General features: G+C 32.8%; 11 protein-coding genes, 1 long non-coding RNA gene and 1 pseudogene across 18 annotated transcripts; 5 read left to right on the forward strand and 8 right to left on the reverse strand.

Annotated features, from left to right (window-relative positions):
• Window positions 1-685: 685 nt before the first annotated feature.
• LOC114728982 (coatomer subunit beta'-2-like) lies at window positions 686-6,666 on the reverse strand (annotated as a pseudogene).
• Window positions 6,667-11,814: 5,148 nt separating this feature from the next.
• LOC114728980 (uncharacterized) lies at window positions 11,815-12,384 on the forward strand. 2 transcript variants are annotated; one of them, XR_003738698.1, is made up of 2 exons: window positions 11,815-11,946; window positions 12,264-12,384. It is a non-coding gene; the product is annotated as an uncharacterized LOC114728980 (long non-coding RNA). The 2 variants fall into 2 exon arrangements; XR_003738699.1 differs by having other exon boundaries at window positions 11,815-11,940.
• A 10,584-nt stretch (window positions 12,385-22,968) lies between these two features.
• On the reverse strand, window positions 22,969-27,205 carry LOC114728953 (disease resistance protein RPS5-like). Its single transcript, XM_028915897.1, has 2 exons — window positions 26,963-27,205; window positions 22,969-25,206 (listed from the first exon to the last, which is right to left on the reverse strand). Exons 1-2 carry the CDS (start codon window positions 27,203-27,205, stop codon window positions 24,352-24,354), a joined length of 1,098 nt encoding a protein of 365 aa, XP_028771730.1. The 3' UTR covers window positions 22,969-24,351.
• A 2,163-nt stretch (window positions 27,206-29,368) lies between these two features.
• On the reverse strand, window positions 29,369-40,756 carry LOC114728973 (coatomer subunit beta'-2). 4 transcript variants are annotated; one of them, XR_003738697.1, is made up of 26 exons: window positions 40,619-40,756; window positions 40,385-40,405; window positions 40,116-40,177; window positions 39,804-39,858; window positions 38,912-38,948; window positions 38,460-38,785; window positions 38,232-38,363; window positions 37,961-38,109; window positions 37,419-37,487; window positions 37,005-37,155; window positions 36,244-36,309; window positions 35,548-35,736; window positions 35,064-35,204; window positions 34,903-34,977; window positions 34,593-34,769; window positions 34,399-34,490; window positions 34,186-34,302; window positions 33,406-33,520; window positions 33,187-33,258; window positions 32,234-32,430; window positions 32,034-32,127; window positions 31,758-31,864; window positions 31,503-31,635; window positions 31,108-31,322; window positions 30,335-30,379; window positions 29,369-29,810 (listed from the first exon to the last, which is right to left on the reverse strand). XR_003738697.1 is itself a non-coding variant. In XM_028915914.1 (26 exons), the coding sequence occupies exons 1-25, from the start codon at window positions 40,619-40,621 to the stop codon at window positions 30,336-30,338; spliced, it is 2,763 nt and encodes a 920-aa protein (XP_028771747.1). In that variant the 5' UTR covers window positions 40,622-40,756; the 3' UTR covers window positions 29,369-29,810; window position 30,335. The 4 variants fall into 4 exon arrangements, 2 of the variants coding, with proteins under 2 accessions (XP_028771747.1, XP_028771748.1); XR_003738696.1 differs by having other exon boundaries at window positions 30,335-30,399; XM_028915914.1 differs by having other exon boundaries at window positions 31,184-31,322.
• A 989-nt stretch (window positions 40,757-41,745) lies between these two features.
• Window positions 41,746-44,599, reverse strand: LOC114728979 (coatomer subunit beta'-3-like). The gene is made up of 11 exons (XM_028915922.1): window positions 44,584-44,599; window positions 44,074-44,094; window positions 43,889-43,950; window positions 43,680-43,734; window positions 43,500-43,520; window positions 43,063-43,404; window positions 42,854-42,985; window positions 42,605-42,756; window positions 42,448-42,516; window positions 42,197-42,331; window positions 41,746-42,129 (listed from the first exon to the last, which is right to left on the reverse strand). Exons 1-10 carry the CDS (start codon window positions 44,584-44,586, stop codon window positions 42,247-42,249), a joined length of 942 nt encoding a protein of 313 aa, XP_028771755.1. The 5' UTR covers window positions 44,587-44,599; the 3' UTR covers window positions 41,746-42,129; window positions 42,197-42,246.
• A 2,405-nt stretch (window positions 44,600-47,004) lies between these two features.
• Window positions 47,005-47,817, forward strand: LOC114728954 (metalloendoproteinase 1-like). The gene has a single exon (XM_028915898.1). The coding sequence runs from the start codon at window positions 47,005-47,007 to the stop codon at window positions 47,815-47,817; it is 813 nt and encodes a 270-aa protein (XP_028771731.1).
• Window positions 47,818-61,849: 14,032 nt separating this feature from the next.
• LOC114728976 (probable sulfate transporter 3.4) lies at window positions 61,850-67,171 on the forward strand. The gene is made up of 13 exons (XM_028915919.1): window positions 61,850-62,192; window positions 62,430-62,478; window positions 62,579-62,786; window positions 64,430-64,601; window positions 64,998-65,063; window positions 65,173-65,286; window positions 65,375-65,491; window positions 65,580-65,706; window positions 65,878-66,164; window positions 66,274-66,464; window positions 66,557-66,642; window positions 66,850-66,926; window positions 67,027-67,171. The coding sequence occupies exons 1-13, from the start codon at window positions 61,866-61,868 to the stop codon at window positions 67,153-67,155; spliced, it is 1,950 nt and encodes a 649-aa protein (XP_028771752.1). The 5' UTR covers window positions 61,850-61,865; the 3' UTR covers window positions 67,156-67,171.
• Window positions 67,172-69,205: 2,034 nt separating this feature from the next.
• On the reverse strand, window positions 69,206-72,904 carry LOC114728978 (protein SYS1 homolog). The gene is made up of 4 exons (XM_028915921.1): window positions 72,676-72,904; window positions 72,052-72,566; window positions 70,434-70,660; window positions 69,206-69,640 (listed from the first exon to the last, which is right to left on the reverse strand). Exons 2-4 carry the CDS (start codon window positions 72,273-72,275, stop codon window positions 69,633-69,635), a joined length of 459 nt encoding a protein of 152 aa, XP_028771754.1. The 5' UTR covers window positions 72,276-72,566; window positions 72,676-72,904; the 3' UTR covers window positions 69,206-69,632.
• Window positions 72,905-77,331: 4,427 nt separating this feature from the next.
• LOC114728956 (MAR-binding filament-like protein 1) lies at window positions 77,332-79,135 on the reverse strand. The gene is made up of 4 exons (XM_028915899.1): window positions 78,910-79,135; window positions 78,486-78,529; window positions 78,235-78,384; window positions 77,332-78,087 (listed from the first exon to the last, which is right to left on the reverse strand). Exons 1-4 carry the CDS (start codon window positions 79,133-79,135, stop codon window positions 77,332-77,334), a joined length of 1,176 nt encoding a protein of 391 aa, XP_028771732.1.
• A 2,726-nt stretch (window positions 79,136-81,861) lies between these two features.
• LOC114728977 (trihelix transcription factor ASIL1-like) lies at window positions 81,862-84,088 on the forward strand. The gene has a single exon (XM_028915920.1). It carries the CDS (start codon window positions 82,519-82,521, stop codon window positions 83,761-83,763), a length of 1,245 nt encoding a protein of 414 aa, XP_028771753.1. The 5' UTR covers window positions 81,862-82,518; the 3' UTR covers window positions 83,764-84,088.
• A 1,954-nt stretch (window positions 84,089-86,042) lies between these two features.
• LOC114728975 (heat shock 70 kDa protein 15-like) lies at window positions 86,043-92,734 on the reverse strand. 3 transcript variants are annotated; one of them, XM_028915916.1, is made up of 10 exons: window positions 92,658-92,734; window positions 90,747-91,972; window positions 89,812-90,039; window positions 89,642-89,737; window positions 89,242-89,502; window positions 87,842-88,036; window positions 87,613-87,759; window positions 87,238-87,387; window positions 87,031-87,161; window positions 86,043-86,553 (listed from the first exon to the last, which is right to left on the reverse strand). In XM_028915916.1, exons 2-10 carry the CDS (start codon window positions 91,914-91,916, stop codon window positions 86,352-86,354), a joined length of 2,580 nt encoding a protein of 859 aa, XP_028771749.1. In that variant the 5' UTR covers window positions 91,917-91,972; window positions 92,658-92,734; the 3' UTR covers window positions 86,043-86,351. The 3 variants fall into 3 exon arrangements, with proteins under 3 accessions (XP_028771749.1, XP_028771750.1, XP_028771751.1); XM_028915917.1 differs by having other exon boundaries at window positions 90,747-91,952; window positions 92,658-92,732; XM_028915918.1 differs by having other exon boundaries at window positions 90,747-91,966; window positions 92,655-92,670.
• A 6,911-nt stretch (window positions 92,735-99,645) lies between these two features.
• LOC114728957 (transcription repressor OFP14-like) lies at window positions 99,646-100,362 on the forward strand. The gene has a single exon (XM_028915900.1). It carries the CDS (start codon window positions 99,646-99,648, stop codon window positions 100,360-100,362), a length of 717 nt encoding a protein of 238 aa, XP_028771733.1.
• A 1,096-nt stretch (window positions 100,363-101,458) lies between these two features.
• Window positions 101,459-102,334, reverse strand: LOC114728958 (transcription repressor OFP14-like). The gene has a single exon (XM_028915901.1). It carries the CDS (start codon window positions 102,332-102,334, stop codon window positions 101,615-101,617), a length of 720 nt encoding a protein of 239 aa, XP_028771734.1. The 3' UTR covers window positions 101,459-101,614.
• Window positions 102,335-144,179: the final 41,845 nt, after the last annotated feature.

The following is a 144,179-nucleotide window of genomic DNA, read 5'->3' on the forward strand; positions in this document are numbered from 1 at the left end:
ATAACAAATATCATTCAGGCAGTCTTACTGCATAACCCCTGCTTGGATTGAGAGAAAACTAGGAGGAGAGAAAACAAGAGAAGAAAACATGAGGGAAAACAACTTTTCTCTTGTTTGGGTAGGAGAGAAAATATAGGAGGAAGGAAAAGTAGGGGAGAAAATAAGGTGGTCCCCATGCCTCATTTTCTCTCCAAATTTTCTCTCATGTATGGAGAGATTTGGGAAGGAAAACAAGATTTTCATAACTACCCCTACTATCTCTTACCTTCCTTATTTATTTCTTTTATTATATTTAAAAATTCATTCATTTTTTTATTTTATGTTAAAACAATATTTTTATTAAAAATTTGGCTTTAAATATAATAATCTGAAAATATATATCAACCAAATAACTTGATTTTAATTATTTGATGATGATGCCAATGTTAGTATAATCTTTTTGTCACAATATTTGATTTAATTAATTTAAATATGATATATTTGATAAGGACATTTTAGTCATTTGGATATTTATTAATTTTCTTTCCTCTCTATTTTCTTTCATCTATCCAAGCAAGAGGGATGATAATATTTTCCTCTAGTTTTTCCTTCTCTCTATTTCTCTCTCCCTTTTTTTTCTTTCCTCCCAACTTTTCTTCCCATCCAAGCAAAGCATAAAAGTATGACACGTTTGAAATAGAATTACCTTATGGAGATCTTTTCTCCAAATTGCGAAAATCTCTGAGACCTTGCTTGGGAGACAAGACCTTGCCATTAAGGCAGCTTTAGGAATCCGACTACTGCAAAGGCACAAGAGAGCTATGTAAAACCGAATTCTAGTCCAACTTGTTTCTTACTTGTGTTACTGCTTTATGGAAGCAAAAGGGCATAACTAAAGAAGATTACCTCTCTACCCACAGTTGAAGGCAGTCTTCAAGTTTTGATATTCCCTCGGCATCTCCTAAAGAAGAATACAGCAGTAACAGTCTACTCAAGTCCATTCAATTCGTAAACATTCTTCAGCCATTTCTAACTGCAAGACCATAAAATACAGTGACTTGTAGTAAAACTGAAATTCCCAACAAGCATCATACATTTTAATTATACATTAGAATGAGCATCTAAAACTAAAGCATCTGAACTCAACTTGTCAGTAGAAATTTCACCCAAAACTGCCTTCATTGGTCCTAACTGCATGCTCTGTAACTTCTTACACCCAAGAAGGCTAAATAAAGCATACATAGCCATCATAATATTCAGAAGCACATTATCAAAGCTGAGGACCTCACAATTATACACAGAAAGGACATTCATAGCCCGTTTGTTTGAACCTTTTTTAAGAGAAGATCTCTTTCTAAAATCTAATAATACATATTTAAGCTTTTAGAAGTAACCAGAATCTCTTAAAAAAACAAAGAGAGCATGTTTTTAGGTACTTTAAGCAGCCACCTTGAGTAGGTTCTGAAAATAATCAGATATAGTAAATGGGAGGGAATGTTCATAAAAGTACAGGATATACAAAGATATAATAAAATTTGAAAATCACTCAATACTAAATCATTTCATAAACTGAAATAGACGGAGATATCATAAAATCTGAAAATTACTAAATCATAAATTTTTTTAATGATTAAAACCAAATGCAAGATAGTTTGCTTTTTATAAAATGATAAAATCCCTAGGCAATAGATCACTTCTCACAATGCCACATTAAACAAACAGGGCCTTAAAAATGCAGTTTACCCAAGCATTGGAGATAAAAACAGTGCCAACTCATTTCACTTAAAAAGAAAAAGAAGAAAAAAACCCTTTCCAGTAGACATGGCCAACTATCCCAACTGCTTCCATTTAGACTCACTTTGCACTTCTCCTGCAATACTCTAAAAAAGAATATGAAAGTCATATTAATCAAAATATAAACTGATAAATTAAATTTCTTCCATAAAAACAAGCAAATTTAGTACCCAACTTGACAATTTTGCACGTCTATAGATAATATGATTGTATGCATATTGCATGAACTTACCTTTGCCGCTTCCAGTCTTCCAAGCTGCATGGCTAACTCAAATCTGTGGTCAGGATCAGTTGCTACTTCAAGAGCACAGTCTGTCATCCCTCGTGATTCCAGCAAACGAGCCACACTATCATTTGATCACATTTACAATTATAACAAAGATGTCATTTGTCCACCAAATTTTAGATCTATGGAAATAATAAGGACCATATGGCCTATAAAACATCATTTTGCATGAAAGTAAGGGAAACGTAGTAGCAGATTATACAAGCTTATTAGTGAGGTTTGGAATCATAAAGCATGGAAAACAAAATATGATAATGCACAGAATTGATACTATATATTCATAGCTTTGTACTAAGAACAGGATACAGCCCAGAATAACTCTCAAAGGACATAAAAACATATCTATTAATAAGAAAACAGTTTGCCTGGGTCACAAATTTTTGCAATCACACATAACATGCACTTCCAGTGTCTAGCAATTTGGAAAATGTAGTTAGGGGATTAGCATGTACATCCATTTTGCTCAAAAGACTTTTAAGGGGAAAAAATTGAGAACATCTGCACTGAATTGCAGAAAGTGAAGTGTAAAGCATTGTTTGTAATTATCTGCTTTTACATAGTTCTATGAAGCAACATTGTGTTACTTAAAGCATTTTTCTTTTCCTAAATCAATGTAATTTCTCACCCAAAAAAAAACACTGGAGTATAGAAGAATCACTGTTGGCCTCATACCTATTATGGTGCTCTTTAGGAATTGAAGGTAGAACTTCACTGGCCCTACCCAAATCTCCACGCATTACAAGAGTCTTGTACTCAAAAGCAATGTGTATGCCATGACGCTAGAGAAAATAAGAAATAAATAGAAATAGTCAATATCGCTACCAGCTGTGCCTTTAAATAAATAGAACTAACTTGAACTCTTCGTCTATCAGATAGACCCAACCTTGGCTAGCAAGATATCCCAACAAGTGCATAGGGCGATCCAAGTGAAACATTGTATAGCCTAAATCATAATGTTAAACACAGAGGCTTAATAAGATTCATGAAGTTTCAAACGAAGACATGCACTTCTTTCAAGCACAGAAGGGGCAATCTCCAACCCAGATGCCTGTCATAACCTGTTTCATTTATTTCACGCTAACTTGTCGAAAGGTCTTCCACCATCCAAATATGATGCAACTATATCACGCTGCAATATTGAATGTTACCATGTTTATAGTGCCTTGTGTCAAAGTATGCCAAATATATTGGGACAGTGTTCTTCAGAGAAAGGCAGCTATCATGATAAAATAATTAAGTCATCAGATTATCAGAATCCTCACATTGTAGTTCAGAATGTAGAATGATGTATCACTAGCAATTTTTACTATAGATCACCACTATCAGCCCAGTAGAGGTTCTGTCAACGGAAATAAACAAGCAAAATAAAACTATAAATAGAAGAAGGAGGAAAAAACAGAAATTGTTCGTCATATAATGGAAGCACCTACTTTAATTTCACATTAACATCGATGCGACAGATTAACCTGCATTCACTCCAATCATAAAAGCAAATGAAATCATTTGAACACATTGCTAATAACGTCCCACCAAATATTCGTTCAGCAGAAAAAGTTGGCCGAATACTCTTCTTTTCCTGGAATTCATTGAAACAAAAAGTTGTTTCATTCAGCAAATATCTGACATGATTACTCTTGAAATTTTCAAATAAAACGAAGAGCTAAAACCACCACAGGGAATGTACTGGTGCCATTGGCAACAGAAGCATACATGCTTGTCATATTGTTCAGCCATAATGGTTCAATTGAAATAAAAAATAGCCAGCTTAATTTTATCAAGACCTACTCATTGGAAACAGCACAGGAATGGAGGAATCTAGTTTGCTTTCCTCATTTTAGAGAATTAGCAACAAATTATTTGTTCCTACCATCTTGCTCAAGGAATTACAAACCTGGAAGTTTTTTGTGAAAATTATCTTTGATGTACTCCCTCGGACAGCATATTCTCCGTCTGAAGACCATACAATTTCCAGTGCAGAACCAAATGACCTATTTTTCCATGCCAATGAAGTGCATATAATATACTCACCATCTCCACATACAACAACAAACCTCCCATTCGGATTGTGCCTTAAACTCTGAAATGATATTATTGGATCGCAAGTTAATCACACATACACAGAGAAACTGCACATGAAAAACAATCAACCTAAAGCTCATTTCTGTCAACACAATACCACTTTCACCACCCTTGAAGTACAATGTCTAACATCAAATAATATAGCCTATATGGTTGCACCAATTCTTATTTGTACCGAGAATCCCCGATGGCATTCATACCATAGATCTAGACAAAAGTGTCCAAGGAAATAATTATACATAGAGGCCCTCACCCTTGTATTGCTATCTAATTAAGAGAATACAGTTCTGCATTCTCCTCTGATCGCTCCTTGATTATTCGTTGAAGTCATTTTATAACAGAATGATGATTTTAAAATTTTTTTAAAAAAAAAGGGCTGAGGCATCTCGAAAGAATGCAGTCTAAAATAAAATCATGATTCCTGCTCACTTGTGGGTAGAGATCACAGGTGCCCGACTCCTTAACAGCCAAAGTTAATCTTTCTCCATCAGCAACCTGAAGCAAAGCAATTGTATATATGCCACTCAAGAGATAAAATCTTTTATAGCCAACTAAAATTTCAAGAGAGTAGCAAGCATGTTTTATAGAAAGTAAAAATAATCAATTTAAGTCATTATAAAGCTCCATGTTGTATAGCCAAAAGTCAACTCTGTATCAACATAGCCAGATTTAAATAACAATAATTATCAGATGTTCAAATTTGAAATGGAAAATATTTCATTTGAAAAAAAAAAAAAAAAAGTGAACGATACAAGGTCTAATTTTTCAAAAGAATATTCGGGCTTCAAAAGAAAATCCAGATCAATGAAATAGGGTCAAAGAAGGAGATGGGTTGGTGATATACGGACCCAATTTTGCAGTGATTCCTTACTATAAATCATAAGGGGAAAAGGGTAAATGCAAATACACGACATTTTGACGCTTCATTGGCAAGTGGAGATTCAGCATATTCCCAGGGAACGAAATCAAGTGGCAGACGTTCTTGCAAAGGAAGGTCTGAGTAATTCTTCTCTCTTGAGTTCTTGTCCGCAGTGGCTTAGCAACTTTGTGTCTGCAGATCGTATGGGATTTGAATCCCCTTTTGTTTAGTTTTGGTCTTTAGTTGGGCTTAGCCCTCTCTCTTGTAGCCAAAAAGAGGGGGGGCGGGGGGGGGGGGGGGGCGGGGGAAGGGTAAATTAAAGACTCTTGCAATCAGGTTGCATCAGACTCAATGCAAAGCCGCAGACTTCGTGCAACATCCCTACATCTGCAAAAACCAGAATCATTAAAATCAATGGGAATTGCATGACCCCAAGGATTCCTGCGAATTGACTCAGGCAAACAAGATTTCATAGATAATTTAATATTCCTAAAATTTTAAGTTCCAAGTGATTTTTTTTTTTTTTACCAGAATAAGTTCCAAGTGATATTGAATCATACAAATCAAATCAGAAATAATGTAATCATGATAATCGTGCTTTTTAATTTTTCTTCACATATTTCGAAGAAGTTTAGGGTAAAAATGAACCCAAACCTCTACTTCTGCTCCTACACTCTTTAACTGTCTGAATTTTATTGTGTTTAGCCCAAATAATTTCCCACTGTTGTCCAAGCTAGCCACAGGCTCTTCCCGGCCCAGTTTGACCATAGTAGTTCCCTCATGATAGCCAAGCATAACCCCATGGATGAAGAAACGATTGAAAGAGACCCTTTGGAGGTTTCAGATTAGAAGTAGAGGAGAATATCAGTTGATGGAAAGATTGAAGCAAACAAGATTTGTGATGCACAGTTTCTCAAATCAGTTATCAAACATGCAGACTTCATAAGAAGACTTGACGCTATCATCCCAACTCTACATAATTTCACAGCCAAGAAAAAGAATTACTTAAACTACTGGCAACGAGACTCATCAACGTAAACCTTTGTTGTGTCTAATAGCCCAAACTCTTTTAAGACCATAATTTAATGTGCTCTCGAGTCTGTAAGTGGATCAAATCAACATAAAATATTAAAATCAATGGTCAATATATTATTAATAATCTCAATTACAATTTTAAATGAGTCTAACATCTTATAAAGTGCACCAAGGCAAGCAATAAAATTAGAAGATAGAAAACAGAAGAACGGATGACACTGTCCAATTTGGAAGTCTCAAATTCAAAGGAGTCTCAAGTATAGATATTTATATTTACCAATGAAGAAATGAACACTTTCAAAACTGAATCAAAATAATGAAAGTAGAAAAACTAATGCGTTCTTTGTTTTCTTTTGCTTCTTTTTTTAAAATGCCCTGAGAAGAGAGTGATCACATGGGAGCAAAAATAAGAGATGAATGTGCATAACGAATATTACCTATAAGTTGCTGAATGCCATATGCGCACTGTACCATCCTCTGAACCAGTAATAATTATGGGAAGATCAGGATGAAAGCATAAAGCAGATACACTGTGCATGTGGCCTTCTAGAGTCTGGACGCAACTTTTGGTCCGGTATAGTCCCATGCCTGTTTCATTGATTTCATCGATGAAAATATGTCCTCCAATGTCCATTGCAATTTGCCTTAATTGCATGAACTATCCCTCTATTTTGAAAATGTACACTTAATTCTAAACTGTTAATTCTATTAAGAATATTTTTTTATAACATCTATTATGAATATTTTAAAAAAAATTAAATGAGTTTTTCTTTAATTTTTTTGCAAATAATTTTTGTCTTTTTTATTATATGGGACAAAAATTTAAGTAATTAGTTAAGGTAGATATAAAAAAATGAATTGAAAATTTGACTAATTTTGTTTATAAATATATATTTTACTAAATGGTTTATAAACATTTGGGACAAAAATATGTTTAGAAGTTTTAAATTATGAATTAAATTTACTTGTATAATCTCTGAAACTCATATCACATATACTGCACTATATGATAAAAAATACATGTTTAAAATATGTTTTTAGGTTGCTATTAAAAAAAAGAAATATATTTTTAGCTATTTTAAAAGAAACCTACAGAAATAAATTTTAATAATGAAAAGTTAAAGTTATATAGTTATATAATACACTGAAAATTAGTAAATTCTATAATATATTAGAAAGTTTGAAATATATGTATTAGAATTAGTTTTTGTTGCGTAAAAAATATTTTTAGAAATTTTTAAATAATTCTTATCTTAATGAAGGTATTTTAATCATAACAAGGTTGAAAATATGTTTTCTATCATATATTTTAAAAATAAAAAATTAAAATTTGTTTTGGAAAAAAATCAGAACGTCATTTTAATATTTTATTAATTTTTTCTACAAAATTAAAGTAAAAAGAATCTTGTCTTTTCATTAATGGCAATCATACTAATAAATCAAATTATTTTTTTCATCCTTCATTTCACCATTTTATAAGTATTTTGTCAAATAATGAGCCGAACAGATTTTTTTATAATTTTTTAATTTTAAAACTTGTTATAAAAAATTACTCTATTGAATTTTTTTAAAAACATAAAAACACAGATAACAGAATTAAACAAGCCCTTCTTTTATAAAAAATATATATATTAATAACATATAGTTAGTCAACCATAAGTTTTGGGATAAAAGTTTTGCTAAATCCGAGTTAGAGTCTTAATCATCCTCCAAGAAACGTATGATAATGGGATGAAAACCTAAACAATTTCTAACAACGTGAAGCAACAAAATGTTAGAAACAAAATACGACAAAAGTAGTGTTGCTTGATGATTAAGGAGCCGTTTGGGATACCTTATAAGCTGATTCTCTGTCATGATTTACTAAATATAAAATAAATACATAAAAAGAGTTTTGTTAAGATTTATGTAAAACATGCTTATTTAGATGATTCCAAATGAGCCCCTAAAAATGAAAAATAGTTTCAAGGCTCGATACCAAAAGAGTCTCCATAAAGTAAGAGGAAAAAAGAAAGAGATGATTAATGCCACGTTTGGTAGGATGGGAGAGTTTTTGATGGAAGTAGAAGTGGAAATAAAGTGGAATTAGAAGTGGAATTGGAAGTGGGTTTTAAAACATGTTTGGTAGAAAGATAGAAGTGGAATAAATTTTTAATTGAAAAATATATTTATAATATGAAAATACTAAATTGCCCTCAAAAACCAAAAAAAAAAAAAAGTTCTTTCCTTCCACGCATCCACAACCTAAAGATGCATCGTCCACCATCGTCATTTGATTGCCATTGTCACCGGAAATCGTCCAAACATCAATCAAATACCACAAAAATAATGAAAATTTCATCAATAATCAATATAAACAACCACTATCTTTGCCGTGATCTAAGCATTGCAGGATGCAGAGGGAGAAGGGTTGCAGGTCGAAGTCGTCGCCGTGATTGAGTAGTCGATTTTGTGAGAAGAAGACTCACAGCCACTGTCGTTGCTGAGATCGTCGGAGAAGAAGACTCGAACCAAATCTGAAAAGAGGGGGAAGAAGGCAAAAGGTTCCTCATCGCAAATCTGAAGTCGAAGCTTCGTTCACCATCTGTCGTCACCTTTGACATCATCCTCCTCCATCTCACTGTTGTTCTCATTCATCTCAATATCATCCTCATCCATGAAAATCTATGAAAGGCCCTGTTCATCGATGGACGTAGAGGGAGAGAGGCACAAGCACATCCATCAGGGGCTTGGGTTGCCGTCGCGGACGTAAGGGCGTCGCCGCTGCCCTGTCTATGGAACATTGTCACCTCGTAACTACGAAGAATCATCGTCGTTGTTGGTGGAGGGAAGGATGGAAGGGTAGAAGGGCAAGGGAGGAAATGGACCCATGGAAGTTCCATGGGGGAGGCAAGGAACTCACTTCATCGAGGGCTTCCATGCTAAAAAACAGGTAAAAATATCAGTTCTAGTTCCACTTCCAATTCCAATTCTCAGCCTCCAGTTCCTTGCTACCAAACGGGGCATAAGTCTTGGGTCAACTTAGTTACTAAATTATCTCTCTTTAATTTATAATATTTTAGGAGATTACAATATTGAATGCAAGATGTTGAACTAAACTTATGATATATGACATCTGACATAATAAATAAGGCTGTGTTTGGGATCATATTTTGAGATCTCAAACTAACTTCCCGTTCATGTCAAAATTTTTCGTTTGGGATCTTAGTAAAACAAAAAAGTTTCATGAAAAGAAGTTTATTTTACCTTAAAGTCATTTTTTGTAGCTTCTCTAATGTGTCACGGTGAGATGAAAATTATACCCTCTCTCTTATCTTAAAAGGAGTGCCATTTGCATAGGAAATGACCATGCCACCCAAATTTATTTGTTGTTATTTTTATTTGTTAATATAAAAATAATAATTAAAATATGATTTTGATTTTAATGTTTTTCTTAAAATTATTTCATCATACACATATACTATATATGATAAAATTCATATATTTTTTAGTCACTTTACATCTAAATTTATTTTTTTATTAATCATTCAAACAAGTTTCAGCTTTTTAAACTGATTTTTTTTTTCGGCAAAAGCCAATCTAAATATAAATGACATCACACTATCTTACTTTTACCTAATTTGACTTTTACAAAAGTTAGATTGACAAAAAATAACTTCTCCTATTGTTAATCTAAACACATCCTAAATAAATAAAGGGAAAATTACAATCAAGTCTCACAAATGAAAAAAATTACAAAATAAATCTTAAAAGTTGTCATTCTTCATTGTAAGACTTGTTATTACAAAATGTTCATGTTGTTATTGCGATCTTTTAATAATTATTTCTCTTCTATGGGACTTGACTGTAATTCTCCCGTAAATAAAATTTTGACAAACTTTGGAATAAAGATTTTTTGCCTATGTACAATACTACTTTGTTTTTGCCAACCTATATGTGCTATACTACTAAACTAAATTAATTTGTTATACATACACACCCATATATATATTGGCCAATTGTCATATATTTATACATATTGAATAATATTAGCATGTCACTGGTTGAAAACGATTTAACATTGCAAGAAATCAATTAAAAAGAGTGGTCAAAATGAAATTAGAGAAAATAATGAGGACAATGAATTAAACATTCATTAAAATTATATGATTGGCATTAATTTTATAGTACTTCCAGTTCCAAATATAAGATTTATTTTGTAGTACAATTTTTACATTAATTAAAAAAAGACAACTTTCACGGCTAAACTAAGTAATTAATATCATCTCCAATAAAATATAAAATACAATATGTTTTCTTCCTTTAGTATTAATACTCCATGATATATGTCCTTTTATTCTTGGAAATGCTTGTTCCTTGGTTGGGAAAAAAAACAACGAGAAATTCTGAAGAATATGATGCTTAAGACTCATAACATGTAGCCGAATGCTAATTTGTTTTTTTTTTTAAACTATGTTAAGTCCAAAGCCTTTTTTTATTTCTTTTTTCTCCTTTGCTTTTATCTATTTGTGTTGAAATATTTGATTCATTTGTTTTCTTGTAGTTTCCTGTTTAGTTTGTAGGCCCAAATCAGTGTTATGGGCCCGAATGTATGTAGCCCATGAGGATTAGTTTCTGGTTGCGTATCTGAATGTAATTTAGTTTGTTACTGTGACTTGTATATATAATGGGTCTCGGTAGGCCCAAAGGTGTAATCCATTTTTCTGATCTTAATGAAGTATTCAGATTGATCAAACTGTGCGTTTAGAAGGGTATTACGGGTTGGTGCGTTCAACATGGCATCAGAGCCAAACGTCGCCGTTTAAGTGATGCTGAGAAGAGCTCCTCGACGACGGCCTACCAAGAATAGCGCAAAGAAACCCTAATCCTCCACCGTAAGAACCATGGGTGAAGAGAAGGTCACGCCCGAGAGCATCTTGTTTTCGCACCCCCTGTTTTTGCATCCGTCCGACACGCAGGGGACGGCAATCATCCTACACGTTCTCACCGGTACTGAAAATTACACGGTGTGGTCCCGCGCAATGAAAATCGCACTTCTCGGCAAGCATAAGCTGGGTTTCGTCGATGGTTCTTGCAAGAAAAGCGACCAAGCAACGAGTCTCTGGCCACAGTGGGAGAGATGCAACGCTGTCGTCCTCTCCCGGCTGATTAACTCGATATCCAAGGAACTCGCCAGTGGGATTATATACTTTCAAGATGCGCACGGAGTGTGGGTCGAATTGAAGGAGCGGTTTGACAAGAAGAGCGGTTCAAGAATTTTCGCATTACACCGGGAAATTCACTCGCTCCGTTAAGGTTCGAATTCTGTCACAGTTTATTTCTCGAAATTGGAAGAGTTGTGGGAAGAGCAGGTTGCTCTCATCACTATTCCGTCCTGCAATTGCTCGACGCCAAAGCCTATCCCGACGCTGTTCAAGAACAGAAACTATTACAGTTTCTGATGGGGCTCAACGAGAATTTTCTCAAGCCCGCAGACAAATATTGATGATGTTCCCTCTCCCATCCGTTAACGAGGCATACTCACTGATCGTCCAGGATGAGACCCAACGCATCCTGTCTTATCGTGATAAGAACGTTCCCACCGAAGGTCTTGCAATGGCTGCAAGGGGAAGGGGGCGTGGACGAGGACGCGGGAGAGGAGATAGTACACTGGAGTGTACACACTATCACAAAAAGGGACACCTCAGAGAAAATTGTTTCCAGCTCGTGGGATATCCACCAGGCTTCAAAGGGAACAGAGGAAGACAACAAGGGGATTCCCAGCAAAGAGGAGCTAATCATTTCAAAGATGTTGACCCTCAAGGACACGCAATAACCACGGTTGCACCAACATTCACACAAGATCAATATGAGAAGATCCTGGAGTTGCTGAAAAAGGAGACTGAGCCTACCGTCCACACTTTAACCGGTACAGGTTTGACCTCTGCTGCTCATAATGTTGAAATTCACACACACTGGATTCTAGACTCGGGTGCTACTACTCATATGGTTGGAAAACTTGAATTGTTTGATGATTGTGAGTTGTATAATGGACCGATTAATTCAATTAAGATACCAAATGGGGATAGACTTTCTGTTACACACACTGGTTCTATCACGGTTGCTGATAATGTTGCTATTCATGATGTTCTTTATGCCCCTCGCTTAGCATTTAATCTCATATCCATATCTAGATTTACAAAAGAAAATAATTGCATGGCAGCCTTCTTTCCTGATCTCTGTATACTGCAGGGCCTTCAGGATGGGAGGATCAGGATGACTGGTAGAGAGTATAAGGGATTATATGTGCTAAAAGTCACCAACAATACCCCTATTTCAGTCAATGTAATTCAAAATGAGAAAATTTCCAAGAGAGATTATGATATACTGTTATGGCATAGAAGGCTAGGACATGCACCTTTGTCTGTGATTAAGCATCCGGATTCTATATGTATTGACAATTCTACTCTGAATAAAAGTTCTCATTCTTGTGATATTTGCATTCGATCCAAACAAACTAAATTTCCCTTTAACTCTAGTGTTATCAAGTCTAAAAGGTGTTTTGATTTAATTCATGCTGATGTTTGGGGCCCATATAGGAACCCCACACATCAAGGTTTCCAATTCTTTTTAACCTTAGTTGATGATTTTTCGAGGGGGACTTGGATACTTTTAATGAAACATAAGAGTGAAACAGAATCACATATTCGAAATTTCATCTCCTATATTTCAACACAATTTTTTGTCATTGTGAAAAAGATTAGGAGTGATAATGGCACTGGATTTACTAACAGTCAGTTAAAAACTTATTTCAGCAAAGGGGTATAATTCATCAGACCAGTTGCCCTTATACTCCAGAACAAAATGGGTAGTGGAAAGGAAACATAGAACCATTATGCAGATTACTAGGAGTCTCATTCTCCAATCTGGAATACCTATCAAGTATTGGGGAGAGTGTGTCAAGATGGCTGTTTTCATTCTTAATAGGGTCCCATCTAGGATACTTGAATACCAGACACCTTATGAATGAGTCTATGGTACTAAACCGGACTTAAGCAATCTAAGAACTTTTGGATCCCTTGCTTATGTGACTGACTTAAGAACCAGTGATAAATTACAGCCTAGGTCAATCCCTAGCATATTCCTAGGATATCCAGATAACCAGAAGGGTTTTCTTCTTCTTAATCTAAAGGAAAACAATTTTTTTGTAAGCAGGCATGTGAATTTCATTGAAGATAAATTCCCTTTTGGGGATGTGAAAGAAAACTTTCAAAATGGATTGAGTAATGACATTAGATCTATGTTTTGGTTTGAATCAGATACTTTTGAGAAACAAAATTCAGAATCTGTTAAAGAACCCCAATTAGATAATAGTGGTACTGAATTCGTTGGAAACAGAATGTCTAATGAAGAAATCAGTGAGGATAATAACAATGATAATGATGATAATGTGCACAACAGAAATGGAATTCATACTCATAGGTCTACACGTACTAGAAGGCCCCCCATCTGGGCTAATGATTATGTTTGTTCTTTATTACAGTTTGATTCAGACTATTCTGTTAAGAGTAACTGTAAATATCCTATTGATGATTACTTATCTTATGCACTAATGTCTCCTGATCACATGTGTTTCTTAACCTCCCTTGATTCAAATAACAAACCATCATGTTATCAAGAAGCCGTTTAAAATCCAGATTGGGTTAAGGCCATGCAAGTTGAAATGAATGCTTTAGAAAATAATGGAACTTGGACTATAGTGCCTTTACCTAAAGGAAAATGGCCCATTGGTTGCAAACGGGTGTATAAAATCAAGTATAATGCTGATGGTAGCATAGAAAAGTATAAGGCTAGATTAGTGGCTAAAGGCTATAGTCAAAAAGAAGGGATCGATTACCATGAGACTTTTTCCCCTGTTGTAAAAATGTTTACTGTTAGGGTGGTTCTAAAATTAGCAGCTGTGAATAGATGGAATGTTTATCAAATGGATGTTCATAACGCTTTTTTACAGGGAGATTTAGATGAGGAAGTTTATATGAAAATACCTCAGGGTTTTGAGAGAAAGGGGGAGCAAATGGTTTGCAAATTAAATAAATCTCTTTATGGTTTAAAGCAGGCTTCAAGATAGTGGAATCAAAAACTGTCTGAATCATTGCAGAAAGGAGGTTTTACTCAAAGTAAATCAGATTATTCTCTCTTTATTAAACATTATAATGATGGGGTAGTACTTATCCTAGTATATGTGGATGACTTATTGATAACTGGGAGTACAGAATTTGGCATTAGTAAAACTAAAGATTTTTTGCACAGACATTTTAAGATTAAGGTTCTTGGTTTAATGAAATATTTCCTTGGGATAGAATTTGCTAAATCTGAAAAAGGAATTGTTTTGTCACAAAGGAAGTATGTTCTAGATTTGCTATTTGAGACTGGTATGACAGGTTGTAAGCCCTTGGGAGTCCCAATGGCACAAAATCTGAAGCTGTTTCCCTACGATGAAAAGAAGAATAAGAAGGAGGATCTGTTACAACAACCTGAAAAATACAGACGCTTGGTGGGTAAGTTGATTTATTTAACTATGACCAGGCCTGATATATCTTATTCTGTGCAGACATTGAGTCAATTCATGCAAATGCCAACCAAGGCTCATATGGCTGCAGCAAGAGGTGTTTTGCGCTATCTAAAAGGGACTCCTGGCTTGGGAATTTTCATCAGCTCTAAAGGGAAACCAGAATTAGAGTGTTATTGTGACTCAGATTGGGCATCATGTGCAATGTCAAGAAGGTCTGTTTCGGGTTACTTGTTGAAGTTGGGAGGCTCACTTGTAATGTGGAAAACAAAGAAACAAAACACTGTTTCTAAGTCCTCTGCTGAGGCAGAGTATAGGGCTTTAAGTATGGCCATTTCAGAGGTGGTATGGCCCCTTAGTTTGCTGAAAGATTTGGGAATAACTCACAATGATCCAGTGAAGGTGTATTGTGACAGCTAGGCTGCAATACATATTGCAGCTAACCCAGTTTTTCATGAACGTACAAAGCATATAGAGGTGGACTGTCACTTTGTTAGAGAGAAATGGCAGTCAAAGCTTATTAATCTGCTTCATGTCAGAAGCAACGATCAACAGGCAGATTTGCTAACAAAGGCTGTTGGAGGCAATGTGCAGAGAAATCTTCTAAGCAAGTTAGGTGCTATGGATGTCTTTAAGCCCCAAACTTGAGGGGGAGTGTTGAAATATTTGATTCATTTGTTTTCTTGTAGTTTCCTGTTTAGTTTGTAGGCCCAAATCAGTGTTATGGGCCTGAATGTATGTAGCCCATGAGGATTAGTTTCTGGTTGCGTATCTGAAATGTAATTTAGTTTGTTACTGTGACTTGTATATATAATGGGTCTCGGTAGGCCCAAAGGTGTAATCCATTTTTCTGATCTTAATGAAGTATTCAGATTGATCAAACTGTGCGTTTAGAAGGGTATTACGGTTGGTGCGTTCAACAATTTGTCTTCAATATTGTGCCATTTTTATGGTTTTCACTCATTGATTGACTGGCTCATGGATTAACCACTTATAATTGGAATCTTATCGGATGTCGCCGAAGGGACTATAATGGATTCTTAAGAACCTAATTAAGTAAACAACATTACCTTATATCAGCATAAAACTTGAAATTTGAAAATGTGCATATTTTACGTGCAACATTGCGTACATAACATATATAAAAGCTTGATTTATCAGTATCCATATTACTAGCTGTCGAATTTAATTATTTTCAGTTGATAGAAAAGTATAAATTAATTTAATTAGAAAAAAATGTATACCTGATTATCTTTTCTATACTATTAAATGCATAGCTAAAGGAATACTTCAAATAGAGAACATGTAAATGTGAGCATAACGTTTTTATACTGTGATCAAGTTTCAAAAATATAACCTTTTTATCCAGAATTTTTAAAAGTGCTTAACTAGCCTGGTTTGAACACTTTTTTCTTAAAAATGTCTATATCACTTTCGATTTACTACTAACAAATTTAAATTAACTCATGAGAAACTATGAGCTATGTATTTAGAAATTGAATTACTTAATTAACAATATTATTGATGCTGAATTTGGAAATTATCTAATTCATGAACACAAGCAACGAAATAAATAAAACACCACATACTAAATTGGGGGGGGGGGGAGATGTAATGAAGATTACATCTTTAATGTTTTGGATACCTTTGAGCCAAACACCAACTTCATGTGTCCTTTGCCCCTCTCTGCTACTCTCAGTTTCTTCAATTTGTGCTTCCACATTGATAAACTCTTATTTGCAGTGAATTCTTAGTCTAATTTGTAAGATCAAATAGCAATTTTATGATTAAAAACTACTCCGCCGGTCCTTAATATAGGACCCAATTATTGAGTTAATTTTGGTCTTAAATATAAGACCCATTTCTCATATTTATTAATTTTTTCTAAATTACCCATATGGATACTTCCTTAACCATAATCAAGTAGAAGAGGGAGAGAGGATATTAAGAAAGATAATTATGGTGTTTTAGGAAAAATGTGTCACTTTTCTTCTAATTAACTAACTTACCTAACTTCTTTAATCTAATCAAATTAATTAAATGGGTCTTATATTAAAATAGGAGGAGTATTTGTTTTGTGGGAAATAAATAAAAAAAAATTGATCAAATTAGGAACTAACTATCATTTTCATTTTTTATAGTATTTTTTATCCTGTGAACCAGTTACTCATTTTATTTGTTTTTATCAGGTCTTAGGCCGAAAATTAAAGACACGAAAGCTGAGGCCCAGCTCAAGAGAATTGGATGAAGATTTTGAATAATGAAGTGCCGCGTTTTGATGAAGAGCCAGGTGCAAGAGGATTCTGTTATGGAACCCTTGGGCAAGAGGATGATTGGTGGGTTTTATGAACTGGCAAGTGGGAATCAATTGATCATCATCGTTCTTTCCGTCCTCCTGATCTCTTCCCTGCACCGTCATTTTTCTTTCCTCTCATCATCTCAATCTTCGTTCTGATCCTTCCATGGCACCTGCGATTTCATACTCAGTAGCTTTTCCACCCCTGTGATGCGAGGCTAGACACTGTGCCTTTGTGGAGAGGTGCTGGACCTGAGCTTCTGAACATCAGTGAGAAAGAGTTCGATGATCTTTGGAGATTCAGACTAGACATCTGATTTGGGTATGCGAGTTATATGCTTTAATCCTTATGCTAGATTTATTTCGTAAATCTGGAACTGAACTCTCAAGATCTGTAGGCTTGCTTAGCCAGAGACCTCTGTGGATTCGAGTTGAATTTACTTCTGCTTTCTTCTTTGATTTGGATATAATTGTTGCCTCAACCGAGTTGGTTGATGTTCTCAATTAATTTCAGGATGAATGCAAGTCTGTGTTTGTCATAGAAGAATGGATCCTCTGCTTAGGTTCTCCTAGGTTGAACATTTCGCACTCAGTGTTGATGTCTTGCGAGTAGCAGTTAGGCACTGATCCAATCTACGAGTTGTGGATTAATTGATAATTCAACTATTGAACTCTCGGTTTCATAAAACTAGGAAGGTCGCAAGCAATCTCCACAGAAGCATTCTCAATCATTGTCGGTAACATTTCTGTTCACTAGTTTTCCATTTACTTTAGTTCCTTTGTTTTTACGATCGTTTTTAAATTTCAGAATTTATATGATTTGTAATAATGGTTCCTTTTAGCCTCAACGTTTTCTTTCCATTGAAACTTTATTCATGCGTTTTGCTTTCTTTACTTGGGCTTTTGGCTGGTGTGTATTCCCATGTGAATAAAAAGATTGAAAATACCAACAGGAGTTAGTCCAAGTGGTAAGCGGCTTGGTACCGCTTAAGTGAGGTCTCAAGTTCGAGTCTCAGCGTATGCAGAAATCCCTGTTGGGAGACTCACCCACCATAGCCAGGTGCGCGACGCGGTCGGATCCTGATTAGTCGGAGCAAAGCTCCGGTGAACTGGGTGGGCAACCAAAAAAAAAAAAAAAGATTGGAAATAATTTCTTCAGAATGACCTTTTCTGGAATTTTCCCTATTTATAATCTAATTAAATATTTTAGTCCCTGTATCACAGGAGAGAAATTTTTAGATAGATGCAATATCGCATACATAAAAACTTGATTTAATCAATTTATTAGTGTCCATTTTACAGGCTGCCCAATTTTTCAGCTAAAAGAAAAGTAGAGATAAATTTAATTAGAAGAATATGTACACCTGATTAGAGGTAGCTGTAAGCATAATACTTTTATATTGTGAAGAAGTTTCAAATAAATTCAATAATATAGATTTCACACTTGGCTTCTCCAATTTGAGCTTCTACGTCCTTCTTCATAGCTTCAAGCCTTTTCCATTATTTAACACACAAATTCTTTGTTATATCTCATATGACATCTCCCAGTTTTTCCATATATATCAGCTTCTCTCACTTTTGATCTTTCAAACGATGCTAGTTAAGCTTGCATTTAATCCAAAATCAAAACAGCAAAATACCAAAGTTAGAGTTTTTTCATAAATTTCTTGTCATTTCTTTGTGTGTGTGTTTTTCCTTCAAAATGAAAGAACAGCACATGTATGATAGTTTGGGCTTACTTCGTACACTAAGACATTGCAATATTTTATGAGTTTGCATGAGACAGCTGATGATGCAAATTGATGGGATTTGAAAAGTAAATTGAAGCATCTGATGTCTTACTTGATCTTTAATTTTCTTTGATAAGATGGACATTGATTTATTCTTTAGAATGCTATGATTTCTTTCTTTTGCTTTCGTTAATTCTCACATGCATGAACAAGTTGGGAATCATCATACAAAAGATCGCCATTCTCGAGTTGGCAATGAAGCAATGAATTTTTTTGTTTTGAAACATGAAAATTACGTTTTCTATGGCTTCAAGTTTTGATTAGAGTTCGATTCTTAATTTGAAGTTTTGCTGCTGGATCAGATCTTGTATTGTTAGTTGTTACATACACACACATATATAATATGCATCTAAGCTTTTCACCACTAAATATTAGATAAAAATTAAATTAAAAATAGTTCCATTCTGTTATTGGTCATGGATGGATAATCATTTGACTCGACTTAAGAGACGAGAATCACAATAAATTGTTTTTGAAAGAATATAATGACATTTAAATCTTAAAAGAATAAATTAATGATAATTGGATCCTTAAAAAAAAAATTCGGAAAAATATTGAGACATTTGCAAATAGGATTCCCAATTGTAAATTAGAAGTTGCATTTCAAACTTAAATGCCCCATCTGCAGTTAAAATTCATCAGTTTATAATTGTGCAAATCAAATATTTGTAACTTCTTAAATTTTTCTTTTAAAAAATCTACAATATACATTTACATATGATATCATCGAGTCCCTCACTACAGTTATTAAAATTAAAATAACTATTGTAAATTAAAGTCCACTCAGTCAAATGGGGAAATGCAATAAAGAAAAAAATATCAAGAAAATTAATTAGCTTAAATTAAAAATCATATAGCTCAGTTAGTCAGTCAACGAGTACAACATTACAAAACATTGACAATATTAATTATTGTAAACAATATTCAGGAACATGAATATAATGTCTCACTAGTTCGCTGGGGTGGCTTCCACCCGTTATGATTCGTGTTATTTGCACTAAATCCCTTGCTGTAAATATTCAGATATAAAAGCAAGAGTCAAGAAATCGGTGATTAGGCATCCCAAGATGAAAACAAATAAGGCAAGAAAAGCATTAATTTAGAGTATTGTGCAAGCTAAAAATTCCATAAATCAGACATGGGGACCAATTTATACAAGCACTGACTCTAAAAGGAAAAAAAAATAAAGGGAAAAGAATTAGACTGGACTTGCCACTTGTCGTCTGATCTGGTTTTAAGCACTAAACTGGTCATGGAGTAAACCTGTAAAAACAGGGGTAAATCGGCGATCAACCGGGTTGAATGATTATGTTATTATGTGTTCTATTTTTCCTCATTCAACTTCTAATATCTCAATCACTATAGATTTGAATGAACCTTAATAATAATTTTGATATCAATGATTATTAATTTTAGTTATTGAGAAATGGTAAAGATGAACATTCTCAATGTTGTTATACTTTATTATTATTACAATCAAACTATTGTTGCATTAATATTGTTGTATTTTGTTATTTTTAATTAAATTATATTATTTTAATATGATTGCTTTGATCCCGAGTTAACCTTGATTTGACGCACTGACCTTAGAATTTTGATCAGTTTAGTATCCGGTGCGATCTTTTGTTCTTTTGTTAGAAGCGCATCCATTAGTAAATAAATAGAACCACACCACCGTGCTTGGTAGAATAAAGCAGGGGAAAGAAATTGGACCACAATATACATACATTACACCATAGAACTACAATATCACCAAGAAAGAGACTTGCAAGTTGAAGTAGTTTTAGATAGAACAAAAGACTATTGGCCTTAAGCAATTATAACTACACGGAACTGAAAGCAGAAGGATGGTAATTAATTGGCAAATAAAATAATGGCTGGATAATACTGGCAGCCTAAACTAAAAGAAGAAGAAATAAGGCAGTAGGATGAGCATTGAGAAACTCATTAATAAACAGAAATGAATCATCAATATGAAAATATAATCCAAAATCTAGTGAAATCTGTACTATTTATAAGAAATTAAATGAATAATGCGTCTCACTTCAGATTCAGTGCCAACAGAAAACACACACATAAATAAGCCCTCAATTTGTTCTAAAAGTCGTACAAACACATTAATATAATGCTATAATAATACAGAAAGGAATCCTATAATAAAACTCCTCATCAATTGATATGTTTTGGTTTGGTTTTGGATTTGTTTTAGGATATGTTTTGGTTTTGGTATTTGCTAATACTCATATATTGTGCAACAGATACTAATGCTTGGAATGCAATGCTCTTCTTTTGAGTTTTGAGTTTAGGGGATCCTTTAATTTGGGCTTGCTAGACATTTGAACATATTTGACTGTATATTTTTTCGCTTATTTGAAATCTAGTTGGATTGTTGATTTTTTCGCTATTATTATGCTTCATTAATTTCCTAGTGTTTTAAGTAATTAATTATGAATTAATACTTGGTTTTGGTTTTGGTTTTGTATTAGGAAGTTCGCCTTTACTATTATACGTGCATAAATGCCAAGCTTGCTGGTATTCATAATTCCTAAATGACGATCACACCTGAAAAATTATAAGCTGGAGCATTTTAAAATTTTTTTATAAATTAATTTTTTTTTGGCATACATTTTTTTTTTCATTTCTGTCCCGAACTAATTAAATTATATGCATTTCTGTCCCGAACTAATTAAATTATATGCCTTTCTAATCTCCTTTTCCCACTCATCCTTTCTATAAATAAGGGTATATTTATTAAACTAATTTTACCTTACTTTTTAGTTAAAATAATAATTCAATTATCTGTAACTAATAAAAAGAATATAAAAAAGTAACATATATTCACAGTTCGTCTGGCGCACCTTTACAGAATTTGAAATTAACTTGTCTTGAAAAATGAAAGTTGATCAGAGTTCGGTTCTTACCTTCACTTTTGAGTTGCTTTGGTCTCTTGATCCTCACACAAATGAACTGGTCATCCATCATAATTTTTAATTAGCACTTAGTAATAGAAATATTGTAATCAATTATGTATTAATTTAAATAATTTTTCATTGTTAAATTTCCAGATAATTACAAATAGTTGCAACTAGTTATAGTTTGTAATGATCATTATCCGACTCAAGTTTTTTCTTTGTTCCAAATTATCCGACTCGAGTTTGAAAAAACTACATAATTAGCTGTTTATAATGAGTTCTTGAAACATCCAGCCCCATCATAATTAAAAGAATTAATTTTATTAATGCTAATATTTAGTTGTTAAAGGAATATTAAAATTAATTTTACGAAAGATATTTTGATTGAAAAATAAATATTTCGTTTCCTCGTTATTACATATTATTTATATAAATAATTATTACGTAACATATAATTTTACTTTAAAATATGAATACGAGTTCTTAAATTCCCAAACCACGCAGCTTAGATTCTTTCACTGTTAGATTGGTCAAAAATCTTAATTTATTGAATTAATGGGTAAGATCTAAGGTTGAATTATTATGTTTCTTATTGTATGATTTTTGCTCCGAGGCTGGCGTTTTTTTTTTTAATTTTCAGAAAAAAGATGTTTTCAAGATGTGAATAATTTCAGTGAATTATTGATCAATATTCAGAGTCTTATTATGACCACCAAGAAAGGAAAAACTCAAAATAGATTATTGACCAATTACCATTGCTCTGTACGTACAAAAGGGTGTAATGGGGAATCAGAAAGTTTACACAAATAGGGAAGCAAAATAAAAATACATAAGTAATAATACACACGCCGCGTTTGGTGGTCCTTTAATTTATTTTGAAAAGAAGCTAATCAACCTTCACTGAATTCAGAGAAGGTGTAAGAACCAACGAGGAAATCCAATCCCATAACAGTAAGCAGATCTGCAAATTATAAAAAGCCAATTAACAGAATAAACAATTAATAATTTCATGAAGAGAAAAGAGATGAAGGAATCACACCCAGACATGTGCTCGCATACATAATCACACGATGGGAGCTGGGCCAGCGTTTTGATATATGTCAAAAGCAATATGCTTATGTTTTATATCTATAAAGCGTCAAATTATATTACGTCATGAAAATTAAAAGAACAGTAAAGAACAATATGTTCGTTGATGTTACCAATGTATTTACCTTGAAAACTTATGTTGAAGTCATCCGACATGAAAGGCTGAAATTTTGATTGGAAATTGTGTTTGGCGTCCCATTCCAAACTGTCCCACCAATCTTCTTGTCCGCGGATAATTAGTTGTTTGGCAGAGTTGGAATGAAGTGGTAGCCTTTTCAGATTTGGACATTCTACCATAGCGATGGTTTTTAGGGAAGGAAAAGACAAGGCGGTCTTATGGATGCTCTGAAGCTTTGGCATTTGAACTAGATATAGGTTTACAAGAGAAGAGAATACACAAGAAGAATCCTCATTCTCATCTTCCTTTATCACTTCCTCCACTGATGAGCAGTCGACAATGACAAGTAGTTGAAGCAGTGGGGCATGCTTGAGCCATGTGACATGCGTTAAGGAATGGCAAGCAACGATATACACGCTTTGAAGCATGCCTAGACAACAACTGTCATCATAAATACCAGAATAATCTTTCAAACCAGATAATTGAAACATAGCCAATTGTTGGAGGCGCTTCATTTTTGAAATGCATGCCAATAATAAAGGCATCTCAATGGTGTCCAAATTACAGAGGCGAAGAGCATATATACATTCTTGCAATTTGTCTGACTGAAGTAACTTGTTGAAGCCTTTTTCTGTTCTTATTTCAACATTTATTTCCTCAATTTTTGGCAAAGATTCCACCTCCTCTAGGAATTCTCCCTCTGCTTCGCTATTTTCTCCAACTCCCTTGTCATAATTAACTCTCAACACTCTTAATTGTTGAAGACTTGATATCACTCCTGATGGAATGCTGCAATATTACCATCACTCAAGTGCAAATTGAATACCTTCAAATTCTTCAAATTCTTCAACTCCTCGGGACACTTAGATCCATCTATGATTAAACAAAAATATTCCAATAGAACCAACTCACCAATTTCTCCAAGTTCACATGTATCAGGACAACGTAGTTCCAACATCTTTAATTTGCTCATGTATTTGAGGTTTTGCAAATGTTGTATACCACAACGCCTCAACAATAATGTTACTAAATTGGGATAAGTTACAGGTGCTACATGCTGTACTTTCCTATTCATAATTGAAATCCTCTCAACAATTTTTCGTTTTTCAACATCATCATGGGATGTTGTTATCGCATCTTCTTGTACAAGAACCCTTTTAATTCTTTTATTTTGGTCACAAGATAACCACAATGCCATCTCTCGAATCATATCATGCATCTTAAATGAACGACTTAAAACAACATCATCTTCAACACTCTCCAACAAGCAACAAAGCTTCAACTTTGCAATCACAGATTGACCATCATTACGAATGTCTTGTATGCTTTTTGTCATATCTCTACAAATAAACCCCTCCCCTATCCATTTATCAATGATATCAGTGAACCGAATCTCATAGTCTTCTGGATATAATGCACAATACAAGAAACAATTTCTATGAGTATCATCCGGCAACTGATCATAGCTCAACTTAAGGATGGAAAAAACTTTTGTCTCCAAATCTGTAGTGGTCCATGGAGAACTTGTCAACTTATATTTTGAGGACTCCCATGCTTTAACATCTTTCACACCAGCCATAGCACTCCTACCACACTTAACGCAAGCGGTAGCCCTCTACACTCTGCTGCCATTTCTTCTGCTAGGACTTTGATCCTAGGGTGGGAGTTTAAAGTCTTCTCACCAACTTTCATATAAAATAACTCCAAAGCTTCTTTTTCATTCAAAAAGTCCACTTTGAATGACTCTTGAGCTTGCATTTTTTCGCACACATCCTCCAATCGTGTTGTGAACAACACTTTGGACTCAAAGTTTGAATCTTTTGGATATGGTACCCCCACCGAATTCAAGTCCAATCTCTCCCACACATCATCCAGCAATAAAGCAAATTTTTTCCGCTCCAACGCATGCAAAATCTTTGAAGATTTTTCTTCTCGACTATTGCAAGAACTCCAAGCAACATCTCCAATTCCTGCTGATTTTCTTATATTGTCCATGATTGCATCCAAGTTACGCTCTTTGGATACCACCACCCAAATCACAAGAAAATCGGGCTTTCTCTTCCCAAGTTCATTACTAATTTTCTTCAATAAAGTGGTCTTTCCCACCCCTCCAGTCCCGTATAAACCTATGACACCAACATTATTTGCTTCAATTCTACTCCATACTTTATCAAATATCAAATCTTGCCCCACGGTTCCATCAAGAGGTATTTGACCAATTCCTTTATGTGGTGGCTTGTGAGTAATCTGATAATCCTTACCAAACCTCTGTCCCTCGGCTGTCAGCTTATCTACTTCAGTGAGCATCTTGGCAACATTCTTTCCTACCTTGTAGCTTGACTTGCAATTCTTGGGACAACATTTACTTAGGCATTTGTTTTCGGTTTCTTGGGCCCCTTGATCTAGATTGTCTTTTACTTCCTGTGAATACAAAATCATTTAGTTTGATATTTCTTTTCCCCTGTTTTTCTGAATCTTTGCATGAACTAATTAAGCACACTTTCATATCAAGTTTTGATATCGAGATAAGAGATTGCACATCTTAATATAAATGAATGAAATTTTTTTGGCCAAATATGAATGACAATTTTTTGACTGAAAAAGCATAATGATATTATTAAAGATTTTGGCTGGGCTTGTTTGGTTTCCTTTTGACAAAACAGCTTTTTTTCCTTTATAATTTTAAAAACGACAAATAAAATACATGTCTGAAACGGTTTTTGAACAATTAAAAAAATAAAATATGTTTTGTAAAACAAAAATAATTAGAACATCAGTTTAATATCTTATTATCTTTCTATCCATCAAAATTATAGTAGAGGTAGAGGATATTGTATTTTTATTAGGATTAAAGTACATTCAACTTCCTAAAATATTTTATAAAGTACACTCAGCACCTTAAAATATTTTAGAGCACAAAAAAGTAGAGCTTTGTCGCCCTTAATTAATAGTCTACTCACATTGGTTTTCTCCCTTCCAAAAAAAAAAGCTTCCATCCCATCTGAACAACAAAAGTACTCTCTGTCTCTCTACTCCCTCCCTCCATAGCTAACCATCAAGGTCGCCGTCATCGAAGCTGTTTATTTGTGGCGATGGTAGAAGGGTGGGAGGGAGGGAGCAAAGAGAGAGAGAACTTCTGATGTTCATATGGGATGGATGCCTTTTTTTTTTTTGGGAGCACATTCCATGCTCATGGTATTCTTAGTAACTTGAACCATCTAGATTGATTTTGGACAGTCCATATTGAATTTAATTTTTTTATATATTTCAATTAATTTTGAATTTTAATAGATACAAAATTTAAAATAAATATAATCTTATAACTAACACTTCTTTAAAAAATAAAGTTATTACTGAAAATATTGCATATTAAAAATTTTAAATATAAATCATTCATATGACATTTTAGATGATCTAGACTGCATTACAATAATGAGCACACAGTACTCATTGCTATGATGAGTATTGAATCAGGAACTGTATAAAAACATTATGCTCACAACTACATGTTCTCGATTTGAAGTATTCTTTTAGCTATGTATTTAATAGTATACAAAAGATAATCAAGTGTACATATTTTTCTAGTTATATTTATTTCTACGTACTTTTCTTTTAACTGAAAAATTGGACAGCTTTTAATATGGATACTGATAAATCAAGTTTTTATGTACGCAATATGCACGCTGTCAAATTAAGTTTTAATTATGTGGATATAAGGTAATGTTCTTTACTTAATTGCGTTCTTAAGAAAGATATCATCTTTATTTTACATCATATACCCATTAAAAAAATTATTTAAAAAATAAATTAAATCCATATCATGTCAATCAGATCTAGATGGTTCAGATATGATGAGCTTGAGGTACTCACCACTCTGATGAGCACCAAAACTTGTTCGGTTTGTATACTGTAATAAAATTTCAAATAAATTCAATATAATATGAGTTTCACACTTGTCCAAAAATTTTTAAATGTTCTTAACTAGCCTGATTTGAACTAACACATTTAAATTAAATTATTATAAATTATTGAGCTAAGGAATTACTTGATTAACAACATCATTGATGTTGAACATGGAATTATCTAATTCATGTGCAGAAACAATCAAAGTAAATAAAAACACCACATGCTAAATAAGGAAAAAAAAGAGAATAAATGTAAAATGAAAAGTTCGTACCTTTTCAATCTTTTGGATACTTTGGAGCCAAACACCGACTTCATCTGTCCTTTGCCCCTCTCCAATACCCTCAACTTCTTTGATCTGTGCTTCCACGTCCTTCTTCTTAGCTGCAAGCATATTCCATTCATGTTCTAGAGATTGTAGATTCCCTTCCAACTCACAAATAAACCCAGCTTCTTGTTTGGCACAACCACACAAATACTTTGTAATATCCCATATGATTTCTACCACTTGCTCCATATCTGCTTCTCACTTTTGATCTTTCCAAAGATGCTAAGCTCGCATTCATCCAAAATCAAACAGCAAAATGCTAAAGTTAGAATTTTTTTCAATAACTATTTTCCCTCAAAATAAAAGAAAATCACATATACGATGGTTTAGACTTACCTCGTGCACCAAGAGATTGCAATATGTTATGAGTTTGCAAGAGACAGTCGATGATGCGAATTGACAGGATTTGAAATGATGATGATGATGATTCCTATAATTCTTTAATTTTGAAAAGTAAATTGAAGCATCTAATTCGTTACTTGATCTTTATTTTTCTTTGATGAGATGGACATTGATTTATTAATTCTTAGCGCTGCTTTGATTTCTTTCTTTTGCTTTTGTCTATTCTCACATGAATGAACAAATCAGGAATCATCCTACAAAAGATCGCCATTCTTGAGTTGGAGTTGAAGCAATGAATCTTTTTGTTTTGAAATATGAAAATTACATTTTCTATGGCTTCAAGTTTTGATTAATGTTCGATTCTTAATTTGAAGTTTTGCGGCCCAGATCAAGTCAAGAATTAGAATTTTTAATTTGCACTGAGATGGACCAATGGTATAGAAGGCATTGTTTTTACTCTTTGCCAATGATATCGAAGGCATTGTTAATTGCTACATACACACACATATATATACTAATATAATGTACTTCTAAGCTTTAATTTTCATCGCTATATGTTGAGATAAATAATTAAGTTAAAGATATTCCCACTCTATTATTGGTAATGGATTGATAATCATTTGACTCAACTTGGGAGAGGAGAATCATACTACTTCTAGCCTTTAATATAAGACTTAGTTAACTAATTTAAAGTAATAAAAAAATTACTAAATTATTTTAAATTATTTATAGTTATCATTTTTCTCAACTAATTTGCCTCACTTATAAATTGACATATAATATAATAATACATATAAGAATTTTAGAGAAATCATATAATATATGCTATAATTAAGTAATTTAACAACTTTCTTAATTTCTTCAAATTAGTTAATTAAGTCTCATATTAAAAATCGAAGGTAGTAATATATTATTTTTGAAAGAATGACATTTAAATCTTGAAAGAACAAATTAATGACAATTGGATGCTTAAAAAATTTCTAAAAAATATTGAGACATTTGAAAATAGGATTCCCAATTGCAAATTAAAAGTTATATTTCAAACTTAAATGTCCTATCCCCACCAGTTAAAATTCTTTTGTTAGAAATCTAACTTCTAATTCTAATTGAATATTTCTTTAATACTCCTCCGATCCCTAATATAGTACATAATTTGAGAATTAATGTTGATATAAACCCTATTTCATATGTTTATTAGTTTTTCTCAAATTAGCTCTATCAATACTCCCTCAACAATAATCAAATAGGAGAGATTAGAAGAGAATTAAAAAAGATGATTAGGGTGTTTTAGAAAAACATATCATATTAATTAATTTAACTAACATCCTTAATCTACTCAAATTAATTAATTATATCTTATATTAAGGATTGGAGGAGTAAATAACTAGATGCATTTCCATATATAATCATGGTAACCAATGATAGCCACATTTTGAAGCATGGTTAGATGACAAGAATCTTCCAAACAAGACAACAAAATAAGGGTGCTTTTGTTGGTTGACTAATATTAATCAGCTATTGAGGAGGTTTATTGAAATTCTCCCTGTATTATAAAACTGATGAATCAAGCAAAACATGAGGCATGCTGCATGCAAAATTTTGTTTAAGAGGGATGAAAAATGGGCAAATCAATTAAGAGTTGGGAAATTTAACATCTTAATATAGAGGTTAAGACAGCCAAAAAATTCGAGATTTTATCTTTTATTTTGATATGGTAGTGAATTAAACAGACCAACTCACTGAACTCGTGGGTTGACTATTGATCATACTAAAAGGTAAATGAAATTGTTCGGTGATGATAAATGAAATCTGATGGAAGAAACAGGAGAGGTCCTTTATAACAGCCCTTTTATAAAAGCAAATAGCGAGTGACATATTAGGGAGACTGGCACAATGGAATTTCATCTTTCGTGCGACGATCCACATCAAAGTATGCATAAATTATCGGAAACAGGAAACATGGCTGAACTTCAAAAGCAAGAAATTAATTTAGAAACGAAAAAAGAAGGGTGGGAAACAAAATTATCTGACTGTATATTATTAGAAAGACATGATACGGTTTGAAGAGCTTGAACAACATCATCTCAACGGAAACAAGATTCTGGGAAAGAATCTTTATTTTTTGCTGTAAAAGGTCCGAGTTTCAATCCAAAAAGAATACCAGTAATCAACATTTTTAGGACCAATATTACCACCTAGAATTTGAACGATCAATCATATCATTAGCTCAGTTTTCTACTTTCAAAATGAGACAAGCCTATCGAGGTAAGAATCCTCAGAAGAATGCTACATGTAATATCACAAAATGTAAATTGTAAACTGACCCTATGCTATACTGTTATACCGTTATACCACGATCAAGATGAGCAAAGTCGGCATTCTAAAACCACAATACCAGGAAATGAGAACAATCGATCTCCACAATCACAACATTGGCCTCCGTGACTGAAACCTGCATATTTAAATTCAATTAAACAAAAATGATAACAGAAACTGGCAAAATAAAAATTAAAAAAAAAAATCATTTGGGTTCCATGTGGCCATCCAAAGACATGCAATGCATCTAGCAGCACGATACACAAATGCAATGATGTAGTGTTGTCAAGGACCATATCCCCCTGTTCTATTCCCTCTGGTCTTAAACGTAAGACTCGTCTGTATAAGATCTGCTTGGTAGTTTAATTTCTTCATTAAAGTGAATCTTATATTAAGAACTGAAGGTAATATGTTAAATATTTACCAGCACATAGTAATATATTCCAGTCAGACAAAACAATACGATTATATATTGATGATCCGTTTTTTTTTTTTTATTGAAGTTGAAGTCCTTTTTTGTTGATGAAAACATATTTATGACTTTCCATATTAGGTAAGCAAGCAGTACCAGATCCTGGTTGAAATTTTTTCAATGAATACAAAGAGGCATGATCAGGATATTCAAGTGGAATCCAATATAGTGTTTTCTCTTATTCTTACCTCATATACATCCACTGTAGCTGGAACCGACTGTCTTGATGAGACCTAGTGATGTGAAGTGAGCACTATCAATAAAAGAGAAAACAAAGTTAAGATTAAAGAAACAACGAATCCTTCCCTATTAAAATAGAAATAGGTATGCCTTTATGATAAATAAACATCATTTGAATGTCAATAATCTAATGAGTGGACAGTCACAAGACGCTATATAGGTAACAGTAGCAAGCAGTTATGGGGAGGAAACTAAAAGGCCTCTTCAGGAGAAATCTAATTTAACAAAATTATGACAGAATTATTATGGATGGATCCAGAGTTTCCTGAATGTACAATATGATCAAGGCAGAGAAAAGCACTTGAGTGGACTATAAAAGGTCAGTCAAAGCCCACTTAAGACTTTTTGAAGATATAATTTATAGCCACGGAAATATCTTGATTTAAACCTGGTCTTAGACAGCAGCCAGATCTACAAAAAATATTTAGCATCGGTAAAATCCAGTTGGCACATTTAGCAGCCAACTGTTACTTATCCCAAGCCAAATAGTTGCAAAAATTTATGAAAAATCAAATCAGGGTTATTTAGAGTTGAGTAGTGGTTCCCTACTTTACAATGGATACTATTCTGTAGATACCTAATTCCCAAACATAAAACTAATAGTGGTAAAGTATATGATAAGGCAACTAGAATGGGTGGGGCTTAGGCGGCAAAGGCAGTCATAGTAAAAAGCAAGGTGTCAATAGGAGTTAGAGACGGCACTTCAGAAACAATTAATCACCAGAGACAAAATTTGGATTTTTCACACTGCCCAACAAATTGCTTTTAGGTTGACGGGGCTCCTTCATGATTCGTACCCCACTCTTCATCAGCCTCGTTGCCATTAACGAGTACTGCACCATCTGTAGAATCAGCATCCACCACAACTGCCTCCTCTCCATTCTGTTCCTCCTCCTTTTCCTCTGCATTGAGCTCTTCTTCATTCTCTTCAATCAACTGTAACAAAATGACAACAAATTACACAAAACAACACTCTAAGACCAACTCTAACATTTGTGGAAATCTACAGTTTTACACAACCCAAAAAAAAAAAAAAAAATAGTGCTATCTAGTTCATGAACTTTATTCTATTTTTGTGAACTGATTCATGGGAGGTTATATCTTCAAGTAGTATACCTCATGATTAGAATCTCCATTCTCAAGAAGCTCCTCCCCTTCTTCAATCTGCATGTTTCTTAAAGCATCGACAAGGGTAACACACGACTTTCCAGCATGTTTGACATACTCCTCTGCAGGAGGGTAAACGCCCCTAATATACCAGGAAAAAAAATGCAAAGAAAGATTGAATATAATGCTTATTATTCTGAAATCCTTTGAATGAGGACTAACACAAACAAAACATATAGAAATTGAGCACTCTAACACCCTAACCTTGTCTCTGCAGCTTTAGATTCAACAGCAACAGCAACTTGCCAATCTTCAAACAAATTAGGATACTCCTCAGGATCGGCCAATGACTCAGCAGCTTTAGGGCTAACCTGCGATAAAAGCATTGACATATATACCCATGAAATATATTAGTTATCTTTAACCAATATGTCTTTTGTTAAGATGACAAGCTTCCCCGTAAGGGTGCTTGAGAATAAATTCTACATACAATGCAGTTTTACTGCACTAAAAATATGACACATTTGAATTAGAAAATACCTTATGGAGATCTTTTCTCCAAATTGCTACAATCTCCGAGACCTTGCTTGGGAGATAAGACCGTGCCATTAAAGCAGCTTCAGGAATCCGATTGCTGCAAAGGAATGAGTGAGCTATGTAAAACCAAATTCTAATTCAACCTGTTGCTTAATTGTGTTAGTAGTTTATAGAAGCTAAAGGGCACAGCTAAAGAAGATTACCTCTCTACCAACAGTTGAAGGCAGTCTTCAAGTTTACCCAACATGAACATGCAAAGGAACGCAACATTGTTCTTCCCTTGCTCTTTAGCAAGGGTCGCAAGATTCAATATTCCCTCAGCATCTCCTAAAGAAGAATATAGCAGTAACAATCCACTCAAATCCCTTGCATTCCTTAAACATTCTTCAGCCATTTCTAACTGCAAGAACACAAAATACAGTGAGTTGCAGTAAAACTGAAATTCCCAACAAGCATCATACATTTTAGTCATATATTAGACTGAGCATCTAAAACTAAAGCATCTGAACACAACTGGTCAGTAGAAATTTCACCCAAACTGCCTTCAGTTGGTCCTAAATGCATTCTCTGAAACTTCTTACACCCCAAAAGGCTCAATAAGGCATCCATAGCCATCATAATGTTTAGAAGCACATTATCAAAACTGAAGACCTCAGAACTGTAAATTCATGTAAGGACATTCATAGCGCGTTTGTTTGAACCTTTTTTCATGAGAAAATCACTTTCCTAAAAATTAACAATGCATGTTTATGCTTTTAGAAGTAATCAGATTCTTAAAAAAAAAAAAAAAGTTTTTGATTATTTTGAGCAGCTACTTTGAGACTTTGAGTAGGTTCTGAAAATAATCAGATATAGTAAATGGGAGGGAGTGTTCATAACAGGATATACAAAGATATAATAAAATTCGAAAATCGCTAAATAATAAATCATTTTCATAAGCAGAAATAGACAAAGATATCATAAAATCTGAAAATTACCCAATCATAAATCATATTTTATGAATAAAACCAAATGCAAAATAGTTTGCTTTTCATAAAATCCCTAGACAATAGATCACTTCTCACAATGCCGCATTAAACAAACAGGCCCTTAAAAATGCAATTTACCCAAGCATTGAAGAAAAAACAGGGCCAGCTCATTTCCCTCAAAAAAATACCTTTCCAGTAGACATTGCCAATTCTCCCAACTGCTTCCATTTAGACTCACTTTGCACTTTTGTTGCAATACTCTACCAAAAGAATACAAGAGTTATATTAATCAAAATATAAACTAACGAATTAAAGTTCTTCCATAAAGACAAGAAAATTTAGCACCCAACTTAACAATTTTGCACGACTGTAGATAATACGATTGTATGCATATTACATGAACTTACCTTTGCCACCTCCACTCTCCCAAGCTGCATGGCTAACTCAAATCTGTAGTCAGGATCAGTTGCTACTTCAAGAGCATCCTCTGTCATCCCTCGTGATTCCAGGAAACGAGCCACACTATTGTATGATCACATTTACAATTATAACACAGATGCCATTTGGCCACCAAATTTTAGATCTATGGAAATAATAAGGACTATATGGCATAGAAAATGCATGAAAGTAAGGAAAACTTAGCAGTATATTATACAAGCTTATTATTGAGGTTTGGAACCATTAAAGCATGGAAAGCAAATATATATAATGTACAGAATTGACACTATATATTCACATAGCTCTGTAATAAGAACAGAGGGTACAGCCCAGCATAACTCTCAAAGGACATAAGACATATCTATTAATAAGAAAAGAGTTTTACCTAGGTCAAAATTTTTTGCTATCACACATACCATACATTTCCATTTTCCAGCAATTTTGGCAAATTTCTTAGGGAATTAGCATGTACATCCATTTTGCTTAAAATATTTTTCCCAAAAAAAAAGAAAAAAAAGAATTAAGAACATCTACACTGAATTGCATAAAGTGAAGTGTAAAGCATTGCTTTGTAATTATCTGCTTTTACATGATTCTATGAAGCAATATCGAGTTACTTAAAGCATTTTTTTTCCCCAAATCAATGTAATTTCTCACGCAAAAAAAAAAAAGGGAAATTGTTTACCCCCCTGTGGCAAAGGGGGGAAAAAAAAAACTGAATTATAAAAGGATCACTCTTGGCCTCATACCTATTATGGTGGTCTTTAGGAATTGAAGGTAGAACTTCATTGGCCCTACCCAAATCACCGCGCATTACAAGAGTCTTGTACTCAATCAAGCTCAAAAGCAATGTGTATGCCATGACGCTAAAGAAAATAAAAAATAAATAGAATAGTCAATATCACTGCTAGTTGTGCCTTTAAATAACAAAAGACAAAAAGGAAAAAAAAAGATCGACTAACTTAAACTCTTTGTCTATCAAATAGACCCGACTTTGGCTAGCAAGATATCCCAACAAGTACATAGGGCGATCCAAGTGAAACATTGTAGTAACCTAAATCATAACATTAAATACAAAGAAGCTTAATAAGATTCATGAAGTTTCAAATGAAAACATGCATTTCTTTCAAGAATAGAAGAGACAAAAACTTAATACCTCACCACCAACGCAGTAATTAAGCCTCCAGGAGGAATTGTTGTAAATAAAACAATCTCCAACCCAGATGCCTGTCCTAACCCGTTCGTTTATTTCATGAAGGAGCTCAAATCCATCTTCCACCCCTAGCTCATCGGCAGGTCTTCCACCATCCAAATACGATGCAACTATATCACGCTGCAATGTTGAATGTTACCATGTTTATAGTGCCTTGCGTCAAAGTATGCCAAATATATTGGGGCAATGTTCTTCAGAGAAAGGCAGCTATAATAATAAAATAATTAAGTCATCAGATTATCATAATCCTCACATTGTACTTCAGAATGTAGAATGATGTATCACTAGCAATTGTCACTAGATCACCACTATCAGCCCAGTAGAGGTTCTGTCAACAGAAAATAAACAAAATAAAACTATAAATAGAAGAAGGGAGGAAAAAACAGAAATTATTCATATAATGGAAGCACCTACTTTTACATTAACATCAATGCGACGGATTAACCTGCATTCACTCCAATCATAAAAGCAAATGAAATCATTTGAGCACATTGCTAATAAGTTGCCACCAAATAGTCGTTCAGCAGAAAAAGGTGGTCGAATACTCTTCTTTTCCTGAAATTCATTCAAAAAAAAAAATTGTTTCATTTAGCAAATATCTGACATGATTACTCTTTAAATTTTCAAATAAAACGAAGAGCTAAAACCACCACAGGAAATGTACTAGTAACATTGGCAACGGGAGCAGACATGCTTGTTACATTGTTCAGCCGTAATGGTTCAATTCAGGCTGAAAAGAATAATGGTTCACTTGAAATAAAAAATAGCCAGCTTAATTTTATCAAGATCTACTCACTGAAAACAGTACAGAAATGGAAGAATCTAGTTTGCTTTACTCATTTTTAGAAATTACCAACCTATTATTGCTTCCTACCATCTTACTTAAGGAATTACAAACCTGGAAATTTTTTGTGAAAATTTTTATCTTTGATGTACTTTCTCTGACAGCATATTCTCCGTCTGAAGACCAGACAATTTCCAGTGCCGAACCAAATGACCTGTTTCTCCATGCCAATGAAGTGTATATAATATACTCACCATCTCCACATACGACAACAAACCTCCCATTTGGATTGTGCCTTAAACTCTGAAATGATATTAGTGGATCACAAGTTAATCACAACTTGCACAGAGAAACAAATAACTGGTCATCGAAACTGCACATGAAAAACAATCAACCTAATGCTCATTTCTTTCACAGAAGATTGAAGGCAACACAAGACCAATTCCCGCCACCCATAAAATAAGTCAAGTTTTAGATTTCACTTTCATTGCCCTCGAAGTACAATGTCTAACATCAAATAATATAGGCTATTTATGGTTCAACCGATTCTTATTTGCACCGAAAATCCCAGATCACATTCATGCCATAGATTTAGAAAAAAAGTCTCCAAGGAAATAACTATACATAGAGGCCCTCACCCTTGTATGAGTATCTAATCAAGAGAATACAGTTATTCTCCTCTGATCACTACTTGATTATTCTTTGAAGATATTTTATAACAGAATGATGATTAAAAATTATTTAAAAAAAAAAAACTGAGAAGCATCCCAAAAGAATGCAATCTAATATAAAATCATGATTCCTACTCACTTGTGGGTAGAGATCACAGGTGCCCAACTCCTTAACAGCCAAAGGTAATCTTTCTCCATCAGCAACCTGAGAAGCAAAGTAAATGTATGCCGCTCAGAGGTAAAAGTTTTCATAGCGAACTAACATTTTAGGAGTGTAGTAAGCATGTTTTACAGAAAGTAAAGATAATCAATTTAAGTCTCAATAAAGCTTCAAGTTATACACCCAAAAGTCAACTCCATCGGCATAGCCAGATTTAATAACAATAATTATCAAATGTATTCAAATTTGAAATGGCAAACATTTCATTAAAAAAAGTGAAGGATACAAGGTCTAATTTTTCAAAAGAACATTCGGGCTTAAAAAAAATCCAGGTCAATGAAATAGCCAATAGAGTTAAAGAAGGAGATGGGTTGGTGACAAATACGGACTCAATTTTGCAGTTAGTCGATGCTATAAATCATAATTTGTAAAAGGGTAAACTAAAGACTCGCAATCAGGTTGCATAAGACTCAATGCAACGTCGCAGACTTAATGCAACCTCACTGCATCTCCAAAATCCAGAATCATTAAGATAATGGGAATTGCTTGACTCCAAGGATTCCTGTGAATTGACTCAGGCAAACAAGATTTCCAAATATATATTGATATTCTAAAATTTTAAGTTCCAAGTGATATTGAATCATACAAATCAAATCAGAAATAACGTAATCATGATAATCATGCTTTTGAATTTTTCTTCACATTTTTATAAAAAGTTAAGGGTAGAAATGAGCCCAAACCTCCACATCTGCTCCTACACTCTTTATATTGACAGTCTGAATTTCATTGTGTTTAGCCCAAATAATTTTCCCACTATTGTCCATGCTGGCCACAGGCTCTTCGCGGCCCAGTTTGACCATAATAGTTCCCTCATCATAGCCAAGCACAACCCTGTGGATGAAGAAGTTCTAAAATTCAATGTCATGAGGGTAGGATGAAAAGAGACCCTTTGCAGGTTAAAGATTAGAAAAAGTGCAGGAGAATATCAGTTGATGGAAAGATTGAAGCAAACAAGTTTTGTGATACGCAGTTTCTCAAATCAGTTATCAAACATGCAGACTTCATAAAGAAGACTTGACACTATCATCCAACCCTACATAATTTCACAGCCAAGAAAAAGAATCATTTAAGAAACTACAGGCAAGAAGACTCACCGACGTGAACCTTTATTGTATCCAATAGCCCAGACTCTTTCAAGACCATAATTCAATGTGTTCTCGAGTCTGTAAGTGGATCAAATCAACATAAAATAATAAACTCAATGGTCAATATACTATTGATAATCTCAATTACAATTTTAAATGAGTCTAACATCTCATAAAGTGCACCAAGGCAAGCAATAAAATATAGAAAAATAGAAAACAGAAGAACGGACAACATTGTCCAATTTGGAAGTCTCAAATTCAAAGCAGTCTCAAGTAAACATCTAGTATGGACATTTATATTTACCAAATGAAGAAATGAACGCTTTCAAAACTGGATCAAAATAATGAAAGTGGCAAAAAGTAGCATATGAATAAGGCCCTGCAATGTCATGATGTTCAGAATACTGCATTGTCCAAGCCATGGTAATAATAAAGAAGAAAAACTATTGTGTTCTTTGTTTTCTTTTGTTTCCTTTATTTTTAGAAGCCCCGATAAGAGAGTGATCACATGGAAGCAAAACTAAGAGATGAATCTGCATATCAAATACTACCTATAAGTTGTTGAATGCCATATGCGCACTGTACCATCCTCTGAACCAGTAATAATTATGGGAAGATCAGGATGAAAGCATACGGCAGATACATTGTGCGTGTGACCTTCTAGAGTCTGGACACAACTTTTGGTCTGATAGTCCCATACCTGTTTCATAGATTTTATCAATGAAAATATGTCCTATTCATTACTTACACACATTATATATCACAGTTCTGTAGGCAAGTAAATCAAAGATAAAAACAGAGAAATCAGAAAATGACCCAAACCTTAGCAGTGTGGTCATCGGAACCAGTAATCAGATAAGGCTTGTCACCGCCTGTAAAGTAATCAACACAATTCACTCCTTTCTGATGAGCATCCAATGTAAAATTGGGGTCAGGAGAGCCAAGATTCCAAATCTGGAAAGAGAAGACAAGACGAGCATTAAATCATGCAAGCATGGATTTCAACAAAGAATATGCAGAAAGTAAATTTCAACAAGAGCACTGATATACCTTTATGGTGCGATCTAGAGATGCACTGGCAAATGTATTGGTGTCCTTAGGATTAAATGCCACTTGCATGACATAATGAGAATGTCCCTCAAATATCTGAGTACATACCCAACCTTTCTCCCAATCCCAAAGCTTTATGAGCATATCATCAGAAGATGACAGGACATAAGGAAGGGTAGGGTGAACTGCCACGCACCTTATGTAATCTGTATGTGCTTCAAATACTTTAACTTTATCCATTGTGTTGTAATTATACACACGAATAAACATATCATCTGCTCCAGCAACAACCCACTGCTTGCGTGCAATAAACTTGGCTGACCTAACTGCAAAATCACACTGTAATTTAGCCCCAAAGCACTCTTCTTGAAGCAAGAAATATTCAAAGAAAAGGTATTTCTTTGGACCATTCAATAAAAACATGACAAAAATAAATATAAGAGAATATGTACCTGGTAACTCAGTGACCTCAAACGACGTTGCCATGGTCTGAAATAATAGTAAAGACATTTCTTTTGAGTGCATGTTTCATAAGAAATCCCCAAAGAAATTGATATACATCCATTTATTGACGACGGGCTAGTGAATGACTTCAACATATATACAGGAGAAATTTAAAAACAGGAAACTGAAATCTTTTAACACGAGTCTATAAATTCATATGGCACATATCAGAAGCCACGCAAACACTGAAAATTTCAAAACCCACTTCAATCCAAATAATCACTTGAAGGCCCTTTTTATTCATTCTTTTTATGATTATAACACACCGCATGCATTATAAGTATAGTAATGATAATTAGTTTGTTGACCACGTTCAACTCTTTGAGTGCCCAGGAATCCATGTCCCTGTATATGGCATAGGCTACACATGAGGATAGGTTGCCTCTCCCCAAACTATGACCATGATAATGAAACTCTATTCTTAAACGTCAATTTAAAGAAACAGTACAACAAACACAAACCACGGATTATGAATATTAGCACTTTCTTTGGTGAACTAATAGTACTACATGTTAAAAGAACCATTTTATTCATCAAAAGAAATAGTGAATTCATCTTGCAAGTAAATGTGAATGATGAAACTGGCTAAAGGCAAAACTTTTAGTACAGTGCCCGTATCGTGATTTGAAGTAATACATCCACCATCGGAATTTACAATTGCATAAAGTGCATGTAAACAAGACACAGTACTCAATTACTATGATGAAACTGATTGGAGGTAAGACTTTTATTAGTACAGTGCCCACATCATGATTTGAAGTAATACATACATCATCGGAATTCAGAATTGCAAAAAGTACAAGTAAACAATTTAAAGTATTCAATTATAACTTCACATACCTGAGACTGGTAGTTATAAATACAGACAGTTCCTGAGTATAAACTTGCTAGAACCCTGCATCAGCATTCACAGTATCACATAATTCAGAAATACGTTCAATACTCCCACAAGTAACTACTAACCTATAGCGATACAAAATTGAATAAGATCTAGAGTAGGCCCCAATAACAAACATTACTATTGACGACAAAATACTCTGAATGCCACATTGGAGAAATACTTAGTCGATAGAAGCAAGTGGACACGCAGCCTCCTCCATAGAAAAAGTAATTATTTTATTGACAAGAAAAGAAGCAAGAACGAAAAGCTACCATGGTTCTGTTGGATGCAGATCCACGGATTTTACTCTTTCTGATCTTTGCGCAAGTTTTCTCTGTGCGAGAAATGACAAGAAAAAGTCAGCTAAGTAATCAGAAATCTAAACACTCAAAAGTGTGCTCGGTTGCTGAGAAATTTTAAGTGAATAAAGAGATTGCTGACAAGTTAATCAAGCATTTCTCAAAAACCGAACACGTCTTCAGGAAACAAGCGCCAAGTAGCTCATAGATGTTAAATGAATAAGTAGGCGAAAAAAGAGTACCTTGATCTCGAGTCTGAGAGGCTGCAAATGCACGTAAAAAGAACAAAACAAACACAAGTTAATGTAGAATTCGCTGTTAGCTCCCATTGGAACATAAAGACAAATAAATAGGAAAGAATTAACAACATGATCAGAAAATATCAAATCGAAGCGAATTCGCTCCAGATCTAGGGTGTTCGGAAATTCAAGAATGCAGAAGGGCCTGCAAAAGAATAGATCAAATAAAAATCTTACCATTTTTACAGAATAGTGAGTAACTGGCTTTGGAACAGAACAAATCCTGAGAGATCAGAAATCGAATTGCACCAAGCCAATAGATCGAGCTCAGAGAGACAGCAGACTAGGAGAGGGCGAGACACATTTTTGTGTTTGCAAGACAGGACCGTGCAAATATTACGTGGGAAGAAAAACGGAGCGAGCGAGCGGTGCTAAGCGGGAAAGAATTAAATTAACGAAAATGCCACCCGTGGAACATCGTTCTCCGAAGATCGATGGCTAATCAGAAAAATGTGATAAAATGGACGGCGGAGATTCAATAAGTAGGCAAAAGTGGGATGACATGTCGCCACGGTGGCTCCGTGGGCCCCGCATTTCTAGTCGGGAGACGTTGGGCACCACGTCGGAAATGCCAATTTTTTTTTGCCAATCGTAAATTTTAATGCGATTTTAGAAAATTCTTTTAACAGATTCCAAGGTGTAGTTTAAAAAAAAAAATCTAAACCTTAGATAAGAAAACTAAATATAAAAAATTTCTGGATTTTATTTAATATTAGTAAATATATAAAAAATTAATACTTACAAGTCAAACTTATATATTGACAGGTCACATTAAAAAATAATTTTTATAAGCCAAACTTATAAATATTAAATCATTTAAAACTTATAAACATTAAATCATTTAACACTCATTAATCTTTAATAAAATTCAGGGAACCTATTGATATTTAACTTTCTTATTTTAAATTTAAAAAGATATTGTATGCAGCTTGGCTCTTGAAATATTAATGTGATTTTTTTGCCATAAAATATTATTGCGATTGCATATGCGCTTAAATGATTATATAAATCTTTGCTGGCAAAAAAATGATCATATAAATCCTTTTTGTACTTTTTTGGTAATTTCCGAAAGCCACAAGTCATCATAAAACGACCGACCTTTTCTCTACATTTTTGCTTCCCTTTACAAGAAGTATTTCAAAACGCACGACCAACCCTGTTGGATGACATTTTCATCCAAAATTTTCATTTGTGATGAAGGAACAAGTTTTACTATGTAATTAATTATCACTCAACAAATTTAATAACAATTATATAGAATTCCTTATTGTCATCTGAATGTTCATGCTCAACAACCGGATACCTTTCTGATAAAAGAATGTTTATTAAGTAATTAAACACTATATATCACCGCACATTACAACGTAAACACGTTATCGAATGGAATACATGAAATAAAATAACTTATGAATAGCACCTCACAAGCACAATGTGCTCCAACTATGAATAAGTACATCAAAAAAAAAAAAAGCATTCCTTAAAGATTACATCCTAGTTATTATATAAGAAAGTTTATTTATTTTTATAGTTAAACACACTAAAATGTGTTTCACCTGAAGTGAAAAGAAAGATAGATGCCAAAAAGTTGGCCTCACTTTTTAATAATGTGGGTCTCATGGAAGTGGAGCCCACCTCTTTATACCTGGCTTTGTATACTTTACTAAGTGTACTTCAAATGATCCAAATTACTCAATCATAAATATAAGACCTCGGTTATATTATAAATAAGGTCTTATAATTAGAAACGGAGATAGTATTTGTTTTCTTATAGTCTTTGGCTGAAAGTCTCAAGTGATTTTTTCGTTCTAGTCTCGTTTGGCAGCATGAAGGTGTTGAGAAGACCAATCAATCTTCACTATGATGAATCCTTTGTCACAACCGAAAGCAAGCCTGCAGAAAGAAATGTTCAAAAAAACTCACTGATATGTGATCAATCAGTGAAAAATATTAACTTTTGAGTTCTGTATACTGTTTGCCTTAGTCAAAGGGGTGTTTCAAAAACTTACCGATGTGATCCTTTCTTATATCCAATACTCCATACTCTCTCTAGATCAAAGTTCAACGTGGTTTGAAGCCTGCAAGTCAATGATAAAAATTAATTATATATTCAAAAATCAAAACTAAAGAAGAGAAAAAGAGAGAGATCAATTATGAGTTAATTACCTATAAGTGACAGCATCCCATATTTTAACAGTGTTATCCTCTGAAGCTGTGACTATTATAGGAAACTCAGGATGGGCACAGATTGCTGTAACATTGTTTTTATGTCCTTCCAATGTTTGTACAACGTTTTCAGTATTATGATAATCCCAAACCTGTTAGAAAAAGTGGATTTATAATTGATGAAAAAGAATCACTCAAATCCTTATTATTATAAACAAGAAGAACAAAGTATAATTTTTAGTGACAGACCTTAGCAGTGTAATCATCAGAACCACTCAACAAATATTGCTTGCCATTTCTTGAGAAATACTCAACACAATTCACCCCTTTTAAGTGTCCCTCCAAGGTAAATTTTGCAGCTGAGGAGCTTAGATTCCAAATCTATACAAGAGAACGAGAGTTCATGAACTGAAAATATGCAGTCAAAGAGATTTTGCCAGTATGATATGTTTATATACCTTTATAGTTCCATCAAGGGAAGCACTTGCAAAGGAAGATTCATCATTTGGATTTAATGCAATTTGCATCACATAATGAGAATGACCTTCAAAGTTTTGAACACTTGACCAACCATTAGTCCAATCCCAAACCTTAAGAACTTGATCATCAGAAGCTGATATAACACATGGCAGTGTAGGATGTACAGCCAAACTCCTTATGAAATCTTTGTGAGCCTCAAACTCTGTCACCTTCTCTGTGTTTTTGTAATTGTAAACACGGATAAATTTGTCGTCGGTTGCGGCTACAATCCAGTTTTCTCGAGCTATGAACTTGGCTGATCTCACTGCAGAATTCAAAATGTGCACAGAACAAGCATAAGGTGACTAATTAAGTCAAGTGTGAAACACCACTAAGTGCTGCATTATGTATGATCCTTTACCTGGTGACTGCTGATCTTGAAAGACTTTTCTTCAGTCTGTAACAGGATCAAGTTTGAAATGAATGTCTTTTTAAAAAAATTCACTGTAACTTTAAGAATGAGAAATTCAGATATTAATCAGAAGATACAGAGCAACTTTTAGTTCAAATGTTTTTCCATGGAGATGGTAGACGTGTGAATTCTTATTATACTTACCTTGGTATTGTAGTTCCAAATGGAAATTGTTCCTGAATACAAACCCACTAGAATCCTGCATGAGAAAAAGTTACCATTTATAAGCAATTGGTCAGAAAGTCTTGCCATTTGGGACATTTTGCCTTATTCTGAAACATTCGAATTCATGTTCTAGATTTATATTGGTGTAGAATATTAAGAAGATATAGGTGAATTGAACATGGTATTACCTTGGCTCAGTTGGATGCAGATCAACAGACTTCACTCTCTCTGAGTTCTGAACAAATTCATTCTGGTCCACAAAAGTTTAGCAGTACAATGTTAGAAAGGTTTTGTACCAGGGAGCAAAATTTGATGACTATATGTATACACAACATATGAGTAGAAATGGAGATAGTCCTAAAAGTATCAGTACCTCAATTTGAAGGGAGAAAGCCTGCTCCAACAAAATCGTAAGAACCAAAAAAAAAAAAAAAAGAAGCACAAATTAGTCCATAGTTGACAGAGTAAGATTTCACCCTTTTTTTTTTGTTTTAATGATGAGAGCTCCTAACACTTATCCCATCTGCAACAAACTATTGTGGCTCACCTAAAAATGAAATACTCCCTCCATTTCTTATATAAAAAGCAATTAACCAAATTATGTCGTTTGAAAAATGTTAAAATTAATTTAAACAATAAATATGTAAAAAATTTAATTATTTTGCCAAAAACACCCTCATTTGTGTGGAAGAGAGAAAAGGTGTGGGGATTAAATACAAATAATATGAGTAATTAAACGGAGTAAAATGTGAAATCAACCAAAAAATTTTTTTTTGAGACAGCTTCTCAATGTCTCTTATAGAAAAGAATGTATCATACTCCAAAATTGTCTCATAAAAATTAACAGATGAACTATACATTAAGAATAAATATGATGACCTACCATTTTCAAGCAGGAGATAGATGTGGGAGAGAGCAAATATGATATGAGAATCCAAAAATATAGAACAAGAATAATGTGGTTGCTTGACGTTGCAGTGTGAGAGGATAAAGATGGAGGTTGGCTATATATATAAAGAGATACTTCGCAGCTAAGGAATGGCCATGCTTCATTAAAATATTAAAATACTTCATTAATGGACGAAAATGAGAATAGTCTTCCATATTGCTTGGTCATCCCATGCATTTGCCTCCGTAGATTGCTCCGGCGCGTTGGATTGGACGGCGGAGATTGTGAGTTTGCAAATTCCAAGCTCGTCATCGTCATGGAGAGAGAGTTTATTGATAATCACTATTCAGTAGCAGACACAAGGAAAAGAGGTGGTTCAATGAATCAAAGGTGAATTTCAATGTATCCATCACGTTCTTGTTGAATATTCAACTTCAACATGCGAGTCAATTTCTTAACCCTCGTATTTTAGCCAGAGTATTTTAGATTTTAAATAAAACAACTGGAGCACATTTTAATAAAATGTAATAAAAAATATTACTTTATTTATATCCATACACAAATAATTCAATTTTGAAATAAATGCGGAGAACTTGAATGAAAATTCATCTACATAGTTCAATGATAACACTAATTTTCTTTAAAAAAAATTAATAAGTTAGGGGGAATTGCATAGAGGTGCATGAACAGTGCATCAAGATAAATTTTTCCTAAATATTATGAAAATTTATTGAAAGTTTGAAGACTGAAAGATCCATTTTTACCAATTTCTTCCTCTAATTAAATTTATCTCTCATGTTCTCAATCTGACTTTTGAAATTTCTGTAAATTAGTTATTCACAAGACAATTAATGATTGCAAATAACATTATTAAGACAAACAAAATCATTTTAATTACAAATCATTTAACATACTGTACTAAGCAGTAAAAGATCATACTTTTATTTTCAAATCCATTAGAAAGAAACGATGGCAAAAAAGATCCACTAGAAATAAATGAAACTAAATAATAAATGGTTTTTATTTGTGAGGGACCATAATGAAAAGGAAGTTTAAGAAATTACAAGGGATCAAATTGAGAAAATTTCATTTATGACGAATAAAATTAAGAAGATAATTCTATAAAGGACTAGACTGAAAAACAAAATATTCAATTTATGAGGGATACAGATTTACTTGGATGTAAATGTTTAAGTCATATCGTTATTGTTATTCATTTTTTTATTTTTATATTATATTTTGTTATATTTTATGAAAATAGTTACAATCAATTTAATCACGTCCAATGAGTGAGCTGGGAATCAATTTCCACAGCCAATCCAAGGATTTGAGTTTGGGATCCCAAAAACATTTAAATAAATATTATCATGCCGGTTAAAGATAAAATTTCTCTCACTACATATTTATCTTGAACATCATTTAATCACTTTAAAAAACTAATCCAAACACTCTATAAAATTGATCATCATTTATCAGCAAAAAGCGCTTCGTGTTTGGATTTTGGTCAATAAAGCCCATCATATTTAGAGGAAATGCGTTACTAAGTGATCACCCGAATATAATACTTAATTACAAAAATAAATTACACAACCCGATCTTATCAAAATAACCCAAAATTTTGTTAGAATGGAGATGTTGGCGTTTCTCGTACTTCAATAGCTCATTTCACACAACACACTATAACTTTTGAAGACTACTTAGAAAATTATATAAAGTGTGTGAATATATATAAAGATATACTACTTTCGGTTCTTAATATGAAAGTTAGTTTAATATTCAATTTTGTCTTAAATATAAGACCCAATCTATTTTCTGTTATATTTTTCTATTTTTTAAAGATGATCCTTGTAGTATGTGCACAAAAGTTTCATCAAATGGTAATTCTAGTTAATACATTTGTTTAATAATAGTATTTTAAAAAAGACAATACTTATCTATTACAAATAACTAACTTAACTAATTTTTTTAATTTACTCAAATTAGTCAACTAACTCTTAGATTAAAGTCTGGAGGTAGTAGTTTAATCTGTGAGAAATTCTCCATTTAATCATCATGAACGATATAGAAAAAACTGGATGGGATAAACATGTACAAGACGTTAGAACTTCATACATGGTTGTAGTATTTAATAATTAAGCAAGTCGTTGACATACTATAAAATGTTTACTTCCAAATGGCAGATATATAAATATATTTCTTAAATTAAATATACAGTCATACATTACTCATCACTATGCATATTAATTATTCATATTAAGATTCAATAAACCTTTTCTATAATAAAAATATATTAATTCATGCACGTAAAGTTTTTGTTATCTAATGTGCGTATATAAATCTCTAAGCGAACACAGAAAAATATGCGATAGAAAAACAAACAGTCCTATATTCGGTTTTTCTGTTTAGGTTCTAGCCATGGTGGTCGCAGCTATAACACAAACCCTAATCTTAAGGCTTCTTCTCGTCTTCTTCCTCTCTGTAAATTTCCAAACCATGGTTCAGCCCCAAAGCTTGGCAAGTGAAGACCTTGCTATCGCTAAAAACTACCTCGAAGCATTCGGATATCTAGCCCAGAATAATGGCTCGAACCCTCTAGAAGATCATATGGAGGCAGCAACGAGGAAGTTTCGGGAACTTTATAACCTTAATGTTTCTGGCAAACTTGATGATGAAACCATGAAGGCAATGTCGAAGTGTAGATGTGGAGTGCCTGATACTTATCGAGGACAACCACGTACGTGGCCTCCAAACAAGAGACATCTCACGTACAGCATCAATTCCTCCCAGGTTGAGACCATGTCCCTTGACATACTAAGACCTGTTTTCCGGCTGGCATTCGTACAATGGTCTCAGGTCACTAGTTTCACGTTTGCTGAGGCGGCATTCGGCACGGCATCCGACATCGTGATCGGGGTTTATTGCAGCGATCACGGCGACAGTTTTCCGTTCGATGGCCCGGGGAATGTGTTGGCACACGCTTTTCCACCAACAGATGGAAGGCTTCATTATGATGGTGATGAACAATGGAGCAGTCTTGTTCCACCACAGCCTGATGATGCATTTGACTTGGTTTGGGTGGCGATTCATGAAATAGGGCATCTTCTAGGACTTGCACATAGCAATGATCCGAGTGCGATCATGTTTGCTGAGGTAGATTCTGGAAAAAATAAGAGGACTTTGGGTGCTGATGATATTGCAGCCATAAAAGCCTTATATCCTCATGCATGATATTAAATTATTCTCTAATTTAATTAAGCAATTGTGAATGAATTATAATGAATTTTCATACAAATATGAATAATATTACCTTCATATTATATTTCAATTTTATATTATGGATTCATTTATCCATGAACCCCCAATTTTGGTCGTTATGCCTCCTAATAATATAATTCTTGACTATTCAAAACCTTTGGATGACTAAGAACTTTTTTTTTTTTTGGGTAATGACTATCTGACTTGGTTAGATTTGAGGATTGTCAGTTCGAATCTAACTTAGATTTAAGGATTGTCAGTTTGAATCTGACTTAGATTTAAGGATTGTCAGTTCTAATTGGGAGTAAGTGAGTAACTCCCCTAAAAATGTTTTTCATATTTACACAAACTCGAACTCGAGATTTTCTGCGTAACAGCTTAAGTGATCAAAGCCGTTTGAACAAAAGACCTAACGTGTGTTGGTCTTTCTTTTCTTTTTTCTTTTTTTTTTTTTCAAATACTCTTATTACATTTAAAGTCACTTTTAACTACTTCTTATATACTGCCTTTGGTCTTTAATATAAGACTTTATTTTATTTTTATTTTGATCCTAAATATAAAACCCCAATCTATTTTATCTCTCATATTTATACATTTTTCCAAAGTAGTCCTTCTAAGAATGATAATTCTAACCAACACACTTAATTAGGATATTTTAGAAAAGACAATACCTATTTATTATAAATACTAACTTAACTTCTTTTCTTAATTTCTTCAAATTAATCAATTGGCTCTTATAATTAGGACCGGAGGTAGTATTAAGTAAAGAGTGAACAACAGTTTATTATTCTTAAAATTTTCAAAAATTATATACCGCTAATTTTTCAAGTTTTGTTCTTAATTAAATTCATTAAATTCCAGTATCATTAAAAATGAGAAACTCATCAACAAAACAATTCCACTATAAAAATATTTCTGGATGAGAACTTAATGCTCTAAACATTTTGTAATTTCACTTATATTTGATTCAAAAGAATTTTACAACGTGAGTTATAATGGAATAGGAGGCAGTAAATTGTTCTTCCTCTTCAATAAAAATTACTTATGCGTATGTAATCGAAATTTAGAAAGACATCGAAAAATGATAATCTATATATGGACATATACTTCAATATATATGTACAAAATGCTAATATATTTCTAACTTAACTTCTTTCTCTTTTCTTAATTCTTCAATTAATCAATTGGCTCTTATAATTAGGACCGGAGGTAGTATTAAGTAAAGAGTGAACAACAGTTTATTATTCTTAAAATTTTCAAAAATTATACCACTAATCTTTCAAGTTTTGTTCTTAATTAAATTCATTAAATTCCAGTATCATTTATAAAATGGAGAAACTCATCAACAAAACAATTTCCACTATAAAAATATTTCTGGATGAGAACTTAATGCTCTAAACATTTTGTAATTTCACTTATATTTGATTCAAAAGATTTTTACAACGTGAGTTATAATGGAATAGGAGGCAGTAAATTGTTCTTCCTCTTCAATAAAAATTACTTATGCGTATGTAATCGAAATTTAGAAAGACATCGAAAAATGATAATCTATATATGGACATATACTTCAATATATATGTACAAAATGCTAATATTTTGCGGATACTATACACAGTGATTAATTGTAATTGACAAGTGGACCCTTCCTATATTTCCGTAGCATATACGACTCTTGTACGGGAGTCAGTTCCCATCGTTTTTCTTGTTTCTACTTGATAGGATGTTCAATCTATATCTGTAAGTGGTCTCTTACAAAACTACACAGCCAACTTTTGATGAATTCACGTTTCTTGATTCATAAAGAAGAGTTTTGTATTTTTGGTACATGTGATAACATAACTAAACGTACGATTTGTAATAATGATGCCACAAGGTGAATTATGTGCCATTAAACCATAAGGTGATCGGCCTCCATAAGGAAGAGTATAGTTAAGTGTCAGAAAAATGAAAAGGGAACACTCTATGTTCAAATCCGGGTTAAACCTCCGAAAATTTGTGAAGCTCACGCATGGTTTTAGATTACTGGAGTCTAAACCAGAATAACACACTAGATGCACACACACACACACACACACACACACACACAACACAGAGCCAGAAAGCTCAATGATTAGGGTTAAAACAAGTGTGGGAGGCACACTGTAGTCATAAGTTAGGATGACCACTGCTTTAAGAATGTGTGATCTTTGATCTCCCTTTTTTTTTTCAGGGTGGTTCTTTTCTTGCTCTTCAATTCACAATCACGAAATTAATTGATGATTCATTTTCTAATTAGAAGGCTTCCTGTTTCCCAATTCTCTCACAGCACTTAATGGTGATTTATTCCTCTTATTTGATTGGATTTCATATTTCTTCCTCAAATCAAATAATAGTCTGGCCTGTCAAGGACAGTCCTGGACCCTAAATCCAACAGTTAATAATAAGAAAAATATCAAAAGACCTTGATAAGGTTATAGTTCTAATTAAACCCTCAAAAGAGTTGTTTTCTTTTTAATTTTTCCGGGCTGTAATCTGGCCTACCTACTCTTTTCATGTATTAGTCGGGTCTTGACCTCCCAATATAAGTATCTAAATTAGATGTTGTTGTATCTATTTGAGACATTAACTGTGATTAACAAGCATGATTAAAGTGGCACTAGAAGAGAGAGAGAGAGAGAGAGAGAGAGAGAGAGAAGAAATAGCAGATCATCAATAATAAAGGCAGACAAAAACTAGTTTTGCTTCCCTCAGCAAACACTACTTATCTTCTTCTTCTTCTTCCGTTATTATGCAAATGCAATTTCCTCATCCTCATCATTTCAAACGTCGCAAGTACGGCGTAATGAACTTGGAAAAATATATTATTATTATATCACGCCTCAAATCAAAGTTGACCAGCTGAACGACCAAAGTAAGTGGCACATTGTTATTGATCAATCAATCTCAAAGTTGACCTCCCCGCTACATATGTGTAGTATATTCCCAGACTACATTCCACTCTCAACCTTTCTCAAGCTTCCCTTCAACTCCATCTCTTACAATAGAAATTACTCCTCCGATAACTAATACAATACTTATTTAATTAATTCAAGTATATTAATAAATGTGACATAATCTCGCTCTAAAATACCTTTATATAGTATTAGATTATATATATCAATTTATAAGTTAAGTAAATTAGTTTGGAAAGAAAATGATATATATTATATGATATAAAATGAGTTGAGATCTTATATCAGGAATCGAAGAGGTGCGTGTATATGGACCTAGTCAAGCACTAGTATAAATATATAGATATATATAGAATGACATAACATCATGCTCACTAATGCCTGGAACTGTGTCTTGTAGTTACGAAGTGGATTAAGTGTGTTGGTTATGATGCATTTTCTGATTGACCTTGCTTTATTGAAAGTGTCCTCTTCGTGCATTGTAATGCCCTTAATGTATTTCTTACATAACAGGACCTCCAACACTGATATGACTTTAGAGCATTATTATTATTATTATGATTATTTTTGACTGAACTTTAGAGCATTATTGTTAATATTGGGAATTCACGGCTCCTTGAAAAGGTGAACTAGCTAGGTATAAACACATTATGTTCCTTGAATCTGATGGTAAGTTTCTGGTACAAGTTTTATTTTTGGGACCAAAGTTTCTGGTACAAGTTGCTCTATATAAATCCTTCAATTTGATGTTCTGATTGGACATATTTAGATCATCTTGGGTAACGCATAATTTCACTTACCTCGTACATAGCTCTTTAATTTGATTGTTCTTTCATTTGTGTATTCCCCGAATCAAGTTGTTCATATATTAATCGTATACTCATTACCATGATGAAGAAATACTGTACTCCTCTGGTTTTTATAATATACTCTTAAGGTCCTAAATATAAGACTCCTTTCATAGTATAAATTATACTACGAAAATGGTCTTTTATTTAGGACTGAAAGAGTACCTATTGTAATAAATCCACATAGGTTTTTTTAACCAAAAAATTCATGGAGACTAAGAAATTAAATTAGTTGTTTATTAAAAAAAGTGTATGTTGATTTTTCTAAATTTTGATAATACATCGTACAAGAGTTTAAATAAAAATAAAACAAAAAGAAGGCAAAAATTTAAATTGAAATCTTAAAAAAAAAAAAAAACCGATGCTCAAACAAAGCTGGTGTGTGAAGTTGTGTGAATTGTCTATCGGATTAAAATGGCTTCTTAAAAAAAGATATGTGATTTGATTTGAGATCATTTTACAAGAAATTATAATTTTGGGTCCTCAAACCTTTTTTAATAATCGATTCAATCTCTGAATTATAAATCAACACAACTTAATTTCTATAGTTTTTTTTTGTTCTAAGAACAATTCAATCCTTATAGTTTTTTATTCAAAATAATACAATCCTTACGTTTCTTTAATACCCATTGAATTATACAAAAGTTGGATTGTGTTGAATCAAACTTCAATGACTAAAATTGATTAAATCATCTTTCTGAAATTTTTATTAGTCAATGTAGACATTATTAGAATGTTACTGCCATTTAATAATATTTCTTTGTATTGACAACGATTTATCATCACTAATTCTACCCGGCATTCTATTGTTGAGAGCCAATGGGAAACTCATTATTATTCCGGAAAAAGCTTTGTTCTATCTCCAACCCAAAAGAGATACTGCAAATATATTTTTTCTTTTTTAAAAAAAAATTCTGATTTTAGCGCTGGAAAAAGCAAGTGGCTAGCTTTGAAAGAAATTTACAAGACGTATTAGTATTAGTTAGTTAAACCTTAAGGGCGGAGTATATTCCTCTCTCCGTGTATTCGAGTTTGTCTCTTGAGACTTTTCCCTTCATATTTTGAAAGGGGAAAGCGTTACGTTGTAGGGCTTGTTCCATTAAAGAAAGTTTAGGAAAAAAATAACAATTAAGTTTCAAAATATTAATTTAATGATAGCTGTTCTCGACAAATTAATTTTCAAAAAAATAATTTGTAAATACCGATTCAGAATGTTGTAAGGAAATCTCAGCTACAAACTAAAAGTTGCATTTACCAACAGGGATTGGTCTAAGTGATAAGTGGCTTGGTACCGCTTAAGCGAGGTTTTGAGTTTAAGCCTCAGCGTATGCAGAAATCCCTGTTGGGAGACTCACCCACCACAACCAGGTGTGCAACGCAGATCGGATCCAAATGTAGTCGGAGCAAAGCTCCGACGAACTGGGTGGGCAACCAAAAAAAAAAGTTGCATTTAAAAGTTGAATAACTAATTTATGATTGAGACTCAAAAATTTGCAGCAATTTGATTCGATATTTACAGAGAACCTAACTGTCATTAAATTGATATTTTGGGACCTAACTATCATCATTCTCCCAAAACATTTAATTAGAATTTTTTAGAAATTCATTCTAATTCACTTAAAAGAATGCTTGTTTGGAAAATTCACACAAGTACTCAAATAAAATTTTTGTAGGCAATTTAAGAAAAAAGGACTCTCATATACATACTTCATATAGCACAAAATCATTTAAAATAAATTATTATGACCAATAGATTATATCCCCCCAATAATGTCTACACAATTAGTGCTGTAACTATTTAATTAATTAATACCAACTAGTCTTGCTTTGCACGTTTTTAGTGCTTGATGATCATATCTCTAATGTCAAGTTTAGATTTCAAAGAATAAGAAACGTCATATACGTCCAATCTTCTAAATGGATTCTTACTTTTATAAACATCATATATTTAGGAAGAACACTTAGAATTAGGATAAATTAAAGAATGGTATAAACAGAAAAGAAACAAGAAAAATTTAGCATTCGACAGTTATTAACAACAACGACATGATATATACTCCATAAACCAACTTAATTTTAGAAATCCCTTTAAAGTATTTAATTCAACTTTTATATTTTTAAAAGTTTTGTTTTGAATTTTTTTTTTTTAAACATACAACTCTCAAGTTTAAGAAAAATTGAATATTAGAGCCCTAAAAATGCTTAGAAAAAAAATTCTAGGTCTTGTTGGCTTCTGTTTTTTGTTTTCTTATTCTCAATTTTAAAACAGGTTTTGCGAATTAAAAAAACAAAAAATAGTTTGGATAATTAATTTTAAAAATGACATTTAAAATAAAAAATCACATTCAGCAAGCAATAGTCATCACTGGCAATGACACGAGGTGGGCGGCTGAGAAGAGAAGAAGATTTATCCTATTTTTCAAAATACAAAAATAAAAACAAAAAATCTAAAATTTTTTGGGTTTTTTTAGTTTTTAAAACTATATTATTATTTTTTGTTTTTTAAGACAATGAACTAAAAATAAATTATCAAATAAGTTTTTTCGGTTTTTTGTTTTTAAAAACATAAAATTGTTTTCAAAACAAGAATGCAAGCAAGCGTATAATTTTTCACTGGTTGGGACATTTTTGTGTTTTGAGAGTAAACAAGCATAAAGAAGAATCTGAATCACTTTAGCAAGCATATGTGACCCTAATAATACCCAAGAAAACTACTTGACCTCGCAAATAGAAGAGTGATTCATGAACAAGATTAATACGAGAACAAGAATCATTAAACTGTTATAAGCTAGCAGAAACTTTTGACTCTGGCTGGCTGAGATTCTGCAATGTACCGTAATTACTGTTCACCTTTTTCATCAATTTGCTGAGCGACTTGCCGATCGATGAGGATCTTCATGGTAAAATGGAAACGTTAAAAAGGAAACGGAATCCAAAAAGAAAAACTTCAGCAACGAATCTGTCTTCATGAATTTTCTTTAGGTTTCGATGCATGATCCCTAGAAGAGGCTTTTACCAATCGAATGATTTTTGTCGCGGATCTTCAACAACTTGTTCATCAATTCATTTAATCTTTTACGGTCATAAATTAGGTTGCATATAATGGAAGAAGAAACAGAAGAGAAAGATCAGAGAATAAATAAATCTCAGACAATCACCGACTGCATAACTGTAAGGTTTGACCAGTGATTTTGGGTATCAACTTTAAATTTGCAGCTGTATTAGAAGTCTTCACTTCACTCTGCCTCATGCCGGCTAGAAAACTCTAAGAAAATTCAAAGAGAGAGCCCATATATAAGAGTAGTATAAGAGAGTCTTTTAAACTTATAAATCACACTTCACGAGTTTCAATGTGAGACCCATAATAGCATATCGAATGTTTTTCATTTTATTTGACTTTTTAATTACTCCTTCTTGCTCTTATTATAAACTTCAATTTTTTTTGAATAGGTTTGATCTTTTTTATAAACTACACTTTGAAGATGTCTAAACATTTATTTATTTTTATTTTTATCCCAAATCAATTATATGTCTCTTTTATTTCTTTCTTTTTTTTCACTTATTATCTCCCCTCTCTTTTGCCACTCACTCCCTCCCAATACACTCATCCTTTCCTTAAATAAGGATGTTTTGAGAAAATAATTTATATTTTTTACATACTTATTTATCTTTAACTAATTTTAACTAATTTATTTGAGTTATGTAATTTAGTTATTTGAAACTTATAAAAAAAAGTGTTGGCGAGGGTACTTAGTTATGTTGATATTAAGTATGCAAGCTAGGTCTGTAGGATGAATCAAATGGGGCTTTGGGAAATGATTTTCCAAAGACAGAATTGAAGTTTTCTTATCAAAAGAGAGCATTTTTTTGGTGTGAAAAGGAGTGATCGGGAATTATATAGTGGCGTGGGGATATGGAATCAAATTTATGATTAGTCTGAGGGATTCTGAAACCATTAAATTAAGATCTGTGGGCTAATCATACTGATGGGATTATAACATCAATTAATATTAATTGTGTCCCTTTTTCCCCCTTTTATAAGCTGCCATCCAGATGTTGTCCTTCAAGTGGTGACTCTACAAAGAAGGGGATATAGATGGGCACTACATTGCCGACCCTTGTTATATATATACACCAAGAAATGAGACAGATTCTTTAAGATTTTTCATGAGTTAAATTAAAAATTTAGACGGCAAATGTTGCATTGAGTAAATTTTTAATTAAGTAGAGATTCAGCCTGACAAATATAGAACGAAATTAGTAATTAAAATCAAATATGCTTTTTTAATAGACATTTTAAAACATTAATACACACGCACAAACGCGCACTTACTTGAGGACTATTGATTAACGGGTATGATGGAAGATACCCATACCCTTTCACATTTGACCCAATTCTTTATCCTAATTATTTGTTCTGGGTTAATTAATATGATTTATAATCAATTTATTAACATAAAAAAATTAAAGTTATTTGACATGTTTTGCGAATCGGGTATTATAATTTTTTAATAATATAATTGATTGATGATTAGTGATTGATTGATTGATCAGGGATTTAACTGAATCCAAGCTGGTCAAGAAATGCATGTGAGTAGACAAGTTGTATTTGCGGTATAAAGGCTAGAGCATTTGTATTTTTTTATACAACTATTCGCAATATTATTGGGTCAAATTCAAGCAAGATTAATCCTAATTGTGGTTAATTTAATCAAATTTATTTTTTAACCACAATATTATACTTAAACTATCAATTTTACGTACTTAAATGGGAATTAAGATAATCTTTCAAACTCAACCTATTGCCACCGTTAGTGGAAAGCGTCCTTGGTTTGGATAAAGGGAAAAATGAGGCAAAAGGTAGGGATTAAAATATTATGAAAGAAAACTTTCACGAATAGTAAAAATTTTAGTATTATTTTTGGAAAATTTCCATCCAAATATTCTTTTCTTTTTCTTTTCCTTCCGATCAGTTTATAGCTACCCCGGAGGTTCTAAAGCTTAAAGCTGTCGTAAAAATCTGCTTTGAGTTCCAAGGAAACTATGCAATACACTTCTCTCAAGAGTTTATATCCACAGAAAATAGAGCATAATTATCTTGTTTGATTAATAAAATCCTAAATTCTTTTGACCTATTTTAAGCATAAGAATGTGATAAAAAAAGGAATGATTTGATAACATGAGAGAGAGATCAGAGAGAGAGAGAGAGAGAGTTCAATCAGACAAGGCAAGCACTTACCTTAGTGGCATTTGGAGCTCAACAACTTTATTGCATAAACAAAAAGACGACGTTAAGGAAAAAAAGAAATCCATAATAATACAGCTTGTGAAATGAGTGTCACTTGTTAATTATAATGATCATGGTTCTTCCATACACATTTTTCATAATCTTATTTTTTTTCAAAATAGCATCCACAGAATTTGGAGAACTTGTTCCTTTCTTCTTTTTTCATAATGAATAGAACTTGTTCCTCCTTTTTGATAATATAAGCGGCCAACTTTTTCAGTTCAGAAGGTGGGCATGTTTGAAAAGGATCTTGTAACGTTGACATATATACATACATATTGCTTTGATTACTTAGTTGGTTATGCCTCTTTCTCACGCATTTGCCTTATATGGGAGCCAAAAGGAAAAGCACTTTTAGGGTTTTGTTTCTTCATGCCATGGAAGAGTTTTCTGAATAAAACGTCACAACAAAAGAAGATGGAGAGAAAAATGAAAGATAAAGGAAACAGAGTACATGTTCTAGTTCAATTTAACAATTTGCTAGACTCGCCGACAATGATTTTGTAGCCTAGTGACATATATATTTTCCAATAAGTGGAAGATTATAGACTCAATCTCACTTGTAGCCTCAAATAAAAAATATTATACAGATTAAAAGCTATTTAACTCATTTGGACAAATTAAGAAAATCAAATAAATTAATTATAACAAATATAATCTGATCTTTTTGAAATATACTCTATAGCAATATATTATACTCCTCCGGTCCTTAATATAAGACCCAATTGTTGAGTTGCTTTTGGTCCTAAATATAAGACCTATTTCTCATATTTATCAATTTTCTCTAAATTACCCCTATGGATACTCCCTCAACCATAATCAAGTAGAAGAGGGAGAGGGGGTATTAAGAAAGATGATTATGGTGTTTTAGGAAAAACGTGTGACATTTCTTATAATTAACTAACTTACCTAACTTTCTTAATCTAATCAAATTAGTCAAATGCATCTTATATTAAGGACCGGAGGAGTATATCACGTGATATGTCAGGTGAACTAACTTGAGAAAATGATAACTATAAGAAATAAATTAAATTGAAATCTTATATTTGGAATTGAATATAATATAATATCTCAATGACTTATCTAGTAGAGAGGCCGAAGGGAGCATTACGATAAAAGTACAGAAAAAATCAGGATGTTTGAAAAAATGAGATGTACTTGGTCCACTCTCCGATTTCTCTCTGTCACATGCTCCTGAATAGTATTCAGCAATTGTGGAGAATCCATACTGAACAGTTTTCTGGATTTTATCCTTCTCTTTCATGTAGGTCCCCCAATTACGTAAAACTCAATTAATTTGTGCTCTATGTATTTACTTTCTTATGAATTTATGCTATCTAACAGTTTGACTAAATTATGTTTGACATATGCTCTAGTGGAAAAACAGTCTCATATATTATTTGGATCGAACACTATTTTGTACATGGAAAAGTTGTATACTCCCTTTGTAGGTTCAAGAATTAATATTAGAAAAGGTTCTTTTGATTAATTGTAATGTGTGTTTGTGTGTGTGGACGCGCATGTGCCTGTGAATTGTTCTGTTTACAACTATCCAAAGATAAACCCATCAAAAACTAACTTTGAATTATATTGGCTTTTATTTAGAAAAGATAACAATTATGAGAATTTTTGTGATTTAAATAGGTGATTTTCATGTTAATAAATGTCGAAATATAATGGTTCGTTTCAGTATTTTAGAACCTTTTCAATTAAAAATAATAAAGAATGTTCTTCTTATTATTAAAGAAGGAGATAACATAATACTACATCCAGTCCTACTTAGAAGACATCGTTTGTAGCCTATAAATAAGGTCTTATAATTAGGACAGAAGGTAGTACTACATGCTTTAATCCTTTGAAAAAGCTGTAAGTCAATTACTTTTGGCATATAAATACAAATTAGAAATTGTGCGCCTTATGCAACTCCGCCCCATGCAAAGTTAAAATATTACGACCATTATTGATTGATTGCATTATTTTATATTCATATTGAAATCTATTGATATTAATGCTTGAAAGTAGTTTAAGCTCTATTTGGTATCAACCATTTATGGAAAAGAGAAAGTCTTTTTTCGTTATACAAAAAATAAGATATAAAATATCTGTTATTTTTTATTATTCAACAATTATTATTTTATTTTATTACAAACTTCCAATTTAAAGGCAGAAACAATATTTTACATCTAAAACTTTTTCCCTTCATTATATTCTCGTAAAGGATCTTTTACATCCCATTCTTAAAAGGTGAAAACTGAGATTCATAAATTTATTTATTTTTTAATTTTTATAGCTTTTTTGTCACAAATGTTTTAACCTTGAAGCTTTTTTTTTTTTGTTTAAGCACATATAGTAGTATCTTGGAACTTTTTGTTGTGATGATTTTATACTTGATGTCAATGTTTTAGTACGAACCTCAATGCCTATTGTACAAACAATTTAGACAAAAATTCTACGGAATGTACTAAAAATGTCGGTCAATTAACTGGAAAAAAGTGCAAGGAGGGGGACATAACTAATTGCAATAAGCTGTCATTGATAATTATATAAGCACGTATTTTTCACCGATTTGTTTCTTAATATTTATAACATATCTATCTTTATGAAGCACAAGCACTAAAACCCCATTTGGAATCACTTATAAGAGTATTTGATATAAACTGAGATAAAATATTTCTCACATACTTATCTTATATTATCCAATGTGCTTAATATAAAACCCAACTGAATAATTTTAAAAAAATTAAGAAAATCAGTTAAATTAACTATTTGTAATAAATATGTATTGTCATTTTTAAAATGCCCTTGCCACTCATATGTATTAGTTTGAACTACCATTTGATGTAACCTTTAATATATGTAATTATAAGGACTGTTTTAAAAAAATAGATAAGAGACAAAATATATTAAAATATTATATTTGAAACCAAATTAAATACTAAATTAACTTTTATATTAAAAAAAAACTAGTTATATGGCAAATGACCAAAACCATGGTTTGGGTCAAAAATTTTCCCAAATAAGAAGAAAATAAACAAACCAAGGTTTTGGACGCAAAACCATGCTTTCAGAAAAAATGAATCTATTCTACTTTTGACTCAAATTGGAGAGTATGATTATATCTGTCAGAGTAGATTCCAACAGTAATATGATCTTAACACTCCTCACTTATTTTTCTATAAACATATTTAATCTCATATTTTATAAATATATATACACATATTAATTATTTATTAATTATATTATTTTATATACTATTAATTATATTGGTAAAAAATATATTATAAACAATTTTATTCCTTCAAATTAAAACATATTATAAAATCTATCTTTTACGTAATTATCATATTAATTTATACACTTTTTAATAATTTACACATATAAAAATTGTTTTTGATAATAACAATTCAAATACTTTAATTTTATCAGAGTCATTTTTTCACAAAATCTATTTTTTTAAAATCTATTCTTTAAAAACTATTTTCCAAACAATGGTTTGGTTTTGTATAAACACCACTTTTCAAAGTTTCACGCCAATTGATGCGCTTGATCGAATACTTCTTTGCATCGCGGGGGTATATTATATTATTATATAATATAATAATATTATAAATGCTGAATAGTTTTTTATTCAAAAAAATTAGATATTTTTCTTTTTTTAAAAAAGTAGTTAATTTCAATTCCAATAAATTATTAGGACTAGAGCAGTTTTCACATTTTATAAAATTACTCACATATTATGAATCAACAAAGTCCTTGCATCATTTTTTAAAATGGGTTTTTCCAATTGAACCAATTTTTATGAGCTAAACAGATTTGTTTTGGTATCCAACTATGTGATTTTCAATGTTATTAATTACTCTAAATTCAAGCTTTATAGGTCTAAATAGGAAGTAACTCTTCTAGTGTAATTTTCTAATTCACAAAATTCATACCCCTAAACTTTTTTAGGAGCATTAAGTTTTTTCTACTCAATCTAACAACTAGTGGTGGTGGTAAATAAATTGTTTCTTTATGTAACTTAAATGACTAAATTTAAAAAATGTATAATTATATTTATACTTAATTAGATGTAATGAAATTCCGGTAAAATAGAGAACTAATGATTTTTTTCATCTAAAAAGAAAATGGAACTAATGATTTAATAAATCTAATCAACATGTAATATTATAGACGTAGTTGATAAATTTTTATAAAAAATCATTTTATTAATAAATTATCAATAGAATAACTTATTTGTCAAATTTAATAACTACTCTCTCCGGAATATATAACAAATAACTATAAATTAAGAAGTTATTCAAAATTGATTAAAAATAATAAATATTTAAACATATTTATTTTTAGAAAATACTCTTATTTATAGGAAGATGGTGAGAGAACAAATAGAAAAACAAGTATAATTAATATAGTACTCCTCCGGTCCTAATTATAAGACCCAATTGACTTATTTGAGGAGATTAAGGAAGTAAGTTAAGTTGGTTATTTATAATAAATAAGTGTTGTTATTTCTAAAATATCCTTGCTAATTAAGTATATTGGCTAAAACTATCATTATTAGAAGGATTATCTTGGAAAAAATACATAAATATAAGAGAGAAAATGGATTGGGTCTTATAATTAGGACCAAATAAAAAGTCAAATTGGGTCTTATAATAAGGATCGGAGGAGTATTATAGTAGGTAATCAATAAGGACAAAATTTTTTTTTTAAAAATTGATTAAATTAAATTTTAAAACATTTTTAAAATACATTTTATAAATTGACTAAATTCAACTAAATGAATGACTCATAAACAGAATAATTTGACTAAACTGCCCCTACATGCCATTAACGACAACTACCTGTAACCTCCCACAAGAAAGTTACCTGTCATCTTCTTCCTTCTCTATAAATCCCGAGTTCTCTTCTTTCTTTGTTCTTCAGAATCAGACTTTGTTTCTATTTTTGCAAAACGAAATGGGGTTGAACTCCAACACCAGAGTCGATCATTTTGATTGCCATGAAACCACTATCAAAATCCAAAACCACATGCCTCTCCAAATTCACTCTGTTCGCTTGCCTCCCCACCAAACCACACTTCAAAAACTAAAGCATAGGATCTCTGAGATATTCTTCCCAGATGATCCTTTGTTCAGATTCAAGAATCAAAGTTGGCTCAGAAAATTGCTTCTGGGCATTCAATTTCTCTTCCCCATCTTTCAATGGGCGCCTAAGTATAATCTCAGATTTCTCCGTTCTGATATCGTCTCTGGCCTCACCATTGCCAGTTTAGCCATTCCTCAGGTCCCAAAAAGATTCCTCATTCTCTCTCTATCTTATGAATCTCTTTCTAAATCCAGAATTCTCGTTCATTGTTCATTGTTCATTTTGATCATGCATGGCGGTTTAGTACCCTGACATGTCTCATACTTATGGAGCTTCCCCTGTTTTAACATACAGTGCTCTGTTTCATCAAAGGTCAATCTGTTTAAAAACTAAACCAGATTGAAAAATTTCTTGACCTTGTTTTGGTTTCTGTAGGGAATCAGTTATGCGAAGCTTGCGAATTTGCCGCCCATAATTGGACTATGTTAGTATCCTATGTTTTTCCAGATAGCATTTGAGTTAGAGATTGTGTTAATATGGTGAATCTGGTTTCTGAAGTTATGTTTATGTTTATGATCATGCAGATTCCAGCTTCGTTCCTCCATTAATATATTCTTTGCTTGGGAGCTCAAGACATGTGGGTGTTGGCCCTGTTTCAATTGCGTCTTTGGTTATGGGATCAATGTTAAGCGAATCAGTTTCTTTTGTTCATTTTCCAACTCTCTATCTCAAATTAGCCCTTACTTCCACTTTCTTTGCTGGCGTATTCCAAGCTTCTCTGGGTATATTAAGGTATTAAATCTTTGCTTTCTCTGTTTTTTCAACTTTTTTTGGGTTTATATTTGCAGAAATTATCGTATCTTTCCTGAACCATAAATCCTTCGTTATCAGGCTCCCCCTGAAAAAAGGAGAAAATGACGGGAACTTAGCGGTATAAGATATCTAATGACATATTGGATTGTGTAAAATGCTTCTTCTATCTCAATAACTATTTTTATACAGATAATTTTTCACCTCTCACTTCTGTGCCCATTGTGAAATCTTAATGGTCATCAAACTATTTCTTTTTTCTTTTTCATTTTTTTGAGTGAAAAGAGTTCTTTTTCATTTTTTTTAATACCTTCATAAGTCATTACTTTTAAAATTACTTGGAACACATGCAAGAAAGTGTAAATTGAGTTAGGTGTTGTAAAAGCATAACTATTGAAACCTCAACTCTTAGAGGACAACCAACTAATGGACACTTAACTTTTAGTCTTTTTTTTAATAAGATCTAAATTATGAAATTGTATTAGGTAAAAAAAAAATTGCGTGGTTTAAAAAATTTGTTAACATTAATTAAAAGAATAGATATGTAAAAATGCATTTTTTTAAAAAAAATACCCTTATTCATAAGAGGGTAGGCATAAGAGAGAAATAGTAAAAAAAAAAATCACAAAAGAATATTATAATTAATTAGAGGTAAAATTGATAAAAATATATTAATATTTAGATAACCTCAAACTGAATTTAATAAAAACGACTTGACTAATTCAAAAACCTGAATTTTGTATAAAAAAAAAAATAGCAGAGGAAATATGTATAGTTTAAACAAAACCAGATTCTTATATGGTGTAGGGTTTATGGTTCAGACAAAGCTAAGTTATACCTAATTTTCAACCATATACCAATAGCTCTTTTGATATCTAAAACTTGATAAGAAACCTTGTAAACCTTTAAATTTATATAAATAATCTCATCGTTCAATAATTTATATGTTGTTTTACCCATAGTACAATATTATATAATAGGAGAGATATTTTCAAGCGGTTTGGAATGAGCACCCAACCCTCATGTCCTTTGGACTGTCTAAATTTGATATAGGAAGTATAGATTTAATATTTTTAACTAATTATTTTGAAAAATAAAAATTATTTTTTTTAAAAAATGATATTTAAGATATTATTTTTGTTTTAGATTCTATACCCATTAAAATAATTATTTCAAAAAAATAAAAAAGGACAAAATATTAAATTTGGATCATCCAAATAGGGTGAGTTTTAGGTTTCATTTTAAAGATAATCACGCAAACTGGTTCGATTTATTTGCATAAAAGTTAAGGAGTTATTTATTGTTTACACCTAACTCAAAGTGAGGGTTTAGTTGCCAAAACAAACAAACAAACTTTAGAGGATTTTCTGTCATGTTTCATAGGTCAATGGGGTTTTCTGATTTGAAAAAGTTATGGGGGTTATATATAATTATGCTAATATGAAATGTTCCATAAAATAGCAAGTGTTAATTGTTACACCTTTAAAAACTAATTGAGGTAAATATTTACTTAAATTCTCGGTAGGTAACAAATAAAAAGTTCAAAATGTTGAGCTCCCTAAACATAATTCAGCTATTATTATAGACAGTGATGACTTGAAACTTGTGTTCTGATAACTATGCAGATTAGGATTTATAATTGATTTCCTCTCAAAACCGACGCTGGTTGGTTTCATGGCGGGTGCAGCCATCATCGTGTCACTTCAACAGCTTAAAGGGATGCTTGGAATTGTGAATTTCACAAACAAGATGCAAATAGTTCCTGTTTTGACCTCTGTATTTAAACAAAGAAGCGAGGTATATCTAAAACTTCACTTTTCAGTCAAATTATGAAACATGCTTCTGATCTTAATAACCTTTAATAGCAACAAAAGGCATATAGAGAGATGCACAAATACTTAGATAGACTGAACTTTTTAAGAGTAAAGTTAACTTTAAGAAATCATGATTATGCTCTGGAACTGTGAGTCGAAAGTAAGGTAACTCTTGTTTTACTTTAGAATTATATCGGAGAATCTAATTCGGGTTTTTTTTCTCTCCAGGAGAATCAAGTGACCTTTTTATTTCCATTTTCAGATTCTATAAGTTTTTCAATAAAGTGCATAAAAGAGTCAACTTTATAAAAGAGTTATATTTTAATACTATGCTAATTTACAAAGATTGTTCATTAAAGTATATGAGCATCTTGTTCAGTGGTCATGGCAAACCGTTACCCTGGGAGTCGGCTTCCTGGCCTTTCTGTTGATAACGAGACACATTGTAAGTCTCTACAATATATATATATATATATATATATATATTATAGTGTTATTTACTTTTTTATTAGTATTTAGCTTGTCAAAGTTTGAAATTCTGAAAATTGAAACAGAGCTTGAAGAAACCAAAACTATTCTGGGTTTCAGCAGCTGCCCCCTTGACATCAGTTATTCTATCAACACTTCTGGTGTACTGTCTCAGAAATAAAGCTCATGAAATTGCAATTGTAAGAAAGCCCATTTTCATTAGGATTTTTAACACTAAAAAGGACATGAAATTCTAATATTTTCCTTCGTTTTCTTTTCTTATGACAGATTGGCCACTTGCCAGAGGGCGTTAATCCACCATCATCAAACATGTTATACTTCAATGGTCAATATTTAGCACTCACTATCAAAACTGGGATTGTTACCGGAATATTGTCTCTCACTGTAATGTCTTATACCCGGAAACTTTTTCATGTCCTAGAAAAAGTTTCTGATAAACACACAGACTAGAACATATAATCTTTTGTTTCAGGAAGGAATAGCAGTGGGAAGGACATTTGCTACACTTTTCAATTACCAAGTGGATGGAAACAAAGAAATGATGGCCATCGGAATCATGAACATAGTCGGTTGTTGTACTTCATGTTACGTCACAACAGGTAACGATTTTGATTCTACTTGTATGTATGACCAGTTGAATCTTAGTGCTTATGTGGTTTCACGTTGGAAACCATCAAACCTAAAACCAAACATGCTTTTTAGTTATATCTTGAAATCATCAGCAATGTTTGAGAAAATCTCACTTTCTGGTGTGAATAATAAACTTGCAGGATCTTTCTCACGATCGGCTGTTAATGTCAATGCTGGAGCAAAGACAACAGTTTCAAACATAATCATGGCTTCAGCTGTTCTAGTGACTCTTCTATTTCTCATGCCACTGTTTCGTTACACACCAAACGTTGTCTTAGCAGCCATTATAATCTCCGCTGTAATTGGACTAATAGATTTCCAAGCTGCATATAAATTGTGGAAGGTTGACAAGATTGACTTCTTAGCTTGTTTATGTTCCTTCTTTGGTGTGGTGTTCATCTCAGTACCTCTCGGCCTTGGCATAGCAGTAAGTTTTCTATATCCATTTAGATTAACTAATAACTGTCAGAAAAGGAAACATGTATTGATACGTTTTGTGAATGATAAATGTTCATTGGCTTGTTCAATTTGTGCAGGTGGGAATATCTATCTTCAAGATCCTACTCCATGTAACTCGACCAAACACTCTGGTTTTGGGAAATATTCCAGGAACACAGATATATCATAACCTAAACCAATACAAAGAAGCTTCAAGGATTCCTTCATTTCTCATCCTTGCTGTTGAATCACCCATTTACTTTGCTAATTCAACTTATCTGCAAGAAAGGTAAGGGAAGACTATTTGTAGAACTTCAAGTTCAATACATTGGGGATATACTTCTCTTTAGTAATTCTGGTGAAGAACTTGTCCTGTTTCAGAATACTGAGATGGGTACGAGAAGAGGAAGAGCGTGTGAAAGCAAACAAAGAAAGTACATTGACCTGCTTAATTTTAGACATAACAGGTATATTTTATGGACCAAAATTGTTACGCCTTTGTATCAAACTGACTTACCTAAAGTGGAAGATAGAGAAGAGAAGAGATAGATATATAATAATGAATATTATTTGTGTGTATTTCTCTCTACACTTCTCCCATAAAGGGATCCATGTTGAGACGTCATTTGTTTAAGGTTCCACGGTTATTCGGACTAACCATATTATTTTATCAGCTGTTACAGCCATAGACACAAGTGGGCTCGACGCACTTTGTGAACTTAGAAGGATACTGGAAAAAAGATCAATTCAGGTATAGTTAATATAGCAGTTCTTTGAGGTCGAAAGAATATAAAAATAACCAAATTTCCAAAAATAAGCAAGTTTCCTCAATGTTAGAATATGTTATGCAGCTTGTGTTGGTAAATCCGGTTGGAACTGTGATGGAGAAGCTACATCAGTCAAAAGTTTTGGAGTCTTTTGACGAGAAAGGACTGTATCTCACTGTAGCAGAAGCTGTGGCTGCCATTTCAATTCCTTGAGAAGCTCAGCCTCTTGTTCCATTTTAAGGACATAGATTGATAACTAACAACATCTTTAGTCAGTTGGCTCTGCAGAGATTCTGGTCTGTGACAGAATCCCAAAGTTTATGGGTTTGCGCTTCGTTACAGCAGAGACAGTGAGAGGCCTAGTCTCGATTCAGGAGTGATTCTTCTTTGTGGGTCAAAAGAAAAGAGCGTCCAACGGCCAACTGAGATATTTGTAGGGCTTCATTCCCATGTAAATTTTGAAAGAAATGGATGCATGGCAGTCTTTGTTTTAAAAGGAAAATAGAAGTTATGGTTACAGGAAGAACAAAACACATAAAAAAAACCAAGTCCAAATCACTCAAATCCTTACAATGCTGAAGGGGATAGTAAAAGGAACCAACGGAACGTTTTGCATTTAACTTTCTGTGTCAATGAGCACAATCGTTAGCCTCCCAATAGGTTTGATCAATTCTGGCGTTTCAATCCAATACAAAATCTCCTAATTTCTTTAGTTATGTTCTCTAGAGATAAGCCAACTGCTTTATATCACTGAGTGCCTTAGCAGCCACAAGCAGCTATTACATTTTTGACCCATCATTCCAAAATTCCAACATATCCTGAGTCCTTCCATAATACTCACTTCATTAAATACTTATTACGTTTCTAAACCCACCAGACCACCACTCTAACATATCTTAAATTCCTGATGCCTTCCAAAACACTTCTGATTTCAAAGATCTAATGAAGGAGATTACTTTGATATTAAATATAAGATCTTAGTTTACTTTACAATTTTTTATCCCAACTATACATATTAACTGCACATATTAAAAGGGGTATTTTTTATTTAAAAAATTAACATAACACATTTTTTTAATAAATAATTAACTTTACTAATTTTCTTAATATTTGTAAAGTAACTATTTAACTCTCGCATTTAAACAGAAGAGTAACAACTACCATTTGGTAAATTAATTCCGACATAACACAATTAGATGTGTCAACCTCCTTCGCGAACCCTTTAATGCAATTCTAAGTAGCATATAATCACAAGTCCTACAGTAAAAAAAATAACATCTAAAACTTATTTTGTAATTTTTTTTTTCCGTGGAACTTGATTATGATTCTCCCATTGGCATTTGACCAACCTTAAGAAGGTATGTATGGTAGATTTTAAGCTATAAGAAAAATATAAGAAAATTTAATAAACCTAACCATACTATATCATTCCATTTAGAATTATTTGATTGCTTCAACAATCAACAATTATTTACAAATCCGGCCGCAAAATTGAAACTAAATTAATATAATGAAGTTTATCAAGATACATGATCTCTTACAATAAATTCTAAAATTTTCATTTTGATCTATTATATTCAAAATTGTTACAATTAGGTATTAATCAAGACACCCACCCAAGGACACGTCATTTATCATTTTATTCACCTTTGAAACAGTCACCAGCTCATATTGGATCTCAAGCATATCAATCACTGGAAAAACAACCCTTACTTGAGAAGAGCAAAAATGGGTTTCTAAAAAGAAGTAAAACATTGTTCAGGAAAAACAGGAAGGAAAACCATTTTAGACCGAAAGAAAGAAGAAAATTTCTGACCATGAACACATCAACTTATTTCTCCACTACATATTATTCAGATACATTAATGTGCCTTCAAACAGTAATATTATGCACCTCCATGACTAAAAAACAAAGGCCACGATAGATGGATTATTTGAAGATGGAGGGAGATGAATTTAAAGGCAATGATGTTGTTAATATCCTGAATCCTGACCACACAATGCAAATTTTTATTCCTTAACAGCTAGGACCACAGTTTCAGAATCCTAAGTGACGGCAAAAACCAGCAATTACAAATATGTTTCATGTTGAAAACCACCAAAACGCATCAAACCAAACCATGGACTAAATCATATAAAAGAAAGACCGACCTTTTTTATTTTTTAAAAACCTTTGCCTTTGGTTTTTTGCTTGGGGAGTGGGGGAGTCACAGGCTATACAATAACAATAACAACAAGCCTTATCCCACTAGGTGGGATCGGCTACATGAATCACACAATGCTATTGTGTTCTGTCAACAACCTAGTCTTTAGATATGTTATTGACCAAGAGATCTCATTAACATATCATTGTCGCAGACTATCAGTATACAAAATTAACATACGCTTTTAAGATCATAAACAGATCAGAAAACTCACAGAAGAAAAGGAAAATGAGAATAAGGAGGAAAAGAATTACTTCCATTAAAGTTTTTGGTGTTTCTTGAAAAATGGTGTACTAGTCTAGTGGGATTATCTATGCTTTCTAAGAAACCAAGGAAGAATTCGTTGGAGAGGGTAATTCTTCCAGTAGCATGAATAATCATGCAATTCATGGGCTTTATCTGGGAGATCATCCAAATTCAAAGCATAGAATCAGGTGCGGTTATGATCCCCGAACACAACAATTCTTGATTTCAACTCACTGTCAATCAAACATCTGCAACGAACTCAGTTAAGTCAAATCACAGGTAAAGCAATGAAACTGATTTCTTGCCAATGCATCTATGTGTCCAAATAATCTTGGAGGTTCAAGAGGAAGAAAGAATTGCAGAATAGAACAACAAATTAACCAACATGGTTAGTTCAGTTCGATCAGAGAGAAAGAAAATCAGTTTACTCTGGATAAAAACAAAATTGAAATGAGTTCTAACATTGCAAAAATGTTCAGAAAGTGTAACAATAAGAATTCCAAAGGTAAAAACAAATTAAAAAATGGGGACAGCGGCAGTACAAAAAATGAGTCTATCGTCAGTGTATTCAATACACCAGGTTGACAAACTGATAATATTATTCTTTTTTAATGGCAACGCCACTGATATAATCACATTTGGTTAATGTAAGTACCATTTACCACCAAAACAAGCAGTGTTTTGCCAGGGACTGCCCCACCGAAGTCCAGTTCTAAAATGTTCAAAACGTTATTACCAAACACGCCAAGAGACCCGATCTGAAAAAGCATAATCATTGATCAAGATTGGGTCTCAGATATCTTAGGGCCGTGTAGGGTCAAGAAGTTTTAACCCAACTTAGCGGGGTTTGTTTGGCCAAAACCCTGCTCCAAATCTGACACTGTTACAGCCCAAATATGACATGAAACAAATAAAAGACATTTATAAGACAACATACCATGTGCATAGACAGATCTTCAAATGAAACACATCTCAATTAATCAACCATATAAATCAACAAAACCAGGTCAGCCAAACAGCCTTAAATGACAAGATTCTTACTTGAACGAAATCGTGTTATTGGTATCTCCCGGAGCTCACGTTTAATGCACAGATATTCACCTAACAGTGCCATGACAGCAACCCCAGTACCATTCACAATCCACCAAGTGATAGAAGATGGCCAACCTCCATACACAATGCATATAAAAAGATGGATGATATAGAGGGTGGCTGAAAAATCCAAACATTTCTTTGCCCTTTCAATTAAATAAAACATATATACAGACCTGCAAAAATAAGATTGTAGAGTAAGTACAATACAGAACAGCCATAAAAATTCAGGTCTACAAACCAATATAAAAGAGGCATACAAACCCCGTGACACCCCATAACTGCCACAAAGGCCTTTCTTCATCCCTCCTCCAAATACGAACCCAAAAAAAAATCATAAAACATCATAGAAGCATTGGATCTCCCAAGAAATGGGCAAATATGCCCCAAAATCCAATTATTGTTTATGTTTTCATTTCCTTATAAAGCTGTAATAGTGAGAAATTTTCAGTTAACAAGATATAAGCAAACATAAAGGTCAGCCAGGTCTGACAATCACAATGTTGATATTTAAATTCAACCTATTACAGTATGCAACTCTTAGAAAGATTGACCTACTGCAGGAAAAAATAACTACAGTTCATAGGCTATATTTCAAACAGAAGTGGCAGACATGTAAAATCCTAGTAAAAGATGGATATCCTTCTCATTCATATGTAACAAAGCTCCATGACTTGACATAACAGCCAATAATGTTTTAGAAAGTGGGAAAAAAAACCCGTGGTGTTTAAGTTTTCTTACTATACACTCACTAAAAAGATGTGGAAGACACCAAGTATCACTGTGAATAAATTACAAAAAAAAAAAAAAAAAAAGCTAAAATGAAGATCACCAAATACATGTCATATAACCAAACAGGAGAACCTACACATTTAAAGATAGCTATTTACAATAAATGAGACAATGTAATAGACAAAAGTAGAATAGATTGATACTCTTCCTTTAAGTTTATCATTAGAGGTGGCGTCTTCTTTTTTCCACTATAATATATTCCTATACCATTAACTGAATTTCGAACAAGGCGTAGGAAATATGCTAGTTTTGTAAATAATTAAAAGTAAAAAAGTGTCAGAAAAATATATCAAAGAGTTCATACGGAAATATTACATATTACAGAGGACTGAATATCGTGCATTTTAACCAAAACAGTCTGAAATTGAGCACAGTAGATAGAATTAATTTCAGAATGATAGCAATTATAAGCATGCAGACAAAACAATAAGATAAAGTTAAAAGAGAAGCAATACGAGTAATGCACAAGCTCAAGAAAATCCATATCCACAAAGTTCGATTTCACATCTGTATCATGGGAATTAGGTCACAAGCAGTTCAGATGAGCAGGAGAAGTTAAGAAATTAATGTGAAATGTTCATTATGGAGAATTCATATTCCAATAAATGATATGTCAAGGAGCATAGACACATACACTCAAAACTAACTGATTAACTATAACCTATTGACCAAAATATAATATATAATTTGATCAATTATGGCAAATTGATTACATAGTCATGAATTAGGATCACAATAACCTTATTGAGGCAAGAAAGTAAAGAATAATATTTACCCTGCAAAAGAGCTGAGCAGAAATGAGGCAATAACACACCAACCAGTAACCGTAGAGGTGGTGATGGTCACATAATCAAAGAAGTATACGAGGCTTAACCGAGATACGCGAGTCCCGACAAGTATCGACAAGAACAAGCCGAGAGTTATATAATATAAGCATTGAAGACAAACAATTTGAGCAACAATAAGCCAAGGGTCCCAGACCACCGCACCATAGAACATGACGGCAAGTTCTCAGACGCCTGATCTCCGAAACCTGAGGATGAAAATTTCCTATAAGAATAATTGAATCGTAACCACACAACTCATCCCCACAAAACACCTGAAATCTAAACAATTGAAGCTGGAACACTTGTTCTTCAGAAAAGTGATCGATTTTTAGGAACCCAAATTCTCATAAAGCATCATCATGCTTAGTTGCATTCAATCTTCAATTCCATTCATTGGATAGTTCACCATCCAAACCCGAACTCAGAAATATAGACGCTCAGATCCAGATTCCGGAAGCAATAACTGTTTAACAGCGAAACAAGTGCAAGAAAGTCACCAATAATTTCCCGAAGAAGGAAAAACATGATTGAATCACAGTAAACAAAACAGAAAAATATGAAAAGATTGCTACTTTCTTGCGGAGGTTGATGCAGCAGCGAATTCCTACAAATACTTTAGACAGGCTCCGGCCTCAAAAGAGGAAAATTTGAATGAATAGCTTGAGATCGAGAAGAAACAGAATATTTGAGATTTGGAAGGGTCTCTCCGGCTAGCGAACTTTTTACGCGAGATTGAATTGAGACTTGCGAGGACGATTTGCAGAACCTGACCAGAGAAACAACGAATGTGCTGTTTACTGTTATTACTCGTCGTTTTGAGAAATGTGAGATTTGGATGCGATTGCGGCCTCCATGGTTCCTAATTATTTGAATTTATATCTTTCTTATTCTTTTTTTAATCTAAATTGTTAATATTTGTATTATAAAATTTTTTATTTAAAAATATTTCAAATAAAAAGTAAAAAATTGATTTTTATATATTTATAAAAATAAAAGGATAAATTATAATTAAATTATTTCAAAAGAAACATTTAAATTTCCTACTTAGTGTTACTGTGGAATATTTTAAGTCTGCAAATATGCCAAGATCAGTTTAAAAAAAATGATAAGAAATTTCAAGCCAAGCCAATCATTTTGATGATTTATCTCATTTAATATTATTTGTGTTTCTTCAACTTGGATCACGCATTTATAACATAATAATTATACATGTGTCATCTCTTGCTTCTAGTGTCATCTGTAGTTTAATAATAATTATTTCCATCTCATTTCTTATTTGAAATGCTCACTCTATGATCGGTAGAAATTAATGAACAAAATACTACACCTTCGATTTTTAATATAATAGTCCCTTTACAGTGCAATTTCCATTAATAATTAAGCAGAGAATTACTCTTAAAAATATAAAATTGGCAGACAAAACACTTCAAATATAAAAACATCTGAAAATCACTCTATAGAAAATACCACCAAAGATGTGAAAAGAACTATTGAAGTGAAATGAGCAAAACCAACCAATTAAGATCCTTTAACACAAAAACTTGATTGATCTTCAAAAATGAGACAACAAGAACTGTTCTGCTCTTGCTTATTCCTGTATACAGATCATTTCACAATGTCTAATACGACTATGTCTCATCTATACACAAAGTGGTTCTATACATTTTCCAGTGACCTTGCTTTCACTTTACCCTTCATCATTTTCAACAACTTCTGAAGAACTAATCTTTTGATTCTTTAAGCTCAATATCTCACCCTTGGCACAATCTAGTTCCTCCTCAAGTTTATTTGCCTTGCTCTCTAAAAACTCTCTCTCCTGTCCAAGTTTCTTGATCTGATTCTGCGCATCTTCAAGATTTTTCTGGGTCTGTCTTGATGTTCTTCTTTCAACTATAAGAAGATTTTGAGCACCCTCTTTGTCACCTTGAAGGTTGAGAATAAGAGAGTTGAAATCCTTTAGTTGATTAAAGAGGAACTTTACTTTCTGGTTCATTACATCTAATGATTCGGTAGCCTCCTTCAGATTCATTTCGAGAGATTTTCTAAGCTCTCTCTCTCTTACCAATTGATCCTCCAGTAGTTGTACATCATCCTTCAAAGAAGCAACTAACATCTTCTCCACATTCAAATCTTTTGATGCGGTATTCAACTTGCTCGGGACAACACCCAGTTTTCTCTGCATGATAGCATTGTCCTTCAGAGCAGCTTTCAGTTCCTGGGTGAAACATTGGAGCTTGGCCTGTGAAATCTGCAGATCTTCCTTTGCAGTATTGAGCTCTTTGGTTAGGGTTTCTACTTTCTGTTGTTTATCATCATCAACCTTGTTTTTTATCAACTTCGAAACTTGAAAGAGGTCAAATGAAAGCCTAGAGATTCCAGATTCCAGGTTCATCAAGGTATTCTGTTCTCCACAGCTGCTTTGCAGGAAAGAAATTTTATCTTCCAGTACCATTTGTTTCCTTTTCATCTAATTTGAACATCAACCAGTAAAATATATAAATAATATTTCAGAACATAACGAAAACCATAATTCTAAGCATGAATCATAAGTTTATGATCGACAACAAACGAAGTTTTCAAAAGATTGGAGGGTAAGATTGTGCAGAAGCTCACTGTTTCTATAACTTCATAAGCTGCAGCCCTTTCCTTCCGGTTGAGTGCATAACCAAGAACTAGGCCTAGCAGTAAGGAAATTAATCCAAACGTAGCAGCTGGGGAAGGCTGATAGGTATATAATGATCTGGCCACTTGATCAGTTGCTATCTGTTCATACAAGTTATTACTCAGTTTAGAACACTTGAGAAAACCCAATGATAAAAGTATAATAACCCGTAATTATTATGAAATTAACAGAGCATTTGAAAACCTCAGTGTTTTGATTGTGCACTGCTGTCTTCACCCTGCCTCCTTCTGAGACAAAAATGATTAATTGCAGAAGTCAATGAAGTAAGTATATAGACTATTAAAGGATGAGTGCTCGTAATAAAATAGGTTCAAGAAAGCAAATCTTTAGTGCATATATATGTAGACATATAAATTCATATCCATTAAACGGATCAGAGTAACGATGCAGAGAGTAACTCACGAAACTAATTCCTGGAATATTTGGCAATAAATAAGGACAGACATGAAAACAGTAAGAAAGTTCTTCAGTGCATATAATATACTTGAAGTCATATTCATTATAACGCAGCAGAATGATGATACTGACTGCAAGATTCATCACAATGAAGGCTTAGAGTCATTCACCGAACTAAATTCCTGGAATATTGTAGCAAGAAATAAGAACAGACATGTAAATAGGAAGAAAAATCTTCAGTGCATACATACAAATGAAGCTATATTCATTAAACGGATCAGAATCATGATACCGATTGCAAGATTATTCACAATGAAGACCTAGAGGCAATCATCAAACTGATTCCGGAATACCGTGGCAAGAAGTAAGAAAACAGACGACATGGAAACGCTGAGAATCTTTGAACTCACTAATGGGTACAAGAGCATTGGGTCCCAATGCCGGTGGAGAAGGAAAGCGCTGGCTTGAGTTTTCTTGGCGGCAAAATGCTGCCGTGGGAACTCTGATTCCTCTGAACTTGCTCTCAGTCTGAGCATAGCTTGTGCAAGAACGAGATCGACCAGAAGAAGAAGAAGAAGGGAAGGGGAAGTAGAAGCAGGAGAATTGAAAACGCAAGAAGCATGAGGTTGCCATTGGAGGTGATTTTCTGGGAATGTACGTGATATCAAACAGAATGCTTTCTTTCTTCTGTTGCTACACACACATACATATATATATATGATCGTTCGTTAAGTTCCGCCCCTTCCATGTTGAAATACTTTGGTGGCAACGGAATGTAACCGAATTCTTTTTCCATTTTTGTGCAAGTTGTTGCCAAGTGAACACATAAGGAAGAGAATAATGTAAATCTTTTTCCCCTTTTTGGCCTACAAGAGAGTATTGTGATTGTGTGATATAAATATCATACATGATTATTTTTTCTTGTTTTGCTTATAGATACATTAGTAGAACGAGTATGAGCTTTATTAAGAGAAATTAATGACTCAATAATGAGTTTGTTGTTTTTTTTGGTTGGCGCGTAAATTTGTCCTGATTTATTTACGTTTGGAAAATGATTTACATTTTTAACACATTTAATAAATGTTAATTATATTTTTAATCTATATCATTCGCTTATTTATATATTACTCCTCTAATCCTTAATATAACACTTATTTAAATAATTTATTTAGATTAATAAAGTTAGGTAAGTTAGTTAATTATAAAAAATATGTCATGTTTCTCCTAAAACACTATAATGATCTTTCTTAATAGGCTCCTTTCTCCACTTACTTGATTATGGTTGAAAGAGTATCCATAGGAGTAATTCAAAAAAAATTAATAAATATGATAAATGGATCTTATATTTATGATTAAAATTAACTTAATAATTATGTCCTATATTAAGAACAAAATAGGCATAAACATAAATAGAGGACTACATGATTGGACTACAAGCACCCATGGAGGCCTAATAACAAATTTAAGAAAATGCTGTAATAGAAGTTGCAAATGCACCCGGCCCACGTTAGCATCAATCATCTTTCACGCCGGGTTTACTCTGCAATTTCTTTCCCTGCTTTCCCAATTCACATCCTCATCTTTTTCATCCTGAAATTTATTCCTTTGTGATCTAAAAATTACAAAATTTTCCCTATCTGGGAAGCTGCGATCTCTTCAAAAAGCTTGGAAATTTGGATTCTTTCATATCTGGGAAATAGCAAGCTGCGTTGTTTCTGGTAAAAGTAATGTGTCTTTGTTTTGGGCTCTGTTGATTTCGGGTTTTCTCTTGATTGGAGCTGTAGTTATTGCCTTTCTTTCCGGGAAAAATATTCCTTTAGAAAGAAACAAAAGTTGGTGACTTCTCTTGGGAAAAAATGTCACTTTTCTTTGCATGGTAAGTATTTGGAATATTGGTTGAAAGTTGATATTTGGTGATGATCTGGTTGTCCTGTAATCTTCTATAATCTCTACTCTTGAAAGAAAAAAAAAAAACCGGAGGAATCGAATCGAATTGAAACAATAAAGAAAAAGTACAAAAAGAAGACAACAAGAACTGTTCTGTAACTTCTGTTCTTACTAACTACTGTATACAACTCATTTCACAGTATCTATCTCTCAATTGTGCACAACGTAGGTCTATGCATTGTTCCGTGACCTTGCTTTCACTTTACTCTTCAACATTTCCAACAACTTTCTGACTCTTCAAGCTCAATATCGCACCCTTGGCAGAATCTAGTTCCTTCTCAAGTTTATTTGCCTTGCTCTCTAAATCCTCTCTCTCCTGCCCAAGCTTCATGATCTGATTCTGTGCATCTTCAAGATTTTTCTGGGTCTGTGTTAATGTTCTTCTTTCATCAGCAAGAAGCTTATGAAGACCCTCTTTTTCACCTTCAAGGCTGAGAATACGAGAGTTGAAACCCTTTAGTTGATTAAAAAGGAAATTTGCTTTCACCTTCATTAAACGTACTAATTCGGTAGCCTCCTCCAGCTTCAATTCAAGAGATTTTCTAAGCTCTCTTTCTTTTACCGCTTGATTCTCCAGTAGTTGGACATGATCCTTCAAAGAAGCAACTAACTTTTTCTCCGCATTCAAATCTTTAACGGCAGTATCCAACTCTCTCTGGACAAGACCTAATTTTCTCTGCATGATAACTTTGTTCTTCTGAGCATCTCTCAGTTCATCGGACACACTTTGGAGCTTGGCCTCTGATTTCTGCAGATCTTCTTCCTTTGCAGTCCTGAGCTCTCTGGTTTCTAGTTGTTCATCATCGTCAAGCCTGCTTTTCAGCAACTTTGAAACTCTTGAGAGTTTATCTGAAAGCTTAAAGATACCAGATTCCATGCTCATCAAGGCATTCTGTTCTCCATGGGTGCTTTGCAGGAGAGAAATTTGATCTTCCAGTTCCTTTAGTTCCCTTCTCGTCTAATTTGAACATCAACCAGTAAAATATGTGTAATATCTCAGAACATAATAAATAACGATTAAATTCTAAGCATGAATAACAAGTTTCTGATCAACAGCAAATTAAGTTTTCAAGAGATTTGAGAGTAAGATTGTGCAGAAGCTTACTGTTTCTATAACTGCATAAGCGGCTGTCCTTTCTTTCTGATTAACTGCATAACCAAGAATTAGGCCTAGCATTAAGGAAATTAATCCAAATCTAGCACTTAAGGAGGACTGAAAGGTATATGATGGTCTGCCCACTTGATCAGTTGCTATCTGGTCATACAAGTTATTACTCAGTCTAGGACACTTGAAAAATCCAAATGATATAAGAATAATAACTCGTAATTATTATGAAGTTAGCATCATTTCAGAACCTCATTGTTTTGGTTGCGCACTGCTGTCTTCACCTTGCTTTCTTCTGAAATGGAAATGATTAATTACAGAAGTCAACGAAATAATTATATAAATTACTGCTCGAAAACAAACTAGGTTCAAGAAAGGAAATCTTCAGTGCGAGCGCACACACACACACACATATATTACACACGCACGCACACAAAGTTATATTCATTGAACGGATGAGAATGATGATTCTGAGAGTCATTCACCAAACATGTTCCTGGAATATCATGGCAAGAAATAAGAACAGACACGGAAGCAGTGAGAAAAATCTTCAGTGCATATGTAGTTACAATCATTAAACGGATCACAATGATGATACTGATTGCAAGATTCATCAAACATTGTGGCGAGAAGTAAGAACAGACGAGATGGAAACAACAAGAATCTTGAACTCACTCGTGGGTACAAGAGCATTGGGTCGCAATCCCAGAGGGGGAAGAAAGCTCTGGCTTGAGGTTTCTTGGCGGGAACATGCTGCCCCGGGAAGTCTGATTCCTCTGAACTGGCTCTCAGTCTGAGCATGGCTTGTGCAAGAACGAGATCGACAAGAAGAAGAAGAAGAAGAAGGTAAGGAGAAGAAGTAGTGGGAGAGTTGAAAACGCAAGAAGCACGAGGTTGCCATTGGAGGTGATTTTCTGGTAATGTATGATATCAAACAGGATGCTTTCTTTCTTCTGCTCTCTCTCTCTCTCTCTCGCTATATATATATATATATTTATATATATATATATATGATCGTTCGTTAAGTTCCGCCCCTTCCATGTTGAAATGCTCTGGGTGTAACGGAATGTAACCGAATTCTTTTCCGTTTATGGGCAAGAAGTTGGTAAGTGAAGAGATATGAAGGGTGTGTTTGGGTTACACCCCAAACCATGGTTTGGGGAATAATCTACCCAAACACCCCCTCCAAAAACCAAAACCATGGTTTTGGAAAAAGCAAATTTTTTTTGTTTTTGGAGAAAAAAGGGAGAGTGTGAGGGCCTATATGATATGTATCTTGTTATTTTTTTTATAAACATATTTTTTATAAATATATTTAATCTTATATTTTATAAATATATATACACATTAATTATTTATTAATTATATTATCTTATGTATTATTAATTATGTTGGTAAAAAACATATTATTAACAATTTTATTCATTCAAATTAAAATATATCATAAAATCTATTTTTTCTGTAATTATCATATTAACTTATGTCTTTTTTTTAGTAATTTGTATATATAAAAAGTACTTCTGATAACAATTATCCAAACACTCTCACTTCTCAGAATCACTATTTTACAAAATCTATTCTTCACAGAATCTATTTTCTCCAGAATCTATTCTCCAGAATCACTTTTCCAAACCACGGTTTGGATTCATCCAAACACACCCAGAATCTATTTTCCCCAGAATCTATTCTCCAGAATCACTTTTCCAAACCACGGTTTGGGGTGTGTTTAGGTGACACCCCAAACCATGGTTTGGGGTGTCAATCACCCAAACACTCCCTCTAAAAACCAAAACCATGGTTTTGACTCCAAAACCATGGTTTTGGAAAAAGCAAATTTTTTTTGCTTTTGGAGAAAAAAGGGAGAGTGTGAGAGCCTATATGATATGTATCTTGTTATTTTTTTTATAAACATATTTAATCTTATATTTTATAAATATATATACACATTAATTATTTATTAATTATATTATCTTATGTATTATTAATTATGTTGGTAAAAAATATATTATTAACAATTTTATTCCTTCAAATTAAAATATATCATAAAATCTATTTTTTCTGTAATTATCATATTAACTTATGTCTTTTTTTTAGTAATTTGTATATATAAAAAGTGCTTCTGATAACAACTATCCAAACACTCTCACTTCTCAGAATCACTTTTTTACAAAATCTATTCTTCACAGAATCTATTCTCCAGAATCACTTTTCCAAACCACGGTTTGGTTTCATCCAAACACACCCGAAGTGTGCGTTTGGGGTGGGAGGAGAATAATGTAATTTCCTTTTCCTTGTGTGACATAAATATCATACATAACTATATTTTCTTTTTCTTTTATATACACAACATAACTATATTTTTTTGTGTGGCTTATGCATATATGAGTGGAAAGAATATGAGCAGTTGGTTTTTGGTGCATGAAATATTTAAATAATTTGAGTATATTAAAAAATCTAAATAAATGATTTAATTTTAATAAATGCAATATGATTTTTCTAAAATGTTCTTATGTAGCATTAGCTTATATATTAATTTATATTTAAAATTTAGATAAGTTATTTTGAAAGAAAAAGATAAATATAAGAGATAAAATGAATTAACTGCTTATATGTTAGATTAAATACAAATTTATTAACTGATTCTTATATTTAGAACAAGATGAGTATATTGTTTAGGTTTTTAAGGAGAAACTAACCACTTAATAATGAATTTGTTCTTTTTTATTTTTGCTGGCACAGAAATTTGTTCTGATTTATTTACTTTTCATGGTAATATTGTATTATTGTTAATTGAAAAATTATATATCCGTTAATTTTTTTAATAAAATTATATCACTTGATTGTTAAGTGATAATATGTGACTCTTTAAAATCAAAACAGTAACTGAACTTTGTATTATACTTAATTCATTTGATTTTTTAATATATTTTTATGAAATTTCTAAAGTAAGCCGTTGCTTATTTTTGCTTACCAACTGGCTAAACTTTCTCATTATATTTTCTTTTAAAAAAATTTATGATATATATTGATATTGATTTTTACACAACAATGATCAACTACCAACTTACCCTAAGAAGGCGGTGGATAATGATCTGATGATAAGCACTAATATTTTACTGATGTATTTGTTTAACATTCTTTTTGTTTGAATTATTTAGTGTCTATTAAAAATAATTTAATAAATTTCAGTTTATGTCATATTGTAATTTTATTTAAAAAAATTTCATAAACAAAACTGCAAGTCTTAAGCAAATTACTCCCTTCTAATTCTTTTTAGAAGAGAATTGTTTGGGGTTTGGGATCATTTATTCCTAAGATATTTATGATCAATTTTCATTATTTCTCATTAATTATTATGCTAATATTAGTTGTTCGGACTCCATTAATTATTCATGTGGGCTTGAACCATTAATTCATGAGAAAGATAGATTTATTCGTGGAAAATGATTTTCATTTTTAAAATATTTATTTTATTTAATTATATTTTTTATTATACGGAGGAACTGTGATTGGACCACAGGCCCCCATGGAGGCCTAATAACAACATAAGCCCAAATCAGATATAAGGAATCTGCAAACAAATGTCCAGCTCCGAGCAACAGGACAATTTGAGAGAAATATGAAAATGTCGTGATTGAGGTTGCGAATGCACCCAGCTCACGTTAGCATCAATCGTCTTTGTCGCCGGGTTTACTCTGCAACTTCTTTCCCTACTTTCCCAATTCACATCCTCTCCTTTTTCATCCTGAGTTTTATTCCTTTGTGTTCCAAAAATTACAGAATTTGCCTATCTGGGGAGCTCCGTTCTCTTGAAAAAGTTTGGAAATTTGGATTCTTTCATATCTGGGAGCTGTCAAGCTGCGTCGTTTCAGGTAAAAGTGATGTGTCTTTGATTTGGGGTTTTCCCTTGATTGGAGCTGTATTTATTGCCTTTGTTTCTGAGAAAAATATGTCCTTAGAAAGAAACAAAACTTGGCGATTTTACTTGGGAAAAAAATATCTTCCCTTTGCGTGATAATTAGTTGGAATATTGGTTGAGAGTTGATATTTGGTGATGATCTGGTTGTCCTGTAATATTTTATGACCTCTACCCTACGAAAAACTAGAAAAAGATCTTGGGGGCTGATTCAGGAACGTGAATCATTGAGTGGGATATTGGAGTTAATGATCTTGCTGTCTTGAAGGCTTGTTGTTTGAAGCTAGGAGCTACTTGCTTTACTGTCTCTCTGGAGAAAAATATTAGTTCTGTGGCTTCACTTCCTTGCAATTGTATTTTATTCCGAAATGGATGACACTGAGGATGATGCAAAGTATGCTCCTGACCCATACGATGTAAGTCATCACCAAGGTTATGGTTATTTGAATAGTCAGAAACTTCCAGTTGGGAGTTCTCAACATTCTGAGCCAGTTAGAAGTGAGTATGCTGAAGATGATAATGATTATGAGGAAGAAGACAACGGAGAACATATAGAACTGGAGGATGATGATGAGGAGGAGGAGGAGGAGGATGATGAGGTTGATCAAGGTAACAGCATTGAAGTTCCCCAGAAAGGAGGTGATGACAATGGTGATGACGAAGAAGATGATGAGAATGGGGATGGGGATGATAGTGATAATGACTTTGCTGCTGGTGCTGATGATGATGATGATGATGATAAGCAGAAAAGTTACACCATAAGGATTGAAGATGATTTAGAATCTCACCCAAAAAAGAGAAAGCTGAAGAGTTTGATTTCAACTTATGAATTTGCACCCCGTGTACCTGCACCAGCAGTTGCAGCCCCTTCAGCTCCTAAACCGTCCTTTGGTGGCAGAAATTCCCTTACTGACTGGACTGAGCATGAGACATTTGTTCTTCTTAATGCTTGGGGTGACCGGTTTATTCAACGTGGAAAAAAGAGTCTCCGGTCTGAGGAATGGCAAGAAGTAGCAGAAAGGGTAAAAGAAGTTTCAAAAATCGAAAGGACAGATACTCAATGTAGGAATAGACTTGACACATTAAAGAAAAAGTACAAAAAGGAGAAGGCCAAATTAGCAGAAATGGGTGGTGGAACTAGTAAGTGGGTTTATTTTAATACAATGGATAAACTGTTGTCCTCTCCTCAACCACAAGCTGGTCTATCTTGTGGTTTGGACTCAGGAGATTACGTCTTCTCAAACCCTCGAGTTTATTTGAAACGTGCAAATGTGTGTGATGAAATGAGGGATAGTCCAGGGAATTCAGAGTCTACTGGCGAAGAAGATTCAGTTGGACTTCAGCCAAAGAAAAGAAGTTCTAGAAGGAACAATGATGAGACTTCTTCCTTCAAATTACTAGCTGATTCCATTCAGAAATTCAGTGAGATATATGAGAAGATTGAAAATAACAAAAGGCAACAGATGGTGGAACTAGAAAAGATGAGGATGGAATTCCAAAAGGAATTGGAGATGCAGAAGAGGCAAATTTTCGAGAAAGTGCAGAACGAGATTGCGAAACTGCAGCAGAGAGATGAGGAGGAGAATGATGAATCTGCTGAGAACGGTATGTAATGTGATGTTTATACATTGTAGTTCTGTTTGTTATGTTGCATTGTATGTAGACGGCTAGCTGTTGTACTTGGTATCATATTCAGGGTGTTTTGCCCCCTTCAAATTTATGATAAGGCAAGACTTTTGCCATGAATGTTACATGTCACTGGAAAGAATACCGAAAACTGAATAGTTAATACTGTATTTTTATTACCATATTTAGGTTCATTTATAGCCTCGCCTTTTGCTTATTTCATAAGTAATTGCCTGTTGTTGGCTTATTATGGGAAGGTTATTTTGACATTTCAATCTTATTTGTACAATATAGATGCTTCTTTTGCAATTATTCTGATTTCCACTGCCTTTACTGGAGTTTCCATTCTCTGTGAAACTGTCCATAACTCTCTGGATTAAATGAAAAGTTGTCAGCTTCTGTTGAGTCGAATGTCATTGCCGCAAGAAGAGACATTGGTAAAAGAAACAGGCTTTTACATCCCTACTTCTTAGAAGAAGAAATGATCTTTGAAGACGTAGCTGATGAAATTGAATGCTAAGGTGGATCTGTTTGGTTCATAGAAAGTTTAGGGATAGAATAGAAATGGAATTTTTTTGCTTTGATACAACAGATATGGAATATTTATTACTATGAATATGTCTTCGTATGATGCTAAGAATATGGGAAAGAATTTTTTCTTCAGTATTTTATTTAATGAAAATAAAAATGAATGTACCAAAATGCCCTCAGAATAGGAAGAGTGAGAGAGAAAGAGTGGAGAGGGTATAGTTGTGTAGATGAGAGGAATGGGATTGAATATTGAAAGTATCCTCATTCCATCAAATCTAATAATGAGTCTCTCCTTGAGAAAGATGATTCATGACAAAAGAGACAAACCAAAAGGACTAGATGTGGGAATGAAATCTTAATTACTAAGAATTAGGTATGGAGGAATTGAACCAAACGGTTCTTTAAGTACCAGTGCTATGCAAATAATTCTGTACTTTTTATTCAACTTCACCAATTCAAAGATTTTCAACTTTAGAGGATCTGAATATGCTCTTTAGTCTCATCATGTGATATGGTTCTATATCTTGTTTTAATCAAAGTAGACTCCTTCACAGGTTTAAAGGACATTTAATTCAGTCAAGTAGCCTTTTCAGATTGTTGAAAGGGTAACCCCCAAGGTAAGCTATGACTCAGTTTGATATATATGATAAGAAAAAAGAATGAAAAAAAAAAATCATACGGAATGTTCTTTGGGGAAAATCAAAAGATTGGTCGGAAATTATCAGTAAATGCCTGCCATAGCATGTTTGTTGATTTTCAAATGTTCATTCATGGTTTAACTTCTGACTTTCTTTCATGGCTCAGATTTCCTAAAGAAAGGCTTTCGACAGAGCAAAATGGGAAGTTTTCAATTTAATGATCTGTTTTGTCCGTAAGATGAGATGAAATGAGGCAGAGCACAAAAAGAAAAAAATAATTTTATGGATAAGAAGTATAATGTTTCCTCAAAGGGAAACTAATGACAACAACAACGAATGCTCTTAAATAATAATAACAACAACAACATAAATATGATGAGTACTATAACTGGATATTTTACTCGTGCCATGCTAATCTGCTGCATCTCAAAGCTATTTCTACTTTCTTTCTTCCGCTTACAAGTGAAAGCACGTCAGGCACCAACAAGAGCTTTTACCAGAATAATAACGCATTTTTTAATGTAAATTTAAACCATTTTGCAGTTCCTTTCAAGTTAATTTTCCCGTTAATTGTTTTTTCAAGAAAAACCGATTCGTGCTAGAAATAATAATCTGGCTGAAAATGAACATTTCATATTCATACAACGTTTGCAAGAACACACATATCAAACGAGGCAATTTATCTTGAAAATTTTCTCTTTCTCCCTCTCATTCCTTTTAAGCCTTCAAATAAGCACACGAAATAGTGTCACGGATTGCTTTTCCATGACGCTGTTAACAGGTGCGACGTGATTGTAGAAATTCAAATCGCTTTTTTTTTTTTTTTTAACTCCGGTGACAAAATTTTGACTTTGCTATCTCGAATGAATAACTAATATACTTCCCAGCCTCCGAATAAGATATTAACTGTTTTTTAATTAATATATTTTCAAAATAAGACATTGGTACAAAAAAATGATACAAAAATTCTTTTGCTATCTTTCTGATCACCTTTCTTCATCTGATATTCTCCTTGTTTTAGAATTATTTATAACATTTGTTCGCAGAATAAAGAATATATCAGACAACGTAATCACGATGCACTTACAGGAGAGTAATGGAAGTAAATTCGTTGAAACACAGTCGCATTTTTAACTTGAGAAATCGTACACAAATAACCTTTTCCTACAGAGAATTGGCCTCTCTTACTGTCACTTGAGAAAAATAGACAACTAGCATTATGAATTTCCCTTCCAACGTTTCGTTCAAGGAAAAAAATTTGGATTCCAAATACCGTCACAACAATAATAACTAAATATCTGCAACCACCCAACGGAGAGGACACTAAACCAGACATCCCAGTAGCCACTCTCAACCCCACCTCATTCACATTCTTGTACAAAGGTCTGAGAGACTAACAAGAAATATTATGCAGCGCCTGAATTTTCTGACTTGTCAGCCTCCATTGGTTCAGTAGATGTTGGTGGGGCCTGCTCTGCGTTGTCACCTGCATTATCATCTCCCTGAGGTTGCTGCTGCTCGTCACCCTGAGGAGGCGGTGGTGTTGCTGTCGCTTCAGGAGTAGCCGGCTTGGCTGGCCTTGGTTTTGTCATAATTGGCTTACAGAACCTGTCAAAACAGCCAGTTGAGACCGAAACGAATGAAACATTAATGGCACGGGAAAAGTTGCCTTGCAGCAAAAGAGAGGGAAATACACAATAAATAAGGAACTTTAAGAGCACGTTCGATCCTCCCCAACTCCAGAAGTTTACGTGCAGCAATTGGGTTCAGTCCTCAAATCAAGGACATTTGATTTGATATTAGTGACACACTTCACAGTGTCAGACAAAGAACTCAAACCTACAGTAGACTGCTAAAGACGTTTGATCAAATGCAACGGCCAAATGAATATAAGCATGTTTTGATTGCACCTTGAGAAGCTCGTCCAGTGAGCATTATAAAATGCATTCAAGAAAACCACAGAAAAGGATCACAAGAAGCGTGGCAAAAAGCGAGCACAGAAACAGCGTACAAGCAGGAGTCCATGGCATCTAAAACACCTGAACAGAATGCCACCAAACCAACAGCATGAGCAAAATCATATACCTATCGACTGCCTCAGCTTTCTTTCTTAGTTCAGCTGAGAAGAGTACAGGGGTAGCATATTTTGGAAGAGAGTCCTGCTGCTGATGCTTCTCCCTAAGCCAAGCCTCAGCTTCGACACATTCATTCAGGACCTGCAAACAAATAATTAGATAAACACTTTCAAACGCCAATAACAGAAACATGTGCGCATAAAAATAGACAATTTACCTTCTGTTTCTCAGAGATGTCAATGTGATCAAATTTGGGATCGTTTGACATTGCAGCTTCCCTGTAGCTAGTTATACAATAGACCAACTGATTGATTACTGTGCCCCTCTCCATGTATTCCTTGTACCGTTCTTCAATAGGATCACCTTGCTGAAATTGGATACGAGTATCTAATTAGATTGCAAGTTGAAGCTAACATGAAAATGACTCTCTGCTAGTCATTTTTGTGCATCACAACAAAGGTAAGGATGACTTTGTACTTTTCCTCTCTCTAACTGTTTTCCTTTTTTTCTTCTTCTTCTTTTTTTTGGGGGGGGGGGGGGAGGTGGTTTGTGCAGGAGAATCGAAGCTTTAATTTCTCAAACTCTTTCTTACCTTCTTAAGTTCCTCAAGTTTGGCAACATAAACACCTTTACTTTCATCCTCCCCTTCTTCATATAACCAGTCTTCCACCTCCTGAAGTCTAGCAGTAAATGCCTCTCTCTCTGAATCAGTGACAAACTCATGGTATTTGTCACTGAGCTGAAGTGACAAAAGTAAAATTAGTTCCAGAAATCATCAAAAGACAAGCATCTCCATCAGATGTAAGGAAGAATATCTCCACCTTGTTCCTCATGTCATAAACATAAGCCTCAACAGCATTCTTCTTTTCTTTTGTTTCTTCCATCACTCGATCTTGCAAAGCCATTTCAAACTCTTTCTCTACAGCTTTCTGGACATCAGAACGACTCATCACTCCATATACCAACTCTGTCACATGTATGCTTGTTTTCCTGACCTTTTTCTTTGGAGCCTCAGCCTGCAATTGAAAAACATTTGGAAAAAAAGTGTCGGTCAATTTATAACATATTAGTTAATCATGCTTTAACAAGTAAAGAGCATAAAGTAATACATTGCACAGTAGAGTAGTTAATGTGAAGAGCAGACTTAAATCCCACAAAAAAAGGAATTCATATTAAACATCCATTACAAAAAAATTCAATCACAAGGAAAATTCACAGTAAAACCCAACAACGTAAGCCTCTATTAGTAATTGTTCAATAAGAAAAAGCACTACATTATTAGCATGTGGATTTGTTTAGATAGCTTTGCGTGCAGCATTGTCAGGTTGCTTATCAAGGATAAATCAACTATGTGAACTCATAACACATTTTACAACTTGATGATGATGCAGAATGCATGGTAAGATAGAAGAGTGGTGAACAAATTAATGTAAATCAAATTAAAAAGTAAAATAACTCTTGTAAAAACTTTTGAATGGTAATATCCATGGTACCATAATTGCAAATGTCATTCCCCGGAATTCAAACTTGGTGAAATTGAAATCTCTCAATCAATTTGTCCATAAGCTCATAATTATAAATATCCTAAGCAATGTCCTTCTTGTTATCAAAAGCAAGCCTTGCAAAATTTATGACGTAAAGATTGCAAGTTGCTGAAAAAAACCTGACTATAATGGTGGGAAAATGCATAGGATAAAAAGAGATTCAATAAAAATAGCATAGGGGAAGGATAAAGTGGAGGTGTAATATAAGGTGTAATATAACAGTAAGTTAACATAAACAGAAGGCAAATCCTAAACTGTTAGTGCCTTCGTCCAATGGAGCATTGCACAGATGAGTCATTGAGGCTGTGAGAGAGATGATCAGGCACAAGGAGCTATGAAGCATTAAAAACACACCATTGAACATTGATTATATTTGCCTGTGGCACAACCATATGAGAATTTCAATACCACATCTGTGCCATTGTCCAACACGCCATGGTGCACCATTGATAATATGACCTCACCATACTACCCACAATCACCAAGCATTCTATTTTTAACTGCCAATCTAAACGAGTTGCATTTTATACTGTCAAAGCCTCCAGAATTCAGAAAGCCACAAGATACTGATACAAGATCACAACAACAATTATGATCTTATTGCAAATTCTGAAGTAGCTTTAATTAAAATCAAAGATCTGAAAATATACTGGAATATTCCAGTTATCAGTACCAACCTTAGCATTAGTATCCATCTGCACAGGCTTATCCACAGTCTCAGCTTTACCATTTTCCACCCCAGGGACGTCAACAGTTGCCTTGGCATCTTGCATATCAACATCGCCATCACTGGAACTTGGAGGTGCTGCAGCGGCCTCAGCCGCAGCAGCCGCCTCCTCTGTTGCAGCCTCAGCAGGAGCTTCATCAGTGTCCATCTTGGCACTTTCTTCGGCTGGTACTTTGACCACTGGAACCTCAACTTCCTCTTCCTCTAGGAGCTAAACAGAATAAAGAAAAGGTTAAACCAAATGAACAAATGTTCTACGCTTTACTCTGGTAACCTCGTAATAGAAGGCAAAGAACAGGCAGAAAATTAGAAATCACAACCACAAGCACCCTCAGGCTAAAGAAACTTACAGTTGCCGACTCAACAGATACAATTCCATGCAGATTCAATCGTACTTTGACTTTAATTTTTGCCTTCTCAACTTTTGTAGTTGGCAAAGGACCAATCTGCATACAATCAAGGGTCAAAAAACACCCAAGAGAGAGGATCTACATAATATATGAAGGATCAAATGCCTTACAGTATATGTGCTGATCTTTGGAGGTGTCTGCAGCTCACTCACATCAGCATACTGTACATCAATAGAAAATGTTTCCCGCCTATAGAATGTCAGAGCCTTGATGCTTGGTATGACATTTCCTTTAGCGAATACAACAGTACTCATCTGATTATCTGGTCCACTCTCCTGTAGATCTGGACCAGAACCTTTCCAAGACACAGAAATTGGGAAAGGAAAGCTTTCATTGACCTTCATATTCATCAATAGAGATATATCAGATGGAAAACCAAGCATTTCAACAATACAGTGTGCACTAAAACTACAGAACGGTAGACATTAAAGAGCATAATAAACGCTAACATAATAATTCCTGAAAGCCTGATTTAATAAACTAAATAGAACATACAATTTCAATTTGAATATTAGAAATGCTTCAGTTACTCATTCCTAACAAAAGGAGGAAATAGGACTGTTTAAAAAAAAAAACAGACAGAATGAGACTAGGATATGAGCTCTTGTTTGAAAAATAAAAAGAGAAGGGGAAAATACGGAGGTAGAAAAGTAGATTCGAGTGTTTAAATTTCCTCTTTATTTATTTTTTTTTTGGGGGGGAGGGGGAACAAGGCATTCCTCCTGTCCTTTCCACTCTCAAATACGGAGAGGACCAAAAGGTGGTGGGGTTGCAGAGGAAGGACAGAAAATTATTCCCCTCCAACACCTAATTCTTATAAGCTTCATCAAGGGAAATCATTTCCTTCCACCAATGCCCCCTTTTTGGGGTGGGAGGAGGGGAAATTGTGGCAGCAGGGGGAATCCAAACACACTGGATAGGCCTAACTGTTTTACAGAGGCAGATACCGGAGAAGCAGAGACAAGATCAAAATGAGCATGCACGACCAATTTATAACACATCTGGCAGGCGCCTAAAACATCATAAAGAGTGGAGAAAAAATCACCTGAAACTCCCGTACTTTAAATGTCGGACTAAGAATAGCACATTGCAAGGCGCAACCCTTGGCAACACACTCACTTGCATTCATTGTCCGCCTAGGCTCCTTCTTGAAAAACTCTGTCAGTATCTTGTTTATAGCTGGTACACGAGAAGCTGAACCAATTACCTCAACCACATGTACATTCTCAGCTGTCAGACCTGCTTCTGCAAGAGCTTTCTCCAAAGGTTTTTTAACACGTTCCAATATTGGCACACTTAATTGCTCAAATTCATCACGCTTAATGAAGCCCCTGACATCTTTCTCGTCCATTAAGCATTCAATGGTAAGAGGTGCTCCAGGATTCGCACTAAGAACCTTCTTCAGCTTCTCACAAGCAGCTCTCAGCCTTAGACAAGCCCTGGCGTTCTGGAAAACATCAATCTTGTACTCTTCCTTGAACTTGGCGGCAAAGTGATGGAATAAAACTTCATCAAAATCCCTACCACCTAGAGATCTATCAAACGAATGAGCCAGTACTTTCAGCTGCCCCTTCTTAAAGCCAGCAATGCACACTTGCATGCTGGCATGTCCAACATCTACAAATGCAACATTTAGCTGATCATTTTCAGGGAGATCTGTCTTATAAATTCCATATGCCAAGGCAGTCGCTGTTGTTTCATGAATCAGGCGAAGTGGGTGCAAACCAGCAATGGTAGCTGCATCCAAGACTTCCCTTCTCTGAAGATCAGTGAAATAAACCGGAATTCCAATGCAACAGTCAACAACAGCTGCATTCAGATTCTTCTCAGCTATGCCTTTGAGATTTGACAACACCATTCCCAACACTTGTGTTGGTGTAAACGTTTTATTTTCACCCAAATACCGTGCATGAATTAATGGATAGCCATCAGGCCCTTCAGTTACCACAAAAGGCAATGACTTCAGATCCCGCTGCAACTCTGGATCAGAGAATTGTCTACCAATTAGTCGCTTGATCTGTGAAATTGAATTCTTTGGGTTCATCATTGTAGATGCAGCCCCAGCTGTTCCAATAAACCGTTGTTTGTCACCAAAACAGACAACTGCCGGAGTTTCTCGTTTGGACTCATCATTGAGCACAACATCAATCCCTCTCTGCCTCGCAACAGCAACAATACAGCTCTCATTACCAAAATCAAAACCGACCACGCTCATTGTCGCAAAAACTGAATTGATCCGTCAGAATTAGGTCTGCCAGCCAAGAAGAATACCTGGACCCCAAAAAAATAATTATATTTACCTCTCATATATGTCCAGTAAAGTAAGTAAACTGAGGAAAATAGAAATGACTATGCAGACATAGAGAGAGTCGTTTAATCGATAGTAAAGAAAGGTTCGTACTACAAGTGGAATGGCTATTGAATGCCTCATAGAGTAGTCAGCATATTTGTCTGAGGGGAGGAAGGTGTTCTTAATTACTTTATAATGACGCGATCACATGCCTAAGAGATTCAGTAAATGTGATAGCGCCAACATCAGTAAGAAATTGCCAACATCAAGAAGCATAGCACGTAAATAGCAATTTTTAAGCAGGCAAATATACCAGTTAACGTGCTTAGTACTCACATCAAGTCCATTCAATAAAAAACGAGCAAAAGGAAAAATGAAAACTTTGAACTAAATCCTGCTCCCACCGTACTTCCAACAACCAACCAGAAAATGCAATGCATAATACCAAGTGCCACACATGAGGAAGAAAAAGGATAAGATTAAAACTTCCAATGAATGCAGACATTATCAGATGCGACCAATGATTAATTATACAGCAAGTCGACAAAGTCCAAGCACAATGCACACGAAGACATGAACACGACGAAGTCACAGATCTACAATCTCAAGAGGGATCAAAGTAACCTAAAGCAACATGAATCATGTAGAAATAGGAATAGGGCTTACCTGGCGTAGCGATCCCAGAGATGAGGAAAAGGTAGGAGGTTCTGGAACAATCTGAAACTTTAGACGACAGAAGGACCAACGAGTCGACCAGACTTATAAGAAGGCCGGGGGAGGATGTGTGGAGGGCTTTGTACGGAGATGTTGAGTTTTATTTTTTTTAAAAAAACATTTTTTAATTATAGTTTTTAAGTCATTATCATAGTGTTTTACTTTTAAGAGAAAATTAATAATTTGTGGATGTTTATTTAACATTTAATTAATTTTTTTCTTTTTTATATTGGATTTTTCATTTTTACTCACAAGTATCTTGTTAAGTAGTCTATTGTGATGCTTAATGACTTGAAAATTATCACAGAATATAAAGGACATATATGCATTCAATATCTTTACATTATTTTTCAAGTACATTTAATACTTTGATTTTATTTATGGTATATCTGATATTTTAATTTTATTTTTTTATGCATCTAATATCCTAATATTATCTTCAGGATACATCTTTACCCAAATATAAAATAAAAGAGATTTTTTGAGAAAAAAAAATGCTCTGCCTTTGCATCCATATACAGATGTCTAAAAAATTCCAAATATTACAAATATTAAGCGGAAATTATGTCATCATTTCCAGATACATGTTAAGTGAAAATTATGTCATCAAATATTAACATCATTGTTTTAAAAATTAATAAATTATGACTATAAGAATGCATTAAAAGTTAAAACAAGATTAGAATACGATTTAAAAAAATATAAAACTTAATTAAAAGTGGAATGAAATTAAAAGGGCTTGTATGTAAAATTTCACTTCTTTTAAATTCCACCTTTGATTTTTTTTTTTAAAAAACAATATTTTAATTGCCGGCGGAGATCTGCTGATCTGCGTGCGGTCGGTTGGATATTCACACGTTGTATTGGTACTGGACGGGGGATATCTGGAGAATGACGCAGCCCTTCTGGAAACATCTACAGCTGAATTCCCCTATGTTCAGAGTCACCGGCGGTTAATGTCTCCTTTTTAAACTCAGGAAACTAAAAAAATTCATCCGGGACAAAACTATATTAATTCTTAACTAAACACATAATTCAAAAAGTTATTCAAATTCTAGTATTTTAAAAAATTATCTGCTTTAATGAAGAGTAATTAATTAATTATAATCATTACAAAATATTGACATCAAATTTAATTCCATTTCTTCTATGTTATTGAGCGAGGAAATAATTAAATCAATATATCAATTCAATATATAAATATATATATATCAGCTTAAAAAATATATAAATATTTAATATTTAATATGTTTAAAATGATACTATTTATGATCCTTAATATAAGAGTCAATTCATTAATTCGAAGAGTTTAAGAAAGTTTGTTAAGTTAATTATTTGTAACAAATAAATACTATCTTTTCTAAAATATCATCACGCTAATTATATGTATTAGTTAGAACTATCATTTGGTGTAACTATAACATGTGTAACTATTGTAATAACTACTTTAAAAAATAGATAAATATGAGAAATAAAGTGGATTAAAGTCTTATATTTAAAATTAAATTAAATGTCAAACTAATTTTTTATATTGAGAATAGGAGGTAATATATAGACTTTATAAATTATAAGCGGTATAATTCTAAAATTTATGGTATTAAAATTTAACTTGGGTGACCAGTTAGATCACTGAACCAATTAATCAGTTCCTTGATCAATCTGGTTTTTTTTTTTATGAGACGATATTGCTTTTTTGTTTGCCAACAAAGATCAAGTTATTAGTTAAGAGTTTTGAATAAGTTACCTGAATTAAATTTTATATTTTTTTCCTCCCTTCCTCAAGCTTGAAATGACGTTGTTTTGAATTAAGAAACCAAAGTAACATAGTAGTATCAGATTTGTGATTTAATGACTGTATTTTATTAGATTAGATGGTTTTTACACATAAATATTCTATTTACTTATACTTTAATTTTATATTTTTACTAAATTATATTATTTTTATTATGACGAGTCTAATTTTGAATTAACCTCAATTTGAATTGCTGATTCTTAAATCATTATTTTGACAGGTTATTTTTTAGTGCCTTACTAAGAGCTAGATAAACCTCCATTGAAAATTAACTAAAATTTTAAAGAAAAAGTCATCAGGCAACACAATTCACCCAAACACTATATATTTGAACCTCCAACTAGTTCTTTTTTTTCTTGAGTGTTTGGAATAGCTTTTGACATAAATGGCTTCTAACTCGAGTGACTTTAAAGTTTAAATTTACCGTTACATTGCGTTCACTTTATTTACCACTAGTATTATCCAGCATTAAATGCTTCTCAAAAAATCTTGACCTGCCCAAATTTTCTTCTTCCGTCTTCCCTCGTGCACCTTCGTGTTTGTTCTTGATTTCTCTCTTTTTTCATATAGCTAGCTTTATCTGTGACCTTGTATTGGAAAAAATAAGAAAAACCTTTCTTTTATCCTTTAAGGCCTAATTAGAGACATTTATTCCTCTAAAACAGAGAGAGAAGATATTTTTTAGTCCTATTTATAAGATAGTGAGAGAAAATTTTTTATATGCACTACTATAAAAAAAGAGCTTTTACGATATTAATTTACAGTGGTTATCACGGAAAATGCTGTAAAAAAATGATGGTGACATTTTTATAATTATATAAAAGCAAATTTTACTTTTCATAGCAGTTATTCAAAAAACCGCAATGATAAGTGCTTTTTACTTTAAAAAACTGCTTTAAAAAATTTATCAGACAAACTTCTCCACATATTTACCTCGTACACCGTAAAAGCACTTTTAAAACCATGGTTTGGTTTCCATCCAAACACCCTCTTATCCATTATGCAATAGTTTTTCACTTTTTACGGTCATATCTCATGGTCCCCTAACTATCGTCCCCACTCAATTTTTTCCTTCCTCCTGCCTTTGTTGGCGTTTATCTTTTACTTCTATTGTCTCTGCCTTGTTCTTCCATCACCGTCACCATCGTCGTCGTCACTAACACATCATCCTCTTCATCTTTATTTGTGAGTTTTTCACTATTTTTCTTTTGTTCTTTGCGGGGGGTTCTTTCCATATATTTCATAGTTTTTATGGTTCGATCATTTTCTTTGATTAAAAATATAATATTTATTCTGAGTTTAAATAGATTTTATTTTTGTTCCTCTCCTTGCTTAAACATACTTTGATACTTGAAAGCTTGAATAGATCCAATTTTTGTCTCCCTCATTTTGTAGATCAGAGTTTAACATCCTGAAATTCATGAATTTTATCAGATATGGGTCTTTGATTTTACCTCATTAAATCTTAGTGGTTTCGATTTCGTGGTTAAAGGCAAAGCTAAGTGCTATAGCTAGAAAGGATCTACTTTTGCTTCATCACAATGCTTTTGATTAGTGGCAAGTTATTGGTTGATTGATTCTCAAACTCCTTCCTTTAGGGCTTTGTTCCCTCATTCTATCCTAATGAACAGGATGAAAGGGAAACTAAAAAGACCAACAAAAAAAAACTTTTTCATGGTCACATACCATGGCGATTGAAGTTAACTGCCCTTAATTGTCGCTTTGAGGTTACTTCAAAAATTAACCGAATTAATGCAATATAGTGCACAACTCGAGTCGTTTCACTTTGAGGAGCCGAAAACGAAATTAAATCCTAGTAAATAAATGCAAGTAACCTAAATTATAAAAAGGGATTTTTTATTTTTGAAAAAAAAATTGCTAATTAAATGCTACGAATCATATTGAAATTAAAGTACTTTTTTTTGTTTATATAAAAGTAATTAAAATGAATGAAGATTAAAGGAATGAAAATGAGACACACAAATAACACTGATAAAAATCAATCCTCCAATTCAACAACGCAGGCAATCATCACTCTAAAAGATGTGGGAGTTAAAACAATGAATTAAGAATTATAATTAAGCTTTTAATCCAACAACCGAACCACCTCGAGTTGCCACAAAATATTTTCCTAAAATCCCAACTTACTAACTGCAACCAGAATAGTAAAATGGGATTAAGGATGCTAAAATCCAATGCTTAATTAGAATTCTTAAATCCAAATTAACAGAATTATAGCTAGCAAGAGACAATATGATCCAAAATTCCAAGTCACCTTAGAAAATCACAATATATTAACTCCAAAATTAATATGAATGTTATAACCACAACATCATAATTGAAATCAAAGCTATAAACAGCCCGATGTCAAATGCTAAACAATAATCCAGTCACAATAATCCCCAAATATAATCAGATTAAGCAATACAATTATCGCAATAATCAGAAAAACTATCCTAAGATCTAGAAATTGTTAAACAATTATTGAATAGGAAATTAAAGCAACTAGAACTCCCCTTTGATGATTCAAGCTCCTGCCATTGTTGTTGAATTGGAAGATTATACAACCTTAGCCACTGATTGCCATGAGGAATGCCATATTCAGAATTTTGTTGCAGTCTGCCATGGAAAAATACTGTTCACGCTGAATCTGTCTTGCTCATGCTGTCGTTGCTGTTCGTTCTCTGATCTGGTTCTGTTGACGCCGAGAAGAGGAAGGTGAAGTCGCCGATGATGATGATTCTCGTCTTCTCCCTCTCTTCTCCGCCGTCGCTGGTCTCTGTGTTTCACGCCGCTTTTGTCCTGCTCTGTTCGTGCCTCCGCTCATGTGTGTTTCTCCAGCCGCGCCTCCCAGTGTGTGTGTGTGTCTCCGTCGAGCGCCCCCTGCCACCAGGAAGGTTCAACGAAGAAGATGATGAATGGTCCTTCGTGTTGCGCCGTCGGCTCTCTAGACCTCAGCGCCGGTCCCCTGTTTTTTTCCTCGCCGCCTCCAGCTTGTTCGTGCTTGTGTGTTTTGTTCTCGCCTGCGTCTTCGGCCAGTTGATGATGATTATTAACGTTTTGTCCCCAACTTATTATTATTATTATTTTCTTTTAATTTAATTTTTTTCTTTTTTTATTTTTTTATTTATTTATTTATTTATTTTTTGAATCTTCCAAGAACCTGCAAGCAAAATTCAAGGATAAGGTAGCATTAATTGTCCTTAAAAATCAATTAATCATAATTAAATCAAAACATGACAATTTTGCCCCTATAAAATAATAATTCAAAATAAAACAAAATAAATCAATTAAGGAAAAAAGGGACCAATTAAGCTGACAAAACTCATATAAAAGATACCAAAATATATAAAAATAATTGAGTTTGTCAGCGATTTTTAAATCGTCATGAAATCCTCTGCATTTTATATCAATAGCATAGATGTCGCTTTCCAAACTACTGTAAAATATCTTTTTTGTAGTAGTGATGGATGTATAATTTTACTTTTCATTTATTATTGTGTTAACTTTATTTATATGAGGTATAATGTATATTAACTAGGAATAAAGTTAAAAAATTGTTGAAATTTAAATAAGAGTTAATGAAATTTAAGATTTTTCTTCGTCTGTGTGAAATATGTTGAAAGTAACTTATATATAAACCTAGAAGAGTATTTATTTTGAAATTCCTCTTTTTGAAGACTTTGGACACCCAAGATTAAAATTCAACTAAAAGGAGAGAGGCTTTGTAATCCAAAACCCAAACCAAAGGGGTTAGACCCTTCGTATTATGCAAGTCCCAGGTTAAACACTCAAATGAACCAATCCAAAGCCTTAGACTCAATCCCAACCCTCTCCTACCGAATTTAGAAGGTGTTTGGGAAGCATCAGAAGTATTTCTGAAAAGTACTTTTTCGTAAATCGAGATAAATTCTTCTACATATTTACTTCGTATATTGTGAAAGCAGTTTTAAAATCATGAATTGGATTTCACCCAAACATCCTTTTAACTTTCAAGTCTTTAAAGACACACATTACAGGCTGAACCAACCAAAACAAGGATAGTTGGGAAAACAAACTGCATGAAAACTCGCGCTCTAAACATCGACAAACCAAAAGAAGGTATATGTAGCATATATTACAACAACAACCTTTAGTTAATATTATCTCATGTTCTTAATATAAGATCTTATTTGATTTTTATTTTAATTCTAAGTATAAGACTCAAATCTACTTTATCTCTTATATTTATGTATTTTTTCTCAATATAGTACTTCTAACAATGGTAGTTCTAGCTAATACACTTGATTAGTAAGGATATTTTAGAAAAGACAACATCTATTTATTACTAATAACTAACATAACTTCTTTTCTTAATCTCATCAAATTAGTCAACTAGCTCTTATAATTAGGATTAGAGGTAGTACTACCTTTTATACTTAATATGAGAATTAGATGGAGATTTAATTTTATTTTAACTATAAAATTTTAATCCACTTTGTTTATAATATTTATCAATTTTGCCATCAAACGATCTCCATGTTGATTGTTCATGTTAAGGGGTTATTATCAAGTATTAATTTAAGTGCACATAATTAATAAACTTATTTTAGAAAAGACAACATTTCTTCATTACAAATAACTAAGTTAACAAATTTTCTTAATATTTATAAACTAGTTATCTAATTTTTATATTAAGAGCCGAAGGTAGTAGATGTTTTTAATAAGTCATTTCAAAGAAATTCATGTTTCTTGGTGTATTATGAGAGATGTGTTGACACTTGACGGATATGTTTATATTTTGGTCAACATTTATATATTTCTACTAAATAATTACTTATAATTTTAATACATTGAAGAGTTGACGGAAAAGGAAAAATGAGTGGGATGGTGTGGGAAAGGCCTAAAGCATGTTCAGAGGCTTTGGCATGGGATATATGGAAGTCAAGGAATCCATCCCGTCATTCAAGATTCTAGTCTCACTTTTAATAATCTCTGGGGATTCAACAAGAAGCATGAATTTCAACAAAAGTCATGCTTTTCTCCAGATTCTTCTTCACCTATAAATGTCTTACCACAGCACAATTCAAATACATAAACTTCGTCCTTCATTTTCCCTCAACCAAATCCATCTTTTAGAAAAGCACAGCAAATAAAGCTCCATCAACAATGTCGAAGAAGCTTCAAAAATTCGTTGGCCAGAAAATGAAGGTTCGAAAATTCCTTCAGTATTGTCTCGCCAAGCTTAAAAACCCTCGTCCCCAAATCCACCCTTCGTCTTCCCTGACACGGATCCTCTCGGATTGCAGGCAACCCAAGACCCATTCGATTGCAATAGTACGGGGAAACAACGCAGCTACGCTATCGGATATTGATCGCTTCCTCTTCGACAACTTCAAGTCTCTGTTCCTGCACGAAGAAGATGCTACTGCGACTAGCAGCATTACTAACAGAGTTTCTGAAGAAAATCAGGGAGATCGGAGATCAGGATCGATTTCGTTCGACCGGACTTCGCTGGATATTCTCGGCGACCTCACTGAGACTTACGGTTCTCGGGAGAACATCGTCATCTTGGCATGCTCGGCGAGCCAGCATGAAGATCTCCGGCAATCGATGAAAGAAATGGTGGACCGGAGGCTGAGAATTTACGGGAGGGTGGATTGGGGATTTATGGAAGAGCTCTTGTTGTGTTATTTGAACCTGAACGAGAGGAAGTCATACAAGTTCATACTGAGTGCTTACGTGGACTTGATCAACGGCCTGCGCGGAAAATCGCCGGAGAGAGCTCCGTTGACGACGAAGCCACGGAGTGTTCGCACACTGAGGACTCGGAGTGAGATCGGAAAGAAGAAGACCGAAGAAGCGACGCTGCAATTCGGGGAATAAAAATAAGGGAAAAGGATAAAAAAAACCCTAAATTTGAATTTTAAGTTGGATGAAAAATAAACAATCTTTTGCTGGGAAATACGGATAATGAGTATTAGACTCGGCTAAATTCCTTTCTTTTATGGTTTAATTCAGTGGCTCTTCCGGCCAAAAAACAATTAATGGCTTTTGTATGAAACATTAACTTTTTTCTTTTCATTAAAAAAAATTGATGAAGTATTCATTAAAAAATGATGAATAAGACGTAATATGCATAATTCAATAATTGATGGTTAAGTACTCCTTCCAATCCTTTTATATAATTTTCATGATAAAAATTATAAGGTGTTATAAAAAATATTTAATAATTTTTTATTTCACCTCTCAGAATTTTAATAGTGATTTTTTGCAAAATTGTGAGTAGAGGTTATATATCGTTTTTTGCAATTTCAACCAAATAAAAACTTTTTAAATGCACTTTGTAATAATAAAAACGAGTGTTGTGTGGGGGGGGGGGGGAATATCACCTCTTCTTCCCTCCACATCCGGCCAAGCAACTTCACTGTCATCACACAGTAGACCAAAAGTGCAAAACGTAAAATTAAACGAGGGAAGAATTATCACCATGTCTCAAGAAAATAATTTAATTATTAAAAATATTGATGATAAATAAGTTTGAGCAAAAAAATGATAAATGAACAACATAAATCTGTTATATTTTTTATTCTTAAATTTATCATTATATGTTTCTTATTTATTAATGGACTTTTAGAACATTAAATCTCTTCTTTGAAACTTGAATGTAATTCCACTTATTTACCTTTAAAAATTAAGGACACATGAGCGGAGATACCAATTACCAAACAGCACCGTCCAAATTTCCTCTCTTGACGTTGCAATTTTGTGGGGCGATTTGTTTGGATCCTTGTAAAGTGGTCTAGGCTTATGGTGGTGCCATTTTCTTAAAATGCCGACATAATTTTTAAATATAATTAATTCACGAATTTTAAAATGTTTTCTTATAATTTTTTTTTAAATTTTCACACATTATGAATTCATGACAAAAAATAATATGAAATATTAGTTTCTTTTTATATATTTTATATATTTATGTCCATGACTCCGAAGGGTGAAGAGGATTGATTGCTTCTTGCTTCTTATTGGCTATTGCATGCTTGACTGATGCTTGAGCCCTGAAGATTTTAGAAAGTGAAAAAAAAAAACGAAAAAGGAAAAAGGAAAAAAAAAATATCCTAATAAAATTCTTCTTGATTCAGTCCAGCTTCTCTATTGCCCGGATTGCAACTCTGCTTCTCCCGATCTCCCTTCCGGTCCTAATTGTCCGAACACTCCTGGGCTTCGCCGTTGCCGGAGCTTTTTCCGACGAGCTTTCCCGCAAAACGTGGACCAAATCCACGTAAGCACTCAGTATAAACTTGTGCGACTTCTTCTCGTTTAGGTTCAAGTAACAAAGCAAGAGCTCCTCCATGAATCCCCAATCCACCCTTTCGTGATTCCTCAACCTTGAATCCACCATTTCTTTCATTGATCGCCGGAAATCCTCATACTGGTTCTCCGACCACGCCAATAGGACGATGCTCTCCCGAGAACCCGAAGACTCAGTGACGTCACCGAGAAGATCTGGCGACATCGGGCGGAGCGGAGGGGGTCCTGTTATCGGACCTCCGCGATTTTCTTCAGAAACTCCATCATTGGTAGAGATGTTGTTATAATTCTCAGGAGTATTTTCGTTGTCGTCTAGGAACAGAGATTTGAAATTCTCAAAGAGGAAACGATCAACATCTGATAGCCTAGCTGCGTCGTTGTCGTTTCCTCTGGAGACGGCAAACGAAGGGGTTTTGGGTTGCTTGCAACCCGAGAGGATCCGCATGATCGGAGATGAAGAAGAAGAAGCAGCAGGGTGGATCTGGGGACGAGAGTTTTTGAGCTTGGAGAGGCAATGGTGAAAGAATTTTTGAATCTTCTTGGGCATGGTTGGGCTTGGCATGATTATTTCTGGGTTTGAGGGAAATTAAGAAGGGGACAAACACAGAGGAGATCAGAACAGGGATGAAGCAAGTCTTGGATTGTGATGTGCTTTTAAAGAGATGTAGTTGAAGGAGAATTCGGTGAAAAGCATGATTATTGTTGAAGTTCGTGTTTATCAGCAAATCCCCGGATATAAATGTGGGGATTAGATGCATTAATGGGGGTGGATTTCTTCAGTTGCCCTTTGAATTTATGTTTCCAAACACGTGGAAACTACAATCTCAAGTCAACCATTTTAGAAAAAAACTGGTCCTCGGTATAAGTTACTTCCATCTTTAATAACTGGTTAACTAATTTAAATAAATTAAGAAAGTAAGTTAAGTTAAATTAGTTATTTATAATAAATATATATTATTTTTCTTAAAATATCTTTACTAATTAAATATATTGGTTAAAATTACTATCATTAGAAAAATTACCTTAGAAAAACTGAATAAATATAAGAAACAAAGTAGATTGGAGTCTTATATTTAGGATCAAAATAAAAGTCAAACAAGGTCTTATATTAAGGATCAGAGGTAATATAAGATATAATTAGCTAATTTGAATAAATTAAAAATGTTAGTCAAATTAGTTAATGTGGTATGTTTTCTTCTAAAACATCTTAATTATATTTCTTAATTCTCTCATTTCCTCTTCCTCCTACTTGATTATTGTTAAGAAAATATCAATAAGATTAATTTAAGAAAAAAATTGATAAACATGTAAAATAGTTTTTATATATAAGAGTAATATCAACTTTTAAATTAAATCTTATATTAAAGACAGGAGAAATACTTGTTTTTTAATTTTATTCTTATTTAATTCCCTTTAAAAAGAGGAGAAGAATGGGAGACACGAGAGTGGGTGATAAATGTGGAGACTAGAGAGAGAGAGAGAGAGAGAGAGACTTCAACAAGGGTAAAATTGAAATTTTTTTTGTCAATCTAATACTTTTTTTAGTATGCGCGAATGTGTTATAAGTGACTGGTATTAAGGACCAGAGTAATAAGAATTGGTTGGGAATTGAGATTAGTTCTAAATATAAGACTCTAATATATTTTTCTTTACTTTTATTTTTTCTTAAACTATTTTTATTAATGGAGCATGTTAATGTTAAAGGAGTTTTTATCAAGAGATAATTTTAAGGGAAAAAGACACTAAAATACCCTCAAAATTACTAAATGACAAAAGAGAGTAGGTAAATTTCAAAATCTCAATTCAGACTCCAGCTACTATTTTGGAATTTTCAAATCTTGTAAAATTACACAAATGCCTTTTACTTTTTTTTAAATATTGCCACATCAGCAATTTCGGTCGCTGGAGCTCCGACACCGACGACCCTGCCGCCGACATACCACCAGAGCTTCGCGCGACCAGTTACCGGAGTTTTGGTGACCGGTTGTCAGAGTTTTGATGACTACTCTTTCTTATGTATAGACTGGTCAGGGAAGCTCTAGTGACTACTCTTTCTTATGTATTGACTACTCTTTTTTAGCTATTGACTACATTTATTTTTAAACTCTGATGACACGTTACTGGAACTCCAGTGACTGGTCAGGGAAACTCTAGTGACTACTCTTTCTTATGTATTGACTATTCTTTTTTAGCTATTGACTATATTTATTTTTAAATTCTGATGACTACTCTTGCTAAGCTATTGACTACTCCAGTAATATGATTTACTACTCTTGTGTAGTCAATAGCTATATAAAAATATTCATTGGAACTTTGAAAACAAAAGTTGTCAATAGTTAAAATAGAGTAGTCAATAGCTATATGGAAGTAGTCACTGACAGTAAGGACAATATTATCATTTTACAAGATTTGAAAATTCCAAAATGGTACCTAGGGTCTGAATTGGGATTTTGAAATTTATCTACCCTAATTTGTCATTTAGTAATTTTGAGGGTATTTTACTATCTTTTTCTCTAATTTTAATGCAATTGATTAAATAAAGTGTTTTAGAGAAACCGGCATATATTTTTGATAAATAAATAATTTAACTAATATTCTTATACTCATATTATAATTTACAAGAGGGATTTGAAGACATCTTTTTAAAAATTATTCACATTTAAACTTGGGAATTACAAACGGAAAAAATTGTATCAAATTTTAAATATAGACAATTTAAAATAAAAGTAATTAATACTCCATTTAATAATTTATAATAATGATAACTTATTTCTTTTGAAAAATGTTTTATAATAGGGAGTGGAAGTTAGGATAGTGAAACTTAGTCCACAAGTTGGTTAGTTAATGATTTGGACTTTGAAGTTTAATTTTGTTCAATTAAGTTTTAAAATTTCACAACCACATATAAGTAATCATTATAGTTTGACAGAGATGTGTGAGAATGATATAATTTTTTTAAGGTTAATTATGAAATACTAGGGATTTAATTGATAATTATCAAATTTAAATTAAGATCAAATCGATGTTTAAGGTAAATTTAAGTATTAAAAACATCGCTTTCCCTTAATATATATTTATAATGCTTTTTTTTTTGTCATCCTTTGGAAGGACTTCCCATTCATATTTTTGGTGTAGTCTTATATTTAAGGAAGATTTAGGAGCTATTTAGTGTCAATTAAGCTAAATGGCCTTGACTAATTTATAGTCTATTTATAATCCATACAATATTAATATAGTCATATAGAATAAAAAAAATTTATAAATACCATTAAGAATAGGAAAAATCCCAAAAAAATAATTATTGAATTTTCAAATTTTAAATTAGCAGTAGTTACTACACTCATAGAGAAAATAACTACATTTGAAAGGCAAATGACAACATATTTTTATGGTAATTTTTTATTTGAAATTTCAAAATTCAACAGTCATTTTTTTGAAATTTTTCCTTAGGAATGTAGTATATGTTTAATCCTTTAACTTAATATAAAGTTTTAGTTTGATCTTTTAAATTAAAAAATTAAAAATATATTTTTTAAACTTAAAGAAACAAATGAAGCGATTTATAAAATTAAATAATCAAATACATACTTTAGCTTACCATTAATTATTCATAAGTTACAAAAAGTGCTTACTGTTTGACCAGTTCATTAGACCGCATTTATGATACAAAAGACATGGGTCACAAAATTTTGGAAAGAAAATTATTATCTGATTTTACAATATTAATTTCTATAAGCCAAAGATCAATCTTTATTAAAGTTTATTATAAATTTAAATTCAAGCTAAGATTTTTCAAAAAATCCTCATGGATGATTTTGCTTTAAGGGTTGTCCATCTTTGTTATATTTTGAATATAATGAAGAACTTGCTAAAAGTATGGAGGAAATTGCCCAGAAAATTTGTTTCCATATGATTGCTTTTGGTAATATATCCATGATTTTGATGTCATTATTTAGAGTTTGAGGATGTGAAACAATCGTTTTAGAAAAGTTGATAAGTGTATGTTACTAACTTTGTTAATACTATAAATATGATAAATACATACATTTTATAATTCAAACATTGAGGAAATCTTGATAAAAAATCTTAAAATTCTTGAAATCTGAGTCATTAAAAATTGGGTCCGATTTCATTGAATAATAATTATATTTGGAAATAAGCAATAAGCATGGTTTCATTGTTATCTTCTGTTAAGAAGAATATGATATTTGAATTTTTGAAAGCAGCATATTAACTCATTAATACCAATAATTGAAATGAAATGAAAAATCATCATGAATTGTTAAAAAAATAATTACTTTTTTTCTTAAAAAGAAAGGAGATAATTCCTCCGTCTTTCCACCATCATTGACTTTAAGGCCACTATTAGCGATGACTAATGCAGAGCCATCGTAAGTGGCCAAAGCCATTATCTTCAGTGGCTGGAGTCGGAGTCAGTCACCACTAGAGGCAGTTATTGGAGCCGCCATTATCAATGGCTAGAGATGATATTGCTCATATATAGCTCAATTTGCTATACAAAACCCAACATTTTCTTATTTTGATGCAACTGTTAACTATGCAAACATCACTTAAACTTTTTCGGGTGTGAATTTAGAGTATCCCAAGTTCATTGGCAAAAAAAAAAAAAAGAGTATATAAAATTATTTTAGATTTAAGACTAATTTCTATCGGGTAAAAGCTTTCAAACTTAAAACCCTTCAATATATAAGTATGTTTCTTGGGATTCAAATTTGTATTATCTTTATTATGAGATTAACGTTACTTACTATCTCGACCAACAATTTATACGCTTAGTGGCTCATTTAAATTTTGAGCATATACTTGACTCGTTTTAATATAAGACCTAATTATTGAGTTGATTTGGATGCTAAATATAAGATTTAATTCTCATGCTTATCAATTTTTTTCTAAATTAGCCCTCTTAATAGTTTGATATTTTCTCAATCATAATTAAGTAGAAGACAGAATGAGGACATTAAGAAAGATGATTATAGTGTTGTAGAAAAAATATGTCATATTTCTTATAATTAACTAATTTACCTAACTTTCTTAATGGAATCAAATTAATTCAATATGTCTTATATTAATGACTGAAGTAGTATTTTTGAGTAACCCGTGAACTTGTAAATACTGAAAGATCCCTTGCAAATGATTTCTTCTTGTTTTTTTTTTTCAAAAAATCTGTATATGTTAATTAAGCTTTTCATTCATTACGCCTTATAAATTTGAAAATTAAAGATTACTTTGGAATTATTAATATCCTATAAGAACTTATGAATCTCACAAGACAATCTATGAATATATTCTTTTGGTTGAAAAAAAAAACTAAATTTAGATTTTGATGCGTTTAACTTGTAAATTTCTAACAACTAGTAAAACCTAAAATCCTCATTGGTTCTTTCAAAAGTCTATAGTGATGAATATGTTACAAGTGTGTTGTGAATACCAAAAGTGTGGCACCATATATTACAAATAATTGGCTCATCAGGGGTTAATCAATAATTTTAACCTTGCTTAAACACAGAGAAAGGCCGAGAATTACTGTGCTAGACGGAATTTTATATGGGACCTATTTCCTCATAATCCACAAACCAGTATTTCTAGTTTTGGAGAATTTTTTTTATAAAGCTTTTTCTAATTTTACATTGTGTGTATGTTTTTATGATAAACGAGTTTAAAATCATCTCTGATTTAAAAATTTTATGTATTGAACTTATCATTTATTTTCTTCTTTAATGTTAAAATGATTTTTTTAATTTAACCCCAACATAAAGATTGGCATAATTCTGGGCTTCAAATCCTTACAGACACCAAGCATCTTTCTTAAAGGAGAGCATATGATGGGCGTCCTGTGAGTTATGATATAAATAATCAATTTTTCATCTCAATAAGATTATTTAAGATAGCACCAAATTTGTTTTGCCTTATTTTATGAAAAGCTTGTAATGTCATTGAATAAAAAATTAAAGTATACTTTTAGTCCTTTAACTTTACATAAAACTTTAGTTTAATCTTTTAACTTTAAAGAGTATATTTAGTACTTTAGTTCTAAAATCATTACAAAAAATAATATTGGGATCTTAAATATTGAGAAAATATTTTTAAATGTTAATATATCAAATTTAATGCTCAAAACAACCGTGATTATTATAAAAAAACTCATCACTTAAGACTAACGATTTTAAAATTAAAAGACTACAAATATACTTTTTAAAAATAAGGGGCAAATTTTATACAAAGATAAAGGATTGGATGTGTACTTTGACCCTAAATGAAAAGTTTTCTAAAACAAAAGACAACCAAATTCAATATTTTATGCTTATCTTTTTTTTTTGGCCGAAGTATTCCTCGTCTTAAGCCTTTCGTAAAATATAAAAAGGAAATTTTGGTGAAAAAGCAAAAAAGATAAAAGGAGAAAAAGTGATGTGGGTCAAATATTTTTCTGTTCTTTAACATTTAGTTAAAATTTTTGCAAAATACTGCGATATGGACATAGGGTCAAGTAAATTTTGAACTATTTAAGTCATCCATAAAAACATAATATTTTTTGTTCATTGTTAGAATAAGACTAGCGATGCTGTTAACGCAAAAATAGAGTAATTCAGAGGCAACATTACTGTTACAGAAAAATGATCTAGTTGCCACTTGCCAGTTATCTTTAGCTTATTTGACCGTTAACAATCGTACCAGCGTCATTTAAATTCTTTTTTTACAATGAAATTCTTAATCATACTTAATTATTTTTAACCTATAAATAACAATTTATTTATTTGACGGTTAAAAAATAAAAAATGTTAATCAATAGAGTAACAATGTAGGCTTTTTATAACACAATCAAGTACAGTATGGTGCAATCATTTGACGATTAAAAATGTAAAAATATCAAATAATTGACTCATTTGACAATTCTTTTTACCATAATTAATCCTATACACTTGACAGTTATAACTAGATAACCGTTAATTATTTGTGCCATCCTTTTTCAAAAAAGGATATGGCTGCTTTCTAAACGGCGTTGCTTGTATTATGGTTAACCAATACTCCCTTGAGCTATTTATAAGGCATTTCAATATATTTCATATAGACTAAAAAAAATATTAAATCGCATTAATTTCACATTAAAACAGAACAACTTTCTAACTTTACACTTATTCAATATATATAATTTTCAAAAGAATAATAGTCTACACTGTAATAGATGAAGAACAACATAGTACATTGATATTAAAAATTTAATGATGTAACTTATAAACAAGACTAGGAAAAACATTCCCTCTTTGTTTTATAAATAGGACTAGAGAAATACTAACATTCCATCAGCAAAATAAGAACCACGATTTACTATATATATATATATATATATTAAATCAAACCCAAAATCTAACAATCTACAATTTAATTAGATCTCAAATCCAGAACCTATTTACAACCCAATTACCTGAATCAAGTGCCAAAGTAAAAGCTTTATATTTAAATATGTATTTAAAATTAAAATATCGCCTTTTCTTTTCCTTCTGATATCATTCTACACCAGAGAGATAAAGATAAAGATAGGCACGCATATATAAAATATAAATTGGCAAATCCTTTATGGTAGCTAATATGCATGCCAGTTCATTAAATGTTGGCGATGGGTGAAACGATGGGTGAAACATTTAAAGCGAGGCAGAATGGGTCCAAATATTGGGACAACCTCATTCAATTCCCCCATTAGACCCCACCCTTCGATCATTTCGTTAGGTTTCGTATTTACATAAAAAAGCTCAACAACTTGGGTCCCAAGTATTATAAAGCTCCTCTATGTATGTATATATGCCTTCTCAACATCCACTTCAACTCATCAGTAAATATATCAATGCCCTTTTTGTTTTTCTTTCTTTCCATTTTGTTCGATCAATTCTTCACTATCTCTTGTTTTGTCACTTTCTTCTTCCTCCTCTAGATGGTCTTTAATTCCATTTGGATGTCGCAACTTAGCTTTTAATATGTTAATGGGTGCTAGCTAGATGGTCAATGCTTCAATGTAGATTTTCAGTATAATCTTGTCGTCAGAAACATCTTGATCTATGTTTTGTCTTAATTTAGCACTTTGTCATGTGACATCATTATCCAACTTGATACAATGGCTGTGTTTGGTTTGTGGTTGGGTTTATATAGTTTTGACCAAAGCATAGCCTCTCGCACATGCTTTGGCCAAAATTCATAATGGGACAATTGTGAAACAACGTTTTGTATGTCCACTATTGGGATTTAGCTCAAACTCTCAATCGCATTCTACATATGAACGTTCCCTCAACTATCTTCTTAACTTTACTATTAAAAATATGAGAAACCTTACCATGCGTTATCAAATTAACACAAATAATAGCTTTTATGTATATATACTGTGAGTATACATATAGTTTGATATACAATCATACTATTGGATTAACAGAAATTTGATTAAAAAGTTTCAGCTTGTGAGTCAAAGGTCCCATCCGAACACAAATGGTATAACCTTCTACCCCATGTGAAAAAAGTGGGAAACAAATTAAAAGCAAGGGGGACCAAAGAAGCTTTTTTTTTTTTTTTGAAAAAAAAGAATTTTGATGTTCTTTTCGCTTTCGTAGTGCAACAATATATAAATTATAAGGCAAATAATTTTTTTCAAAAGTGTTTTTAATTGATGAATATCTATACCAATCATTCATCCTAATCCGACGCTTTGTTGGAAAAAAAATCTTTAAATGAATATCATCAATCTGATATTTTAAATTATACAAATACATTGGAGAAAAATTACAAAAATATTATCGATCTGATATTTTTGAACCATCAACAATTGCACTGCGCGAGCAGAAAATTTCATTTATGTAACCCTTTTTTTTAATAATCAGATAAAGCAAGTAAAAATCTAAGTCAGACATATTCTTTTCTGGGTTCATTGTTGGCTGGTTTTATCAGTGAAGTTAACTGCTATCAACAATAGAAGAAAATTAAGAGAAAGATATATAAATGAAAATACATGAAAATTTGATAAACTAATAATTGTCCTTTCAGCTACAATTTCAGATGAACAAGATCACAATCCAAAATTCATAATTCTACATATGTATTCACAAGCAAGCTAGAACTACACGTACTAAATATTGGAGATTGTACAATTTCTGGTAGTAAATTAAAGAACTGATCATATCAAGAACTCATTTCACTGCTGTCATCATCATCATCACTAATCACCCCACAACCCTTGTTTTCTCTGGGTTTATTATTGGAATAATAAGGAATAGCAAAACGAGCAGAGAAAGTTCGAGAAGCGTTATCTGGGTCTGAGGAATAACCGTCGTCGAAGTTCTGAGAATAAGAATCAATGTCATACTGTTCCAGATGAACTCTAGGAGATGAACACATGAGCAATCTCTTCTTCTCCTTCTTCATCTTCCTCCACAACCTTCTCAAGTTCACCATCTTCGATCCACACACAATTCAACTTCTTCCTCTGCTGCTTAATTGGTCAATTGCTTCTTCTGTTTCTGTTTCTGGTTCCCACAACCTTGAACAAAGAGACAAAGATAAATAGATAGATAGAGAGAGCTTAGGTTTTGGGAGAAATATATTGTGTCTGAAGTTCATGCAGAGTAGGTAAGTTATTTATGGACAAATTACTTAATGTTGACAAAAATTCTGAAGCACGCATGACGCGTTAAAAAGTAGTAATTGAATCGACATGCAAATATATATTTTTACTGTCATTATTACGCTTTACAGCCAAAAATTCACCTTTCTCATTAGCTTTTGTTTTTATATATATATTGAGATAAAGCATGACGTGGTTTAGTTTATGGAAATGAATGAAGAATCAAAATCGATTTGGTGGTGCGAAATGCTATAAATTAATTAAAGTGTCATGCTTTGTCAGCCATTACACACAACTCTCTCTCTCTCTCTCTCTCTCTCTCACACACGCGCGCGCACACAGACACTCACACACACGTACACGCGCATATTTAAAACTTTAATTTCGAAAATGGGGCGTGAATGTTCCTTAACACATTGTGAAGCTAGATGCACATATATGGGCTATTGTGTGAAGTCAAGTGGGAGAACGTATGTATGTTGGCTAGTGGGATGAAGCATGGACATTAACGTTGTTTGCATATACAGATTTTGTTGTTTCCTAAACAGCTGTTTTATGGAATAAAACATTCTGTTATATATCCTTTGAACCCAATGTGTCACAATCATAAAAGAGAATTCTTAACTTGAAGTATAAATGTGTTACAAATTGCCCCTTTCCTGTAGATTCTGTTTGATATCCATGTTTTAATTATTTCAAATGGATATCTTATAATGAAAAGATTTATAAGAAAACTACTTAATTAAGGAGATGACTCAAAGAATTAAACATGATTATAAGGCAAATGATATGGAAAGTAGAACATGAATATACTCTCTTCGGTTCTTGTTATAAATCACTCTCAACTATTCCATCAGGATTAAAATAGAACAGTTTGCCCATTTAGCTTGTCTTAAAAATTAAAATTTTTACAATTTTACCGCTATCAAAGACTATGAAGAATTGAAGGAAAAGACAGAGAGAAGCACAACATTAGAGGAGTCATAGAAAAACTAAATTAAAAAAAAAAATTTCCTTTCAATAATTTGCAACATGATAAAAATTTAAAATGTTAATTAATAACCTCAATTTGACTTACATTAAGGACCACGGATTATTGTAGAAGATGTCCTATAATCGGAATCCGAAGGGGTATGGTGAATGATAAGTTTAAATATCTAATTATTGTTAGAACCCGGGAAATCTCATCATGTAGATCTAACAGTATATATTTACCGTCAATTATTAGTAACTAGGAGGCATGCTGCTTGTTTAATTTATTGTATTTGGAATCTTATTAGCCTTTCATATTTCGAGTAAAAATGAAAAGTAAGTATTGGAAAATGGACAAGGGGAAAGAACTAAAGTGATGAAAGAAAGAGGAAGAGCGTATGGCACAATGATATAATAAATGTTTTAACCAATTCCATCACTGAGAAACGCAAGACTCAACCAACCTCTTTGGTACAAATAAATAGTACTACCTTGTTTCTATTTACAAATCACTTGTAGAGAAAAAAATTGTTTTACAATACAAGTCACTTGTAGGATAATTAATAAGGTTTTCTTTTCTAAGTTTGTTTTTAAATATAAAACATTTTTTTAATATCCTTTATTTAATAAGGACAAAAGGTGAAAAAAATTATCAATTTATTGCATTTCTTACTTTGCAGTTTTAGGATGCAATCGACTTATAAATAAAAACATAATGGTATAATAATTATAACACAACTGCACATGCGTCACCCCTATTGTCAATTTTATTATTGTTTCTGCAATATGGAAGCAAAGACCATTCCTTCACTATCCATTAATTTCAAAACTTGCTCAAATGGGCCTCTCAAAAGTTTGATATTCAATATGTATGTGTGTTGGATTGGTGGCATTTATAATGGTCATCAATACTTAATACGGAGTCAGAGTCTTATCATCCAACTGGTATCAAAAACCTCCATTGAAACTTTCTTACAGTTTGGATTCTCCAGTAGAGTATAATGATTGCATATATTATGATTAAAAAAATGGACATCATGTGAAAAAAACAACAGTAGCATCAATTGTGTGATCAATCCCATTCTCCAATATGAAAAGGATGAGCTTGATGTGATTTGTGAAGTAATACAAGATTTCATCCAAACTGATGCAAGATTAAGACCTCCAATGAAGGATGTAGTTTCCAAATTGAGAGCAGTAATTAATATATCACCTGAACAAGCGGTTCCAAGACTTTCTCCTCTTTAGTGCGCTGAACTGGAAATATTGTCTCTTGAGGCCAATTAAGTTTGCGTACTTTATAACCTTACTACATTTTTCTAATTGTTTTCCTTCACAATGTTATATCAATGTATGAGCTTTACAAAATTCTTTTGTTCTTTAATGTGTTCCTTTTTATTGTCTATTTATTATTTAAATCTTAGAAGAAAGAATTTTTAGAAAGAATTTTTTTTTTATTTCATCCATTAGGAAGGCCTCTGCATGTAACATTGTGCAGAAAATTCAAAAATAAATTACAGGTTTATCAACCTTTTTTAAATACGTAATTTTTTAATATAATCTTTCAATGTCTGGGCATCTCCTCACGATTGTTTAAATATTACATCTATCATACTGTATTTGCGAAATTGATCATTGTTATATTTCACTACATGCATTTCGCACTTCATTCCCCCACATGCATTTCATAATTTCTTCTATAGAATCCAAGTGGAACAAGTAAATTCTGCCAATTGTTTTTGATATTATTGTATTTTAATTTTCTATCAAATTAGTTAGCTAAACTAAATTTATTAAGTATGAAAACAAATAACTAAATACTTTTCCACACAATGATAGATGGACCAATAAATGGTGGGAAATTTTTTGTGCCTAATATAAATATCAATTTTTAATAACAAAGGAAATAATATATTATTAAATCAATATAATAAAATTATAATTTTAATATTTACTACTGTATGTTTTCTGTTTAAAAAAATAAATAGTGGAGGCATATTCTTTTTGGGTAGGGAACAAATGAAACATTTTGAAGGGAGGTAAGTTAATTTGTAAGGGGGGATTCTATGCAATTTTTTTAATAAATAATACTACTTTCAATCCCAAATCTAAGATCTAGTTTGTAGTATAATTTATACTATAAACTAAATATTATATTTACAACTGAAGATGGTAATGAATAATCAACCTTCCAAGCAGTTGCCGCAAATATTCAAGGCAACTGAACGGAGGATCAAATAATATAATGATATTCGAGCAACTTGCATTATGCATAAGTCATGTACATGCTATCTGTAGTTTTTAGAGTCAATTTTAGAAGGGAATCGCAAGTATAAGAACATCATCATCTCCTTAGAAGGGAATCGCAAGTATAAGAACATCATCATCTCCTTAGAAGGGAATCGCAAGTATAAGAACATCATCATCTCCTCCAGAAGTCTTATTAAATTTTCCATATGGCCTAGTTTGTCTAAATTTAGAAACCTCTTCAACAATGATACGTACAAAATAGTTGTTGCGTATTTAGGAAATAAATTTATGCCAACAAGCTGTTGGTTGAGGTGGTAACAGTCTCATCCCCATAAGGAGAAGAACACAAGCTTAAATCCTGAAAAATGCATTTGTTGGGAGGGCTATTTCTTAATCGCTCTCTACTTGAAAGGAATTAGTCTCAAGTCAAATATAATTTGGAGATATCCTAGTTCCAGTTAAGAAATTGTGCTCTTCAATCTACCGTGATCTTTTTCTCATGTACAAACATGAGACTTTCTTTTTAAAATGAAGTGATGAAAGAAAGAAGGAAGAGTGCATGGTACAAATATATAATAAATGTTTTAACCAATTTCTACACTGAGAAGTGCCAGACTCAACCAACTTTGGTACAAACCAACAGTGTAATAATAACACGAATACATATGCGTCACCCCTATTGTCGATATCATTATTGTTTCTGCGTCCCCATGCCCCAACCAATATGGAAGCATGGAAGCATAGACCATTCCTCCACTATAACCATTAATTTCAAAACTTACTCAAATAGGTCTCTCAAAATTTTGAGATTCAAAATATGTCTGTGTGTGTCGGATTGATGATATTCGTAGTGTTTACAATGGAGTAATTGGGTCTTGTAACTCAACTAACACCAAATACATTTCTTAAGACTTTCTTAAGTTCGAATTCTCATTAGAAGGTATAATAAGTGCGTGAATTATGACAAAAAAAATAATACTTATAATATGGACTCCATGAATTATAGAGATGTTTGATAAATGAGTTCAATTGTTCATTAGTTCATAAATAGTAGAATGATCGTCACCAAGTTTACATCAAATCACATTAGTTTTTTGATGCATAATTTCACAATTCCCGAATCACACACTAAGCACTACAAAAACTTCTGGACTATAAAAGAACTTTAAGGACTGATCAATATATATTACTATCACTAATGACTTCACAACCTTTGTTGTAAAAAACTTTTGGAATTAGGAACTGCGAAACGGGCAGCGAAAGATCGAGAAGCAGTATCTGGGTCGGAGGAATAACCATCGTCAAAGTTCTGAGAGTAAGATTTAATGTCGTAGTGTACTGCGTTATGATGAACTGTAGGCGATGGGTATAAGAGCAACCTCTTCTTCTCCTTCTTCATCTTCCACCACAACGTTCTCAAGCTTGCCATATCTTCGATCCACACAACACAATTACAATAACTTCTTCTGTTTCTGTTTCTGGTTCTCACTTCTAGAACCTGGAAGAAAGAGATAGAGATAGACAGATAGATGATAGAGAGAGAGAGCTCAGGTTTTGGGACCAATGTTGTGTTTGAAGTTCAGGGACACCATTAGTTTATATAGCATAAATTGCTTAATGATGTTGAGAAAAACCAAATTGAATCGACATGGAACCATATATCATTATGCTGTACAGCCAAATTTGATGATAACTTTTTTACGTAATCCTTATCTTAATAACTTTATTAGCTTTTCATCAAAAGCAGAAAAGTTATAAAAGTGTTTTGGGTCATATTTTTCTATTCCATAACCTTTAATTAACATATGGTCAAAGAAGTTTAAAACCTTTTAACGGTTATTCAGGTGAATCTCCGATCCTGGCAAAACTATTTAAAATCATTAAACGTAAGAAACGAACCTTCCAAATGGATTCAGTCTCCAGAAATATTTAATCTAGAAACTAATTAAAAATTTGAGAAGATTATATATAGGGATTTATTGCACATTAATTTTTCATTAATTTTTCAAATAATAACGGTAGATAAAACTCAGGTACTATAAATTTTCTATCTTTTCATGAAAGCATATTTTAATCAAATACCGTTATATTATAATAAAATTTTAAAAAAATTAATTTTTTTGGTTAAAAATTTAACCCGTATATGCATAGCCTTAAACAAAATTTATTTTTAATTTCTTGCAATAAACATTAACTATATCATTTAAACAAGAAATTACAAGTAAATGGTGCAGCTTCGTATTGCATAAAAAGGCTCAACAATATGGGATCCAAGTATATATGAAAGCTCCAATATTTACAAATCCCTTCTCATCAGCATTCACTTTAACTCAATAATGCAATCCAGTGCCCTTTTTCATTCATTCTTTCATTCTAAATGGTCTTTAATTCCATTTGGATGTTACGCGTTTGCTAGCTAATACTTACAAGTACTTTGTTCTTTCTTTGTTTTCTTTTCTGTTGGTTCATTACTTCGAGTTTTGTCGTCACTTTCTATTCAAAGTAAGTGGTCTTTGATTCCATTTGAATGTTACAACCATATCTTGCTTTTCAAAATGTTTACGAGTGCTAGCTAATATTTCAAGTACTTTAATTTGTTCTTTTTTTTGTTTTTGTTCGTTCATTACTTCTAACTTTGTCGTCACTTTCTATTCAGCTAATAAAATGGTATTTGATTCCATTTGATATGTTGCAACTAACTTGCTTTTTAATGTGTTTATGGGTGCTAGCTAATACTTCAATTGCCCCAGCTTTTAGCTCAGTAGTGTGACCCGTAGCTTTTCACTATAATATCTTTGCAGAAAGATCCTTTTTCTGTTTTGTCTGTATATATTACTTTGTTATGCTACAATATCTAAGTTATATCATATTTGGAACACAATGATTAACAACAAACCGAAGCGAAGTGATCAAAATATTCTCAACAAATTAAATTATATCAAAAAATCATGGCTTGCATTGAAACCATATTTATTTATTTATTTTTCACTAGCGTATGTATCATCCTATTGAAAGCAATTATGTTCAAAGTATCGTTGGGCACTAGATGTGAGCATCTCTTTTAGTAGACATTTAAATATTGATTCATTAGGTTATAAATGACTAGGCCTTTCGATAGAGTCAATCCCAATTGGTAAAATCATATTTATGTCATATAATATAGTTCAATGTTTGGAAAGCTTATTAGCTATTATTGTGAGTATTTAGTTTGACAATTGGCATAAACCAAGTTGACCAAAAAGTTTGATCAGCTTGCGAGTCAAAGGTCCCATCCAACACAAATGGCTAGAGAAGTCTATCATCTACTCTCTGTGTGGAAAAAAGCTGAAAACAAAAGCAAGAGGGAAAAAAGCAAATTTTTTTGAAAATTTTTTTCCAGTTCCTTTTCGCTTTTGTAACGCAACAATTTATAAGGCAGAATAAATAGGATCACAATTCATAATTTACAATTCTATATATACGCAATCATGCGCCCTTTACAGCCAAATGAATAAATTGATCTGTGACCAACTACACGCACAAATGTAAGACTTTATTCTTGAAAATGATGAATGACTGATATCTTGTGCTGTGTGAACAAACGTTGTTTATGCACAAAGAACTTGTTTGCTTATAAAATAAAACATTCTAATAATATAAATCCTTCGAACCCAATTACTTAATACGTCAATATCATAATAGAAGAGATTTTTCGACTTTTGGCTCCGCAGGGAGTCAAAAGGCACAATAAAGTTAATTAACAAATTAAGCCCCAAAAAAATTGTGATTGAACTTTAAACAATACAATAGGAAAGCACAAAATGCTAAGGAGAATGAGGTCTAGCTAGTTGGCAAGATCAACTGATCATACCTCACAAGTGCATGAAATTGAACTATGTCGCCGATGTTAAAATATTGTCAGTGAGAATCTTTAAGCATATATTCTCTATGAAAATTCTTTGAGCAGTGCCTTGGATATACAAACTAACACACTTCTGATGAGCTAAAATGAGACAGAATAATGAAAGCACTCCATAAAAAAAGGTAAATCCGGGCCATAAATATATTCTTATTACTTCTTTACCACTTTTCTCTGAATACATAATCACATCAATATATATTGAGGATTCTTTCAATTATGACTCAACTTGAAGCCCTTGTAGAACGGTTTCCTTCTTTTTTATATCCAGACGATATAGACTGTGTCTGATCCTTTTTTGCCCCCGAATATTTCAAATTTAGATGCTTTTGGAATCTTGGGCTTTCATATTCTTGAGTTAAAAATGAAAGTGGCCAGGCATTGGAAGAGGGAAAAGAGGAAGAAAATAATTAAAGCGATGAAAAAGAAAAGAAAGAAAGAAAGAAAGAGGGTGGGACAAATACCTGTTTTAACCAATTTGTTCGCTGATAAATGGGAATCAACGGACCTCTTTAGCACAAACAAACAGTATAATAATAACACAGCCATATATATATATATATATATATGCGTCACCCTTGGTCACCTTGTTATTGTTTCTTCTGCTTTTACTTCAACCAATGAATGGAAGAAAAGACCATTCCTTCACTAACTGTCCATCATTAACTTCAAAATTTACTCAAATAAGTGAAAATTTCGATCATCCATATATATATATATATATATATATATATTCTGTTACTGGTGTTTATACTGATGTCAATAACAACTAGACAAGTGCATACTTTATAAGCAGTACAAACGTCTTTTAAATTTTATATTCTATACTAATAGCATAGTGGCGTCAAGTTAATATTCAATCACTTTATTTTGTGACAGTTTGGGAGAAAAGAATTATTAATCTTTAATTTTATTTAAGCTGTCATATGGCTTTTATTATTTGACATGGAAATTTTTGCTGCAGAGATAACATAAAAGGTACCTAATGACGAGGGTTTCATTAAAGGAAGTTATTAATGTTAAATTTTGAAATGCTAAGGAGGTTATGCAACTAAGATAAGATTTAATAAGGAGGTTTTGTAAACTTTAGTCTTGGCATCAAATTCAAATTAAATCACTTTATTTTTAGCATTAATTTTACAATTAACAAATCACAAATTCAATATAAAAATTCTATGCAATTTACAGGTAAGCTAGGTACACAAGAAATTCTAAAACTTCCTGCCTAAAAGAATTTTCAGGGACTCATTACACTGCTATTATCATCACTAAGTACTTCACAGCCCTTGTGGCAAAAGGAGCAGGGAAAGTTCCAGAAGCTTCATGTGGGGCAATGGAATAACCATCATCGAAATTCTGAGAGTAAGAATCAATGTCATATTGTAACAACTTCTTCTCGTTCTTCATCTTCCTCCACAACATGCTCAAGCTCATCTCTTCGATGTCCTCACACACATCAACTTCTGCTTAAATTCGTTTACCGCTTTTCCGGTTTCTGCTGAACCTGGAAGAAAGAAATACAGAGAGAGAGAGAGAGAGAGACCGAGGGAACTTAGGTTTTGGGATCAACGTTGTACGTATATATGAAGATGCTGCATACTAGGTAGGCTATTTACGCTAAAGATTACTTAATGTCGAGGAAAACTCTGAGGCATGCAAATATATATAATACGCTTTACAGTCAGATTCAGCTTTATCATAGTTTTTATATGATCAAGATAAAGCATGACATGGTAGCTGAAATGAATAAAGAATCAAAATTGATTTGGCGGTTGGGAATAGTAATGAATAATCAACCATCCAAGAAGTTGCTGCGAATATTGAAGGCAACTAAACAGAGGATCAATAATGATATTTGAGCAACTTGAATTTTGCACAGGTCATGCACATATTATATGTAGTTTTAAATTTTGTGTAACATCATCAAAGCGGTCAAACCATAGCTCCATTCCATACTTATCATATTTGAAATATTTTTTAGAGTCAATTTTTAGAAGGGAATCGCAAGTATAAGAGCATCATCATCTCCTCCAGAAGTTTGATTAAAGTCGCCCAACGGCCTAGCTCGTCTAAATTTAGAAACCTATTCAACAATGATATGTACAAAATAGTTGTTGCTTATTTAGGAAATAAAATTAAGACTTGGGATTGAACTCTTATCAATAAGGTGTTGGTTAAGATAGTTGCAGCCTCATCCCCATAAGAAGAAGAACACGTTTGAATTTTGAAAAATGCACTTGTTGGAAGGCTTATACCTTAACCGCTCCTTGCTTGGAGGGGATTAGTCTTAAGTCAAATATAACTTAAGAATACCCTAATTCCACCTAAGAAACTGTGCTATCTTTTTCCCATGTATAAACATGAGACTTTCGTTTTAAAATAAAGTGATAAAAGAAAGAGTGATAAAAGAAAGAGGAATAGTGTACGGTACAAATATACAATAAATGTTTTAACCAATTTCTTCAGAGAAGTACAAGACTTAATCAACCTTTTTGGTACAAATGAACAGTATAATAATAACCCAACTACATATGCGTCACCCTTGTGGTCAGTATTATTATTATTGTTTCTGCGACCCCATACCACCCCATACCCCAACTAATATGAATCAAAGACCATTTCTTCACTATCCATCAATTTCAAAACTTGCTCAAATGGGTCTCAAAATTTTGATATTCGAAATATGTCCGTATGTGTCAAATTAATGGTATTCGTAGTGGTTATCAATACTTAATACCAAACGCATTCTTTTATATTTTTTTAAACATGAAGTCATAAGTTTGAATTCTCATTAAAAGGTACAATGGGTGCGAGAATTATGACAAGATAATAATAATTATAATATAGACTCCATGAATTATAGAGATGCTTTCTGGTATAAAAAAAAAAAAAAAGAGAGAATCATAGAGATGCTTGATAAGTTCAATTGTTCATTAGTTCATGAAGACTAGAATGAGCGTCACCAGGTTCACATCAAACCACATTAGTTTCTTGAAGCATAATTTTACAATTCACGAATCACTGAGCACTACAAAAACATCTAGACTGTAAAAGAACTTTAAGGGTACTGATCAATACATATATTGCTATCACTAATGACTTCACAACCTTTGTTGTAAAAAACTTTTGGAATTAGGAACTGCGAAACGGGCAGCGAAAGATCGAGAAGCAGTATCTGGGTCGGAGGAATAACCATCGTCAAAGTTCTGAGAGTAAGATTTAATGTCGTACTGTACTACGTTATGATGAACTGTAGGCGATGAGTGTAACAGCAACCTCTTCTTCTCCTTCTTCATCTTCCACCACAGCGTTCTCAAGCTTGCCATATCTTCGATCCACACAACACAATTATAATAACTTCTTCTTCTGTTTCTGCTTCTGGTTCTCACTTCTAGAACCTGGAAGAAAGAGATAGAGATAGACAGATAAATGATAGGGAGACAGAGAGCTCAGGTTTTGGGACCAATGTTGTGTTTGAAATTCAAGGACACCAATTAGGTTATTTATGGCATAAATTGCTTAATGATGTTGAGAAAAACCAAAGAATCGACATGGAACTATATATCATTATGCTGTACAGCCAAATTTGATAATAACTTCTTTACGTAATCCTTATCTCGATAACTTTATTAGCTTTTCATAAAAAACAGGTAAGTTATAAAAGTGGTTTGGGTCATATTTTTCTATTAAAGAATTTTAAAACCTTATTTAACAGTCATTCACGTGAATCCGAGATTCCGGCAGAACTATTTAAAATCATTAAATGTAAGAAACGAACTTTCCAAATGGATTCATTTTCCAGAAATATTTAATCTAGAAACTAATTAGAAAATTTGAGAACATTATATATAGGGACCAAAACCTTGTTTTTTACGTCGATATATTATCATTGCAATTATTGTAATTGTGTAACACTTAATTTTCTTTTCTCAAAGTACAACCACTATTTTCAACATAATTTAATCTTCCGATTTTTAGTATCGTTTCAAACTAATTATCATTTTTCATTAATAAAAATAAAGGTAGATAAAGCTCAGGTACTATAAAATTTCTATCTTTTCATGAAAGCATATTTTAATCAAATACCATTATATTATAATAAAATTTCAAAAAAATTTAATTTTTTGGTTAAAAATTTAACCAGTATATACTTAGCCTTTGCAGTAAACAATAACTATGTTATTTAAACAAGCAAGTACAAGTAAATGGTGCAGCTTCGACCTCTATAGACCCATATTTGTTGACAATTATCTATAAAACAAAATACAAGTCTGATATTGGAAATTGAAATGTCATTTCCTCCCTCGCTTTTTTTTTTGTTTTTGTTTTTTCTTAAGGCAGAGATAAAACAGACATATATGCATTTTGGGAGGCAATAATCAAACATGGTTGCAAAAGGACAAACCTCACTCAATTCCGTGAGAGGACCCCACCTTCGATCATTTTGCTATAAGTTTCGTATTACATAAAAAGGCTCAACAATATGGGATCCAAGTATACATAAAGCTCCAATAATATTTATATATCCCTTCTCAGCATTCACTTTAACTCAATAATACAAACCAAGGCTGTTTTTCTTTCATTCTTTCTTTCTAAATGGTCTTTAATTCCATTTGGATGTTACGCGTTTGCCTTGCAAAGTTTATGGGTGCTAGCTGGCTTATACTTACAAGTACTTTGCTCTTTCTTTGTTTTCATTTTTATTCGTTCATTACTTCTACCTTTGTCGTCACTTTCTGTTCAACAAATAAACGGTCTTCGATTCCATTTGAGGGTTACAACTATATAGCTTGCTTTTCAAAATGTTTACGAGTGCTAGTTAATATATCAGGTGCTTTAACTTGTTCTTTCTTTGTTTTCATTTTTGTTCTTTCATTACCTTTGTCGTCACTTTCTATTCAGCCAATAAATGGTCTTTAATTTGATTCCATTTGATATGTTATAACTAACTTGCTTTTTAACATGTTTATGGGTGCTAGCTAATACTTCAATTGCCCCATATATAGCTTTGAATTCAGTAGTGTGAGCCGTAGATATTTTCAGTATAATCTTTGCATGAAGATCTTTTTTTTTTGTTTGCTGTTTTGTCTTTGCATGTTACTTTGTTATGGTATAACATAGTAGTACATCCAACTTGTTAAATCATATTTGGAACACAATGATCAATGGTGTATGTGATTCAATGTTTGGAAGCCTATTTAACTATTATTGACACACTCCAATTTGACCAAAAAGTTTGATCAGCTTATTGTGAGTCAAAGGTCCCATCCATCACAACTGGTTAGAGAAGAAGTCTATAATCTTCTACTTCGTGTGTCAAAAAAGCTGGAAACAAAAGCAAGAGGGACCAAGAATTTTTTTTAAAGAATTTTGTTTTCCTTTTCGCGTTGGTAATGTGACAATTTAAAGGCAAAATAAATAAGACCTCAGTTCATAATTTAAAATTCTATATATACACGTAGTCATGTGCCCTTTACAGCCAAATGAACAAATTGATCTGTTAGCAACTACACACACAAATGTAACAATTTATTCTTGAAAATGGTGAGCAAACGTTGTTTATGCACAAAGAATTTGTTTGTTTCCAAGAAAGCTGGCTATAAAATAAGACATTCTGCTAATATAAATCCCTGGAACCCAATTAATTCGTCAATATCATAGTAGAAGAGATTTGCAGGGGGTCAAACAGCAAAATAACGTTAATTAAGAAAATTAAGCCAAAAAAGATATTGTAATTGAACTTTATATACTCTTTCAATCCTTAATGTATGACCTAATTATTGAGTTAATCTTGATTCTAATGTTTGGATAGCTTATTAGCTATCATTGTGAGTATTTAGTTTGATGATTGACATACACCAATTTGACCAAAAAGTTTGATCAGCTTGCGAGTCAAAGGTCCCATGGAGCACAAATGGGTAGAGAAGTCTATAATCTTCTACTCCGACTGTGAAAAAAGCTGGAAACAAAAGCAAGAGGGACCAAAGATTTTTCTTTAAAAATTTTTTTGTTTCATTTCCTTTTCGCTTTTGTAATGCAACAATTTATAGGGAAGAATAAATAACATCACAATTCATGAATTCTATATATGCGTGATCATGCGCCCTTTACAGTATCATAATAGAAGAGATTTTTCGACTTTATTCTTGAAAATAGTGAATGACTGTTATCTTGTCCTGTGTGGACAAACGTTGTTTGTGGACAAAGAATTTGTTTGTTTCCAAGAAAGCTGCTTATAAAATAAAACATTCTGATAATACAAATCCTTCGAACCCAATTACTTAATGCGTCAATATCATAATAGAAGAGATTTTTCGACTTTTGGGTCCGCAGGGAGTCAAAAGGAAAAATAAAGTTAATTAACAAATTAAGCCAAAAAATTTTTGATTGAACTTTAAACAATACAATAGGAAAGCACAAAAGGAGAATGAGGTCTAGCTAGTTGGCAAGATCAAGTGATCATACCTCACAAGTGCATGAAATTGAATGATGTCATCGATGTTAAAATATTGTCAGTGAAAATCTTTAAGCATTCTCTATGAAAGTTCTTCGAGCAGTGTCTTGGACACACACACACACACACACACACACACACACTCTTCTGATGAGCTAAAATGAAACGGAATAATGAAAGCACTACATAAAAAAGGTGACCGAAGAATTGTTTTAGAAGTTTTTTTTTTCCTTTTCGCTTTGGTAATGTGACAATTTATAAGGCAAAATAAATAAGATCTTAATTGATAATTTACAACTCTATATGTATGTAATCATGCGTCCTTTACAGCCAAATGAACAAATTGATCTGTCAGCAACTACACACACAAATGTAACACTTTATTCTTGAAAATGGCGAGCAAATGTTGTTCATGTACACAGAATTTGTTTGTTTCCAAGGAAGCTGCTTATAAAATAAAACACTCTGCTAATATAAATCCTTCGAGCCCAATTAATTCGTCACTATCATAGTAGAAGAGATTTGCAGGGGGTCAAAAAGCAAAATAACGTTAATTAAGAAAATTAAGCCAAACAAAGATATTGTAATTGAACTTTATATACTCTTTCGATCCTTAATATATGATCTACTTGTTGAGTTAATTTTAATTCTAAATATCAGACCTATTTCTCATATTTATCAATTTTTTTTAAATTACCTCTATTGATACCTTCAACCATAATCAAGCAAGAGAAGAAGAGAGGATATTAAGAAAGATGATTATGGTGTATTAGAAAAAATATATCATATTTCTTATAATTAACTCACTTATCTAACTTTGTTAATCTAATCAAATTAGTTAAATAGGTCTTACATTAAGGACTTGAGGAGTACTTTATCTTTGGTACAAAACTATTGAAAAGCACAAAAGGAGAATGAAGTCTAGCTAGTTGGCAAGATCAAATGATCATACCCCACAAGTGCATGAAATTGAATTATGATGTTAAAATCTTGTCAGTGAAAGTTAACTAAAATTTAAAAATTAAACAAAGTAATTAAAGCCTTATGAAAAAAGTAAATCCTCCCCATGCATAATGTAATCTCACTTCTTTATCAGTCTGTCTTTGAATACATAATCACACTATTGTGCCTGTGTATTGTAGATTCTTTCAATCATGATTCAACTTGAGGTCTTCGCAGAACGGTTTGCCTCCTCCTCCTCCTCCTCCTCCTCCTCCTCCTCCTCTTTTAATATCCAGACGATATAGACTATGTTTGATCCCTTTTTTTCCTCCGAATATCTCAAATTTAGATGCTTTTGGAATCCTGGGCTTTCATATCGTGAGTTAAGAATAAAAATAGCCAGGTATTGGAAGAGGGAAAAGAGGAAGAAAGTAATTAAAGTGATGAAAAAGGAAAGAAAGAAAAAAAAGAGAGTGGGACAAAGATATGATAAATGGTTTAACCAATTTCTTCGCTGATAAATGGGACTCAACCAACTTCTTTGGCACAAACAAATAGTATATGTGTATATGTATATATTGGGTAATATAATTTTTGGTTTCTCAAGTTTGCCCTTATTTGGGTTTTAGTCCCTCAAATTTCAAATTATAGGTTTCAGTATATGGTAGGATGATATAAGTTTTTATTAGATTATATGGACCAATATTTTAAATGAAAAGAAATTTGAGGGACCAAAACCTATGGTTTGAAATTTGAGAGACCAAAACCAAAATAAAGGTAAACTTGAAGAACAAAATATGTATTAACCCTATTTATATACATATATGCGTCACCCTTTGTCACCGTTATTATTGCTTCTGCTTTACTTCAACCAATATACGGAAGAAGAGACTGTTACTTCATTAGCTCCAAAATTCACTCAAATAAATGAAAATTTCGATCATCAATATATATCTGTGTGTGTATTCTATTAGTCGTGTTCACCGGGATATCAATAGCAACTAGATAAGTGTCCTATAGATTATATTACAAGTATCTAATAAGTGAACCAATGAACTGTTCATATATACTTTATAGGCAGCACAAACCTCTTTTAAATTTTATAGTAGTACTCTATACTAAAAGCCTCACGTTAATGTTAAATCACTTTATTTTATAACATCAAGTTTACGATTCAAAAATCAGTTATATATATGTATATATGTATTTACAGGTAAGCTACACCTACGCACACAACGGAGACACTGAAATTTCCGCTCAAAAAAAGAAATTTCAAGGGCACTCATTTACAACATTGGCGCAATTTCTGGTCTAAATAGAAGAACTGATTATATCAACAACTCAATTCGCTGCTGGCATCATCATCACTGCTAATCTCTTCACAAGGCTTGTGGTCAAAAGAAACCTTGGAATTAAGGATGGCGAAACGAAGAGAGAAAGATGAATAAGCATTGTCTGAATCGGAGGAATAACATCCACCGTCGAAGTTCTTATTGTAAGAATCAATATCGTATTGTGACAACCTCTTCTTCTCCTTCTTCATCTTCCTCCACAATCTTCTCAAGCTCACCATCTTTGATCCTCTCACAATTCAACTTCTTCTCTGCTGCTTAATTCTCCAATTGCTTCTTCTAGTTCTGCTTCTGATTCTCCCTAGAACCTCCAAGAAATAGATAGAGATAGACAGATAAATGATTAATGAGTGAGAAAGAGAGAGAGAGCTCAGGTTTTGTAACTGATGTGGTGCGTGTTTGAAATTTGTGACCCCTAGCCAGGTTATTTATAGCACAAATTCCTTAGTGCAGAGTAAAACACTGAGGCACGCATGACGTGTTAAAAAGTAATATATAATTGAATCGACATGCAAATCTATATATGTCCCTACACTTTATTGCTGCGAAATTCACCTTTTTGATTAGTTTTGATTGGATTGGGATAAAGCAGACTTGGTAGCGTGGAATAATGCTGTAAAGTTTCTTGCTTTGTCAGCAATGCAAGACTCTCTTTTTGAAAGTGGGGTGTGACGATGCATTATCACCTTTTGAAGTCAGTTGCAAATGGGGTTTTGTGTGAGTCAAGTGGGAAAAAAGTATGCTGGCTAATTAGACTAACCATGGAAACAAACTTCGTTTACATTCAAAGCATTTGTTGTTTTTACGGAAAGAGGTAGCCGTTTATAAAATGGAACATTCTGATAAATCCTATAAACCTAATGCCTCACAATCTTGGAAGAGGTCTTGACTTATGGGTCCTAGGAGTAAAAAACAAAAGATGGTTATTGTAAGATGCGACGATATATATGAAACATATGGTCAAAGTTTAAAACCTTTTAGCAGTTATTCAGGTGGATCTGCGATTCCGGCAGAACTATTTAAAATCATCAAGTGTAAGAAACGAACCTTCCAAATGGATTCATTTTCCAGAAATATTTAATCTAGAAACTTATTAGAAAATTTGAGAAGATTATATATAGGGACCAAAACGTTTGTTTTTTTTTTTTTGTGTCAATATATTATCATGGCCATTATTGTAATTTTATAAAATTTAATTTTCTTTTCTCAACGTGCAACCACTATGTCAACATAATTTACTCTTCTGAGTTTTCGTGCCGTTTCAAAATAATTATCATTTTAGAATTTCGATAAATTATTAATTATGTATTTTTGCTCTTTATTTTTCACTAATAAAAATAACGGTAGATAAAACTCAGGTACTATAAAATTTCTATCTTTTCATGTGAGCATATTTTAATCAAATACCGTTATATTATAATGAAATTTTAAAAAATTTAAATTTTTGGTTAAAAATTTAACCCGTATATAAATAACCAGCCTTAAACAAAATTTATTTTTAATTTCTTGCAATAAACAATAACTATATTATTTAAACAAGAAATTACAAGTAAATGGTGCAGCTTCGATCTCTGTAGACCTATATGTGTTGACAATTATCCGTAAAACAAACTACTCTGTTTGGTTATTTTTATAAGAGCATGATAACTAAATTACACAGTTTAACAAAATGGCTAAAATTAGTTAAACGTAATAAATATGTGAAAAATAAATATTTTTTTTCCAAATATACTCTTATTTATAAGGGGGTAAGCGAGAGAGATAAATAGAGTGATAATGAGAAGAAGTATAAAAAAGAAAGTAGTATCACATTAAATGTTCAGATTAACTCCAAGTAGATAGGCTCTTATAAAAAAGATCAAGAGAATTTAAATTTCACACTCTTATACAAAGGAGTGGAGGGAGTACAATTCTGATATTGGAAATTTAAATGTCATTTCCTCCCTCGCTTTTGTTGTTATTTTGTTATTATTATTATTATTATTTTTTTGGTTTTAAGGTAGAGATGCAACAGACGTATATGCATATTGCAAGGCAAATATCAAATATGGCTGCAAAAGGACAAACCTCACTCAATTCCATGAGAGGACCACACCTTCGATCATTTTCTTATAAGTTTTGTATTACATAAAAAGGCTCAACAATATGGGGTCCAAGTATATACAAAGCTCTAATAATATTTATATATCCCTTCTCAGCATTCACTTTAACACCAATGCCCTTTTTCTTTGTTTCTTTCATTCTTTCTAAATGGTCTTCAATTCCATTTGGATGTTACGCTTGTGCTTATGGGTGCTAGCTGGCTAAAACTTACAAGTACTTTCTTCTTTCTTTGTTTTCATTTTTGTTCGTTCATTGCTTCTACCTTTGTCGTCACTTTCTATTCAACAAATAAATGGTCTTCGACTCCATTTGAATGTTACAACTATATAGCTTGCTTTTCAAAATGTTTACGAGTGCTAGCGAATATCTCAATTGCTTTAATTTTTTCTTTCTTTATTTTCATTTTTGTTCTTTCATTACCTTTGTCGTCACTTTCTATTCAGCTAATAAAATGGTATTTGACTCCATTTGATATGTTACAACTAACTTGCTTTTTAATATGTTTATGGGTGCTAGCTAATACTTCAATTGCATAAAGATCTTTTTTTTCCTCCTGTCTCATGGTCTTTACATTTTACTTTGTTATGCTATAATATACTACTTTGGGTGATCTTTAATATAAGAGTTAGTTTGACATTCAATTTGATTCTAAATATAAGATCCTGATTCACTTTGTCTTTCATATTTACCTATTTTTTAATATAGTCTTTATAACAGTTGCACATGTTAAATGTTTTATCAAATGTTAGTTCTAACTAATACGCATGATTAACAAGGATATTTTAGAAAAGACAACATCTATTTGTAATAACTAACTTAACAAACTTCTTTAATTTACTCAAATTAGTCGACTAGCTCTTATATTAAAGATTGGGGGTAGTATATCTAACTTAAATCATATTTTTGAAACACAATGAAATTGTGTTTGTTCGTAATGGTGTATGTAATTCAATATTTGGAAGCCTATTTAATTAACTATTATTGACATACGCCAGTTTGACCAAAAAGTTTCATCAGCTTATTATTGTGAGTCAAAGGTCCCATCCAACACAAATGGCTAGAGAAGTCTATAATCTTCTACTCCGTGTGTGATAAAAGCTGGGAACAAGAGCAAGAGGGACCAAAGAATTTTGTTTTTTAAAAAAGGATTTTTTATTTCCTTTTCGCTTTTGCAATGCAACAATCTATAAGGCAAAATAAATAAGATCACAATTCATCATAATTTACAATTCTATATAAACGTAATCATGCGCCCTTTACAGCCAAATGAATAATCTGATCTGTCAGCAACTCCACACACAAATGTAAGACTTTATTTTTGAAGATGGTGAATGACTGTTATCTTGTCCTGTGTGTGAACAAACGTTGTCTCTGCACAAAGAATTTGTTTGTTTTTAATAGAGCTGCTTATAAAATAAAACATTCTGATAATATAGATCCTTCGAACCCAAGTACAGCGTCAACATCATAATAGAAGAGCGTTTTCGACTTTTGGGTCTGCAGGAAGTCAAAAGGCAAAATAATGTTAATTAAGAAACTAAGACAAAAAGGATATTGTAATTGAACTTTATATAATACAATTGGAAAGCACAAAATGGCAAGGAGAATGAGGTCTAGCTAGTTGAAAAGATCAACTGATCATACCTCACAAGTGCATGAAATTGAATTATGTCACCGATGTTAAAATATTGTCAGTGAAAAATCTTTAGGCATCTGTATGAAAATTCTTTGAGCAGTGCTTTGGATATATATATATATATATATAGATATAAAAGAAGTAAAGAGAGGGGGGAGAGAGAGACACACACTTTTGATGAGCTTCTAGGTCTTAACTCAACTAAAATTTCAATTACCTAAAATTTAAAAACGAAACAAAATAATGAAAGTACTCCATTGAAGAAAAAAAAGGTAAATCCGGCCCTTAAATATAATCTTTTTACTTCTTTACCACTTTGTCTCTGAATAGATAATCACACCAATGTATATTGAAGATTCTTTCGATTATGACTGAAGTCTTTGTAGAATGGTTTGCTTCTTTTTCTATATCCAGACGATATAGACTATGTTTGATCCTGGTTCCTCCCAAATATTTCAAATTAATATGCTTTTGGAATTTTGGGCTTTCATGTTCTGAGTTAAAAAAGAAAGTACCCAGCAGGTATTGGAAGGGGAAAAGAGGAAGAAAGTAATTAGAGTGATGAAAAAGGAAAGAAAGAAAGAGAGTGGGACAAAGATATAATAAATGTTTTAACCAATTTCTTCGCTGATAAATGGGACTCAACCGACCTCTTTGGTACAAACAAACAGTATAATAATAACACAGCTATATACATGCGTCACCTTTTGTCGGCATTGTTATTGTTTTTGCTTTACTTCAACCAATATATGGAAGAAGAGACCATTCCCTGCACCGTCCATCATTAACTTCAAAATTTACCCAGATAAGTGAAAATTTGGATAATCAATATATATATATGTTCTGATAATGGTGTTCATCGTGATATCAATAACAACTAGATAAGTGTCCTGTATATTATATTACAAGTATCTAAAATATGAACCAATCAACTGTTCATATATACTCTATAAGCAGTACAAACCTCTTTTATATTCTTTACTAATAGCATAGTGGCCTCAAGTTAATATTAAATCACTTTATTTTATGACAACCACTTTACAATTCAAAAATCACAATTATATATATAAATATATGTATGTATTTACAGGTCAGCTACACCTGCGCACACAACGGAGACTCTGAAATTTCTGATCAAAAAGAAATTTCTGGTCTAAACAGAAGAACTGATTATATCAACAACTCAATTCGCTGCTAGCATAGTCATCACTGCTAATCTGTTCACAAGGCTGGTCGTCAAAAGAAACCTTGGAATTAAGAACGGCAAAACGAAGAGAGAAAGATGAATAAGCATTGTCTGAATCAGAGGAATAACAACCATCGTCGAAGTTCTTATTGTAAGAATCAATGTCGTACTGTGACAAACTCTTCCTCTCCTTCCTCACCTTCTTCCACAACCTTCTCAAGCTCACCATCTTCGATCCACTCACAATTCAACTTCTTCTCTGCTGCTTAATTCTCCAATTGCTTCTTCTAGTTCTGCTTCTGATTCTCCCTAGAACCTCCAAGAAATAGATAGAGATAGAGATAAATGAATCAGAGAGAGAGAGAGAGAGAGAGAGAGAGCTCAGGTTTTTGAACTAATGTGGTGCGTGTTTGAAGTTTGTGACCTCTAGCAAAGTTATTTATACCACAAATTACTTAGTGCAGAGTAAAACACTGAAGCACGCATGACGTGTTAAAAAGGAATATATAATTGAATCGACATGCAAACTTTATTACTGCGAAATTCACCTTTATGATTAGTTTTGACAGGATCGGGATAAAGCAGATTTGGTAGCGTGGAATAATCCTACAAAGTTTCTTGCTTTGTCAGCAATGCAAGACTCTGTTTTTGAAAGTGAGGTGTGACTTGCATTATCAACTTTTGAAGTCAGTTGCAAATGGGGCTTTTGTGTGATATGTCAAGTGGGAAAAAAGCATGTTGGCTAATTAGACCAACCATGGAAATAAGCATTTCTTGTTTTTACAGAAAAAGGTAGTTGTTTATAAAATGGAACATTCTGATAAATCCTTTGAACCTGATGCGTCACAATCTTGTAAGAGGTTTCTTCACTTATGGGTCCTAGGAGTAAAAAACAAAAGGAAGTTAATCAAAGAATAAGGCAAAATAAGAATTTGTGATTGAATCTGATATTTTTTGGGGTAAAAGATTGAATCTGATATTATTCTATCTCTATGTACTTAATTATTGCATATACTGCCATATAAATTTCAGTTTTGAGGCTCACTTTCAATCTTTAATTATTTTATCTTCTAGTTGGCAAAAAAAAAAGAGTTTATTTTATCTTGTGCAGGAAGGATCTTGATGAGTTGAACACAGACTTACAGAAAATGGAATGATCGACCCATTAAGGACACTGCTTCATAGCATTATGATCCCAGAAGAAAAGAGAAGCTGATACAAGCACTTCAGTTTTTTCAAATGAAAATATCCAATTAGTACGAATCCGGTTTAGCTTTATGGCAGTTTGGGAGAAAAAATAATTAATCTTTAATTTCATTTTGGCTATCATATGGCTTTTATTAATTTGACATGGAAATTTCTATAACAGAGATAATATAAAAGGTACGCAATGACAAAGATTTCTTTAAAGGAAGTTGATTTTAAATTTTGAAATGCTAAGGAGGTTATGCAGTTAAGATAAGATTTAATAAGGAGGCTTTGTAAATTTTAGTCTTGGCATCAAATTTAAATTAAATCATTTTATTTTTGGACATCAGGTTTACAATTAACAAATCAAAAATTCTGTATAAAAGTTCTATAAAATTTACAGGTAAGCTACACCCAGGTGCACACAAGAAATTCTAGAACTTCTGGTCTAAAAGAATTTTCATGGACTCATTACACTGCTTTTATCATCACTTAGTACTTCACAACCCTTGCCAAAAGCCTTATAGTAGAATAGTGAATAGCAAAACGAGCAGAGAAAGTTCGAGAAGCTTCATGTGGGTCAGTGGAATAACCATCATCGAAGTTCTGAGAGTAAGAATCAATGTCGTATTGTAACAACTTCTCCTTGTTCATCATCTTCCTCCACAACATGCCCAAGCTCACCATCTTCGATATCCTCACACAATTCAACTTCTTCTGCCTAATTCATCTAGTGCTTTTGCTGTTTCTGCTGAACCTGGAAGCAAGAAATCCAGATATAGAGAGAGCGACAGAGGGAACTTAGGTTTTGGGAGCAACGTTGTGCGTATATATGAAGGTGCTACATACTAGGTAGACTACTTATACTAAAGTTACTTAATGTCGGGGGAAACTCTGAAGCTAACATGAAGTGTTAAAAAGTAATCGAATCAACATGCAATTGTATATTTCATTAACATATATAGTACGCTTTACAGTCAGATTCGCCTTTATCATTAGTTTTTATAGGAGCAAGATAAAGCGTGACATGGTAGTTGAAATGAATAAAGAATCAAAATTGATTTGGCGGTTGGGAATATGCTTTAGAAAGTTTATTTTTGAAAATGGGTGTGACTGTACATTTTCGCCTTATGAGGTCTGATGAACACGGGCAACTACTGTGTGACGTCCATTGGTAAAAAGTCTCAGATTCACCTTTACCAAGAGTTTGGTGATTCCAAAAACTTGTTGATTATAAAATGGAACATTCCTCGTATAAAGAAAAAATGGAACATTCCGTTAAGTCCTTCTGGACTTAATATTGCATAATTAGATCAGAGAAGATATTTCGTAAGTCTGAATAGCAATTTGCTGCTGCGTACTTTTTTGTCCTGTTGATTTTCTCTGATCCCATTTTTGGAAATTATTTCAATTTGATATCCTATATACGAAAATTAAAGGAGGAGAACGGACTACAGAGGCTGTAGTGAGAAGAGTATTTTATTATCATATGGTCTCTAGTTATATCAAAAGATGCGGAGAAAAGAATAAAAACAATAGAAAGAAATTACTTCATCCGTCCTCCATCTCTCTCTCTCTCTCTCTCTCTCTCTCTGATCTATATATATAAATATATGATAACTACCTTACACATACGAAAGGGCAGCTAAAATTAGTAAATGTCTGAAATTTTAATTGCAATTAAAACTATTTGCTAGTCTAAAATTTTTAGTTATTTATTACTAGCGTTTTTCAGACAACCATACTTTCCTGTTATGACATAAAACACACCCATCATGACTTGATTTTTAGCTTTACGTGTTCCACTTTCTCTTGCTCAAAATGCTTAATTCCATCTACAATAAATTAAACTAACAATTATAAATGAAAGATTTGTTTACTTTAATTTTATCATTCTTAACTCATTAAGTGAAAGATATGTAGAAATATAAATACGAAAAAACTTCATTAAATTAATAATCATTTCAGCCACAACTTAAGAATCAACAATGTCACAATTCACAATTTACAATTCTCTATATGTATTTACATCTACCCTACACCTCCGATTTCTGGTCTAAATTGAAAAACTCTGATCACAACTCAATTCGCTGCTGGCATCATCATCGCTATACTCTTCACAGCTCTCTTCACAACGCGTGTCGAAAGAAACCTTGGAATTAAGAATGGCAATACGACTAGAGAAAGATGAATAAGCAGTGTCTGAATCGAAGGAATAACAACCATCGTCGAAGTTCTTATAGTAAGAATCAATGTCGTACTGTGTCAACCTCTTCTTCTCCTTCTTCATCTTCCTCCACAACCTTCTCAAGCTCACCATCTTCGATCCACTCACAATTCAATTAACTGCTGCTGCTTCTTCTGGTTCTGCTTCTGGTTTCCACTGGTAGATCAAACTGGGAACCAACAGATGGAGACAGATAAATATATAGATGATACACAGAGAGAGAGCTTAGGTTTTGGGATCAATGTTGTGTGTGAAATTGCAGCATGCTTGGTAGATTATTTATACTGGAGATTACTTAATGTCGGGGGAGACCCTGAAGCAAGCATGACGTGTTAAAAATCATCGAATCAACATGCAAATATGTATATTTCATTGACATTACGCCTTTACAGTCAGATTCATCTTTATCGTCAGTTTTTATAGGATTTGTGTAAAGCGTGACATGGTAGTTGAAATGAATAAAGAATCAAAATTGACTTGGTGGTTGGGAATATGCTTTAGAAAGTTTCTTTCCTGGTCAGCAAATACACGCAATTGTGTAACACTTTGTTTTTGAAAATGGGGTGTGACTGTACCTTATCGTTTCTATTACTGCATCTGTGATGTCAAGTGGTAAAAATTGTGTTGGCTAAAGAGGTGAGCCAAGGAAACAAGTGCTGTTTACTTACGAAGAATCTGTTTGCTTCCAGAAAGAGCTTGTTTTTTATGGAACATTTGATCTTAACCCATATTATGCGTAATCAGATCACAGTACAGAGATTTCTCAAGTCTGCATAGCAATTCCCTGCTCTCTCTCTGTCTCTCTCTCTCTCTCTCTATATATATATATATATATATATATCTACCTTTTTATCCTATGTACATTTTGTTTCATTCCTTTTTTTTAGAATTGTTTTAATTTGAGATCTTATGAAAAGAAGAGCTTGTCACATATGGTCTCTAATTATATAAAAAGACGTCGAGAAAAAAAATAAAGAGCACACTTGAAAAAGTTACTCCTTCCATTCCTTACACATATACGTAGAGACTAAAGGATACGTTTGGTATTTTAAATTTGTATCAAGTATTAATTTGGCTCCTGAAATTTATAAAATGTATTTTTAATCCCAATCTTAACCCGTTAGTCTCATTTAACAAAATATGTTTAAATTTTAAAATATAAAATAATTATATTAAAGAATTAAAATTTAGAGCATTTTTTGTTGGCATTTTCTTATTAAATGAAACTTGATGTAAATCTAAATAATCAAACACATAATTTAGCCCCCCCCTCTCTCTCTCTCTCTCTCTATATATATATATATATATATGAGAGACAATTACCCTTGCACGTAGCAAGTGTAGCTAAAATTAGTTAATGTCTGAAATCGTAATTGCAATTAAAGCTAAGTACACGTCCAATCACAATGTTTTTAATGCATATCAAGTTTGCAATTCACAAATCATATCAAGTTGAAAGAAGCCCTTTGGAAGCAATATCTGTTTCTGGTTTCTACCTGAACCAGAGAACTCGAAAGAGATAGAGATAACAATATGATGTAGATATATCTTACAGCTAAATTTATAATTACTGGCTTCTGGTAACCTTTAACTAACCTTCATTAAATTGTTACGTAATGCTTCGTCTTAAATTAAAAACTGTTCAATTGTGGCAACAGAGAGTAAAAAAGAAAAAATGCGTTATGAATTATGAGAGTCATCATTTTTTATTTGACAGATAACTTTGTTTTGCGCAATCCTTATCTTAGCTTATGTTTGGTATGAGGGAAATGGAAAGAAGGGAAAAGGGAAAAAAAATTTTAACGAGCTTGATTTGAGAAATTAGAATAGTAAGGTTTTAAAATTTAGTTAAAGAGAAAAACTAAGACAACAGAGTAATAAAAATTAATTAAAAGTTTTTGCCCCTATTTCTTCAATTTTTTAAATTAAGCTCACTAAAATTTTCCTTCTCCTTTCCTTGTACTAATCAGACCCATAATAACTTTATTTGCTTTTCGCCGATATAAAAGGAAACCAAGTTGATAACTGTGGAATAATACAATTCAATAAAATTGATAATAACCAGCTGCTTACAACTATCAATAATTACAGAAAATACCCTTTAAAATTTTTTTATGAGATAAACTAAATAAGGACCCTACTCAAACATCTTTTCTAGGTTTACTGTTGGTTTTGTCAGTGTGGTTAATAACTGTCAACAGCAAAAGCTTAGATGAAAATGAAGAGAAAAATATATAGAAATGTAAATACAAAACTTTGATAAATTAATTATCATTTCAGCTACAACTCAAGAATCAACTAGACAACAATTCACAATTCACAATTCTATATGTATTTACAAGTAAGGTACGTACACCTACGTTTTTCTGGTCTAAATAAGAATCAACAAGATCAACAACTCAATTCGCTGCTGGTATCATCATCACTAGTCTCTTCACAACTCACTTCACGAGGTTTGTCGTCAAAGGAAACCTTGGAATTAAGAATGGCCAAACGAACAGAGAAAGATGAATACGCACTGTCAGAATCGGAGGAACAACAACCACCGTCGAAGTTCTTATAGTAAGAATCAATGTCGTACTGTGTCAACCTCTTCTTCTCCTTCTTCATCTTCCTCCACAACATTCTCAGGCTCACCATCTTTGATCCACTCATAATATATCTGCTGCTGCTTCTTAATTCGCCAACCGCTTCTTCTGGTTCTGCTTCTGATTCCCACTACTACATTGAAGGACTGGGAAGAAAGAGATGGAGACAGACAAATTATAGATGATAGACAGAGATAGCTTAGGTTTTGGGAGCAATGTTGTGTTTGAAGTTCAAGCAGGGGAGGTAGGTTATTTATAGACAAATTAGTTGATGCCGGCACAAAGTCTGAAGCGCGCATTACGTGATCAAAAGTAAGAATTGAATCGTTCAACATGAAAATCTATTTTACTTTCACTAAGCTTTACAGCCAAATTCAGTAGCTTTATGGTTAGATTTTATAAGATGAGGATAAAGCGTGACGTGGTTTTAATATATGTAAATGATGAAGAATCGAAATTGATTCGATGGTTCAGAATGCTATAAACTATAAAGTTTCCTGCTTTGTCAGCAACTGCACATGCATATGCAAGACTCTATTTTTGAGAGTGGGCTGTGACTGTACGTTCTTGCCTTTTGAAGTCAGATGCAAATGGGGCTTTTGTATGATATCAAGTGGAAAAAAGCATGTTGGCTAGTGAGACGAGCTCTGGAAAAAAACTTTGTTTACGTTCAAAGCATTTCTTGTTTACAAAAAGAGGTAGCAGCTCGGTCATAAAATAGAACATTTTATTAAATCCTTTGAACTCAATATGGAAATAATCAGATCAGATAAGAAGATATTTCTTCTGTATAGCAATGTGCTGCTACGTACTTTTAATTTTATCCTCTAAATTTTGTTTGACCCCACTTTTTTCAGTCATTTCATTTTGAGATCTTACCAAAAGAAGGCTAATAGAGGCGGTTGGTGGGAAGAGTTTATCATCATCATATGATCTCTTCACTATATAAAAGATGTAGAGAGAGAAAGAAAAGACACTTGAATATAAATATACTTCGGAGTAGAATAGATGAAGGGGAAAAGAAGAGTTTGAAAACCCAAGAGCTTATTGTGTTTAGACTAACACCAGGCATTGCTATTTATGGGTAGTTGTCACTTGAGTCTCTTGAGAATTAACTGATGCGGAACTTTACTAACATCTTTTCCGGGTTTAATGGCGTTTGATTTTGTCAGTGTAGTTAATAACAGCTGTCAACAACAGAAGCTCAGATGAAAATGAAGAGAAAGATATATATAGAAATGTAAAGATAAAAAACTTCAACAAATTAATTATCACTTCAGCTACAACTTAAGAATCAACTAGAGCACAATCCACAATACACAGATCTAGATGTATTTACAAGCTACACCTACGATTTCTTGTATAAGAACCAACAAGATCAACAACTCAATTCGCTGCTGGCATCATCATCACTAATCTCTTCACAACTCTCTTCACAAGGCTTGTCGTCAAAAGAAACCTTGGAATTAAGAATGGCAAAACGAACAGAGAAAGATGAACAGGCATTGTCTGAATCGGAGGAATAACAACCATCGTCGAAGTTCTTAGCGTAAGAATCAATGTCGTACTGCGGCAACCTCTTCTTCTCCTTCTTCATTTCCTCCACAACGTTCTCAAGCTCACCATCTTCGATTCACACACAACGTAACTTCTGCTTAATTCGCCAATTGCTTCTTCTGGTAGTGCTTCGGGTTCCCACTCCACTAAATCGAACCGGAAATAAATTAAAGAGATGGAGATAGACAAATAGATGATACAGAGAGAAAGACAGCTTGGGTTTTGGGAGCAATGCTGTGTTTGAGGTTCATGCATGGTAGGTAGGTTATTTATAGACAAATTATCTCCTGATGTCCACAAAAAGTCTGAAGCACGCATGATGTGTTCAAAAGTAATAATTGAATCCATCAACATGCAAATCTATTTTACTGTCACTAAGCTTTGCAGCCAAGGTTAGTAGCTTTATCGTTAGATTTTATATAGATGAGGATAAATCGTGACGTGGTTTTAATTTAGGGATATGAATAAAGAAACAAAATTGATTTGGTCATTCAGAATGCTATAAATTTTCTTGCTTTGTCAGCAACAACACACACATATGGAAGACTCTAATTTTGAAGGTGGGGTGTGACTGTACCTTGTCACCTTTTGAAGTCAGATGCAAATGGGCGTTTGTATGATGTCAAGTGGAAAAAGGCATGCTGGCTAATGAGACCAACCATGTAAACAAACTTTGTCGTTAACATTCAAAGCATTTCTTCTTCATAAAACAGAACATTCCGTTAAATTCTTTAAACTCCATATATCTATATATATATGGCAATAATCAGATCAGATAAGAGATCATTTCTTCTGTATAGCAATTTGCTCCTACGTACTTTTTTATCCTCTAGATTTTGTTTGATCCCACTTTTTTTTTAATTATTTCAATTTGAATCTTATGAAAAGAAGGCGAATAGAGGCGGTTAGTGATCAGAAGGGGTTATCATGATATGGTCTCTTAACTACATAAAAGTATGTAGGAGGGGGGTACATAATAGCAAAAATATGAATATATGACTTAGGAGAAGAGCAGATAAATAGAGAAGAGCTTGTTGCACTGTCTGGGTTAGTACAGGCACTACATATTTATAGATGATTATCTCTTGAATATTTTGAGAATTAACCGATATTGGACTCTACTAACTTGTATTCACACACCTACATGTTAAATGAAGTGATTTTTTCAACGTAGGACTTTCTTCTTTTGACACATCCACATATAATAATTACCTAACTTACATATACCAAGGGTAGTTTTTTTTTTTTTGGGTCAGAAGACACCAAGGGTAGTTAAAATTAGTTGATGTCTCAAATTTTAATTGCAATTAAACCTATTTGCTAGTCTAAAACTCTTAATTTTCTATTAATGTCATTAATGATGTTGTGAAAAAACTATATTTCCATGCAACACGTGAATACACCAGAAATGATTTGATTTTTATAGCTTTATGAATTCCACGAAGATTCTCTTAAAATTCTTAACTTCTCCTACAGAGAATTAACAATTATTAACGAAATATTTAATGTTTAACTTAATTCCATAATTCTTAACTGTTTTGTTAATTACATTCACATTTTTTTGCCATCAATTACATTCACATACTAAAGAGCATATGATTTGTAGTCAATGCATAAAAAATATATATTGACGACTCCTCAAATAGACTCAAAATTACCTCAAACACATATCACTGGATGTGGAGAGTTACAATGTAAAAATGCCATTGGATAGCAAAACGAGAAGAGAAAGACCCAGAAGCATTATCTTAAAAAAATATTATTACGTAAGTACATATATACTATATCTTTAAAAGAATTATTCAATTGGCGCAACAGAGTGAAAAAGGAAAACACGTTATGAGAGTCATCACTTTTTATTCGACGATAACTTTTTTTTAACGTAATCCTTATCTTCATAACTTTATTCGCTTTCCGTCAATAAAGTAAAAGGGGAAAAAAAAAGTGGGTTCGGTCATAAAAAAGTAAAATTCTTATATTTAAAATTAAAATATCATTTTTTTGGTTGCTTTTTGTATATGCATATAAATAAATAGGCAGACAGGAATTCATAAAAAGGACCACCTCATTCAATTCCATTAGACCCCACCTTCGATCATTGTTGGCTTTCATATTGCATATAAAAAGCCTCCCAGCAATTTGGGATCGAACTTTAAAGCTGTAACATGTGTATATGCCTTATAAGAATTCACTTTCATATGTATTATTGGTCTTCAATTCCATTTGAATCTTACAACTTGCTTTAATTCGAAGTTCTTGGTTGCCTCTTAATTAATACTCCTCCAATCCTAAATATAAAACCTATTTTATAGTATAAATTGCACTATATAATAGGTAATCAGAAGAGTATATTTCAATTGCCCGGCTTAGACGAAAATGAAGAGAAAGATACATATAGCAAAATAAATGATTGATAAATTAATTATCATTTCAGCTACAACTTAAAAATCAACGAGATCACAATTCAATACTATTTACAATTCTATTTGTGTGTTTACAGGTAAACTGCACCTACGATTTGTGGTCTAATTAAATAGAAGAAACCGATCAGCAACTCATTTCTCTGCTGGCATCGACATCACTACTAATCTCTTCGCAACTCTCTTCACAAGGCTTGTCGTCAAAAGAAAACTTGGGATTAAGAATGGCAAAACGAACAGAGAAAGATGAATAAACATTATCTGAATCGGAGGAACAACCATCGTCGAAGTTCTTAGTGTAAGAATCAATGTCGTACTGTGACAATCTCTTCTTGTCCTTCTTCATCTTCCTCCACAATCTTCTCAAGCTCACCATCTTCGATCCACTCATAGTTCAACTTCTTCTGCTGCTTTTTCTGGTTCAGCTTCTTGTTCCCACTTCTAGATCGAACTGGGAAGAAAGAGATGGAGATGATAAATGGATGATACACTCTAGAGAGAGAGAGAGAGCTTTGGTTTTGGGAGCAATGTTGTGTTTGAAGTTCAAGCAGGGTAGGCAGGTTATTTATAGACAAAAAGTCTGAAGCAGGCATAGTGTGTTAAAAAGTATGAATTGAATCGATCGACATGGAAATCTATTTTACTGTCACCACGCTTTGCAGCCAAGTTTAGCACCTTTATCGTTAGTTTGGATAGGATGAGGATAAAGGGTGACGTGGTTTTAATTAATTGTCGAAATGAATAAAGAATCGAAATTGATTTGGTGGCTCCGAATGCTTTAAGAAGTTTCTTACTCGAGTTCCCCCCCCCCCCCAAAAATAAATAAAAGGAAGTTTCTTGCACGGTCAGCAATTACACCCACATCGTCTATTGACACTTCAATTATTCTTTCAAAATAAGGTGTGACTGTACCTTGTTATCTTATGAAGTCAGATGTGCATATGGCCTATTATTAATTGTGTGAAGTCAAAGTGGGAGCAAATACGTTGGTTCGTATGACAACCATTGAAATTAACGTTGTTTACATAGCAAGAATTTGTTATTTCCAAAAAGAGCTAATTTCGGCAGAGATAAGTACAGTTTAAGGCCATGCAAGTGATTATTCTTTGATGATTCTGCTTTTCATATGGGTGAATGGTGATCTCATACGCCTTTTAAACAAAACTTCCAAATGGAATAATGATTATATTGGCTAGAAATATTTTGTTTAGAAACCAATTTCAAATTTTGAGAAATTATATTAATTTTTTTATTATAGTATGAATAATTAATTTTATAATTGTATAAAATTTAATTCCTCTTCTCAAATTACGTGCGACCTCTATTTTCAAAATAATTATCTCCCCTGAGTGAGTTTTGTTTCAAAATAATTGTCATTTCGATATTTCACTTAACCATATTAATTTCCTCTACTATATTTTTACTTTTGGTTTATAAAAATAATAGTAGGCAAAACTCAATTACTGTAAAAATTTTGATATTTTCAATATAAGAGTATAATTTAGTCAAGTACCATTGTATTAAACTAAAATTAACAAAATTTAAAATTTTTCTTAATTTATACAATAACCTTAAACAAAATAATTTCTTTTTTTTTTTGGCAATCAACAATATTTATTTTGAAACAGGAAAGTACAACAATATGGGCCGGCTCCTTCTTATATTAATGTCTATCTGCAGCTCAGAGTAAATTTCTTCTCTTCATGAGTTGCCTTGAAAATTACATGAATACCAATTGTTATACACACACATATAAATATATTGGATTTATTCTGGCAATATATTGACAAACTCAATTATTTTTATATATTTTGGTATCTTTTTTATGGGTTTTGTCAATTTAATTGATCCCTTTTTGCCTTGATTGATTGTTCATTGATTTAATATATTTTATTTTGAATTATTATTTTATGGGGTAAAATTGTCATATTTTGGTTTAATTGTGAGTAATTGGTTTTTGAGGACAATTAATGCTACCTTATTTTTAATTTTGTTTGCAG

Source organism: Neltuma alba, unplaced genomic scaffold, assembly GCF_004799145.2.
Source record: "Neltuma alba isolate B1F8T4 unplaced genomic scaffold, ASM479914v2 tig00012586_pilon, whole genome shotgun sequence".
NCBI lineage: Eukaryota > Viridiplantae > Streptophyta > Magnoliopsida > Fabales > Fabaceae > Neltuma > Neltuma alba.

What these genes read in the sequence shown, in the direction of transcription:
- LOC114728953 (XM_028915897.1), bottom strand. Translation starts at nt 27,205, where the DNA reads ATGGAGCAAGTGGTAGAAATCATATGGGATATTACAAAGTATTTGTGT. An exon ending in GTATCCAAAAGATTGAAAAG is followed by an intron (nt 25,207 to 26,962) that starts GTACGAACTTTT and finishes TTGTATTCACAG; the next exon opens with GAAGTAAAAGACAATCTAGA.
- LOC114728973 (XM_028915914.1), bottom strand. An exon ending in GTGTAGGAGCAGATGTGGAG is followed by an intron (nt 36,310 to 37,004) that starts GTTTGGGCTCAT and finishes TTTGCTTCTCAG; the next exon opens with GTTGCTGATGGAGAAAGATT. An exon ending in TGGCAATGTCTACTGGAAAG is followed by an intron (nt 32,431 to 33,186) that starts GTATTTTTTTGA and finishes GTGTTCTTGCAG; the next exon opens with TTAGAAATGGCTGAAGAATG.
- LOC114728979 (XM_028915922.1), bottom strand. An exon ending in CTTTCTCCCTTCAAATTGAG is followed by an intron (nt 43,951 to 44,073) that starts GTACTGATACTT and finishes TTTGTGGACCAG; the next exon opens with AATGAATTTGTTCAGAACTC. An exon ending in TGGGATGCTGTCACTTATAG is followed by an intron (nt 42,517 to 42,604) that starts GTAATTAACTCA and finishes ATTGACTTGCAG; the next exon opens with GCTTCAAACCACGTTGAACT.
- LOC114728954 (XM_028915898.1), top strand. Translation starts at nt 47,005, where the DNA reads ATGGTGGTCGCAGCTATAACACAAACCCTAATCTTAAGGCTTCTTCTC.
- LOC114728976 (XM_028915919.1), top strand. Translation starts at nt 61,866, where the DNA reads ATGGGGTTGAACTCCAACACCAGAGTCGATCATTTTGATTGCCATGAA. An exon ending in TATTTAAACAAAGAAGCGAG is followed by an intron (nt 64,602 to 64,997) that starts GTATATCTAAAA and finishes CATCTTGTTCAG; the next exon opens with TGGTCATGGCAAACCGTTAC. An exon ending in AAGCTCATGAAATTGCAATT is followed by an intron (nt 65,287 to 65,374) that starts GTAAGAAAGCCC and finishes TTCTTATGACAG; the next exon opens with ATTGGCCACTTGCCAGAGGG.
- LOC114728978 (XM_028915921.1), bottom strand. Translation starts at nt 72,275, where the DNA reads ATGTTCTATGGTGCGGTGGTCTGGGACCCTTGGCTTATTGTTGCTCAA. An exon ending in CTGCTCAGCTCTTTTGCAGG is followed by an intron (nt 70,661 to 72,051) that starts GTAAATATTATT and finishes TTATTTTTGCAG; the next exon opens with GTCTGTATATATGTTTTATT.
- LOC114728956 (XM_028915899.1), bottom strand. Translation starts at nt 79,135, where the DNA reads ATGGCAACCTCGTGCTTCTTGCGTTTTCAACTCTCCCACTACTTCTTC. An exon ending in CAATGCTCTTGTACCCACGA is followed by an intron (nt 78,530 to 78,909) that starts GTGAGTTCAAGA and finishes TTTCCATTTCAG; the next exon opens with AAGAAAGCAAGGTGAAGACA. An exon ending in CTTATGCAGTTATAGAAACA is followed by an intron (nt 78,088 to 78,234) that starts GTAAGCTTCTGC and finishes TGTTCAAATTAG; the next exon opens with ACGAGAAGGGAACTAAAGGA.
- LOC114728977 (XM_028915920.1), top strand. Translation starts at nt 82,519, where the DNA reads ATGGATGACACTGAGGATGATGCAAAGTATGCTCCTGACCCATACGAT.
- LOC114728975 (XM_028915916.1), bottom strand. Translation starts at nt 91,916, where the DNA reads ATGAGCGTGGTCGGTTTTGATTTTGGTAATGAGAGCTGTATTGTTGCT. An exon ending in AGATGGATACTAATGCTAAG is followed by an intron (nt 88,037 to 89,241) that starts GTTGGTACTGAT and finishes TTTCAATTGCAG; the next exon opens with GCTGAGGCTCCAAAGAAAAA. An exon ending in AAAGCTGAGGCAGTCGATAG is followed by an intron (nt 86,554 to 87,030) that starts GTATATGATTTT and finishes CTGTTTTGACAG; the next exon opens with GTTCTGTAAGCCAATTATGA.
- LOC114728957 (XM_028915900.1), top strand. Translation starts at nt 99,646, where the DNA reads ATGTCGAAGAAGCTTCAAAAATTCGTTGGCCAGAAAATGAAGGTTCGA.
- LOC114728958 (XM_028915901.1), bottom strand. Translation starts at nt 102,334, where the DNA reads ATGCCCAAGAAGATTCAAAAATTCTTTCACCATTGCCTCTCCAAGCTC.